Genomic DNA, 144,179 nt, shown 5'->3' with positions numbered 1-144,179 from the left:
AAAGAAAAAAACAAAAGAATTCTAAGTTTGAAATATTGGGATTGTTGGAGTACAACTAAGCTTATTATGACAGATACAAATATAATTTGATTTACATGTTTAAAAATTACCTAGGTTCAGTTAATTTGGTAGAGAGTTATCTTTCCACCCATCTTTCTAAATATCTCCCCAAACTCTTTCTAATGTGAGAACAAAGTTATAAAAGTAGACATGAAAGCAGAGACGATAGCAGATATAAATGACAAGGGATAAAAAAGAGTAAATGACAGAGTCACCCTATTTCAAATGAATAAAATAACCATGCTAAAGGGGGAAAATAATTCACTTAAGTAATGCAAGAACATAATAGTTAATCATGCATCATCATTCTTGCATATGGTGGAGTGGGTAGGGGAGATGCAAAACAAATTCTAAACTCTAATTAGTAGTTTTGTTTTTTGAAGAGGTATGGGCAAAGCACTTCTTGAAATATTTTAAAGGTATTAAAGGATCAAGCCTTGATTTTGGGGGAAACCAAGATTCTCACTGTGAATAAAGAGACATGGAAATATCAAATGAAGGAAGGCATGAAGGTCCTTTGAAGAAGGATTAGAATTAGAGGTTAATCAGTTTTGTCTTATGATTTCTAATTAACATATATATATATAATATTATACCTACACACAGTAGTGTACATATATATATAGTTAATGTATATGTACGTGTGGATGTATGTGCTCAGACATATGTGAAGATAAGGAAGGGCTCTTGCTTACAGTAGAATGCTAAGTGCCAAATAGCAGATGTGAGGAAGCGATGGACCTAAAAATTTATTATTTTATGAGATCACCAGAATAAAGACTGGTTCAGGCAAGAATCATTAATGGATGCTAAATCTAAGGGGACAAGGTGTTGAGCAGGATATTTTCATAATCTTAAAAGTGTGTCTCCACTGATTGCTTTTCACTTGCGAAGGAAAAAATAGCAATTCCACTGTAGAAGGCAGGCAACACCTGGGCCAGGCAATAAAACAATCATCTTCAATGAGGAACATTCTAGGCCTTCGATTTTAATACCCAGAAAATGATACAACATCACTGATGTAGTATTATGGTCTAGAACATATAAACTTAATTGACATTTGAGGAAATATCAGACACACTTGAAATGAGGAAGTTTTATTTAAAAAAAATGGAGGGGGTGGCTTTAGTATTGAAAATGTTAATGTTAAAAGAGAAAGAAAGGTTGGGGAAATATTCCAGTTTAAAGGAAACTAAACAGATGTCACATGAAAAACATAAAGGACATTGTGTGTGTGTGTGTGTGTGTGTGTGTGTTTCATGAAGCATTTGAGAGCAAAGGTGCTTGTGTTATAACCTTATGCAATTTTATTCCCATGTAGTTTAGAAAAATATCTTGCACATATATATATGTATATATACATATATCTATACAGATATTATATAGATAATATAGGATAGATACAGATATTATATATGTATGCATACTATCTAGTTAGATATATACACATATAAGGAGAGAGAAAGGGAGAAAGAGAGCACATTCAAATGATAAAACAAATGGCAAATTGGTTAAAGTAGTAATAAAGAGTGTATGTATGTTCTACATATTATTTTTACTTTTACAACTTTATTCTAAGTTGGAAATTATCTTCAAACAAAAGGTGAGAAGTAAAAGAAAAAGATCCCAAATTTCTGCAGAGCCATTTTGTGGGTCTGTGCTGGTGATGGTCATGAGAAAGTTAACATTGAATGGCCCATCTGAATTTGAAATTATTGTGTGCTCCTGAATGCTATAAACTCTGGCATGTTTTTTAAATCTGACTCTACACCTGAGCTTATGTGTATGAATATAGTATTTTAGAGAAAGCAGGGGACTGATTTTTGAATATTCAAGCATCTAGCTATGTTTTTGTCTTTGTATGCAAACTAATTTTAATAGATGAAGCAATTTGCAAGGAACAACAGGCATTTCCTCACATTGGTGTGATGCAGCGTTCAGGTTTTCTAAATGCTAATTAACTCCAACTCTAACTAGTTTACCTGCTGTTTCAAAGGCTGGCAGCTTACATTCATCCTCTGAATGACAGCTATTTCTAACCTCTTCTTCTTGGAAAAAAAAAAAAGTAAAAAATAATTCTAAAAGGCATGCAGCAGTTCAAAGCACACTGTGAACTGCCTAACTCTCCTGTAGTAAGAGGTGCAGTATGCATGCCTCCTCCCCCGGAATCTGGTAACTGTAGAACAAATAAAAAGCTGGTAAGTGAAGAAGCATTTGGTAACCTCTGAAGCTGGGTCATGAGAGGCCTGTAGCTTCTGTTTAGCTCTTAGAACACTGGTTATTTTAGCCTTAAGCCACCATGAAAGAGACCTTACCACCTTGGGCCACAGACAGTGACCCATGTGGAGAGAACACATGGAGAAGTCCTAAGACTCATGGAGAGGGATGCCTGGCTTTCCCATAATTCCTGGTCTAGCACTATTGGGCATAAGAGACCCAAACCTAGCGCCCCCTACTGGAGTGCTTCCAGAAATTTTGGCCCTTTGAAACCACGAGAGAAAAGAAAATGGTTGTTTTTTATTTTAAACTACCAGGTTTTGGAATGGTTTGTTCAACATGACAATAGATAACTGGTCCATGGAGGGAAAAACAAGAAAGGTATTAACAGAGGCTAGGGCTGAACACCAGCACCTGCAGAAAGGAAATGACAGCAAAAAGAAATTCAGTTCACACCACGGCACCTTGGAAAGAGGTAGACATTGAAGGACCGGGTGCCAAGGATAGTGTGGTAAGGCATGAAGCTATAAAGAATGTCCTATTCTTTCTACTTCTATGTGGCCGCACCTTTCCGTGTCCTTTGCCATCGGGTAGCTGCCCCTTCTTTACTCTGCCAAGAAGTAGCATGTGTGTTCTGTGGAGAAGCTGAGCCAGAAAGCCTCCAAAGGTGACACCACCAGGCAAAGTTGTCATGAGGGAGGGGAGCCACATCGAAATGAAGAGGGTTTAATCAAAGTCTGGAGTGACACCCCCAGTTCTCTTCATCTTCTCAGATCTTCTATCAGTTTTCAAATTCATCCTTCTTAATCACAATGAAAAGTCCCCATAAGAATGATTCCCTCTCTCTCTCTCTCTTTCTCTCTCTCTCTCTTTCTCTCTCTCTCTCTCTCTCTCTCTCTCTCACACACACACACACACACACACACACACACACATACTATAGGCTTATTGAGTACCCAGCACAAGGGTTGCATGGTGGCACATTGTTTTACAATTTCAGAACACCACGGTGAACAAATGACCCTAAAATACCCCATCAGTAATACTCAAAGAATCAGACAAAACAATGGCGTCAGTCTTCCGGAAGCAGGAAACCCACGGAGCAATGCCATGCACATGTCTTGGCACACTCCTCACAGTGATGAGAAGGAACACAGAGCTCTGGCTCCTGATGAGACAATAAGGTTCCCCACTCTGAATATTTCCGTCTTTACTACTAAGAGCTGCCAAATAAAACCTCTAAGATGGAGGATAAATTAGGACTGATCACTGGGTATCTCCTCACAGACCATGGCCACCACTTCCATCTGCCCTGCTACTCTGAATGCTGCCACCAGAGGTCAGTGTCTCAGGTTCATCCCAGGTTATCTGGACCTGTGTCTCCAGACCTTTTTGTGTATCCACTGATTTGACGAACCTTCCACCTGCGCTCGGTACCCCAGCCCTACTGTTCTGCCCTGTGGATTTCACCTTTTATCATCAACGAACCTCCCATGTCCTTACCTTTTTATCTGAATGATCCCTTTGCTTTCTTGCTCTACTTGAAACCAGCATCTCCCTGGGGACATAACTTTCCCCTCAGTCACTGGGCTGCAGTCCTGTTAGCTCTTTTATTCTCTCTCATGTCCTATGTAGCACTGGAACTGGAGGTGGCAGTTGTCCTGTGACTCCGTGTGGCCACTTGCTCTCTCTTTCCTACAACACCACAGTTCTTCTGAAGCACTAACTCACTGTCCCCCACAATGCTGCACAGATTCACTGTCCGGCTGGCGGACGGTCACTCTTGCTCATTAAAGAACTGTCATCTAGCTTACTCTCTTTCTTTTCACGTCTGCTCTTCCCATAGGTCTCGATGACTTTTACGTTACACAGATGATCCATTCTCCACCCATTCTGGAAAGTAATCTAGAAGTTCCTCTACATCTTAAATTTAGAGTCACTTTGTAACCAGCAACTCCACTGCTAGGTATATATCCACAAGAAATCAATCTGTATGTAGATATTCACAGAGACATTATTAGGGATAACAAAAGAGTGTAAACAACCCAAATGTTTAGCCAATAATGAATAATCAGAATATGTTGAAGCCATATAATAGAATGTTGTCAATAAAAGAAAATAAAATACTGATATATGCTGCAAAATATATTAACCTCAATGACCTCTCTGAAGGAAAGAAGACCATTTATTATAAGATTGCTTTCAGATGAAATTTCCAGAAAAACAAATTCATGGAGACTAAGGTAGGGTGGGATGGAAAATAAGGATTGATGCTGATGGATACAGGGCTTCTTTCTGGAGTGATAAGTTATCCTAAAAATAGATTTTGGTGATGGTTGCAAAACTTTGTAAATACTCTAAAAACATTTAATTGTATACTTTAAATGGGAAAATTTTATGGTGTGTGAATTATATCTCAATAAAGCTGCGTCATTAAAAAGAAATGAAGACAGAATGAGACTTTTCAGAGATGCACATTTCCAAATACTTACCTTGCAAAAATCACTGCCTGGGAAGGTATGGAAGGGTATGTTGCATTGAGTTATTGGAATAGACCTATGGGAGGCTGAGGCAGGACAATTGCAAGTTCAAAGTCAGTTTCAGCAATTTAGTGAGGCCCTGAGTAACTTGGTGAGACCCTGTCTCAAAAATTTTTAAAACAGACTGGGGATTTGACTCAGTGATTAAGCACCCCTGGGTTCAATCCCCAGTTCCAAAACCAAACAAAACAGAAGGCACAGACCTATAAATATATAAACCTATAATCTAGACGACTCATGACACTGGAACTCAAACCTTGAGAGCAACAAGGGAAAGACCAGGAGGGCAGCAGCTAAGCAGCAGGCTGAGAACATCCATTGGAAGAGGAACTGGAGAAGAGATCCAAAGGGGTGGCTCCAGAGCAAACACAGGATCGTAGGGTTTATGTGGCATTTGATCTTGTGAAAAATACTATTCAGAGTTGACTTATAGACAGTTAGTAAAGAATTAGAGTTGTCGATATTGGAAATGAAACAAACAAAAGAAGAGTCAATTATTAACCCAGGAAGGACAAAACCGTGGGAATATAATCAGAGCAAATCCCTAGGTTCTGTGGGGACTGATGTTTACATGGTCAAGATGCTATAACTGAACAGTGATACAAATGACAACAGACAGTGGAGTACACTAAATAAATGGCAGAGTTGGGATTGAAATTTGAATATCCCCAAGACCACTGAATTCCACAAGTTTAAAAGTGCAGGACATTTGGCTCCACTGTAGGACATTTAAACAAACCAACTATCCCATCAACCTAAGAACAGTCCATTCTAGCTCTTTGCAACCTTCCAGTGTTAATGGGTGAATTGTATCACTCAAAATGAGATTATTTCTAATTTTTCTCAATGAACTGACCAATGTCTCCAATAGGTGAGAACTGATGAGAACATATTTTTGTTTTGATAGTTCAGAAAATTGTTCTTTTTATCCAGAATACTTTGTTTTAAAATGGCTTTATTGAGATATAATTCACATACCTATATGTGTATAATCTCACAATTTAACCATTAAAAGTGTATACTTCAGTAGTTTTTGATATTATTCATTTTTACATTGCAGCAATATATATGTGTAATAAAATTTGACATTTTAACCATTTTTAAGTGTACAGTTCAGTGATATTTTGGCCCACTCACAAATTTGTATAACTCTTGACACTAATTCCAAAATATTTTTTACCACTCCGAACAGAAACTCTGTACCCTTGAAATGATAACTCCACCCATATCCCTTCTCCAACCCCTGATAACCTCTAATCTACTTTTTGTTTTGAAAATTTTGCCTATTTTAGATGCTTCGTCAACGAGGAATTACACATTTGCCATTTCGAATCTGGCTTATTTTGCTTAGTGTAGAGTTTTCAGGATTCGATGTTCTGGCATGTGTCAGAACCTCACTCCTTTTGTGCCTCAATAATAATCCATTTATGTATGTGCTACAGTTTATCCATTCATCTGCTGATTTGGGTTGCTTTCCCCCTTGACTCTTGTAAGTATCAGTTCTAGTCCTGTTTGCAATGGAGACACTACCTTGAAACACAGAATGTGTGCACTTGGGAGTGGAGACCTAGAGTTCAGCTCTTGTGATGCCAATGAATAGCTCTGTGGTCCTGGACAAGCAACCTTCTTGTCCTTCCCTCTGGGCAACTTTTCTCATGTGGACACAGATAGCTTTCACATTTTCATTGGAAAACTTTTACATATTAGGGTTTAATATAAAATCTCTCATGAAAAGCCAACTTATCTTTGCATTTTGTTAGTAAAATACCTTAGAAGTTTGAATTTATAATAAAAATAGAAATAGAAAACCAAGGAGTATAATTTATACTATTTGATACCTGAAATCACATGTTGTCTGATACCTAACTTGATAGATCAGATACTAATGATGACAGATTATGTCTATTTGGCCCATTAACGTATCTCTTTTTGAAAATATAGAAATCTCTCTCTCTCTTTCTCTTTTTGACATGCTGAGTAGTTTACTGTGTGATCAATCATGGTAAACAAAACTCATTTGAGTTGGTTTAAGCAAAATGTATGAAAAGATATTAGGTTGATCAAAGAATCTCCAAATTGAATAGAGAGTAGGGCCTGCAGGGCACAGGGCTGGAACAGCACCCAGTGCCTTGCTGTAGTCAGTCTCCTCCCACCCAAGCCCTGGCAGTGTGGGTGGGATATGGGTACCGATGTCCCTGGAAGCTCACTACTACCACTCTTTCTACCTTCCAGTTCTATGAATGAACTCAGTCAGTGCCTACTTCTGGACATTTTATGTTGTGAATGAAAATCTTGCAAAGCTGCAACTAATGAGCAGAGCCTAGGGCACATGGCTATATTGTAGTTGCAGGAAAAACTGGAAAAATGAGTCCCAGCTTCTACTTTGTGAAGATAGTTTACATCATATAGAAGTTTTCCAAATATAGAAAACTTATATTGGTTGGCTACCAACTGGACAAATGTCTCCTTAGATCCTGATTTTCTTCCTCTGAAAAATTAGAATGACTCTTCCATATTACACACTTGCTTAAGAAATGCTTACATGAATATGGCAAATTTGGGTGTTTTCATTCCAAATGCCATGGGAAATCAATGGAAGACTTTGAGCAGAGGAAAAACATGATCTGTCTTACATCTTTATAGACGAACTCTTCATGCTACGTGGGGAGATATTTTCTTATCACGACTGAACAATACTGACATGTGAGACTGCTTAAGAGTCTATTGTAATCATCTAGGTGACAGATGATGGAAGCCTAGGCCAGAGTGATATTTGGAAGATCACAAGAATTGTCAGGTAAAGGATGCATTTTGAGATGACAGAATGAGAGATGAGGATTTACTGATAGCACAAATATGGTATGTATGAAAAATAGAGGAATGAAGAGTGACTCTCACGTTTTGGATTAACCAAATTTTCTTCTAAAGGGTGGAGAAGATTTGGAGTGGTGATGGTGGTGGAGAGATAGGAGTTCATTTCTGAAACTGTGAAGTTTGAGACAGCTCTAAGGCATACAAATGAAGATGTCAAACAAGAAGTTGGCTATCTGCAGTCAGAGGAGAGGGTTAGGTTAGAAATATAAATTGGGAAACATTGGATGTAGGAGATCTAGAAAGCCATGGATAGATGAAATCAATTAGAGAATAAGTTCAGAAGACTGATTACACCAACCCCATGCCACCAACACGAGAAGAGATTTATTTTGTTTGTGAAAAAAGACACAGATAAAAGATATAATGAGTAGTCACTGTAATGTACAAAGCTGCTTCCCCGCCCATAACGTTGCATCACAACCTAGCTTGTTAGTCTGAAAGCTGCTCTCCCCGCCCTTTCTGTTGTAGCCATTTCCCCGCCTCCCAACTACTGTCAGTCTGTGAACATCCCAGCTAGCTATTGGTTCATCAGTCAGCTTGCAAGTGTCCTTCTCCATTATTGGTCCCCCGTAAGCCCTGCGGAATTCAACTGCTTCAGGGTAGCTACCCCACCATCTTTTCTCTTGCTTTTCTCTCCCCCTGACTCACTTTCTTTCTCCTCCTTGTTTTCCACTCTCTCTAGCGCACACCCTTTCTCTTTCCCTTTCTCTTCCTCTCATTTTCTCTCTTACCCTGCAGGAAGACACTCTGTTTGCTTAATAAACTCCCTTATGTGATTTCCTGTGCTGGCATGGTTTTTGTGGGATTCCTTACAGTCACCAACTGTCCAATTGACCCAGCTTCTGCCCAGCTTCTGCCTATATGACTTGTGCATCTCTAAATGGTCCTTCTCAATGCCCGCTGTGTGACTGTTCTAGGGTCTGTGGAATGGCAGGAGTCAGTTGTGGTGAACTTGATGTCATGATACAGGAACACCTGTGAATTCAGAGGCTCATGAGACATGATTTGGTGTTAGAAGGGTAAATTGTGAAATCATGTTTTAGTGTTAGCAGGGTTAATTTATTTTGGAAGAGTGGTAATGTTCAAGATTGGAACCTACTGTCTAATCATTACTTGGTCCAAGAGTGAGATGGTGGCACAGAGAAGTTATATTTATTAAACTTGATTCTCAGTCTGGTGGTAATGTAAGCTTAGCCCAGTCTTTTTATGATGTTGAATCGACCTTTCATTATAGCACTTCTCTCCATTCTCAATTTTCCCTCCTTCTGAAGGTCTCCCAGGGAACTCTTTTCATTTGTTCTGTACATAGAGATATTTATGAAAGGCTTGCTATGTTCTGGGTACCTTAAAAGTATTTAGTGTATCATTTCATTGAGTCAACACAGCAGCCCTGGGCTGTAGATATTTCTCATTCCTACCAGGCTCAGTTTATAGACCTGGAAACTAAGGAGCAGATCAATCATACAGCTGAACAAAATGGCAGAGCTAGGAACCAAAGACCGACCTACCTGACTCCAAAGGTGAAGTTTTTTCTGATTATTATACAGCTCTTGTCTAATGACGTATTTCATGTATTAAGTGCAAGGGTAAAAAAACTGCTCTGTGGTTGCTGGTAGGGACTAAGTAGGTTTTACTAGGAAAGATTCGGATGGGGCTGATTAAAAAACAAAGAGTGTCTGTATTTCTTTAGTAGAAACATCTTCCCAAAAGGGTGATTGCCGATGGAGGAAGATGAAGGCTCTTTGTGACTGTCTTCACACAACAACTTATTTGGCTGAATTCATATTGAAGGGGAAAAGGAAGCAACATAAACTTCCATCCATATCACCAAACACCTTTGATGGATTTTTGAACTTTGTGAGTGGTGGTTTATTCATCATATGGTCACAGCCTTCATGTCACAGATTGTGTTTGGGGTGGGTGGTTGAAAGCACAAGTTATTTAGATTAAGAAAATCTAAGCTCTTCAGGCTAAACTGCTCCCCACACCAGTCATTTTATTTTTACAATGTACATCCAAGCTTCCCTTTTTTCACTCCCCTTGAAATATGACCTTGGCCTCCATCTCTGAGCCAGTTAGCCTTTGAGCAGATGCAGTCTCTGGTTTAGGCTGAGAACTCCAGATACAAAAGCTTACACGAGTTTTAAGAATGAGCTGAGATAACCATGAAAGAAAGCTCTTGCTGGAGGATCCACAAAGCCAGGAACAAATCTCCAGGCCATGTAATCACAAGGGGTTTATGCAAACCTCTTAAAGGAGGTTTACACAAATATACATCCAATTTCCTCTTTGGAAAGGGCTGTTCCTTTCCAATGAGTCAGTGTTTAACAGAGCTTGGCAAAGCATGAGCTTGTCGGTTGGAAGAAGATGGGGTTTTAAAACTCGACCTATTCTTTAAAGAAGAAAATAACCCTTAAGCTGCATTAACATGGCCTCCCACAAGCAGCAGGGATGGGGATTCTGATATCAAGGCCTTGGAGGGGCTGGCGTCTCCTTCCCAGGCTGTGGCAGTCTCTGCTTGCCTGCACCTGCCTTGTTATCTGCCTCCTGCAGCTGATTCTGGCCTTTGTGTGTGCCGTCTCTGAGTGTGTATCTGTGTGCAAGGCTGGGCTTTCTGGGCTCTGATTTTGAATGAGATGGAAAACACACTCAGCAAAGCCTCTGCCTGCTGTGTCTAAAGCATGGGGCAAAGTTCATTTTGTGTTCCTATTGCTGGAGGAGAAATAGGCTGCCCTAGGTGTGGATGTGGAGGGATTATGCTCTTTTAAGTATTAAAATATTGGTCTTTTTAGTAAGACTGGAAAAACTAATTTATTAATATTCTTTATAAATAAGAAATATAATCACTCGTGGCCTGAGATCAAGATTGAAGATGAAACTTTTTCAATGCATGTAAAACGACAATCTACGCGACAATCTGCCAGCCTGGCCAGGTCTGTATGTTTCATGTCCCCGGGAAGCCCCCAGGTCATGGCGTCACACACTCCTAATGCAAGGATAATTCATCTCTGTTTTCCTGAACAAGTGGAATGTGCACAGGCAGCAGTGTGGGTCATTTTGCCCTGCAATCTCTATCTGCAGATATAACTTTAACACAACAAAGACAAATCTGATATAGCTTATTTGAAACTAATACCACAGCTCTCGATAAAAATGTTTGTGGTGACTCACCTTCTTTCCTTCTAAAAACACTTGTTTCAAAAGGATCTCCTGGGATTGGGGATGTAGCTCAGTGGTAGAGTGGTTGCCTAGCATGCTTGAGGCCCTGGGTTCCATCCCCATCACTGAAAAGAAAAACAAAAATTCCCCAAATATCAAACAAAGAAGGACTGGGAATATTTGCATGGTAACGGATGAAAATATCTGGAATAATTTTACAGTGGTCATTCCTATATCATTCCTTTTCTTCTGTCCCTTGTTACTCTCCTCCTCTGCATTTCTTGTCTTTTATTGGTCTAGTCACCCTTGCTTCACTGTTTCTCCTTCTGGGTCCTACTTCTCCCCTCCACACACACCAGTAAATGGATTCTCCTAGTACAGCCAGCTCTTGGGTGCTCAGAGAGCCTGGAGATCCAGGGAGGAGAGATGGGCAGGGGTAGGTAGTGCCCAGCCCCAAAGAGAAGTAAGTTGTGCAAGCTGGTGATCACTCCGGGGGATTTCTTCAAGCGGGGGAGAGTCTCAGTAGAGTCGTAGGCCTGCCCAGTTTCATTCATCATCATTGGTTCCATGGGCAGTGACAATATCAGTCAGAGGATGGACCAGTGGAAGTGGTAGACAGGTGTGAAGAGTCTAACCAAGGAGACTGGAGCACACAGATTACCAAGGCCCATCAACCTGGGCCATCATTGTGACGGCCATGTTCCTCTCCCAGCTACTGCAACCAAGGCTGTAACTCAGTGGCTCACGACATGTTGATAAGCTGAAGAGGTTAAATCAGGGAGAGCTGTCACTCTACAATCCTGTCTGAGAGCTGAGACGACTATAATTTTTGAGCCTGATTCCTACTCATAAGCACCCTTATCTGTAAGGATACTAAATGAAACTGCATTTTTAATTCATTCTTGACTCGTTGATGCCAATGAAGGAAGAAAGTCATGGTGTCAGCGCTGTCCGTTGAGCACTGCAGGGTACTTGATGCTAGTTCTTTTTCTATTTCTTAGCTCACTATAAAAGCATAGCAATCCTGTGTGGCCCAGCCCCTCAGGAGTCTGTTCCATGGCTGAAATCCATCTGGTGAAAATTTTATGTTAGATTAACTGAATATTAGAATGGAAGGGAGGGACCTCTGACACCTCCTTACCCAATACCCCAGTGAGCTTTGGTAGAGAAAGAACTGCTCTCAGATAGCATTTGCCTAAAGCAGGGGACTCGGACCAGTGGTGGGTTTTTCAGCAACCCTGGGCGCCAGCTTTTAGCTCTTGCCCACAACTGCCCCAGGTACCCTTCCTCGCTCTCATAATCCTCACTGCCCTCACTGATGGAGCAGGTGGGAGGGAGCCTGTCTTCAGAGACTTGGTCCCAGGTGTTACACACATTCCTTCTCTTTATGGCCTTAGCACAGCTGGAAGAAGGAAGGGTATGGAGAGGGTGCTGTTTTGATTTTACTGAAGGCAGGCCAGGGGGAAAGGACACACACACATTTGCCTCTTTTCAGGTTGACCTCAGAAATAGCAGTAGTCAGGGGAGCCAGGCTTTCCTACAGAGGCTGCGGGGTTATCGGCCATCTCGTGCCAACGTGGCGGCAAGAGACTGAAACAAACTGCCGCTGCCAGGGCATGTTGTTTGGTTTCGTTTTTTTTTTGTTTGTTTTTACAAAGACAATCAGTGGCTTTCTCCCATTCTTCCTGTTGCACCTGATCCTCATTTCCCGCATATTTCTATCCATGCCCACTAGAGGGCGCAGGAGCCCACGTTACCGCTCTTGGGCTTGGAGACAGAATCCGCTGAAACGCAGAGGGTTGATCAGACGCGGGTACGTTCGGGTTGGTGGCACCAGCCCTACCAGCTCCAGGTTTTGGTGCTCTGTGTGCCCCCCACCAGATGCAGTGACACGCAGGGCTGGAAAGTAAGACATAACTCCCACCCCTGCATCCCACAGCACGGGTTTCTGGGCCCACCTGTGAGACAGGTTCCAGCCAGGATGCAGGGTCCCCTGCAGAAGAGATTGGAAGAGAACCTGCCCAGGCGTCTATAATTAGTCCCCGGAAAGAAGACTGGGTGGTGGGCTCTAGCTCTGCCTTTCTGCAGGACTTTTGTTTGGAAGAGGAAATAGACTTTTTTTTTTCCTTCTGTTCTTCTTTTTGTGGCCCCAGCAGCAGAACTGGAACTTGTAAATAAAACCAACAGAGAGAGTCCTGCCCAACGTGGAAGCCTCTGCTGGCGTGGCAGGCAGCATGAGCTAGGCCTGCCACCACTACCTCCAGCACTCCGCCGATCCGCGGAACCTCTCCTAGCCTGAGTGCTTTTCTCTGTGAAATGGGGATAATGATGTCTGCCTTACTGTTGTGGAACTTCAGTAATTTGAATAAGGTGCTCAGCAGGGTGCCTAGTAATTTTCCTTGAGAGTTCAATTAAAAAGAAGACCATAGTAGCTAACCTTGACCACCTATTCTGTGAAAGGCATTGTGCTCTCTCATCCATTTTCACTCAGACCCCACCTCACTTTAGCCATACGCCTTCCTACCCATGCTTCAGCGCCAGGCAAGGGGACCTCAGAAAGCCTGAGAGGTTTGCCCACGGTCCCAAGGCTGTGACGATGCCACGCTGAAATCCTAAGCCAGGGCTGTCTTCAGAGCTGCACCCCTGCCAGGACACGGTGCTGCCTGTCTGAGTCAACGCGGGGTCTTCACCCAGAGGGCCCCTGGGTCTGGCGAGCGCTGGCGGGTTTATCTATCACACACAATGGCGCAGGGGCACATATGTTGTTCTGGCAAAGGCACGGCGCATTTTCCAATGTCGGTGGAGGCAGCGGATGAATAATACAGGGAGAGGGATCAACAGAAGGGGCAAGAGGAGGCCAGAGCTGCATCAATTCCCCTGCCCCCAACAGGGGCAGCAGAAGGTGCAGCTGGCGGGGCCCCAGAGCGGAGCTGCCAGCCCAATCATCTTGCCGCTGGATTTTGCACAGCTTTCCTTCTCCATTCTTTCTCGTTTTTGACACTTGTGATTATTACCAATCCTGGTGGCGCTGACGCACGGGAGTGCAATGGTTACCATGGCATGCTTAATAGCGAGAGCAGATGTTTGGCAGGCGAACTCCATGCATTCTAAATACACAAGGCGAAAGTCGGTGGAGGGCGTAATTGATTTGCTGACTGCAATGGGAAGCCAGCCCGTGCCCGTGCAGGGCCAGGGCACCTTACCACACACTCTTTTTAACACGGCACACAGTCTCATCAGGAGCTGACCCCGTGTAGACCCCCTGGCCTCCCATGCTAGTAATTCCCACCTGCTCTCTCCTCTTCTGCCGTACTTAACACCTGCAGCCTCCCAAACAAGCTATGTAAGGTCTCTCTCCCGTCTGGGTCTTGGCACAGCTGTCTTGCTATCCAGAACCCCATCCTTTGTCTTGCGGGCAACACACACTCCCAGTTCTTGGCTTGGGCATCACTGTCCACTATGCCTGTTATTTCCCAGTGGTCAGGACCACTTTGTACCTACCCTTTTCACAGAATTTACTGCTGAGCTGCAGTTGCTTGTTTAATTATCTTCCCAAGAGAAAGCCAGTTTCTTGAGTGTAGGAACCCATGTATTTATAAGAATAAGGCTGACTTTAATTTGTATGGAAAATTACATGAAATCAAACTTTCATTCTTCACCATCAGTATGGCATTTCTTGCAAAGCAGCTCTCACACCTGATCCTAACACCAAGCGGCCAAGTCCTCCCTCCCAACAGGACTGCAATTATCTGCATACAAAGGACCCTTTCCTGCCCCTGGCCTCCATCTAGAAACCTAGTTTCCGTCTCTCATTCATTTATACTTTTTCAAATCCTATTTGTCAATTGTCACTCAGTGCTGCACAGTTTTCTCTGATTTACCCTCCTGCAAGCCTATGTGCTCACATCTCCCTGACACCCTCGCTCCACCACACACGTAACAACGCGGTATGCCATTTACATTTCTTTCAGGACCCTTGACGTTCCAAAATGCAGCCAGGTGCAAAGGTTAGGAGTCCAGGTTTTGGGCCTCAGGCCTAAGTTCATGTCCTGAGTCTACTACTAACTGGTTGTGTGTCACTTTGGTCATGTTCAATGACCTCTTACAGCTTCATCTTTTAGTAAAATGGGGATAATCACACCTACTCCACCAAGTGACTGTGGATTAAATAAGATACTGAAGAGACATATGTAGCTCAGTGCACAGAACCCAGTAAGAACTCATTAAATAGTCATTATCATTAGGTCACTATTTACAGATTGCCTTTTGTCACCAGTGAGACTCTCTTTCTTGCATTTGGGTGCCATAATACTTCTGTACACCCTGCAGCATGGTCCAGATTCATGGCTTTGTCAGACAATTGGGAGAGCACCGGAAACTTACCTAACTCCTGAGCTCCACTTTCCTTGTCTGAAAATTAGGAATATGAGATAATTGGAAGCCTTAGATATTTGAGTACCTTTGAAACAATAAAGCTCAAAAACAAATTAAACCAACTTAAAAGGGAAATGCATGGAGAAAAGGCACATCCAAATTCTAATTCACTTTGAAGATGCTGAGGCTGAGACTAGTTTGTAGTTGATTATTGCTTCAGAGTAAATTTGTATACATCTGGCATGGGAATTCTGAACCCAGAAAAGGAAGAGATAGAAAAGAGATGTGATTTTATGTGTTTGGGGAAGGAAATGTGGATAGAGGGTGTTTCCCAAGGACAGAAGCACTGGAAACTTGCCTGGAGAAAAATATGGAACACTTATTTTCAGTATTATTTTCCAATAGTCACAAACTTGTGTTTCTCAAATTATGAAGTAGGTTTCTTATATCACATTGTCAATACTTGCAATTTGCATTGCTTGCTCCCTCAATGCTATGCTTTTTTTTTTTTTTTTTCTTTTTCTGTGAACTTCAGGAATTTTCTAGCTTGGTGTGGACTGAAATCATCTAGCTCCTCCTCACTCACATCACTTCCAGCCATATAAGAACTCTGAAGGAAGAATGTGTTATTTCCTTTCTATACTTTTGAACTTCTCTGGCTCCCTGCATGAAGGACAACTCAACACAGCTCTGTCATCTGGAGAGGTAGATTCTAGATCTAAAGTTGTCAGTAATTTGTGACCTTTGGGATGACTCATCCTAAGTCTTCTCATCCGGAGAATATCAGCGTTAGACTCCATCATTTCGTGTAACTGGGCAGGTGAACTTCAGCATACAGGGCTGTTGTGAGGATAAAATAAAATAATATAATACTTCGTTAAAATATCTGGCACAGAAGGTTATCTTTTCTTTTTAAAATATTTTAAATATTCTTTAGCTTATTGATAAAGTGAATCACTTGCATTAATTTTTGAATGTTGAACCAACCTTGCATTCCCAGGATAAATTTACTCTGTATTATACTTTTAATGTACTGTTGCACTTGATTTACTAGTATTTTGTTAAGAATTTTTGAGTGTATATTCATGGATATGTCAGTGTGTAGATTTCTTTGTAATGCCTTAATTTTGGTAACCAGGTAGAATTTGAGTTGTCTGCACCACTCTTTCCTTTTCTATTCTTGGAAGAGTTTATATAGAATTGAAATTATTGAAATTATTTCTTTTTCAAATACTTGGTAGAATTTTCCAGTAGACTCCATTACTGTGGAGATTTTTCATGTTCGAGGCAGCCCTAAATGACTCAGAGTTCCTTCTGGATGACCGAAGATATATCCTGGGAAGGATGAGAAGGGTTTCCCACCTTAGGCCCATGAGAAGCTCCCCATGAACAGGGAGGGAATAGAGGTACCCTTTTCTTGGGCACCTCTTCTCTAGTCACTTCTGTGTGATCTCCAATCTCAGACCACAGGGTCTCCAGCAAGAGTTTCTATCTCTGGGAGACAGTGTGGCCTAGGGGAGCCATGATCTTGGAACTTGTCTGGCGCTTTGAAATTCTGAGACCTTGGGCTTACATTCTCAATGCGCTCACAGCATCAGCTTCTGCATCTGTAACTGGGCTGGTGAACTTTAACTTACAGGGCTGTTATGAGGATAAAATGAAATAATATATTACTTTGTTAAAATATCTGGCATGGTAGGTTATCTTTTCTTTTAAAAATATTTAAAAATTTTTATCTGATATAATTTTACATATTTATGGGGAGCGGTGTAATATTTCCATCTATCTATATAATTGTGTAATGATTAGCTCAGGGAAACTGGTATATTCATCACCTTAAACATTAATCATTTCTCTGTGTTGGGAACATTCACACTCCTCTCTACTATCTACTTTGAAATATAGCAACTGTTTTCAACCGTAGTTGCCCTACTATGTGCAGTAGAAAATAAGAAGTTATTTCTCTTATTCAACTGTATCTCTGTACCCTGTAGATTTTCAACGGATGTTTATCTCCTTTCTGAGGAAATAGGGGCACATCACTTTACTCAGTCTGTGGGGCCCTATCTGTGTAAAAAGCCTGTTTGCTCCCTTCTGAATCTAAGAAGGAGTTTTTGAAGGGAGTCAGAAACACAGAGGAAAAGCTCAATTTTTTTTTTTTTTTTGCCATCTGTTCAACAAGACAAATGAGTTTACCTTGAAAACAGTCACGTTACAAAGTGATTGGTGGATGGGAGCAATTTGTCATAATGCTCCAATTCTGCTGCTTCTCAGAGATGGGGAAAATGCCCAGTGACTCCAGTGACTGGAGCTCCAGAGCATGGTTTCCTAATGGGAACTGGAGAACAGGCAGCTATTCCAATTCTAACTGGAGCCTAGAAGGATGGTTCCTTTTGATTGAAAAAAAAAAAGTCATGAGTCAGCTGCTTAGGAAAATGCCTCTCTGATGATATTAGTACACAGAAGCAATTTCATCAGTATAGGAAGCGCATTTTCAGAAGGCAAGATTGGCAGGACAGGAAGGACAGAATATTAATGAAGCCTTCAGAGGGGATGATGTTACTGTTTCAGTTCTGAGCAGCAGAGGGCGCTGTTGCCTCCTAATCCAAATAAATATTTGGCAGGAAGGTGACCATCACAGAATTTGGGAGATAAAAGTTGGTCTCTTTTTGGCTCTTGTAGAGTTCCACAATTTACTTAAGAAAAATGAATTTGGTTGTCTCTTTGATTTCATTAGGAAGAACCAGAAGGGCAAAGGATGGTTAACAAAAAGAGCTACTATTCTGCATAAAAATTGCAATGAGCCAGGCCCTGTTCTATCTGCACTTTATGTATACTAATATATTAAATTCTCCCAACAATAGTATGAAATAGGTATTGATGTTACTATGCCTGTTTTAGAGATGAGAAAACTGGCACAATGAAATTAGATGACTTCCCCAAGATCATACAGCTAGTAATTTGGCAGAACTAGGATTTGAACCCAAGCTGTTTGGTTTCAAAGTTTGTACTCTTAACCATGAATAACAGCTTGCTTTTGCAGTTTGGATCTCACTTATCTTAAAAGCTGTTCACTGAGGTAAGTACATTTTATTTCCCTTAATTTTTTTAGGGGAGAGAGAGAGAGAGAGAGAGAGAGAGAGAGAGAGAGAGAGAGAGACAGAGAGACAGAGAGAGAGAGAGAGAGAGAGGAGAGAATGAGAGGGGGTGTGCATATGCAAGTTTGAGATAGAGAATGAACTTGCTAACTTTGGACATAAAGTATTCTAAAGACATTTCAGGGCAGACATTTTAGGGACCTATGCTTCATAAGATTGACCAATAACAGAGAAGGAAGGGGAGAGCAGGACTGAGTTCCAAGTCTTTTGCCTCCAAGTCCAAGTTCAGACTGTTTGCTCTCATAATATTTCCTGCATGCCTCCTTGCTCTGTGCCAGACGCTGGGGATGGGTGGGCAGGACATGTGGAGTCTGGTTTCTGCACTGCAGATAACCTAGGATGCACTGACCTCTCCTCTTTTCAAACCTTGGCCATTGGACCCAGAAATATGGACTAGGGTTTCACCTCTCACCTGCTAGCCCAGTGACCTTGACCTTGGGTCTAATCAATCTGGGGAAGTATGCTTTCAGGAGACAAGATTGAAGGACAAAATAAAGAGAAAGGTAATTTTTTATCACCAAATAGAAGAGGGAGAAGCAAGTCTTTGTCCCTCTGAGGTTACTTTAAGTAAAAAAGACATTTGGACCATATGATCTCAAAGATGGTCTATGAAACCACAAGTTTTGGTAAGCCTAAAATCTTTTATTGAATCTTGATCTGACTCTAGTTAAAAGTTCTCAACTTCAGCATTAGTGGTGGAATAATTCCTTTTTCTGGGGAGTGAGCCTGTGCGCTGTGGGATAGTTAGAAGCATCTCTGGTCTGTACTCACTAGAAGTCAGTGACACTACCTCCCTGAGTCGTGGTAGTGGACGTCCCCTCTACTGGTTGAAATGTACACACAGTGGTAGACCAGAAGGCTAGATGCTTTGGGTGATGTGGGGAATAATCATAAATAGCATTCTTTCACTGCTTATTATGTCCTGAACCGTGTCCTAAGCATTCCCGTTTATTCTCATTTCACATTCACAATCAACCTATGAATTTGACATTGTTAACTCCAACCTGTGAATTTGAGATTGGGTAACTTGATCAAGGTCACACAAAGCTCACAAGCGGTGCTCTGGGACTGCACTCCCACGCATTCTGGCTTCAATGCTCACACCATCTACATTCTTCAATGTGTTATAGGTAGCAAGACTAGACTCGTGGGCCACAGCTGGCATGGGTTCATAGGCTGTTTGCTCCATCTGTGATAAAGTAAATCAATTGTTTCACTAAACACACCATTTAGTTTAGATAATATTTATTTTTGTAGTTAGACTTCCTCATGAAGGAAGAGTTACATAGACATATTCTGATGCAAGCTCCTTGTTGCGGGAAGGCATAGAAGATAAAATGTCATCTAATATTTGCACAGAACTCTATTACTGGCAAACTGTACGTTTCTCTATATTCTTCCGTGATCCCCACAGCTGTGCATTCCCAGACCTTGTGAAGTTTACAAAAGAGGAAACATAATATAAATCATCACCTTTCAGTTCAAAAAACCAAGTCTTTCACAGTTAAATAATTTGTCCTTGTCATTAATATAGTTATTTGGGGATCCAGAAGAACAGTCTAAGTTTCCCAATTCATAGTCCACCACTTTCCAAGATAGGACTTTGTACAGTGATCCTATCAATTGTGGTCCACTTCTTTCTAGCTCTGTGCCAGTGTAAGGGCTCATCCTTATTTCATGGGATAATCTTCCACTATGAGACATGGTTACTGAAAAAAATCACAACCCCTTTGCCAGTGTATGTCCCATTCAAAAAGCACAGTGCTCTTTTGAATCTCACGTTGTGGAAAGAGACTGGGTTTTGGAAGCAGTCCTAGCTTCCCTATTTATAAATTATGTGACCTTAGGCAAATTTTTCAGCCTGTGTGATTCTCAGTTCTCTCATCTGTCAGATGAACATAACCACATACACCTGTTAGGTTGTTGCATTATGAAATGATGCATGTATGGTATGGGTAGTTTCTAGAAGCCTGTCATGATGGGAGCTAAGTCCATGTGACTCTTCTCTCCTTTCTTCTGTCTAGTATGCACTTTTCAATCCACTTCCAGGTCTTTAAAACTGTCTCAAAACATAGTAACCGATAACAGTGGAAACCAATCTTTATCACTAATGCATAATCCATCTGGGAGAAAGCTATTCCTTCTTAAATCAGGACTAATCAACGAGGCCTCACGACCCAGCTCTGTCCTGCCATGAGCTTGTAGGAACAGATGGAAAATGGGCTGGGCAGATGGAAAAACTCCATTTTCCAACAGGAATTATTTATTTGTGAAGTTGGAACCACTTGGAATGAATATTTTGAATTAGGAGAATGAAATATTGTAAGATTCACAACAGTGCCATGAAATTAACTAATGTGCTGCAGCTACCAGCATCATTGTGAGACAGGGAGAAGGAATAATAATGGGGCTTTTTAAAGTGGTCCAAACACATAAATTATTCACTTGTGTGTGTCAGTGACTCCCTTGAAGCTGTTCTGTGGATGGCACGGTCCCTTCAAGCTCTTCCTAAAGAAGACCATTCACATTGCAAGTTCCCTTGCCTTTGTCATCAGGTTATTACAGAAGACAGGCATTATAAAATACATGGCTACACTAGAAGATGTACTTAGAGTTAGACTCTGTGAGGTGCTTTCTGTATCTTATAGCCCACCCCTACAAGAATCCTGCTTAGTATAAAGTCTGCTTTACAGATGAAAAAACAAATTCAATGACATGAACTGATTTCCCCAAGTCACACAAGTAGTACATCATAGGATATTCCCCCACCCTGTTCTGTTTCACCAAATGGTTCCTCAGAAATCAGTCGTTCATCTGGCCACCATCACCCTCCTTTTCCCTCTCTATGGCATCTTAAAAGGGAATTGAGGGGTCTTCAAGGTTTGCTCCTGCTGTCCCTGGCCCTGTGTCCTCCCCTTTCTCCTGGAACATCATGCATATATGTAACCATAGTTTACAGAGGGTCGATTGGTATTGTAGGAGTATTACTCATCTGACTTGTCCTATCTAGAAAAGTCATCCCCAATACCATATCCCACCCTCATTTTGGTCATTTGCTTTTCCTTTTTCAAGACTTGGCTCAGTCATCCTCTAGGAAGCCTTCTCTGACAATAGCCACGCTCCTGTCATGGAGCCAAGCTGTGTAGCCCTCTGTTGAGACGGAGCATTCTGGTTTTCCTCTCACATGGCACTAACACACTGTTGTACCAACAGCTTCAGTGTCTGCCTTCAGGAACACATTGTGAGCTCTGCTTTGCTCGTTGCTGTGGGTGGGTACCCAGCATAGCACCAAGCACAGTGCGGAATTCGTACTTGTTAAACTGATGACTGAATGAATGAACAGACAGATGGGTAAGGAAAAATAAAAGCCCCTTTTAAAGCATCTGTGGGGCTTGTTTGTGGTATTTATGAAGGCCTCACATCCACAATAACCATGCTATCTAGTTAGGAATAGGTTACTAAAGCTTTAGTGGGATTCTAGAAAGGGCTGAAGGACATAGTGGTGGCTGAGTGGTACTCTCAGAGTGAGGAAGACTGAGCCAGGAGAAGGTAAGTGGGACTACACACATATTTCCTAACCCCCTAAGTACCAGGGAGAGAAGTTACTAACAAATCAATTCCAGAAGAGGGTTAGCATTGGAAGGAAGCCCAAGTGAGGCAGTGGAGTTTGAGTAAGAACATTAGCAAGAAAGTGGGGGCATAGCTTTGGGAATCCATTCAAACAATTCACTGAAGTGTGGCACATAGTAGGTGCTCAGAAAATACTTAATGAATAAAAAAGAGAGAAATATACAGGCTGAGGTCTTCTTTTCCATCCTCTCATTCATGAGGCCCAGGTAGAAGCTTCAGAAGGAAGCTGTTTTCAGGTCATTGCAGCTTCCTTCAGGCCAAGGGTAGGGTCACCACAGGCCTTGGACTTGGGAAAATGTCTCTTTAAGTCGTGGCTATTCTACACTTTTGCTAAACCTCATCTCTTTCATAAAGCAGAACTAATTTCCATCTCCGTGGGTTGTCACAGGTGTTAGGTGAGATCACAGAACCTGCCTGCAACATGTGTGCACTACTTAGAGAGTTCCCTCCCCCTTCTCCTAGGTTCAGTGAACCATGTGATAGCAGGAAAAAAAATCTCCAAAGCTCTCTGCTATGTGGGACCAATGTTCCTCTTGCCTGCCTGTCTGGCCCTTGGAATGGGCACACCTGCTGCTGGAAGCTGAATAACAAGCCAGTAGACAGCAAGACTGCCATGTCTAGCAAGGAATGGTCACCAAGAACTTTGCAAAATGAAGGTGAGTTCTCGTCCGTCTCTCTTCTCTTGTACCTTTAGAAATTCACCCAACTTCTCTGATCTCAGCATCCTTATCTGCAAATGGTCATCATTCCTCTTACTTTCCACCCCTCTGCTGGCTGTTTTTGTGTACTATTCTGAGGACGGAGGGCACCCCTGGAAACATGCCCTAGATAATGCACAGGCCATTATAGTTGACCTGGCTAGAAGTCAGTCCCTCCAGGCGGCCTAGGGAATAATGAGTCTCTTTTTCTCTTTCCAAAGGCATAGGGTAGATTGGATCTCAGGCTTTGCAAGCTCCCACCAAGGACTGGACTTTATTCAGGGTTTGGTTGAGAAATGGCAGGACTCTGTCTACACAGGGCCTGCTGGGCCTCAAGTCAAGCTGTTAATGTGGTTATAAGTATTAGGATGGTACAAAGGAACAGAGAAAACAAATCCAGTCTAGGAGTAGTGGTATCTTCTCTCTTTCTGACATTGGGTTAAGGTTGTCAAAATATGGCGTCCTCTCAGAGATTCTTCCAAACCAAAATATTCCATCATCCATAATGTCTAACACCATTCTTTTTCACCAAGGACAGATTTTTGTCCATCTTGAGTGCTTGTAAGGATAGGAAATGTCCAATCTTATAGCACAGACAAGTAGTCATGTCCATTTGTTCTGATGGTTAGTATGCTTTTTTTGAAGTTGAGTCAAAAATTCATCATCTCTATAACTTCTGCTATTCCTTCCCCTAATCCCAGCTCCCCAGAGATACCTTTACTTCCTGCCACTGTGTTTCCTCACTCTCTTTCCCACATGCTGAACATAAGGGCAAGTGGCACCATTGCTGAGTAAGGAGTGTTAACCAAGTTCAGGCCTGACGGGAGTAGTTGCAACACTTAACTGGGATGGATTGTTTAATTTTCAGAGTTTCATAAATACAGGTGTAAACATAGAGGGTAGAGGTCAGGATATGGGTTTGGAAAGTTTTGTGTAGTAAGGTACAAGTGATTTACCAAAGTATATGTGATTTATATGTTGCAGAAAAACCAGGAATTCAACAGTTAAAAGTGAGAGAAAAAGATACTGCAAGAAGAGAATTGCATGTACAAAAGCAAAATCCCTCAGACTTGCATAATATCTTTAGGAAGCAAAGGCTTATCCACATGACTGAAATAAAAGTGAAGGAATGGTGGGTGGTATATGAGGCATGAGGGATGGGTGGTGGTGACAGAAAGGAGTGTATGGAGCTGTTTATTTCTGTTTAGATGTTAACTAAGCTGCAGTTGGTCTTATTGGATGGGTAAGAGCAACCATTTAGTTAATATGCAGTTTTCTGCCACTAGTTTTTATTTATTCATAATTATTTGATATCCTCTTAAGGACCCTGGAGTTTGGTGGCACATGATCTGGGACATACAGCCGGTGGTGTTTCCCAAGCCTACTAGAACTTGGAGCATCTGTCTAGAAGTATTACCTGGTCTTGTCATTCCAGGAAACACACTCTGAGAAACACCCATAGGTATCAGAAAATACATAAAGACTCCAATGGTTTTGGTCTTTAAGGACATGGTAGAAAGGCAAAGAGAACAGAGAAAAGCCAGCTACTGCTTAAAGTATATGGACCATATATTACTTCAATTCACATTCCACTGGTGAGATCTAGTGAAAAAGCCATGCTTAGATACAAGGAGAACTGGGAAATGTAGTCTTTCAGGACTGCTGCTTTCCACCTTCTTCTCCCCTTCAAGGAGGAGAAGGAATGAAATTTGGTAGGCAGCTAGCTATCTCTGCAGTTTTGAGGGAGAAATAAAGAGTCCATGAAGGAGCTGAAGAGAGAAAACCAGAAGAATATAGATGCAATTTCAATCTGCAGAATATAAAGGGCTCTTGCTGGGAATTATGCCCCCTTTTCTCTTGCTGGCCAGGGCGTGTATAAATTCATCTCAGTAAGTTTTGCAATAATAATAAATGATCTTGCATTCTAAGTGACTTATTTCATGTTCATGTTCCAAGACTTACTTTTGTTTATGTTCATGTTCACAGTGTTGACTTCTACTCTGAGTCCACAGTGTTGACTTCTACTCTGATCATGTCATTACTTTGGGTCCTCTTAGAGAGATGTTTGGCTTGTAGAAGAAGAAAAAGAGCAGAGAACTACTACGTGATGTTCTTTAAAGCTATTTTTGGGAGTTCTGTCTCACTTGTATCAAGATTTACTGATGACAGTATGTGACTTCAGTGGGATGGAGTTGACTTATCTCTGCCTGACAGAAGTCACAAATTACTGGCCACATCTGAAATCAATGGGTGTGAAAATATCCTCCAGGGAGAGGAAACAAGTGTTGAATAGGAGTCATTTTGGAGAATAATACAATGTTCTCACCTTTTGGGGATTGGACACTGGAAGGTTCTGTGGATGTGTTCTCCAGTTTCAGGCAAGGGTTACACCATCACTTGTTGAAAGTAACTCATCATGAAAAAGAGGATTTATATTTCCAGTCTTGTGAGTGCCTGAGGTCAAATCCTGCTCACCCAGGGATGCTCTCAGCCACCCGGGAGCCCTGTGTTCAGTACATTCTGGGAGACAGCACCATGATGGAGAAAGTGTCTCAAATCCTGGCTGATGGAGGGGATGGGAGAGTATGTCCACCGTAGGGAGTTTGTGTGTGCTACAGGGAGGGAAGAGCAAATCTTGAAAAGTTGTCACATAGATAAAAGACTTATGTGCTTGCATATGCTTTCTATTTCTTGGAAGATCATTTCTCTTCACTTACCTGGCACAAGGTAACTCAACATCTCAGCTGAGTACAGTGCTTCTGTCCCAGGAGAAGCCCACAGATCCACTCAGGTGGATACATTTAATTCTTCTATTGTGCACTCATTTTACCATGGAACATCTGCGACAGTGCTTATCACACCATACGATTATTTCTCTGTGCTGTCATAGGTTGGATTGTGTGCCAGCATGAAAGATCTGTAGAAGTCTGAATGCCTAGCACCACACAATGCAATCTTATCTGGAACTGGACTCTTCACAAAGGTGATCAATTAAAATGTGGTCCTTATGGAGGACTCAAATTCAATGATGGTGTCCTTAAACAAAAGGGAAAATTTGGATGTAGAAGTAGGCATGCATTCAAAAAGAACATCATGCAAAGATGAAGTCAGACACCAAGGTCATGCATCTATAAACCAATGAATAGCAAAGATTACAAAAAACCACACAAAGCCAGGACAAGGCACAGAATAGACTCCCTAGCAGCCATCAGGAGGAACCAAACCTGCCGACACCTTGATTTTGGAATTCTAGTTCCCCGACTGCGAGACAATAAATTTCTGTTGTTTAAATTACCCAGTTTATAGTACTTGGTTACAGTTTCCCTAGCAAACCTACATACTGGCTTGTACATTGGTTCTCCTGCATTTTCCTCTCCTTTTAACTCCCTCCCCACTTGATCCAGTTCTGTAGGTGAGAAACAAGACTTCCTCTCTTTGCTGTTCCTTCTCCTTCTCCTTTTCAAAATGTTTAACCCTGATGTCTACAAAGGCCAGGCACAGGGCTAGTACTGTCATTGGTTTTATAATCATTGATCAAACTTTACATTCTCTCTGACCACAGGGAGGACAGAGAAGGGGTTAAGAGAGAGATTGATTTTAGAAGAATAAATTGGAGCTGTCTGGAGAGGACAAGATGAAAAGTAGCAAGAGCCATATCACTAAAGGTATCCAAGCACAGCGAGGCTGAAGGGAACACTGCTTAGGGTTGGTTCTACCCTGAAAAATAGCTCTGCTGATTGTAATAGTCCAGGGACCAGCCCACTGATCAGTATTTTGGAATTCCAGTGAGCCAGAATCTGGGTCCATGTCTCCCTCCTCTAGGTGGGGAAGATTGTGTGGGAGAGGGGTTGGTGTGTTTTGTGCAAGAGCTTGGTACCTAGTGCCAATTGCACTTCACCAAATAAGCCTCGCTCGGCCTTTGTCAGTGCTCAGTCTGCTTGTGAATCTGTCTGGAATCCATTCCTCACAGTGCCATCTGTTCGTGATTGTCCTACCATCTGACCATTTACCCTTTGTTAACTCCCCTCCTCTGGGCACCCCCACTGCCAGTTGGAGTCCACCCATTGTCCAACATGGGAAAACTGAGTCTGAAGCGAGACAGGGCAGGAGAGGGGGGCAGGGAAACATTCCAGCTTGCTGGCATTTGAGACCCAGACACGTCTGGGAAGCCCCCATCGTGCCTTTGCACAGAACCTGGAGAGAGAGCATGCGGCCAAGCCAGAGCCATATTGTACCCACGCAGTCTGATGGCTCCACAAATAATATTGATGGCTTTTGTTTGGAAACTTTTGTAGAGGTTTCCCATTTCCCAACAAACCACGCTAAATGCTGGGCCTCCCCCAAGCCACTTGCCTTTTGCATGGTCCCGTGGCCAACTGTGCAGGCAGATGAGGCCCCTCAATGCTAATGAGGGGAATAGCTGGCATTCCGGAGGCACCCAGGCTCTGGGCACCCCGCCTTTGTTGCTAAGGAGCCTTGGAACTGTAGCTGAAAGGCTCTTACAAGAGGGGGAATGAGGAGAGAGAGGCAAGAAAGACATGCATTTGTTTTCAGAGCTTCACAGTTCTCAGGCCAGCTCCAAAGCTGTCCAATTTCTGATCCCAATTAGAATACCAACTCCCTGCCATTGTTTCTCTTAATGATCTTGGGAAATTCCTCTGAAGAGTCAGCAGTGAGCACTTAGCAAACGCTTTGGACAGTGCCACCTCTACCGATGTGCTTCTGGTTACGTGAATAGATCACCAAAGCATTCTGAAGGCATCTTTTATTCCAGCACCCAGTGGCACGAAGCTGGGAGAATTGGAAGAGGACAGAAAGCAGCAGGGTTTTCAAAATGTTCCTGCGGCAACTCCACACAACAGGCATTTGTTTACCAGGTGTACCATTGGTGGGGAATCTGGATTCCGTGCTTTAGACAATGAGGAAGATCTTGGCTCCCACTTGGATTTACTTCCAGATTTGTGGGAAAGACAGATCATACTAAAGAGAATTCTGTGGGCTCTTTGCTTTGACTGTGATCGGCCAGGCATTGTTACACATGGAGTCCTACACAGCTTGGTTTTAATCTTGGCTCAGTCACTCACTAGCCATTAAATCATGGGCAAGTACATCTATTTCTGTGAGTCTCAGTTTCTCATCTGTACAATGGGCATAGTAGCACCAACCTAGTTTGTTTACTATGAGAAGTAAGTGCAGGTGGGAAAATGAAGAACGGAAATGTGGGAAACTCTCTGATCTCTAGGACAATGAGCCATATGTGGGTTGGAAGGTGTCTGTACCTGGAAAAGGCACTTAATGATTTGACACATTGAATGAGGTAAAGTGAAACACCATGTAAGAATAAAATACACTAGATTCTCAATATGGAGCATGTCCTTGTGCCAGGTACAGTGCTAGGCAATTTGCATGCTTTTTCTCACTTGATATGAATGGTGTTCTTGGATAGTGAATTACTCAGGGTCACACAGCAGGGAAAGTCTGCCCACCAGTGAGATCCTTCCTCTGTTCTTCTATGCTCTTTCCATCTTTAAAGGCTGAGGCTCTTGGAGCATTAGTGCACACACAATTTATTCTGTGTCTTTCCAAGGCCTGCTGTAGGTTAGCCAGGTCACTGCATGCAGACCCCATTTGGAAAAGTTCTGCCAGAGAAGGCTGGTGAAGCCTGCAGACTCCAGACTTTCCTACCCAGCATTTATTAGAAGCTCACAATGACACAGCCACAGGGAGTATACAAAGTTCCACTTATGTGAGAAACAAAAGATATAATAATGGATTTTTTCATAAGCAAATCTGTGAAGTCCCAGCATAGAAGTCACAGTGATATTCTTAAGCAAAATGATTTCATAGCATGTTCCTTTTTGGGACAGTGGTGTGCTTCATTGCCAGGCCTCATGTAACCTCAGCTGTCACATTGTCCTGTTGATAGCTACACTCTTCTCTGTGACTTCAGTTAAATAATTTTGGTTCTTTTCATGCTTACTCAGAGGAAAAACCAATGAGTATGTACTTTAGCAACAGGTCGTTCTTGTAAATGCACACACACACACCACCTGCTGACAAAGATTCTCTTCTTGACCAAACTCTAATCACCTTACTACCCACCTGGTGGTGTCTGATCACCCTGGCCTGGCTTCAGCAGCTATCCTGTCAGGTATTCTAGTTGGAATCCCCTCTCACCTCTGATGCTTCGACTTAGCAATTTTCCATCCAGCAATCCTTGTGCCCCGCTGCTCATGTCTATAGATTTCCACTTTTCTTTGTTGTATTTGGAATTGAGCCCAGTATTTCTTCCCTACTATAAGACACTGTTGCAGTAGTCCCTATACCTATTGTGAATAAAAATTCTGAATAGAAGCTGCTTTACCATTCTCACAAGTGTCAGACTGTGTTTTGCTTAACACACACACACACACACACACACACACACATGCACACACAAATTGGAGTAAAGCAGTGGAGAATTCTAGACAAGAGATGATTCAAAAGCAACTGTTACTTGGAAATAGAAGGACAAGATATACCTCAAAATTTGCTTTTGCTATAGTAGTGGTCTGGCCTCTCTATGCTATTTTACACAGACAATTGTTCAAAACTTTTTGAACCTTCCTGAATGATCAGCCACTAAAAAAAGAAACATCCAGGGGCTGGGAGGATAGTTCAATGATAGAGTAACACACATGCACACACAAATGAAAAGAATGGTATGTCTATACTACAAGCAAGGAACTGTCCAAATGGCATTGCTTTCAGTGTTTATAAAGTTCCTGAGAATAGGTGTAACAACTCCCTTTATATAGATGAAGAAACTTAAGTTCAGGGAGACTGGCAACTTGCTGAGGCTTCTAGCTTCTAAGAGCAAGTGCAGGATATGGGCTGTTTTCAAGCCTATTCTTTTTCTGTTTGCTGTGGAAGTATGGCTGGGGTGGGTCACTGAGGATCACAATCTGGCTGTCCAGCTTTTAGAAATATTCATTCAGCCATCACTTTGAAAGTACAGGTCATCGAATGTAGGCACAAAGTTCTTGCTTCTTTCCATGTAAGTGGAATACCCTCCATTTGTGCAGCTCGGTGGTGCTGAGGTCAGGGAGCAGCAACTGTATTTATGTCGGACATAAAGAACGGGGCAGGGTAAAATCACTGCCTTTGAGGACCTTCTGACTTAGTCTAATAACTCTGATTTCATGTTTAGGGCATCCCTTTACTCCAGCTGCCTCTCCAGCCCACTTGCCTGCAGACATGAAGCTGGTACCAAGGCATGCTTAGGTCTCCCTCGACCAGTGCTCCCCAGGAAGCCCCTCTTCCTCTGCAAACTATTAACTGGCACAACTAAACAGCTTTCTTACCTTTCACTTCTCTGGGTCTCTGTCTCTTTATCAGTGAAATGAAGCTGTAAAATCTGTCTTATTGAGTTGTCAGAATTGGAGGAAGCAAAATACACCAAGTTCCTGGCACACAGTAGTTGCCCAATGTATATTAGATTGCTTGACCTAGTATTCTAATTTTTCTTACTTGGCATTTTGGTAGAATGAGAAAGTCACGTCTATTTACTTACTCCTCTAATCTAAAAGCAGTGAGCTGGTCCAAGGATTCTAGAAAGATAGGAAGGTGGTCAGTGCATCTCAAGAAGCATTTTTATGAACAATACAAGGATTAGAAAAACTGAAGCATTTATTTTAGTGAATTCAAATGACTTTTTGTTCTTGAAGTTTTGAAGATTTCACAAGACCCACTATTTAAAATGGATAAAGGGAGAGTCTCAAAGACCTTTCTATTTGATTTTCTCTTTGACTTAATTAGTCCTCCTCTCTCCCATTTTAATTTGAAGATCAGGATCCAGTTCCCACTGTGTTAGTGATGAGCTGGGGCAACTTGTTTTTGAAGTCCCAAACTGGTGTTCCTTCAACAACCCGTGGCTACCTGTCTGTTGCGTGGGTGGGGCAGAGTTCTGGGGCACATTCAGGATAGAACTATGGGAACTGGTGGAAAGTTTCACCTGGTTTTCCTGCCCTGAGAGAACAGAGGATGTTACCTATTCCCAGAATCCTTTGTCTCAGAGGTCCTTTCTCAATCCTTCTATATTTGACTCTTGGAAATATCCCTGGAGATAGCATTATATTATCTAGTTTTGCACTGTAGAAGATACTGCACGTGTTTAGAAAGACTTGCTTGGGATTATTCTTCTGCTTAGTATTAAGATAATGTTAATACTTTCATTTTTCATATAATATGGAAATCCTTCTTAGAATAGTGACTAGGGTATGGGCATATTTACCCATGCAAAAACAATGTACTTAGGTCTACTATGTACCAGGTGCTTTAGGGAATCAATTATATCTGGCATGTGTTTTTTCTTTTTTTCTTTTTTTCTAGGTGGAGCAGCGGGGTTTGCAAAAACAGTTTTGAATAGCAATGAAGAAAAAAATGTCATTTATATCATATTAATAAGTTTTATTATACAAGCATCTTAAATAATTGGGTTCTTGCCACAACAGAAGAGAAAACCTTGTTTTTCCTGGTCCCTCAGAACTGTGCGTGAGCAAGCATCAAAACCAGAATCTAAGACCTAGTCAAAAACATCTACCTTAGTTGCAACCACCTGACTCCCACAATGCCTCCACCACTGTGCTCAGGTTGGGGAGAAAGATGTGTCTGGGTAGGAAGGGAGATAAGAGAAACATCTGTTCGCACAATATGGGCTTGTTATCATAGCTCCTTTAAGTACCGCAGTGCTGGCTCCAAGAGCGTATTTTCTCCAGAACGGAATCTCCGCAAGGCCTGGTCGATTTTCCGAGGGCTCAGGGACAGGTTGTAAATGAGATTGTAGTTGTGAATGAGGCGTCTGGCTCGTTCCTTCTCCAGAACTCCTGTGATTGGATTGGATGGGTGGAGGATTTTAAAAGAGGAAGAGGAGAATGGAGAAAGATATATATTAGGTTGATTAACTTCTAGGTAGACACTAGAGGCTAATATTTTGAAACTATAAGCCCCTTAAAAATCAAGTGACACCTTAAAAACTATTTATATTCTGGATATGCATAGGTACTGTCCGTGGAAATAGAGAGGATTAGAAGTGATGTTACCTCTGGAAACTTCCTGATCTGGACGATGAGTTATGCAGACAGTAAACATCATGACTGATATTTATGCACAAAATTTACTGTGTCCTAAGCACTGTTCCAAGCATTTTTCCAATATTAACTCATTTAAAACTCACAACCACCCATTTCACAAAGGGAGAAACAGGCCTAGAGTGATCGAGCCACTTGCCTAAGGTGGCTCAAGATTAAATACTACACTATACTATGCAATGAGAGAGAAGAGATTGCTTCCTACATACAATCCTTGAACTGTGAAGATCTATGCCACAGGTGTCAATGAAGAACTTTTAAATATCTTTTCTAGGGATGAAAAATATATCCCGTGCATGTATCTCTTCTATTCCCTTTACCTATACAGACTGTTAAGAGCAATTGCAAAATTCTTCCTCAAAGAATCTGGAGTCTGTGGCTTGATCACTTTGTAGGAAGGCATTGTTAACCCAGTTGAGTTGGGAAGTCGTGATCCCGTCTAAACTACCAAGTACAGTTCATATTTTTACGTGCAAGGACTGCTGGGCCTAAAGTTCCCTCTGAATTTCTCGAACGGATATTCCTTTCTTTTGTTTGTAGTACTAGGGATTGAACCCAGGGCCTCTGACCTGCCAGGCAAGTGCTTAACACTGAGATGCATCCTCGGCCTTTTTTAATTTTTATTTTAAGACTGGGTCTGGTTGAGTCACCCTAGCTAAACTCAAAATTGTGATCCTCCTACCTCTCTCCCCCAAGTAGCTGGGATTACAGGCATATGCCCCAGGGTCCAGCTTCTAATGGGTATTCTTTAACAGTGGGCCACAGAGTGGTAATGTTTTAATGTCACCCATTCTGTTCTATTTCATTCATTCCAGTTTATTGTCTATTCAGTTTTGATTTGTTTGTTGTCTGTTTGGTCTGTTTGGCCTGTTTTCCAAATAAACCTTATTCTCTGTATAGGCCAAATGCTACGAAATGACCAAGGCACTGCCTTTGGACTCTTTGAGAAAGAATTTTGTAATTGCCGTTAACAATTGCACAGGCTAAGTGGGGTAGAAGAGCAACACTCAAAAGATGTATTTTTTATCCCTAGAAAAGATTTAAAAGTTTTTCATTGACACGTGTTGCATAGATCTTCACAATTCGGGGAACATATTTAGGAATCGTTATGAACCAAACTTTGAGTAATCTCTTCTCTCTTTGGAATTCTCTGGAATGGTTGGCTATTCCCAATTCTGCTTTGGTTTGCTCCTTCTAGACATTTTCCATACCTTTCCTCTGAAAATGAAAGGCTTTGGAGGAAATTTCTGACTGTATGACCTTGGGACAGTTACTTGAACTTTATGAGCCTCATTTTCCTCAACTTTAAAATAGGGGTAATTAAAATTCATGAAAACCAATAAAATAATAACTGCTTAGTATATGTCCATATTAGTAAGCACTCAATTATGTCAAATATTGTATAGGATAATTATAATAATGATGTCAACATTAGTTAAAGTACATAAGATGGATCTTGATATGAAACAATTACTAGACTATATAACATTTAGTTTATATTTTAATTAAAAAAAATGAAAAGCAATGAAAATGAAGAAGTTCATGTAGGAATCATGGTGGTATTTTTCTATCTTCTAAGCTTTGCCATTGGTAAAAGATTCCAAATGTCAAACAAAAGTCCACTCACAGAAATTTGTATCTCTCCATTCTGTCATTAGAGAATGGCCAGAACAGCTGCATAAAATGCCACCTACAATTCATCTCAGTGTCGGAAGGCTGTCCTTTCCCAGCCAGAAACAAAATGAAAGAGATAATAAGAAGAACCTCTTTAATATCCACTTTGTTTTAAAATTTATAAAGAACTTTGAAATCTTTCATCTCACTTGAGCCTTTCTCAAATCTGGGAGGTATGTTTTATTTTTTCAGTCTTAATTTATAGATGAGAAAATAGGTTCAGAGTCAGTTACTAGTTTTTAGGGCTCAACAATTGGTGGAGCCTGGACTTGAATCTAAATCTTCTGATGAAAGAAAAATAAGCAAAACCTCATGTTCTTTCCAGCATGTCATGAAAGCTGCCTGTAGCGGGAAGTCACATAGAACTGGGTTTGAATTATGGCTGGACTTCCTACTGGCTATGATTTTATCATGTTGAGCTTGAGTTCCTCCTCTGTAAATAAGGGTGCTAATCCCTTCAGCATGTGTTAGATGTGAGAATTTAGCCATGAAGTGTGTAGCGTGCAAGCCCATGCCGAGAATGTCCTTGAAGGCATTCTGCCTCCTTGAACTTTAAAATATTTTCTGTGTAGCCTTTGGTGCTCTGGGCAAATTCCAAGTGCACCATTTGCTCAGACATTTATCCCAACCACCCTTCTTTCTTTAGAAAAAAAAATGACCAGTTATTCCTAGTCATTCCTTATTCTTTCTCCTCAAGGCTATTTTCTTGACAAACCCCATTAGAGAATAAGCTTGGTAGGTTCCCAGAAACACTGATTTGATGATGGATGGTCTGTCTTCATGCTGGATGAAGAACACTCTGGCCTACATATTTCCTTGCACATAATAAAGAACAGTGATTCATCTGTGGGCAAAGTAGGTGTCATCTGCTCAACATCTAGAAGGGGCCCCGTGGTCTGCTAAACCCTGTGGCCAGTAAACCAGCAGAATGACCTCAGTTAATCCTCCTTCCTCATTAAAGACAGTTGTAGATGATCCCAGATCGGGCTGACACATTCCTTGGCCGTTGAGGAACTAATGAATTTCATAGAAACAGGGAAAACAGGCATAAATAGTGAAGAGGCCATGAGAAAGGCATTTCAAAGCTGTTGGAATCTGCCTCCAAAGTCAACAAAGCTTGGCTTTTCCTCAGAACTGTTCTGTTCCTAGAAGAAAGGTCCCAATCTCTGGGGAGTCTCTTAGCAGCTAAGTTTATGATTCATCATCCATCCTCCGGAGGCAGCATTTGTTTCTTTAGGAATGGTTTTTTCTATCTGCTTGGGGTTTTGTTTTTAGTTTTATTTGGTTTTTGTTTGTAACCCATAGCTACTCTCTCAGTCCTGGTATGAATACCTAGATTTGAGGTTCTGTCAATAAACTTTTAATCTTTTCTGAATAATCTTCCCTGAATAATCAATCCATCATGATGTCCTCTGGTTGAACCTTGGTGGATGCTGGCTGGAGGAGAGGGCCTCTTCCTGTCCTTGTGATTCAGAGTCGGGTCTCAGCTTTACTATGGATCCAACATTAACCTCCAGGCTTGTCTTGCTCAGGCCTTTCCCCACCACAGTCACTCTCAACTCCTAACTTTGGAGAAGATGGATCAAACTCAGAGTGGCCTGCTGGGGTCCCCAAAGTCCCCTTTGACTCATATCTCAGCTCCAGCTTTCTTCTCCAAGGAGCACTTTCTGATCTCCAAACTCACATTAGATGGTGGTTTTTCACTCTTTTCTATTTCCTTTAGAATCTTCATGTTTTAAATTGACACATAGAAACTGTCCATGTTTATGGGGTACCAGGTGACATTTTGATAAATGTATACACTGTATAATGTTCAAATCTACCGTGTACAATGTTCAAGTCAGGGTGAGCATATCCATGTCCTCAAACATATTCATTTTTTGTGGTAAAAAGATTCAGGATCCTTTATTTAGCTTTTTGAAACACACAGTACCTTATTGTTATCTCTAGTCATCCCATAGTGCAATAGAACACAGGAAACTGCTTTCTCCTCTCTAACTGTAACTTGGAACACGTCATCTTTCCTTTTGACTATTTAGCGCTCATTTGTGTCATCAATTGTAGCAATTTATGATATGCTATCCTTTTTTTTTTTTCCTTTCCTTTTCTTTTTCCTTTTCTCTCTTTTCTATTTTACCAGTGTTAAACTATTACTAGTCTCTGCGTCTTACCAAAAAGTAAGATCCTTGAGGTCAGAAATCCTGTCTCATCCTTTCCAGTTTTCCTCTGGGTCCATCCTCTACCACAGTGCTGGGCTCATGCACACTTTTTAATAAATACCTTTATACTCTAGCTAGATGAATCTTTCATTTAAAGTTTTCAGTTTAAAGTTTTCTTTTTCTTTGTTATAATTATTAAATATCTTTGAATATTATGAGGAAGTTATACTTCATAGGCTCTAGAATTAAATTGCTTTGGAAATTCAAAATAAAATAAAACCAAAAGAAATAGAACACAGGGCAGAAAACAAACGCACACAAAGAAAATGAGGTCATTGCTTTAGCTATGTGGTTACTTCTAGAGTACTAACGTGCATGTCAGCCCTTCACCAGGCATGCTCTGTGATTAAGAGGGTCGGTTTTGTCCATGTGCTTTAGGGTCTGCTCTCTCTTCTCTATTCTCGGATCTCTGGCCTAGTTCTTGATTTCATTCTCTCACACTGATCCACTGCACTGACTTCCTTTCTGCTTGACTGTATTTTCTCAATTCTGCACATAAGCATAGAAATCTTTTAATTGCAACTTCATCAAACCACTCCTCTGTTTAGAAATGCTCAGTCCTAATCACTATTTTTGAATTAAGTCATAGTTCCCTGGTCTGGCATTTAAAACCCTGAATGTGTGGCCCCAGTCTGTTTCTATTTTTAACACTCTGAATAGCTCCTACACTCTGTCCTAACCAAACCCCTTATGTCCAGCACATAGTGTTTTGCTGGGCCAACCTCCCACTTGTGCCATGAAATTTCACATTTCACCCCTTTAAATTGAAATTGCACTTTTTTCTTACTGAGCAATTTAACACAAACATAGCCTTGAAGGGATTCTCCTTTCTCTAATGTCTACGTAGCACATTATAATGGCATTTATCACCTTCCATCTTTGATTTCTTTATTTATACCTATGTATTCATTTATTGTTGACTCAAAAACAAAACATTGGAAAGAGTTGTGCAGGTGCTAGCGTCAAAAAAGAATAGATGTTAAATAACCCTGAGAGGATAGATGACCTAGCTGTCCAGAGACTCTCAGAAGAGTGTTTGAATTTCAATATAAAAATCTTTAGGCTTTTATTAGCCAGGTGGACAAGACTGTGTGTGTGTTGAAGGGGCGGGGGGGAAGAGGGTTGGTGGAGTAGAAGGAGATAGCTCAGATGGAAGGTTTAGGCCTAGAAGAGACACATACATGTGAGAAAGGAAGGCATGTTTGAGGAAAGGCAAGTTATTTATTTTGACTGGACAGGATATGCTGAGCAAGTAGCTGCAGGAGAAGAGACTGGTCAGGGGGTCAGGGATTAGATTTTGCCTTGTTTAGGAGTTTGGGGGTCATGCCGGTACCAGTAGGGGACACCTGAAGCCTTTTAATTAGGGAATTATAAGATTGTGGATTGAACTTGGCAGTAGAGTGAAGGAAGAACAGGGACTTGAAAATGCTGTAGGAAACCTTGTGGGGGATGGTTGTCAGATTCATCTTTCTATTTTCTGATGGTGCTTAGCAGAGTGCCAGGCACATGGTTTATACACAAATTAATATTTATTCAAGAAATGAGGTCTACATTTAGACTAGAGCACAGATAGAAAGGGAGGGCCCTTTACAGTTTATACTTCACCTGTATTACTCAGATCACACAGGTACAAGGCATTTTCCAGCTTCCTGAACCTGTCTATCCACGTCTCACATTCTTGAGACTGGTTCTTCATGGCCGTACTCATGAAGGGCTGGGAGACTGGCCGGATCTTCAAATAGCTTAGAGGATCTTTGGGAGTTGAAGTCTCAGCAGGAGGGTTTCCTGGACTCAGCTCCTCTTCTGGAGTTTTCTACCAAAATAATACAAGCATCTCACTGGTAGCACATTCGTCACCCAGAGCTTCTCCAGTTTCTTGTCCAAAGATGAGGCCACACAACTAGGAAGATTTACTGCAAGGTCTGGCTTTGGAAAGCAAGGGTGAGTTTCAAATCCTCACTACATAGGGTCATGTCTTCCAAGTTTTGCTGATTGCAAACATGGTTAAGTGTCTTTTATTTTTTTTAAAGAGAAAGTGACATCATCACTTTTATTCAGTTTTCGTTTTAGAATTACACAAAGCAAAGGACTGTGTAACTGGTTGAGACTTTTCCCTGAGATTCTACTCTAATTGTACTAGTGGGATGTACTGGGGATGGGTTTCTGGCAAAGTTTAACTTCTCAGTCAGAATACTTCTGGATCCTGAGTGTGACATTTTGGACAAAAAGTGATTGAAATAATAGTGATATTATCCTAGGTTCACCGACCCACTTGAAGGGATATTAAAACACCTCTAGTCTGCGGGTCCTGTTCATTTAACAAGGGAAGCTGAGGCCCAGAGAGTGCAAGTAACTTACTGAGATTGCCTAGATCTTAGGGTAAACCCAAGACTATAAATAGGCATTAAGGTGAGTTAACTTAGGTATCCTAATCCCATGTCCAGTTCAAAACAGGTGTTTTTAGAATGAAAGAGACAAATGGATCCGAATAGTGCCATTTAAGGTTTCCTAACACCACCTTGCATGTAGGGAGAGTTTGATATGACCAGCTCTTCTTTTCCTGGAAATGCCCCTCCTGCCAATCCAGATAGTTGTTGGAGAAAACCACCATGTTCCAGCTGCACAGTTCAGGACTGGGCGTCTGGTGCAAGATGGACAAATAGACCTATTGTCCAGGAGTTTTGGATCTGTTTGTGAGAGGGAAAGATAAAGGGAGAAGCACAGATCATTCTGTGTGAGATCTTGAAATGCTAGCTGATTTTTTCCCTGTGCATTGGAAATGAGAAAAAGTTGGTCAGTCAGGAAGAGAAAATAAAATTGACAGCAGAGAGAAAAGAAAAAAGAAAAGGTCCTGACTGTTGAAGACCTTGGTTTTCATTTATTGTTGTGCTGTTGTCCTTAGGTAAGATAATAAACTTCTCTAGCCTTCCAGTAAATTAAACTTGGGGAGTTGATTCTGTTGATTGCCATCCAAATAATCCTGATGTACCATAAAGATATACCTCTAACTTTTGTATACCATCTGTGCTCTCCTAATTTTCAAATGTCTGAATTTTTCCAATTTTGTAACTTTGTCTCAAACTTCTCACTTATAGGCTGCAAAAATTCCATACTCCTAAAGAATAGTAATTGCAATAGGAATGACCAAGCCCTGCATTAATTAATAAACACAGATTTGGCTGCTGTAGGGGCATGTAAAGAACCATGTCCTTTGAAATAAGAGAACACAATACAAAATCACATCCACATGGATGACAAGCAACTGATAAGCTTTAGGGATTAATATAAAGAACTCTATTAGGATGAAATCAATTTTAGGAAAAGCAGAAAATTTTCATATAGTTTAGTGGTGAGTCATGCATTTTTAGAGCTATGGACCACTTCAGAGATCTGAAGAAAGCTTTAGAAAATCTGCCCAAGTTAATGTACATTTGCTTACATTTTCATGGATGATTTTGGAGAGATCAAGGTGATCATGGATCTAAGAAACTGATGTTAAATAGTTTTCTATTTTTCTAGAGAGTTCAACTGTCTTTGACCACTAATACTAGGGGAAAGTGGAGATTTGTATGGATCTGAATTAGACTCAAGTAACTAACTAACTAACTAACTAACAAACCAACATGCCCTATAATTCTTGTCCCACTGGGTCAGGATTCCTTGTTTTGTCTCTCCACAATGCTGGCCCCTCCTCCACCAAGGTTGTGGGTACTGGGTGCGTGAGATCATTGCTGATGTATTCTCACGGTCCTGGTAGTGCCTGGGTCTGGGTAGGTTCTCAAGACATGTTTGATGACTGAATAAGTGAGTGAATGAATGAATGATTTTCTCTGGGAAAACAGAAAAGTTGCTTTACCAACTCTGTGCTTCAATTCTTCCTTTTAAAAAGTGGGACAATGAATGCTGCTTACACAAGGATGTGAGAAGAATCAATTATTGCAAAGATGCAATAAAATCCTCAGACAAGAGGCAAAATAAAAGAGCAAAATATATTTTTTACAACCTTATTCACAACAGACTTAACACTCAAGGAGAAAAGCATTTGCTGTTGTTTCCTGCATGGCAAGAGGCTTGCCAAAATGATACTGTTTTCTAAAATATTTCAACGTGTGAAGTGCAATGAAGAGGCCTCCCGTCATTTTAAGATGAATTATGTTCTAATCCGGGCATTTAAAAAACAACAACAATAGAAAAACTCAGGCTGTTTTTCAATTCTACAACGTCTCCTGGCTAAATGCTGGGAATATTAAAATGGATTTTAGCTGCTTGCCAGATTTTCTTTCTTTTTTTCTTGTTTTTTAATCAGAGAGCCTGTTACATTTTAAAATGGGATGATTAGGGAAAAGGTCACCATCAGTTTCTGGAAGCTGGACTTAAGATGTTAAAATAGGTCCCATAACTACTCTTCCTTTTGATGGCAGTTGGTGGACAGGCCACAAGCTTTGGACAAACACTTGCACCTAGGCAATGAGCACAATTTCTTGGTGTTGGTGGCAAGCTCTTTACCTACTGATAGCGAGAGGTTTCTGCACACCCAGCTGGAATGGAGTTGACCCACACTCTTGGGGTTCCTCTGCCTCCCTTCTATGCCTGAGGAGTCTTGGAGTACAACAGTCTGACATCAACAGTTGAGTGGAAATTAGAAACCCACAGGAGAGGCCCCCCCAACATCAGAAAAAGGAAGGCTGAGGATCCATGGGGACCTTCCCCATGCACGCTGTGTACCCAGGTGCATACCATATGTTCAGTTTTGCTTTGAGATATCTCAGAGACTTCAGGCTGCTCTGGAGTGGCAGAGACTTCCTTTTCATTCTTTCCTAAACAGAAAACAAAAACCGGAAGGGTTTGGTTTGGTCTTCATTTGACACACACACATATACACCAGGCAAAGACAATACTGAGGCTCTGCTGTGTGGCTGGCCCTGTGTTAGGTGATGGGGACACATTATGAATAAAAACCTGGTTCCCATCCTCATGTACCTCAGACCAGGAGGGAGATACCAAATAATTGCTTAAAATTATTATTTAACCTACAAGCTGCCATAAATACTACAAAAGAAAAATATGGGGACATAAGAAAGCATTTAAACTCATTTTGGAGCAATGGCAGGAGTGGTGGGGGTCAGGGATGGCTTCTTGGAGAGAGTGACATAAACCGACGACCTGAGGGATGAGTAGGGGTCATCTAGGCCAAGGTTGTGCTCCTGGTGCCTATGGAGCAGAGAGTTCCAGATCAGCTGAGGAGAACAGCTTGGAGAAAGGCCCTTCATCAGAAGGCTGGTCTTGCTTAGGGAGTGAGCAGGGGCCTCTTCCAGTGAGCCTGTCTCTTAAGAATCACGCACTTCCACCACTCTTTCTGTGCAGGTGTGCACCTGATGGGTCAGGCACGGCCTTCTCTGCTCCTTCAATGTCACAGGCCCTGTATAGGATGAGGTGTGAACAGCATCCCTCACACCACGCATTCTCCTGGGTACTCCTCACCGCAGGCTGCTCCTTCATGAGCAGGACAGACTTCCTTCAGATGCAGGAAAGACCTGCTGCTGTGATCCTCCAAGGCTTCCTGCAGACGCCGCGCATTCATCACTCAGCACCTTCCATCTGACTTGGTGACTTACTTATGTTCCGAATCCCTGTGGTGACCACTCAGCACAGATTTCTTGGAGCCTCAACTTCAATATTCAGTTCATAATTCAAATATGCCATTAAAAATATGTATTATTTCTGAATTGGATCTCATTATTTTCAATAAAAAATTATTCTATGAATAAATATTAAAGTAGAAGGAGGCACATAACACTGGTTGAAAGCATAGGCTCTGAAGTCAGATACCCTGGGTTTGAATTCTGGCCACTTTCTTTATTAGCTGCATGACCTGGGGTAAGCTACTTGTGCCTCAGTTTCTTATTCTATAAAATGGAGGTAATGATGCCTATAGGTTTTTGTCAGGATTACATGGACTACAAAGTGTAAAGTAAGAACCAGAGCATAGCAAGGAATTAATAAATGTTAAGTAATAGTGCTATCTAGGTAAGGATGTTTTCACAAATCAATACACAGATCAGATTTAAAACATGTTTGTTGGACTTTTAGCATTGTAACCCATGAATCATTATGAATCCTCTTCAATTTCTTGAGGGAAAAGACAATGTAATTTTCACATTTTTCTCTGTCCCCAGCATTAGAATAAGTAGAATAAATATTCAAAGTGTGCTTGTTGAATAAAGGAATGATCATGTATTCTTTACTTGAAATTTGGAAAAGAGTGTGTGTGTATGTAATATAATGTGTATATATATCTCTAATGTGTTTATATATACATTATATATGCATTATATAATGTATATATATCTAATGTGTGTGTGGTGTGTATATATATATATAAATGTATATGTATTTTTTATTTGTTTGTTTCTCCAATTTCTTTCCAATACTTGGAGAGGATGAGAATTTTCTCTGCATTTCTTTGCTCTCCCATACCTAACACAGAAGCCATATAGGGTAAGTAAGCCTTAACAGAAGCTCAGCAAGCATCATGAGGGCAGCCAGTGAAGGCACCATCTTGGAGGCAGATTTTATTTGATCTGTTGAAAGTTTAAGTTGTCATGGAAACCCATCATCTCTTAGTACACTGGCCCCAGATCATTTCACCCAGAATATGAAAGAAAAGCTTCCTGTTTATTGCAGGAGCAAAAGGGTTGAAATTAACTCGGAATCATGGTGTTAGATAGTTGAAGGAATTCTAGAAGCGGTATATAGCATTAGGGCAGGGATATGAATTCAGGGTCAGACACCTGAACATCAACCTTGAATTTTCCTTTACTAGCTCTAAGTTTTTGGATCAGTTCTTTCATTTGTGAAATTATAGTCATTGTGAGATAAAAATTATTTACATAAAATACTTAACCCTGGGAAGATGCTCAATACAGAATATTATTTGTTGTTGTGTATTATATGACCTTAAGCCAGAGAAGAGGATCTAATAGTGATTACAATATGCCAGAATGTTTTTCTGGGCATTAATAATTGAATTGTCTGGGAATAAGATCTAGAACCTAGACTGTGCCCCAGTATGGTTTCCTCTCTTCTGTCTTCACTTTTTAAAGTTCCATTAAGAGAAATACATGCTAGTCTACCTTGGTTTCTTTTAAGTGTCCACTTTTCCTCCTTATAGCTAATAGTATATAAAAAGGTAATGGTTTGCATATGTAAAACTTGTTTGAAAGGCCTGAGGCAGAGCTCTATTTTCTTCTTCTTCTTTTTTTTTTTTAACACAGCAGGAAGGATAAATAATAACCATCTGTCTAGTCTGCCAGTTTAAGATTTGTACTAGAGGAATAAGCCAAGCTGGCTTCTAGAGATTTCCAGGTGTGGGAAGGGCCAGGTTTTACAGGGCTTCCAGTGGATTCTGATGGTTACACAGCACAGCCCTCCTGTGTGCCCCCACTAATGACTTGAAATCAGTGGTCTTCAGCAACCGGTTGCATGTTAGAGCCACCTGGGGAGCTTTAAAACTTACTAGTGCTCAGGTGTCACACCAATTTAATTGTGAATTAAATCACAATCTCAATGGGGGAGGGGGAGAACCCACTTCAGCACTTTAAAAAAAAATCCCCTAGATGATTCTAAAGTAAAACCAGGATAGAGGACAACTGATTTAAACAAAGGTTATTGGTTCATTGGATTTACTGAATGAAGATTTTTGTGAGAAGGAAGCGAATATATGTCAAATATCTACAAATGACAGGCATTTCCCACATTATCTAAAGGATAACCTGTGAGGTAGAAATTATCCCCATTTGACAAATAAAGAGTAGATGAAAGTCAGTGTTTCCAACTCATTCATTCATTCATTCTGAGAATACTTGTTAAGTGCTTTCTAAATGCCAGGCATCGTCCTAGGCACTATGTCACAATAGTGACCAGGAGAGACTCTTCTCATAGCATGTGCATTTCTGTGGTGAGGGCAATCAAACAGACAGACACAGAAAACAATGCCAGGTCTGATATAAGTGCTGTAAACATGATGTCACTTATGGGGGCGGCCAATTATGACACTTACTAACTTCCATAGGGAATTCACCCAAGGCCTTTGAAGAGGTGAAAATTAAGTTGAACCCTGAGCAGAGGGGAGTCAAGGGAGCAAGTAAGGAAAATATCTGGGGAAAGATATTTGAGGGAAAAAATTACTGCAAAGGCCAAGGCCTCAAGGCAAGAGTGCTCTTAGTACATTCTGAGAGGTGAGTCTAGCTGAGGCAGAATGAGGAGAAGTGGGTTGTGTTCATGGCAACTTAAAGGCCTCGTGTGCCATGTCATGGACTGAAGTTGTTGTTTTTTAATTCCCAGAATTCATTCTTCTCTGGTGATTCTCCCTTTAACCATCTCCTTCTGGCAATAGCAACTGTATTTCGCTTTGGAGGGTCACTCCACCCTCTTTCCAGTGCACTGTGGGTTTGGTAGGGTTGATCTCCAGTTCCACCTCCAAGCTGGGTCTCTGATTACTTAAGCTGTCATTGTATCCTCATCTCAATCTTGGTTGGACATAAAAACTCAACAGAGCTTCTGGATGAGAGACGATAATGCTGCTTGGATAGTAAAGTTTTCCTCCATCTTGGCATCGGCAGCACCTGCCAAATAGTTCTGTAAGAACTATGGTCATCACTACTTTAGCTTTTTACTATTGTGAAAGGAGTGCTTGGAGTAGTCAGGAGAGTGTCACATAAGCCCCGAAATGATGCCAACACAGATAAAGCAGAACAGAGAGCCATAAAGAAGGAAAGCAGATTTTGACATTTGAATGGCTAGATCAAAGACCTTGTGCTAGTAGACATTTCAGTCAAATAATCCAAAATATCTTTATTGTCTAAACCAATCGAGTTGGCTTTTATGTCCATTAATATAAATAGTGTAACTAGTAGTTAGTATGGATTTTATTCCTTAATGAAAGAGAGGCCAACTTGTCTTTCTGTTTTGTATCTACAGTGGTAGGTTTTTATGAAATGATTGAGGGAGCTCGATGAACCTTTGTGACTACTTTTCATTCCCTCCAGGTTTTCTGCAGCTCTGACCCTTGCTTACTGATTCTCCTTCTTCCTCTTCCTTACTCAGTCTCTGAAATGAGGAGATTCAAATTGGGAGCGGTACGTAATTTTGTGAAATACCTTAGACCTTAGACCATACCCATGTTTGGTGGATCCTAAGCTTTTTTAATTTGTCTTACTGGGAGTTCATAGCATTCTTGGATCTGTGGCTTGAGGTCCTCCATCACTTTTGGAAACTTCTCCAAATTTCCTCAAATACTGTTTAGTTCTATTCTCTTCCTCTTGTACTTCTATGATTTCAGTTACATATATGTTGAATGGTGTCACCATTTCCTAGATAGCTCTTTCATCGTGTTTTTTTTTCATATATTCATCTTTATTTTTCATTGATGCTTCAATATGGTATTTCTGCTGAACTATATTTCAGTTCACTAACCTCTCTTCTGTTCTGTTCACTATTCTCTTAATCTTATTTTTAAGTTTTTACAAGTATAATTTTAAATGTTTTCAGTCTAGATATTCCATTCAATTCCTTTTTTAGGTTCAAATTCTTTTTTCATTTTTTTTTATTTTTACATACTGCATATTGATTCATTGTACACAAATGGGGTACACCTTTTTGTTTCTATGGCTGTGCATGATGTAGATTCATACCCATTCGTGTAATCATATATGTACATAGGGTAATGATGTCTGTCTTATTCCACCATTTTTCATACCCCCTCCCTCTCATTTCCCTCTACATAATCTGAAGTTCCTCCATTTTTCTCTCACTCCCACCCCCATATATATCATCATCCACTTATCAGGGAAACATTCAGCCTTTGGACCTTTTGGGATTGGCTTATTTCACTTAGCATGATATTCTCCAATTCCATCCATTTATCTGTAAATGCCATAATATTATTCTTCCTTATGGCTGAATAATATCCCATTGTGTATATATACCACAGTTTCTTTATCCATTCATCTGTTGAAAGGCATCTAGATTGGTTCCACAATCTAGTTGTTGTGAATTGAGCTGCTATAATTAGCATACTGTAGTATGCTAATTTTAAGTCCTTTGGGTATAAATCGAGGAGTGGGATAACTGGATCAAAAGGTGGGTCCATTCCAAGTTTTCTGAGGACTCTCCACACTGCTTTCCAGAGTGGCTGTACCAATTTGCAACTCTACCAGCAATGTAAAAGTGTACCTTATACCACATCCCTGAGAAAGCATTGAAGAATACAGCACTCTTTCATGCTTAAAACACTAGAAAAAATAGGGATAGTAGGAACATACCTCAAATTCTTTTTTAAAAATTCTCCATTTTTTATTCATTTTCTTTAACATAATTAATTACAGTTATTTCAAAATCTATTTCCTGCTTGCATTGTTACTGATAATTTTTAACAGAAGTTGAAAACTTATATGAGACACACAGAGCTTTTGTGTGATGTTACTTTCTTTCACAGATAACTTTTCATCTTCTGTTTGGTAGTTTAATTTAAATCCCAAATAAAAGTCTTCAAACAAATATTGTTATATATTTTATTTTATCTGCTAGTTGTTCTTGCGAAGAGCTTTGATCAGCTGCAAATAAGTTCAATCTTGTCATTAGTGCAAATCACAGATATGAATAGTTATGTGAAAACCATATTAAACATTAAAGAATAAGTTCACAGGATTTTTATGATTACAAAGGAGATAAAAGTTATTAAAAAGGGAGCATATATAAAATGAGTCATTTAAATCAGTTATTGTAGCATTTTTGAGTCAAAAGGGATACTTAAAATGAAAAAAATGTACGATTCTACATACACATGAGTAAGTTTCTTTTTTTGTGTGTGCATCCTCTTCCCTTTTATAACACTTGATTGTGGGCAAGAGAACAGACAAATAAATGACTCACTCAGTACTAAGAACAATTAACCATCATAGTTCTAGTGTAAAGAAATGGGAAAGAGACTGAGATAAAAGTCAGTAAGCAGTAAACTATCACACAAAAGCAACAACAGCAACATCACCTCAACAACCCTTATTTCTGAGGAGTCTTTACATTGACTAAGAAGATTAGCAAAACCAGGAACAGTGGTGGATGCCTGTAATCCCAGTGGCTCAGGAGGCCAAAGCCAAACTCAACAACTTAGCAAGGCCCTAAGCAACTCAGTGAGACCTTGTCTCCAAATAAAAATATAAAGAAGGACTGGGGATATGGCTCAGTGGTTAAGTGCTCCTGGGTTCAATTTCCAGTACCCCCCAAAAAAGAGAAAGAAAGAAAGAAAGAAAGAAAGAAAGAAAGGATATATTGCTTATTATGTTTATCAGACTCACAGTCACCCTATGAGATCAACAGAACAGATTTTCCTCCTTCTCTGCCATTTCCTTCCTTCCTTTTTCCCCCTCTCTCCTTCTCTCCCTTCCTTCTTCCTTAATTTCTTTCTCTCTCAATTTTAGAGATGAGAAAAAATAATAATTTGGAGTTAAGTAAAATAAATGATTCATACAAGGTGGTTTAGTTACAAAAGTAAGACTTCAACCTATATTTTACATTTTTTTAGCTATGTTATGTGCTATAAGCTAGAATGTGTTACCCAATATTTATATGTTGAAGTTCTAATGCTCAATACTTTGGAATGTGACTGTGTTTGGAGACAGCATCTTTAAAGAGTTGAATAAGTTAAAATGAGAATGTTAAGGTGAATCCCAATCCAATCTGACTGGATATTCTTATAAGAAGAGGCAATCTGGACACTGAGCGACAACGGGGAAACACACACACAGAGGAAAGGCCATGTGAGGATACAGCAAGCATCTGTCCAGAACTGTGGCATGGTTTTCAACATTCTGAGCACTAGCTATGTGTGAAAGCTCAAAGGTTAGGTGTAGAGCCACAAGGCATCCCTTCAGTGGCCTCAGCATTGACTACATGGTGTTTTTTAAGAGATCCAAGCACAGCTACCTTCTTCCAGGTTTGAATTTCAAATGAAGTGACACTTTCCGAACCAACTGTGTATCACCTTCTGAAATCTTTTTTCTATGTACCTGGCATTTTCTTAGATCCTAGAACCAACTGCATAGTGGCACTAGCTCCTAGATTTTGACATAGTACTAATTTCTCCATGTTCCTTCAGCTTGCAGGTTGAAGCTGCTTCCTACAGCTACTAAGGTCTGGATTACCTCATTGTAGTGGGTTGAATTGGGTCCCTCAAAGATATGTTTATGTCCTTTCCACTGGTATCTGCGAATCTGCCTTTAGTTGGAAACAGTCTTTGCAGATGTAATCAAGTTAAGGTGAGATCATTCTAACTTAGTGTGGGCCTTAAATTCAATGACTGGTGTCTTTATAGGAGAAAGAAGAGGGATAGTTGGATACAGAGACATAGAGGTGACATGAAAAAAGCTACATAAAAACACAGCCCAAGATTGGAGTTATACAGTAACAAGCCAAGAGAGGCCTGGGACTACAGAAATTCAAAGAGGCAAGAAAAGACTCTTTCCTAGAGTCTTCAGAGGGAACATGGGTCTAATAACACCTTAATTGCATACTCCAGTCTCCAGAACTGTGTGAGAAGACATACCTGCTTTTTCTGTAATTTGTTACAGCAGCTTGGTAAAACAAATAATTCACTATCCCCTTTTTAATTATTTCAGTCTCCTGATACTTACATAACCAATCCCCTATAATGAATTCCCTCTGTTTGAAATACCTAGTAAGTTTTCTGTTTTTCTTGAATGCAGACTGATATATCTATCCCCCAAAACACACACACACACACACACACACACACACACACACACAAATGCACACAATTTGCACTTTGTATTTTGATTAAAATGGTAGTCTGTGTTTGATGGATGTCATAAATAGAGAAACTAGAAAAGTGGATTAATATTAATGCATATTTTTTCACCTGTCATATTTAAAACTTCTAAATTGTTAAATATTTTGCCCAATTCATCTTTATAAATTCTCTTAATAATATGTCTTGGTAATCTTCCTGTAGCAGTTTGGTCATGTTATTTTACAAGCACATAATTTTACCAATTAGTTGTGTTGTAATTTAACTAAATGGTCCCTAAATGATCATTTCATTTTTTCCATTTAAAAAATCACCAAAAAATGCTGCACTAAATATACACACGCCACATACATACATAGCTATATGTGTGTGTGCATACACACATACAAACATACGTCTTGAAAATTTTTGTTGAGACCCGTAGAGTAAATACCTGGTAGCAGAATTCTAGATCAAAGGTACTATGCCACTGAAATTTTAATAATACCAACTTATTCAGTAAGTGTGCTGCATTTATCTTAAAGGACTACCTCTAGAGTATGCCTTATGATAAAACTTGGAGAATTATGCTTTTATAACCCAGCTGGCCTAGAAGAATATGCATTAAGGCAATTCCCACTCCTATTTTTTCTTCACTGGTAAACCATCTACATTTCTGGGAGGAATGAAATGAAGTCCAACAAGAAAACCACTCATGCTAAGCAGTACTATTAACAGTAGCACTGGGAAATGGGAGGTCTCTCAGAAGCAACAAAATTATGGAACTCACCTGGAGGCAAATCAGACAACAAATCAGAAGAAGCTCTGCTCAGCAACTCAACAAAATTCTGCCATCTGTGTAAGAAAAGGAAACATAATATTGCTGATCAGTATCATTGCCCTGGAAGGATATGCAGTGAAACTCTGAGGTTATACTGGTTGGTAGAGTGATGGTGAAAGAATTTTTTGATACCTGCATCACTCCCGGTTCAACATAGTAAATAAACTGATTTATTTCTATTAGAACTGGAACAGTATAGGGAATTGAGTCCCCCCTCCCAATTATTGCAGGGCTAGGAGACTATAGATTAGGGTTCACTGCTAAGAATAGGGTCAGGACAGCAGATGTGGTCCAAAGATTAAGGAACTACAGGAGAATCTGGCTGAGATCTCAGTTGCCCCTATTCATGAAGCTGGTGACTGCAGTCCCAGGTGCAATCTGGCCACTGGGAAAACTAATTTAAGCCAGTTTCTGGAGTAGCTACTATTGTAAGAAACTAAGTAACTAAACTGGCTCTACACTATTATCCCTCCACCCACTCTTCTGACTCTCAAATCCTGTCTAATTGTATTTCACTAATATAAATCAAATCAATTTTGAAAACTTTGTGTCAAGGGGATTTCAGAAATGTTCCTTTTGGTCTTCAGGAATATGGAAAAATTGAAACACAGGGGATAGATAACAGTGTTAGGGGAGAGATAAAGGGGATAGATAAATATTATTTAGTAGGTAATATGTAGAGAGTTGCCCAAGAAGAAATTGCATTGAGCAATATGTCTGCAAGCGCCAATCAAGTAGTTATTTAAAGCTTAAAAAGTACTCCAGCAAAAGGAAAAGTATGGATCCAGGCAGTCAGATCAATGGCAGTCAGAGGATGGGAGGGAGAAAGGGCTGAACAGGCAGAGCACAGAGGATTTTTAGGGTAATGAAACTATTTAACATATACTCCAATCATGAATACATGCAGTTCTATACTTGTCAAAACTCACCGAATGTGCTATAGCAAGAGTGAACCCTGATGTAAATGATGGACTTTGTACGATAAGAATGTATCAATATACATCCATTTTTCTTAATGGATGTACCATTCTGATGGGGGATGACAACAGGGAAGGCCATGCATGGGCTGAACAGGGGATATACCGGAAAGTTCTGTACCTTCCACTCAATTTTGCTTTGAACCTAAAACAACTCTAAAAAAATAAAGTCTATTATTTAAAATAAAAAAAAAAAAGTACTCCAGCAAAACTTTGGCAGTACAGATTACTAATATTTGTTTGCTGTTCTGGTTTAGATATGAGGTGTCCCCCAAAAACTCATGTGTGAGATAATGCAAGAAGGTTTAGAGGTGAAATGTTTGGGTTACGAAATCCTTCAACCTATTAGTGAATTAATTCTCCGATAGGAATTAACTTAGCGGTAACTATAGGCAGGAAGGGTGTGACTGGAAGAGGTGGGTCCCTGGGGGCGTACGCCTTTAGGGTATATATTTTGTCTTTGTTAAGTGGAATTTGCGCTCTGTTTTCTGGCACCGTGTCCCCAGCTGTTTTTCTCTGCCATGCATTTATGCCATGATATTCTGCCTCCTTTCAGATCCTGAGTAATGAAGTTAACAATAATGGACTGAGACCTCTGAAATCATCAGCCCCAAAAACTTTTTCATCCTCGTTTTTTTGGGCCTTTTGGTCATAATAGCGAAAAAGCTAACTGAAACACTTGCCTAATATCCACCCTCTATTTAAATATAAATTTTTTTTTCTCTGTAGTAGTAAGTACTCACTTTCCTTTATACATATTTTGGTTAGGACTATATTTAAAATCTCATATCCTGCTTGGGCCAGTGTCCAGACCCATCTTATCTAATTAATCTCAATCTATCATTTACTTTATCCCTCCCCTTTCCCTCCTCTTTTCTGTTTCTTCTGTTTTGTTTTGTTTTTCTCTGTCTCAATCTCTGTCATTAATTTTTGGTCCTGGTCCTTCTTTTTTTTTCTTAGGGTGTGTACTGGGAATTGAACCTGGGGCACTCGACCACTGAGCCAACTCCCCAGTCCTTTTTTATATTTTATTTAGAGACAGGGTCTCACTGAATTGCTTAACGCCTTGATTTTGCTGAGGCTGGCTTTGAACTGGAGATCCTCCTGCCTCAGCCTCCCTAGCCACTGGGATTACAGGCGTGTGCCACCACATCTGACTGGTTCTGGTCCTTCTTGAAGGTTTATTTTTTTCCTCAATTTTCTGAATTACTTAATATTCTTTAAAAATAGTCCTTTTTTCCCCCACTAGTGTTAGCAAAAGACAGGCTTTTTTTTTTTTTTTGATTAGGAACCAAACTGCAAATAATACAAATTTTTATCTTTGTTTTGCCTATCATAGCAAGTTCAGTAAAAATAAAGAGGGAGTTTTGAAATACTTGTCCTGGGTTTTCTCAAAAAGTTCTAATGTCTTGTGATTTTATTCTCCTTATATAAAAATGATTTCTTAAATATGTGCCTAATCATTTTGCTTTCCATCATGAAACTTTTTCTATACACGCTATCAAGAGTCAGAAACATTTTTTGGTCAATATATGTATTCTGATACTGAGTTTTGGAAATGTGACCTTCAGAGTCACTTTCCGCATATGAATAGACAAAGTGTGGCATGCAGTATGACAAGTCAGATAAGCTGGCGACTTTATCAGCTGCTGCAGATGTAGGAAGGTAAGAGAAAACTGGAGAAGAAGTAGCACTTTTCAGAAATTCTGATAATCATACAAAGATATGACATTAGCACAGTTCTGAAAATAAACTTCAAAGAAGTATTTCCTGTCGTCTGCACTTTCTACAATGGCTTTCTAGACCCTCTTAGGAAGACTAGGCTTATGCCTAGACTACCTTCCCACCCTTTGATAAGAAAATTCAACAACCCAAACCTAGATCAATTAATGTTCACACACTGCCTATTATTTTCAGGATTGTCAGGAGTTATCAGGTAGTGATCTTCTAGATGTCATATGTGAGCTAAGGTCCTTGGATAAAATGGTGCCACGAACTCTCCTGCTTTCTTGATCATATGCTGAGAGTGGGGTAAGAAGATTGTGGGAAATTTTCCAAGTATTGAATTTGAGCATTGTCTGATTTAAATGATTATAAGACTTAGGTGACTAATAACATTCTGAAGATTCTTCTAGTAAAATATTTCCTTTCTCTCCATTTCTTTACATTACTCCAAGATCTTCAAAGAGACACTCATGATTTAAATGTGGGAATGTGTTCCACCGTCAGGAGTGACAGTGTCAAGGCAGAGAGGTCAGGACTAGAGGATAAGACCTGTGAGCCTAGTTCTAGATTCAGGTCAACCTGAGTTCAAACTCTAACTTCAAGAGTTTGTCAAGTTAACAGCATTTAGTGAGTGTTCTGAGTACTTTCTGATCATTATTTCATTCAATGGAGATAACCATCCTATGAGATAAATAAATGACTTGACCAAGGACACATGGGTCACAGGGACAGCCAGGACTACACCCTGACTGTCTCATTCCAAATCCATATGGATTTATGCAATTTGGCTTCAGTTACATATTTTTCCTCTTTGAAATTCCATGGACATGGCTTTAGTGTCTTCTAACATTATCATTGCAGAGACTATCTGAGGACAGTTGGGTTTTTGTTCATTGATAATTATATTTTTCCTATTATTTGCTTTAGTTTAGTTTTATTTTGTTTTGGGCCAAGATTTTTGACTTATTTTCTTTGTCTTAATATTACAAAAGTTTAATAGGGATAGACATGGGTACATTTTTTAAAATATGTAATTTAGCTGAGATCATCGTGAGACCTTTCACCCTGTACACTTTCTTTGTCAGCAGGTGGACAAAATTGTTTCAGTTGTGGACATTGTTTGAGTGGGTCCCCCAAGAATTCATCTGCTGGAAGCTGGGTCCTCAGTGTGGAGGTGATGAAGCAGTAGAACTCTGAGAGGTGAAGTCATCTAGTGGAAAGGGATTGGGTAACTGAAAGCATCTCCTTAGGAAGGGATTAGTGTAGTTCTGGGAATCTGGCTAATTCCCATGAGAGTGAGTTGTTCTAAGACAGTCCTCCTCACTCCCTGGCCTGTGGTCTCACCATGTGATCTCTTGCTCTCACGGATACTACCATGATGATGCCATCTGCTATAGTACAGTACAGCCAAGAGGACCCCACCAGAGGCCCAACAGATGGGGTTGTTCGATCTTGAACTTTCAGGCTCTAATACCGTCAGCTCAATAAGCCACTTTTCTTTATCAAGTACCCAAATACAGATATTTTGTTATAGCAACAGAAAATGAACTAATATAGTTGGGACTTTCATTTTTATTTTTACTCCAAATTTTTCTAATTTCCTGTCCCATAATACCAAGTCCTCTTAGATTGGATCTCTATTATTATTATTTTATATCTACTATTCTCTCTCATTGCCTTCTCTGTTCTTTTACTTTTTCCTACATTTTGCAGAAGTCCCTTAAGTTTGACATTACACATTTTCCTCTAGTGTTAATCTCACTTTTTATTGATTCCTGGTTACCTTTTAATTTGCCTAGTGAAGTTTTAGCTTCCTTGATACCATCCGTATTTCCCCAAATTCTTTCTAATTTCTTGTGCTTTTTAAATTTGATTTTTATAGATTTTTAAAATCTCATTACACTTATTACTTTCTAATTCAATTCAATAGAGGACATGACTTCTTATATACTACATAGAATCACTGTGTTTTCCTAAATTATTTTTCTAATTTCTAGAGTAGATCATTTCCTAAGCTTTGTTGAGATTTGAAGCCTACAGGTTGATGATTCCCTTTCATGTTCTGCAGTATTTTCTTAAATGTTGGTGCTTTCTCCTTACTGGGCTTCAAATGAGGGTCTCCCCACAATCAGTATGACCCACAGCTGAGCTGTCTTGCTTTCCTGTGGCTGTATTCCCTGCTCACTTGAACCTTCAGTCAAACACAGGTGGCAACCCCATCCCTTATTGGTTTCTTGTAGACATTCTCATGCACCTTAGTAGAATGGAGGTGGGATCTTCTCACCACGTTCGTTGGGTACCAGACACTTCAGATAGATGTAGTATATCCTACTTTATATTTCCTAGTCTAGAGTAAACAACTACCAGGAGTCTCCCTTTCTCCTAACCCACATGACTTAATTTTCAGGAATTAAACTTCCCCATGTGCAAACACCGTACATAAACTGGGTTTCCCTTTCCCCCTTGCTCATCCCAACTTTTTACTCTATCATTTTGGCAAGTTGTACAGAATATATCTGTATCTCTGAATAGGTACAGGAAGTGATGTGTAGGTAAATACATAGATGTGTCTCCTTGGGCAGGGAAGGGAGGGGAGAGAGAAGCAGGGAACAGTAGAACTTAGACCACTACCATAAATGGCATATTTGCAATTTTCTAGTTGGTTCAGAGTGTGGTCTCCACACCAAGGGAAGGCTGTGGTGAAGGGAAGAAATATCTTCTGCCTTCCACACTTCTTACAGGAAGTCAGGGTGAAGTGTAGGGTAGGCAACTTATTGATTTTCCTGAATTACATTACATAGAGGAGATTCCTGCTAGATTCTGACACTATAGTTCCTGTTAGTGAGTTTTGCTGCTTGTGAGTTTCAGGCCTTTTTCTTTGTTGCTGCTTTTTAAAAAAAAATTTCTATTTTTACAGACTGCATTTTGATTCATTGTACACAAATGGGGTACATCTTTTCATTCGATGGTTGTTCACAGTGTAGATTCATACCATTGGTGTAATCATACATGTACATAGGGTAATGATGTCTGTCTCATTCCACCATTTTTCATACCCCCCCCTCATTTCCTTCTATTTAAGCTAAAGTTCCTCCATTCTCATCTCACCCCACCCCCTTACCCCCATTATATACCATTATCCACTTATCAGGGAAAACATTTGGCCTTTGGTTTTGGGGGTTAGGAATTTTAGTCAGTGCTGTTAGGCAGATGCCTTTTGATACAAAAATCCTTGAATGTAAAAACAAAACAAACCTAAATATAATAAGCACACAAGACATGGTTGTTTTATTGAAACACCCTTGTAATCTTGATGAAGCTAGTTTCAGGTGGTGTGTTCTTTTAGAAACATCATAAAAGCTATGTCAAAAGGTATGCCAGAAATCACCTCCCAAGTCCATTACCTTTCTTCACCTCCTGAAATGTATGCTACAGTCATGAGGAACATTTTGTGGTAATCCAAACTTGCCAAGATTGGCTTGCCTTTCTGTCTTGGCACATCCTGTTCCTTCTCTCTGAACTACTTCTTCCATCTCTCACCCTGTTAGCTCCTATGAATCCCATCTCAGTTGAGACATAGCATAGAATAGTGCTGAGAAGTCAACTCTGTCCAGACTGCCAGAATCAGAAATTAAGTCCTATGATTTAAAGAATTCAGCCATTGTAACCATGTCTTTCAGAATCCTGAAATTCCTGACTCTAGTGGAAGGGTCACAGAATATGCCAGATGGAGAAGGCAGGTAGGAAGAAGGTTGCTTAGGAGTGAACTGGCCTAGGACCTTGTTAGTTTGCAAGGACTATGGTATGGTCTGAGTATATGGAAATCTTTACCCCACAGGTATCAGGAGGTTGGGAGTCTTTGAAAAGTGATTAGGTTATGGGGTAGAACCCTCTTGAATGGGATTAGTGTCCATATAAAAGAAACCCAAGAGAGACCCCCTCGTCCTCCCTGCCATGTAAGGTCACAGTGAGAAGAAAGCCATCTAGGAGGAAGCAGAACTTCCCCAGACACTGAATCTGCCCACATCCTGGACTTCCCATCTCCAGAACTGTGGAATAAAAGACTTTTTTTTTTTTTTTCAATGAACCACCCAGTCTATGGTGTTTTGTTATGGAAGCCCAAACAGACTAAGACAGGCTGCCATGAGACACCACAGACCATGTGGCTTCAACAGAATTTTCTCACAGTTTTGGAGCACAAAAGTCCACAACTGAGGTATGGGCAGAGGACAAGAGATACCCAATTCCTCAGACCCAAAACTGTGTTCAGCACCAAACCTAAGTGTGAAGCCAGCTCTGGGACTCCCAGTTTTCCCCCAAACCCTGTGCCTGGCCACATGTAAGTTTCTGAATATTGTAGGGCAAGTAGGAACGTTGCTATAGTGTAGTGATTAAACCCCAAGACTCTAAAACTGGAGGGCCTGCATTTGGCTTAGCCTTATTGATGAATTCAGGTATTGATTACATATAAGTTTTAATCTCTCTGTGTTTTCTCATTTGAAAAATAACAGTGCTCACCTCATGGGGCAGGTGCAAGGATTAAAAGAATTAATATTTATAAGGCACTTAAAACATTTCTTGAAATACTTTTAGCACTAGGTAAGTGTTGGCTATAACTAATAATAATAATAATATTATTATTATTATTATTATTATTACAATGTGGACTAGAAAAGCCAGGTCTGATTTCTATAGCACAGCCAATAGGCAGACCATACCACATCCCTAATAGCTCTTTGCTAACCCTTTCCTATTCCCTTTACAAAGTAATTGCTGAATCAGACACCTCATGTTTCCTTTATCTCCTAAAATCCTCTGGTAGTTCCTGGGATTAGCAAAACGGGTCCTTTTCAACCTAATTGCACTCTCAATAATGGGCCAGATGTGTCTGATAAGTCCTACTTGTGGCTGTGTCAATTGCTCCATCTATTCACGTTGCTTCCATAGCAGCTTCATTATTTCCCCCTCACCCCCAAAACAATTTGGCTCACGTGCACGTGTTTTAAACTGGTTTGAAGCATTTAATTTTGCCAATACAATTTTAGAGTATTAGTTTGCCTCCTGTTCTCTCTCTGCTCTTCTTAATTACCACTTATTACAAAGTCACACAGAAACATTAAATGCAAAATCTGACTTACACATTCCTGGCCAAGAACAGGGATAATAATTTCTACCAACACAACCTGAACTCATTTTACATAAGGGTGATTCAGAGTCGAGATTTGAAATCATAATCAAGTCTTTCTCAAAATCGCCTTACCCTGGCAGTCATTCACTAATGTCACTGCTAATTGGTAGGCAAATGGCAAAAAACAAAATCTCAATGTTAAAAACAACAACAACAACTTTGTTACAGGGCTCACAAAATTGCTCTCCTTGTCAGCTCTTGCAACATGACAGTTTAAGAAGGGAATGCAGCTCATTTTATTTGGTTAGATGGGGCTAATCCCACATCACCATAATCCCTCCTGATGTTTTATTGATTCTAAAGGACATTTAATCAGGAAGCAGCTCAGCACTAGAATCCTGCTAATTAGCAAGCAGCCACATTCCAAATGGGTTCCCAATTGAACAGCAGATTAATGGACAATATGTACTAAAATAATGATTCGTGCATTCAGCTCCTAAAATGTGTGTCTAAATTGCATCTTTAATCTCTTAAGGATATAGATTTGCATACAAAGCCCTTAACGAAATGGATTTAATTCAACGGAAGAAGCTTTAGCCAATGACTGTTTAAGGATGAAACAGGTTTATCTCATATAAATGCAATTCTTCTTTGTTTCTCATGGTTTTGATGTCCTTGAATATTCAAAGGTCAAAGACAGGTAAATAAAAAATTAACATGCTTCTCCGATTTTTCACAAAAGCAGTGGAAATTGAGAATATTGATAGAATAATAAGCAGCCTCCCCTCACTTGCCCCTTAGTCTCTCTTGATCTCATATTCTGAATTCCTGGAATATTGATTTGGATCCCAACTTTTAATCAAACTAATGTCTATTGAGTCTCCACTACATACCAAGGACAATGTGAGCTTTGAAACATGCTCTTTCTCCCTTTAGTTTGGAGCCTCTGGGGACTCTCAATTTCAACTTCCTGGTTTTCTATTTAGCTCTGAGCTCACTTTTCTGCACTTCCAGTTTAACTACTTCTCCTACCTTCACTCAAACACCACCCCCTAGGTTTTAGAGTAGGGACATTCTCATGTCCAAAGCTGTTCCACTGGAAATTCATTGACTCCATTCAAACTCTTGGCCTCATTATTCATTTAATCACTGACTGATACTCCCTGCTATGGTTTGGATATTAGGTGTCCCCCAAAAGTTCATATGTCAGACAATGCAAGAATGTTCAGAGGTGAAATGATTAGACTGCAAGAGCTATAACTTCATCAGTGGTTTAATCAACTTGAATGGATTAATAGAGCGGCTACTGTGGGCAGGTATGGTGTGACGGCAGGAAGTAGGCCACTGGTGAGTGGAGCTCTTTCTGCTTCTTGGCTGTCATGAACTGAGCAGGTTTCCTCCACTGTGCCCATCTACCATGATGTTCTGCCTCATCTTGGACCCAGAACAATGGAGTTGTCTGACCATGGACTGAACCTTTGACACCATGAACCAACATAAACTTTTCCTCCAAGTTGTTCTTGTCAGGTGTTTTGGTTAAAGTGACACAAAGTTGACCCAAACACTCCCCATAGCCTTTACTCCACTTTATTTTTCTGCTTTACTCTTGTCACCAGGTGATATGCCATATATTCTAACTCACTTATCATTTCCCTTCCCCACCCCAACAGAATATAAGCTTCATGAGGGAAGGGCTTTGTTTTAGATATATCTGTATTCCCAGTGTCTAGAGTAGTGGTTGGTATATAGTAGGCAATCAATAAATGTTAAAATAATGAATAAGCAACTCATCTAATTCTTACTTATAACTACCAGGTGTCAGTTCTGGGCTATATGCTGGGAATATATTGTGAGCAAAGCAGTCATGTTGCTGATCATTAGGGAGGTCACTGTATATATTAAACTAACATCAAACAAATAAACACATAATTACAAGTAGTAGTGTTAGGAAATATAATGACTGGGTTCATTGAGAGTATTCAGCAGAAGGAGCCTGACATTGATGAGATGGTTAGGGAAGGTGTCCTTCAATTTTGATTGTGGACTAGGGACTGGGAAAAATTCACATATTGGAATCCATGAGAATATTTCTGTTTTAGTCAGCTTTTTCACTGCTGTGACTAAAGGACCTGACCAACACAATCATAGAGTAGGTACCGTTTATTTGAGCGTTTACAGTTTCGAAGATCTTAGTCCGTAGAAAGCTGACTCCATTCCTCAGGACTTGAGGTGAGTCTGAACATCATGGTGGGAGAGGGTGGCAGAGGGAAGCCCCTCACACCAAGGTGATCAGGAAGCAGAGAGAGACTCCACTTGTCAGATACAAAAATATACCCAAAGTCATGCTCCAATTCCCACCTCCTCCAGCCACACTCTACCACTTCAGTTACCACTTAGTAAATCCTGATCAGGGGATTAAACCACTGATTGGGTTAAGACTCTTACAACCCAATCATTTCTCCTCTGAATCTTCTTGCATTGTCTCACACATGAGCTTTTGGGGGACACCTCACATCTAAACTCTAAACATTTCAATATACTATGCTTCCCCTAATTCAGTTCAAGCACATAAATATTTATTATAATAATATTTATTATGGCAGGCACTGCTGTAGACAGTGCCTGCATGAATGAATAAAATAAAGATCTTGGCTATTCTGGCATTATATATTCTGCTGTTGGGGGAGACATATGACAATAACTAAAATAGATCAGCAAAAGGGGAAGAAAACAAAAGGAGAGCAGGTTAAAAGGAGAAAGAAGTGGGGGAGGTGATAAATAGAAATAGGGTAGTTAGTGGTAGCCTTGTTTCATTGACAAGGAGACATCTGAGCAAAAACTTGAAGAAAGGGAAGAGGCTGGCGGGAGGATGGCTGGGTCTTAAATAGCATTCCAGGTAGAGAAAACATCTAAAGGATAGGTGACAAGGTGGATGTTTGCCTGGTCCACCTGAGGAAGACACGAATTACAGTGTAACTGGAACAGAACAGGCAAAGTAGCTTTTAGATGGAGCCAAAGAAATGATGGGGAAGTAGGTCATGTAGAACTCTTTTTAAGAACCTTTTCCCCACTGAACAAGTAAGGTGCTTTTGCAGTCTTTGGAGGAATGATGTGTACCACTTAAGGTTTTTTTTTCTTTTTAATTGGTTCCTTTAGTTATAAATGATAGTAGAATCCATTTTGATATAATTATGCAAACATGGAATATATCTTATTCTAATTAGAACCCCTAATGTACCCCTGTACATCTTGTGGATGTGCAGGATGGTGGAATTCACTATGATGTATACATATATATACATAGGAAAATTATGTCAGATTTATTCCACTGTCTTTCCTTTTTGTATCCCCATTCCCTTCCCTTCATTCCCCTTTGTCTCATCTATGGAACTTCTATTCTGCTCTCACCACTTATTGTGGGGTACCTTCTATGTATAATTTGACCTTTGGTTTGGGGGGATTGGCTAATTTCACTTAGCATAATACACTCCATATCTATCCATTTACTGGCAAATGTCATAAAGTAATTCTTAATGATTAAGTACTATTCCATTGTGTATATATGCTACATTTTCTTTATCCAGTCATCTCTTGAAGACCACCTAGGTTGGCTCCCTAGCTTAGCTCTTGCTATAAACGTTGATGTGACTTCATCACTGTAGTATGCTGATTTTAAATTTTTTGGATATATACCAAAGAATGGGATAACTCTGTCAAATGCTTGTTCTATTCCTAGTTTTTTGAGTAATCTAATTGCTTTCCAGAGTGGTTGCACCAACTTGCAGTCTCACCAATGTATGAGTGTACCCTTTTCCCCACATCCTTACCGACATTTACTGTTACTTGTATTCTTAATAATTGCCATTCTGACTGGGGTGAGATGAAATTTCAGTGTAGTTTTAATTTGCATTTCTCTAATTGCTAGAGATGTTGAACATGTTTTCATATATTTGTTGACCATTCATATTTCTTCTATTGAGAAGTGTCTGTTCAGTTCCTTTACCCATTTACTGATTGGGCTATTATTATTATTATTTATTATTATTGTTATTGTTATTATTATTTTGGTGTTAAGTTTCTTGAGTTCTTTGTATATCCTGGAAATTAATGCCCTATCTGAGATGAAAGTGGCAAAGATTTTCTCCCATTCTGTAGACTGTCTTTTCATGCTCTTGATTATTTACTTTGTTGTAAAGAAGCTTTTTAGTTTGATGCCATCCCTTTATTGATTTTTTCTTTTATTTCTTGCACTTTAGGACTCTAGTTAAGGAAGCCAGTTTCTCAACTTACATGTTGGAGTGTTGGGCTTACATTTTCTTCTTGTATGTGCAGGATTTCTGCTCTAGTTCCTAGGACTTTGATCCATGTTGAGTTGAGTTATTTGCAAGGTAAGAGATAAGGGTTAAATTTCATTCTACTAACTATGGATTTCCAGCTTCCCCAGGCCATTTGTTGAAGAGGCTACCTTTTCTCCAATATGTTTTTGGCACCTTTGTCTAGTATGTGGTATTTATTTATTGTGGATTTGTGTCTGTGTCTTCTATCCTCTTCCATTGATCTTCTTGCCTGTCTTGGTGCTAAATACCATGCTGTTTTTGTTACTATAGGTTTGTACTATAATTTAGGGTCTGGTAATGTGATGCTGCCTGCTTCACTTTTTTCATTAAGGATTGCTTTGGCTATTCTGGGTCTTTTGTTTTTCCAAATGAATTTTTTTATTACTGCTTTTTTATTTCTATAAAGAACATCATTGGAATTTTAATGGAAATTGTATTGAATCTGTATAGCACTTTTGGTGTATGGCCATTTTGACAATATTAATTCTGCATATCCAATAACATGGGAAGTCTTTTTGGCTTCTGAGGTCTTCCTCAATTTCTTTCTTTAGTATTCTGTAGTTTTATTGTAGTTTCCTCACCTTTTTTGTTAGGTTGTTTTCCAAGTTTTGTGTTTTTTTTTTTTTTTTTTAAGCTATTGTGAATGGGATGATTTTCCTAATTTCTTTTTCATCTGATTCATCATTGGAGTATAGGAATGCAATTGATTTCTTGGAATCTACCTTGCCTGATATGAATATAACTGCTCCAGGTTTCTTTAGAGTTGGTATGCTATATCTTTTTCTATCCTTTTACTTTTATCTTGTCTATATGTTTATACCTAAAAAGGGTTATTGTAGAAAGCATTTAATTGGTTCTTCCTTTATAAATAAAATCTGAAAATCTGTGCTTTTTAATTAGTGCATTTGGATCATTTATACTAAATTTAATTATTATTATTATTATTTTGGGGGGGTACTGCAGATTAAACTTAGGGGCACTCCACCACTGAGCCACATCCCCAGCCCTACTTTGTATTTTGTTTAGAGATAGGGTCTCATTGAGTTGCTTAATGCCTGCCTTTTGCTGAGGCTGGGTTTGAACTCCTGGATCAACCTCCTGAACTGCTGGAATTACAGGTATGCACCACTGGGCCTGGCTAAATGTAATTATTGATGTGGTTAGGTTTAAATCCTATCTTATTGATATTTATTTTATATTTGTCACATCTGTAATTTTTGTTACCTTTTCCCCTGTGTATGTTATGTTTTCATTTTAAAGGTTCCTTTAGCCTCTTTAATTAATTTATTCCTTCTTCAAAGAAAATTATATGACTGCACTTTTAGTACAAAACCATCATCACAGTATTTTTTATTTTTTAGTTCCCTCTCCTGGTCTTATATGCTATCATCAAGTATTACACTTTTATTTATGTTATAAACTTCATACAGCATTGTTCTTATTTTTGCTTTAAACATCTAATTCTGTTTTAAATAGTTTTTTAAAATTAAACAATATATGTGCTTTTTATTCATCCACATATTTACTATTTCCATTCTCCTCATTCCTTCATATAGATATAGAAAAATTATTTTTCTTCCATCCGAAGGACTTATTAAAATATTTCTTGTGTTGATCTATAGGTTATTAATTTTCTCCTCTTTTATATGTGTGATAAAGTCTTTATGTCAATTTGCTTTGTGAAAGGTTAGTTTCTGAAAAGAAAATTTTAGCTGTTAGCTTTCTTTCAGTAATGTGTAGGTTTCATTCCATTGTCTTATTTCTTACATTGATTCTAGTGGGAAGTCTGTTGTAGTTCTTATCTTTGTCATTTGGTGTTACTCGTTTTGGTCTCTGTGTGCTTTTTGGATTTTGTCTTTATATTACTTTATGTAATTTGTTTAGAATAATCCCTTGGATGGTTTATTTCAAGATTTCTTTCTTTTTTCCAGGTTCATTGAGCTTCTTGTCTTTATAGTTTTCTCCAAATTTAGAAAAATTGCAGCTATTCATTGTTCAACATTCTTTTCTATTCTCCTCTCTTTCCCTTTCTGACATTTGAATATCTATACATTAAAACAGTTGATGATGTCACAAAGCTGCAATAATCCTTTGTTAATTTTTCCTTAATTGTTCTTCACACTGAATTTTATTATGAATAGTGTTTATTTCTGTGTCTTCAAGTTATTTTTATTCCCTGTCTAATTTGCTGTTATTTGTATCAAGAATACTTTAAGCATTATAATTTTTAGATAATCTATTTTTTAATAGTTTTAGATATACTAAAAAAATTTAAAAATAGAACAGAGAATTCTCAGTCACCTTTCACCCAGTTTCCATTTTCATCAGCATCTTACATTAGTATGGTACAATCAAGAGCCAATACGATTACATTTCAATTAAATAAAATTCATAATTTATATCCATATACTTAGATTTTGCCTGCTTTTCCTTTTCTTCTCTAGTTTCCATCCTAGTTACTGTATTAGATTAAATCTTCTGGTTTCACTATGTTCTTCTTGATAGTGACAATTTCTCAGATTTTTCACATTTTTAATGGCCTTCACAATTTTGAGAAGCACTGGTCAGCTATCCCTGTATAGTGATTAATTTAATGTTTTTCTTCTTATTATTCTGTGCTATTTGTTTTGAGGAAGAAGGTATGTGTTTAGTCCTACCTAGAAGTTTCATTTATGTATTTTTTATTTCATTCCATATTTCTCATTATGTTCATGCTGGGAAGATATTTCTTATATATATAAAGTATATGGGGATTTGAGGGTAGGAAGGATAGTAGAATGTACCCTATGAACATATATGATTACATAAATGGTGCAATTCTACAACATATACAACCAGAAGAACGAGAAGTTATACTCCATTTATGTATGATGTGTCAAAATGCCTTCATATATAACTAATTTAAACAACAAAAGTCCTTGTCCACTAATTATATTATCTGTTATTTATGTATATGTTTCTATTGATTGGTTTTTCTCTTAATATTAGGTCATATGTTTCTTCCTTCTTTTCATGTTTGATAATTTTTGTATGTCTGTTAGAAATTGTGAAGTTTACATAATTGATAGAGATTATTTTATTCCTTTAGAAATTTGAGAGCTTTTTTTCTGGATATAGTTAAGCAGTTTGAAAATAGTTTGACCATTTTTTAAACTTTTAATATATGTGGAGTTTATGTAGGTTAATTTGGCCTCTTTTCAATACAATCAATACCCTTATAAGGACCCTACTCAATGCTACATGTGTTAAGAGGTTTTCTTCATTGATTGTTGGAAAAAATGAACTATTCCCAACACTATGAGAGATCTAATAATTTTTCTACATCTTTATTTTAGTGTTTCTGTTCTTGGCTTGGGTAGTTTCTTCAAATATATACATTACTCAATACTCACATGAAGTACCAAGGGCAATTCTTGGAAATTTCCAGAGAAATATCTCTGAGGATTTATTTCCTCCTCTCTTCTTCTCTGTAGTGTGCATTCTATCCTCAGTCTTTCTGACCTCCAAACTCCATTCCATCAGTTCAAGGAAACTTTTGGGCTCTGTTTGGATTCCCCTCTCCTGTTCAATAAGTTTGGTTTTCCTTCTCTCAGGAATCACTATTCTATAATGCTTGATGTCTAAAACATTTATTCATATATTTTGTCCTTTTTCTTAATTCTTAGTAGAATGGTAAATCTAATTCTTGATGATTCATAATGTTCAGTAGGAGAAATTTCCTGCTTTGATTTTCTATGACCAAGAAAGCCCTTTGATCTTAATAAAAGTAAACATTCTTTAACTTGGTTGTCAAGTGACTGACATTGATTTGTTCACACATCATAATAGAAGAATGAAGGGATAAAAAGTTGTCTTAGCTTCACAAAATACCACAGGCTGGGTGTCAATAGTTTTTAAAAACATGAATTTGTCTTTCACAATTTGGGACTGGAAAATGCAAGACCAAAATGCAAGCAGATTTAGTCCTTGGTGAGGAACCTCTTCTTGATTTATACATGGCCTTGGCCTTCTTGCTGTATATAAACTCATATGACAAAAGAGGAAGTGCCTCCTCTTCTTGAAAAGACACCAATTCTACCTTAATGACGTCACCTAAATTCTATTACCTTTCAGAGGCCTCAGTCCCCAGTACCAACCCAGTGGGAGTTAGGAATTTAGGAGTGGGTGTACAAATGTTTACTCTATAACAAAAATCAACTTACTTTATTTCATCTTGGTAACCCAAATTTTGGTGGTTTAGCAATGTTTCCAGCAGGCTCAAGGTCAGGTATAATCCATGCTTCCCACAAATAGCCCTGACCTAGAAATAAGAAAAGATTTATTAAAGTTTCACTAGCATAAAACTAATAATTGAATTTCCTTTCTATAATCAGAGCCTACATGCTTTTGATGGCCAATTAATACCCAGGAGTGCATTTTACTGAATATCCTTTAGGATAAGAATATCTAGTTGATTGCTTATAATCAATAAATTTTTATTTAACTGACACAGTTTTAAGTTAGAAGTCACTGGGCTTTCAAATGCTGCTCTTGTACTTTTATCAGTCATGAGATGGGTGATCAAGGCCAAGGAATTACCTATACATTATACAGGTACATTGTTAAATATTTTTATATCATCTACTTAGATTTACAAAACAAGCATGTTGTACTAACAGGGTCAATGTTACTATCTGTATTTTATATATGAGGAAGCCATTAAGAAAGAAATTATTTCTTGATGTCACATAGCTAATAAATATTTAGAACTTTGTACACACACCAGATGCTCAATAAATATTTGTTGATTGAATAGAGTGTCACAGTGGTTCCCGTGTATGTAATATGTTCTAGATCCAGCTAAAAAACCATTTCAGTTTTCAGGTTGGTGGGTGGATGATGCTTAAAATATGCCATATTTTCAGGCATGTGATAGCATATGCTGTGCGTTTATAATAATGGTTCAAAAATAGACTTTGGAATCCAACAAATCTTATTTTGAACACCAGATCTGCTGCCTGTGTCCAATTACTTCATCTACTAAATAGGATACTTTCGACTTCCATGAATTCTGTGAAGGTTACATGAGAAAGTGAATACTTAGAATGGCACTTCGTTCTTAGCAAGCATTTGAATAGTTTTTGAAATGAAGAAAAGAAGGAAGGAAGTGAAAGGAGAGGGAAAGAAGTGAGTGAGAAGGGGAGAAGAGAAATACAGAGATGGGAAAGGAGTGAGACATGGAGAGAAGGGAGAAAGAAAGAGAAAGAGAGGAACAGAGAGAGAGAGGGAAAGAGAGAGAGGAAGGAAAGTATTAAAGAAAAAATTACCTAATTCAATGTTTGGACTAATTAGTGGCTACTAAATAGTTCAAAGTAAATTATTGGTAGCTCCTGCTATTATTTTGAAAGGAAGTTCAGTACACTGAGTATAGTAAGTTTAGCTTTTAATTTTTATGCTTTGAAACCCTGAGCCCTTGTTGACCCTAGAAAGCTTGTCATTCTTTAGGTTAGCCAATTTCTTTTCTCTTTCTTTGAGGGTATTAGGGATGCTCAACCACTGAACCACATCCCCAGCCCTATTTTGTATTTTATTTAGAGTCAGGGTCTCACTGAGTTGCTAGGCACCTTGCCATTGCTGAGGCTGGCTTTGAATTCAAGATCCTCCTGCCTCAGTCTCTCTAGATGCTGGGATTATGGGCAAGGTGCAAGGTTAGCCAGTTTCTAAAGAGAGAAAGGAACTCATAAGACTTTCAGATGCAAATTTTCCAAAGCCTAGACACCATTCTTTGTTGGGGCTCTCACAGGGCCACTATTTCTCCCTCCTAATCACCTGAGGTCTAGGTGCCAGGGAAGTAGGGACTAATGTCCCAGAGTCACCTGAAGTTCTCCAAAATAGCCAATCCTAAACCTGCTTGCCCTGTTTTGCTCATTCCTTCTTGAGAAAAACACAACAAACTCTCATCCACATTTCCTCTCACTCCTTCTGCCTGCTGACTGTCCTGTGTGGTCCTGTGTGGTGTGGCATGCTCCCTCCTTATAGAAATATCACGGAAAAAAATTTTTTTTTTAGTGACAGTTGTCTCCTGATCTGCTGGTCTCACCACATCGGATAATAATAAAACCTACATTTTAAAACAGTGGCAAAGATAGGGGATAGCTCAGTGGTAGAACATTTGCTAGCATGTGGGAGGCCCTGGGTCCGATCCCCAACACTAGAAAACAAATAAAATGAAGGAACCACCAGTAACCAAAAGTCCATCTTCACTTGTTGCTGTAAAAGGAAAGACACCAAATTTGGATTTGAAGTTTGCGTGTATTACTTTTTAGGCATAGAGGAATAAAATCAGGGAAATTGAAAAGAGAAAAATAGAAGATTGCTTGAAACATGAAAAAGTGGACAGAGTTAACCTGAAGAATAAGGAGATGGGGAGAATTCCAGGGAGAGGAAAATCAAGTGTAAATAAGAACCTGGTGCTATTGAGGAAGGCATGAGTTTTGGTGTTATCCAGTCTAGTATGGTTCTGTATCCTTTTCCTGTGTGGGCAGTAATTTTCTGTTACTTGCTGTGCTTTCTGACAAGACAGTGACTTAATCATTGCTGAACCTGTGTTTCATTCATTTTCATATCACCAGTGCTTAGCAAAGCCTTTAAAAATAAAGGATCTCCCATCCAAGTACTAACCAGACCTGACCCTGCTTAGTTTCCAAATCAGAAGAGAACAATAGAGCGAAACAGACATTATTATCTCATGTACATATATGACTGCAAGAGTGATGTGATCCTACAATATGTACAATCAGAAAAATGAGAAATTATACTCCATTTACATATGATTTATCAAAATGCATAAATGCATTCTACTGTCATGTATAAATAATTAGAACAAATAAAAAAACAAAAATAAAGGATCAACCATTGAATACATGGATGAATGAGTGGGTTAATGAATGAGCTGAAGTCACTGGAGAGTGGAGTATATGTGGGTGGAGGTTGGCATAAAACAAAGAGAGGTAGAAATTGGATGCATTATACCATTTTACTCCACAAATAAAAATTTAATTATCCACATGATCAGCACATATTGATATATTTTTAAATATGGACATTAAGAGGTTATTCTAAAAACAGATCATTCACTTCTGGTAATACTTAGTTTTGCTCTAGGCTAAAAGGAACAGCAGACTAGAAATGGTACATCAATATTTCTAGAAGTAGATTGATTGACAACTTCTAAGAACTGACTGCTGACAGTTGAAGAGGAGCAACAGAAACATCTACCAGAAAAGCCTTGTAATTTAGTATGATTCAGGACGATTATTAAAATATTTCAAAGCATGAATATTCATAATGATGACATGACCCTTAGGAAGTCTTCTGTTTAATAGGAAATGTTTCAGTCAAAAGTAAATAAAATAGTATGCTGATTTTAAGTCCTTTGGGTATAAACCAAGGAGTGGGATAACTAGTCAAAAGGTGGGTCCATTCCAAGTTTTCTGAGGATTCTCCACATTGCTTTCCAGAGTGGCTGCACCAATTTGCAACTCCACCAGCAATGTAAAAGTGTGCCTTTTTCCCCACATCCACGCCAACATCTATTATTGTTTGTGTTTTCGATAATAGCCATTCTAATTGGAGTAAGATGAAATCTTAGAGTTATTTTAATTTGCATTTCTCTAATTACTAGAGATGTTGAACACTTTTTCATATATTTATTAATTGCCTGTATGTCTTCTGTAAAGTGTCTGGTTCCTTGGCCCATTTATTGATTGGGTTCTTTGTATTTTTGGTGTAAAGTTTTGTAAGTTCTTTATGAATTTTGGAGATAAGTGCTCTTTCTGAAGTGCATGTGGAAAAGATTTTCTCCCACTCTGTAGGCTTTCTCTTCATGTTCTTGATTGTATCCTTTGCTGAGAAAAAGCTTTTCACTTTGAGTCCATCCCATTTATTGATTCTTGCTTTGATTTCTTGTGCTATGGGAGTCTTGTTGAGGAAGTCTGATCCTAAACCAACATGATGAAGATTTGGACCTACTTTGTCTTCTATTAGGTTCATAAAGAATAATAATATTATGGCATTTGCAAATAAATGGATGGAATTGGAGAATATCATGCTAAGTGAAATAAGCCAATCCCAAAAAACCAAAGGCCAAATGTTTTCCCTGATAAGTAAAGAATGATATATAATGAGGGTGGGAGTGTGGGGAGTGAGAGAAGAATGGAGGAACTTTAGATTATGTAGAAGGAAATGAGAGGGAGGGGGTATGAAAAATGATGGAATGAGACAGGTGTCATTATCCTATGTACATGTATGATTACACAAATGGCATGAATCTACATCGTGTACAACCATAGAAACAAAAATATGAACCCCATTTGTGTACAATGAATCAAAATGCAGTCTGTAAAAACTTAAAAAAATAATAAATAATTTTTAAAAAGAAGTAAATAAAATAGCTCTTACTTTAAAAAGGACATACAAGATGACTATACATTTCCTCAAAATATTGCTTGAAAGAGGGTACAAAATTATGTCTCTCTCTTTTCCCCATGACTAGAACCATTTCCATTTTACCTTACTGCTTTACTTAATTATGTTTATCAAGTTACTAGAAACTTCAATGAGTGTACACTTTACAATTTTTTTTTTTTGGTTCTGGGGATTGAACCCAGAGGTGCTTTACCCCTGAGCTACATCTGCAGTCCTCTTTTAATCTTAAGACAGAGTCTCACTGAGTTTCTGTGACTGGCATTGAACTTGCTGTCCAGGATCCTGCCTCAGCCTCCTCAGTAGCTGGGATTGCAGGCATGTGCTACTGTGTCTGGCTACAAATTCTTTACAGTACTAGTTATCGAGGATTTCTTTGCAGTGTGGGTCTGGGATGACCATGCCTTGCTCCTCCAAACTCTCTTCCCTTTTTTTCTTTATTGCTCACTCGTCTGTCTCCTTTTATTATTTTCAGTCTCTCTATTTGACTTCTCTTTGGCTACCTACTCTTTAACAATGCATGTCTTCTTCAACCCCTTTCCTTCTTCCTACATTCCATTATGTCCTTGAGTAATCTTAACTATGCCATGACTTCCACTCCTTATGGAAGAGTCTTAAAACATTATTCAGTTTTCATCTCTACTGATCTACATGGTCAAGGCTGAACTCATCAACTCATCCTGTACCCTTCCAGATTATTCCTTTCCTGTTTCCTCTCTCAGAGAATGGCACCACCATTCAATCAGCCGCCAAGCCAATGACTTAGGAGTCATTCTTGATTCCTTCTCATTAAGAGCCCTCATTCAATTAAACCCAAGACCTGCTTCTCTACCTCCTATTGTCTCCACCACGCCTGTTAGTGCCTTAGTTTCAACCCTCAGAATCTCTTGCTGGATCATTGGAGCAGCTTTCCAAAAGGATCTCTCTGCCTCTGATTTTGCCTGTGCCTCTAACTAAGTCTTCAAATAATATCAGGATGCTCTTTTTTCAATTTCAAATTCAATCATATCATGCACTAATTCAATATCCTTCCCTGATTACTTTGGACCTTCAGGATAAAATTTGCACTCACCAGAAAGACCCTCCTCACACCAGCTTCTATTTTCCCTTCTAACAGCAATTTGAGCAGGGATTTAGAGCAGTCCCTGAATTGCCCATTCTCTCCCTGTGCCAGTGCTATTTCCATGGCTTCTTTTTCCTAGAATATGTTTCCAGTCTCTTCTCCTGACCCTATCATCCTTACTGGCAATCTGCCAAATTTGTCAGTCCTCTAGGTTTTGGTATTTGCACGATTTCCTTTGGGGCCTTTCAGGCTAGGGTACTTTGGTGCACTTTCTCTGTCTTCAGAGTCTGTGCTACCAGAATTGTGATGACGTGTTCACTTTTCCCTGAGCTCCTGGAGAAAGAAGGAACTGAAATAATAGAACCTGTCATCCTCAGTGCCTATCACTTGAGGGAGTAGTATGTCAAATGCAAGAACAGAGATTAAATATACCTATTGATTGAAAAGATGCCTATTGCATTGGAGGAGGGAAGTGATTCAAAATTAATAGGAATCCCCTCTTTGGCTGTTTTAGGGGAGATGTACAGATATTGAAACAACTAGATAAGGAAAAAAGAGGCCTGACAAAATGTAGAAGGTCTGATGGTCCTGGTTCACTAGGTAAACTAGTTCCAGCTGGAGTCCTGCCGTGAGAATGAACTTCACTTCAACAAACCTTTGTTAGCTCAGTAGCAGATCCCCTCCTGAGGGTGGTGAAGAAGCCACATGAACTTGAATCAAAGAGTACTAAGAGGCAGAGCAGCCTGTGTTCCAGCAAGCTCTGCCTGAGAGAAAGGTCTGGCAGGAGTCTGGGAGGGGCTCCTGATGTGAAGCAGAATGAGGACACGTTCAAGAGGTGAAGGATGTGGATTATGTATAAAGGGTTAAATGGAGTCTGCACACTTAGGAATGTCTTAGGTTCTACGACCCTATTGAATCTACTCTTGATTTGGGTAATGATAAGTGGTTGGTAAATAAATGTATGTGGATCTACCTTGCCTTAGCAGTCCCACAAGAAGTTATCACTATATCCAAAAAGTACAAGAGGCATAGGATCAGTGGATCCAGAGAATGAAGATGATAGACACTTGATCAGTTTCCATTCTGGTCCTTGTGAATGGTTAAAATTCCATGAATTTGATGACAAGACCTATGGATTATCCTTGAAGTCAAAGTTTACTTATCTTGGAAGCTACAAATGGTCTGTCAACCCTTGAAAATGGTAGTTGTTGGGATATGATTATTTGGATATGATTATTTCCTGAATAGAAAGTGCAAAGCTTTCGTGAGATAGTCAAGAAAGTTCACAATTCTCTCTTCTGTACTCTAAGGTGGTTCAGAACTACTAGTCAAAAAGAAAAAGCTTCCTAATTCGGATGTGACCTTTCTCATTCTCCTCTGAAGTCCTGCATCCAGGAGTAAGGAAGTGTCGTGTGGCTGCTGCTGCTTCCTATATGCAGTGTCCCTTGGGCCTCAATTTGCCTCACATTCTGAGGAAACAAAATTCTATTTTCCATGCCTCCCAGAACTGTAATAGACTTCGAGTGAGTTCCAGATGTCTTAAGAGATGCCAGATGGCTAACGAAAGGCAGACCAGCTTCAAGGAAAGTGTGGCCCTTTTCCTTGGATCTGAACTCCAAGGATGAGCTTTTGGGGAACAAGAACTCTCAAGCACTTCCATGATAGCCAGTGCTCAATGTGGCCATCACTTGACCATGGGAGGATCCTCTTCCTTTAGACTGTTTTGAAGTGAGATTTTCACCAAACAGATTTATTTTTAATATAAGAAGGAAAGGAAACTAACATTTAGAGCCTGGTATGTCAGGTACTATACTAAGTACTTTCACATATTTACTTTATTTAATCCTCACAAAAGACACAGGAAGTAACTATTTGGAACCCAGTGTTTCCAGATGAAAATATGAGACTCAAGGAGATTAAGTAAATGCATTTCAATTTTCAAGTTGTTTATGTTCTGTTCTGTGAATATCATTTGAGGGCCTTCAGGTTTCATCAATGGTATTATGTGCTTTTGAATCTAATGAGTTTCTGATTCTTAGTCTGTTTATATAGACCTTCTCGTGAACACAGTAAAAGTTACTTATGATGTGCCAACTCTCATTGTCCTGCACTATTCCCTCTCTTTCTAATGAAATGTGTTGCACATGTAATACCCATGCGCGCATGCGCACGCGCACACACACACACACACACACACACAGACAGTAACATGTTTTGCTTTGCACAGTGGACTGTATACCTGAAGGCTCTGAGGAAGTTGCTTTTGTTCTAGGATAAGAACCCCCTTCAGCGCCTTGTATCCTTGCTTCCTGAGTAAACACCATTTTAAAAAAATTCTCTGACTCCCTCATTTCTAACTTCAGTATACCTAGATGAAAGGTATATGCTGGTCTTTCCCCCCTGTCATTTCAAATCTTTTCCAATCCTATAGAATTCAAAATCTTGTCTGCTGGACTCAGTGGGCACTTTCAGACACCTTCTACCTAATGGAGTTCCGGTTTTGGCTCTCCAGTCCATTTCCAGAACTCTTATACTTTAAATCCTAGCTCTGCCTCTTGTTACCTGGCCCTTGATTGGAGTTGATTAGAGTTGAGCTCTTCAAGACTCATTTGCTAAATGGGATAATAATGTCTACCTAGCTTTTGTGGTATTTTATAAGGAATAAACTTTTTCAGTGTTAAGTGAGATCATGTAAGTAAAACATTTTACATAGTACTTGGTTCTAGTAAGAATTCAATAGTGTGGTGTTGATGAGGTGTTTTTAAAATAGTGGCAATGATTATTTTACCTGTATTCAAGGTAGTCTTGTTATTGGGGTTTGTTTGGCTACCAAATATCCATGAATTAATATGGTTCTGGATCTTCTTCCATGGAACACATTTGCACTGTTAATTAATGCTCCAAAGCAGCATGCTAACCTCTATCAGCAATAAATTACATCAGTCCCTAAAATATGGTGTTCCTAAGAATGAGACACCACATGCTGATTTTACTGGAGGCTGGGAGAAGATGTGAGAAATGAATTCAGCCTTGAAAAAAATTGTTTTCCACTGTGAAATATTATTTGGATATTGTCATATTTTCTATTATTAACATAAAACAGTCCAATGTAAGTAATTCCTGGACCAGTTCTGCACATTTCATAATTCCTTTTGTATTTTGTTTTTCTCCTCACAAGCACACACAAAAAAACAATTATGTAATGTCATTCACAGGCAGAATACAGATCATAAGTATTCCTTATTGTCAGAGACTCAATATTGTCAGAGACTCAGTTGCCTTTAGCTGAAGAAATCTGAAATGTGATTTTGGTTACCTTGGCTGGGGGCAGACAGCCAGAGAATGAGCGATCTTCTTTTCGAAAACTCAGGCTGAGGTTTTCTATGTTGAGTTTGCCATTGGTTGTCCTTAGTATCATCCTTAAAATCTCCAACAGGCTGTTGTTCCCTTCTGACTGCCAGCTAGAGTCTTGAGGTGGGGTTCTTATTGGAGGGGCAGAGGAAAGACTATGAAAAGATGATGCATTTGAAGTAGCTGCGTGTTTTCACACTATGTCTTTCAACTGGGCTACCCACAGTGGACCCCAAGAACCCACTGGCTACAACCTAAATATTTGATGACCTGGTCATGGGATTGCAAGTGAAAGCTTTACAAATTAACTCAAACCTACCCCATTAGACTGAGCTCTAGAGTCTCTTCCCAGGAGGCACCAACCAATCTGTCTACAATAGAGACTGAAATTCTCAAATCAACTTCCTCTTTTTTTCCCAAATAGAGAGAAAAAAAAGTGATTGTAGTATTTTGCCTAAGTAATCTTACATATATTAAACACAGATAATTATTGATGGCAAATCAAATTTCCACACTCTTTGTTACTACAAGCACAGCACAGCAAAGCAAAGCAAAGCAGATCCTGCCAGATCCCTATAAGTAAGGAACCTACGCAGGAGGAAATCCTGAATCAGGTGAAAGTCTGCATTGTCTTTGACTCTGTTCTTTATATCTGGGAAACCCAGAAATATTTTGGGAGTAATTATTTACTTATAGTCTGGCATGCAAATGTAGGTAATTATTTAGATGGTTTATTTGACTATTATTACTTTTAATAATAGGTGAAAAGTAATAAAGATAAAACGTTATAGTCATTTATATTGTAAACTAATTGGAGATGTTCACTCAGGGAGTTCCTAAGCTCCTGAGACAGTCTGCCTCCCTCTCATTCTAGCAAGAGAATGCTGGTATTTGCATTACTAGCCACTCTCTACTACTAGGGAACGTGACCCAGACTCTGCCAATAGGTATCTCTCTTCCAGATTTGAATCAGAAGTTTTCCTTCTTCTTTGCTGGCAACACCACCAGTTCCTGGGAGTAAGCGTTCATGAGGCTTTAGCCCTGGCTCAGTACATTGAGTACCTAGTGAGAAGGTGTTGTGTGGAACCAATTTACTGCAGCTCATAGGGTTTCTTGGAAAGTGTGTGCTGGAGTGTATTTCCTTTGATCCACTTTAGGCATTAAGGGCTATTGCTGCCCCATCACAGAGCCACCCCATTAGAGGCTCAGTCTGACAATCCATGAAGGGGGCTTTTCCTGCACAGCATGTTCATTATTAAAGGGCCAGGCTTCATCATGGCCTATCAGTCCTGCATTTCTATAAACGTGCTGTCTGGTCCATATAAAGCAGTGCCTTCTCTGATGGGCTCAAAATGATTTCTGTGCATCTTTTTTTAAATACAGAGGATATACACATCTCCCTGCAAGCCCAGAAATGTAAATTCTTTAGATAATTGGCGATGTCAATTGCATTCAACAAATGTTTATTGAGCATCTTGTATATGCCAGGAACTATGTTAGGACTAAGATATTCACAAGGACTGACACCATTCCTAACCTTAAATGTCAAATGAATATTTATAAATGCAATGATGTTATGAAGGGGAAGCCTATGGGATAATAAAATAAAGAGACAGAACCTAGTTGAGGAGTCAGAAAAGGCTTCCTATCTAGAACTAAAAGAATTCATTTCTACAAATGAATGGCTGTATATTCTTCTACGTAGTTGATCACCTTTCGTGACCATAATTTTACAATCTGTGTTACATGAAGGGTGGATGCTTATTTTTAAAAATTTCTAGGGCTTTTAGCTCCCAGTAGGTCAGTTGCTCCCAGAACTATTCTTGACTGCAGTACCCACAGAGCAGTACCCATTTTCTTTGGACTATGAACTTACTAGCTTTGAAATTTACTGTGCCAGGAAAATGAACCTGACAATCAGCTGTTATCCTATGAATCTTTGTTAAATGAAGAATCATAGTCAAAAGTGGCAACCTGTGGAGAGGAATCAAGTCTAATGCTTGGCCCAGGGACTTTTTTTCCAAAGAATTCTTTTTGTCCTAGAGTGAAGCAATAAACTCCATGGCCATGGCTTTTAACTGTGATATCACATTGTTTGTAACTGAAAGGTTTTCCAGAGGGAAGTTTAAGAGTAATAAAAACACCTATATGGCACTGACTGTGTACTAGGTACTTTTTAAAAGAACAAAGTCTATTCTTATCCTCATATTACAGATGGACAACGGAAGCACAAAGAGGTTAAGTGAATGCCTAGGCCAAACAGTTACTCAGTGACAGAGACAGAAGTCTAACTCAGTTTTCCAGCAGCAGAGCCTATGCTACTAACCACTGCACTTTATCCCTTTTCTTTGAATGTGGAGAATATCATACTTTGCTGTGCTTCCTTTCTAATGATATTTCTCACACCTTTTAAAAATTTTCAGTCACTTCTTTTCCTAGAGATTATGTGAAAGTATTACTGATTTCTATATCTCAAACCATTAACTAGTGCCTATGACCCAGAGGTTCACTGACTTAACCTATTTCTGGAATCATATGTTATAGATGAGCTCTGCACCCATACACAATCATTTCTTATTTCATAATGAGGTTTTTCATTTTCACACAACAACCTCATAAAAAGACACATGCTTGGTGTTAAGAAACATATGCAATTGCTACAAATAACTTTCTATGCTGGCCTGCATACAAGAGAGGGAGAAAAAAAATTATATGCATAAGCCAAGTGTTGGTGAAGAGCAAAGTGATTCTGCATTGGGAATATTTTAGAGTGAATGCCTCCAAGATCCCTGCCAGCTCTAGAAGTCTAGTGCAATGGACTGAATGTTCGTGTCCTCCCAACAAAGTTCAAATGTTGAAACTCTCATCCCAGTGTCATGGTACCAGGAAGTGGGGCCTTTGAGAGGTGGTCTGGTCATCAGAGTTGAGCTCTCAGGATTGAGACTGATGCCCTTTTAAGAAGGGACCAGAGAGCCCTTACACTCTTCCTGCCAGTAAGGATACAGAAAAGAGTTGACTGTCTGCAACATGGAAGAAGGGTTCTCACCAGAACTGGACCACTAATAGTAGGTTGGCACACTAGTCTTAAATGTCTAGCCTCCAGAACTATGAGAACTAAATATCAGCACTTTATAAGCCAGCCAGCCTACTAAGACATGCAGCCTGAACTGACTAAGACATGCTAGAAAAATGGGCCCATGAAAAGGGAAAAAATACCTTTGCTTAGGATCACTGTGCCTCTGAGTTTTCTTCAGGTTGCTGTCCACAACTGTTCTGCTTTGCTGTAAATCATCTGAGGCTGCACTTTTTAAAAACCAGAGTAGCTTTCCATAGTTTACCTGAAAATTAAGTATAAGAGCATCCTCATTTACTTTACATGAAGGGAAAATAAACTGCTGAGATAAAATGTACTTGGAAACTTTTTACTATTGAAAGTTTTAAAAAACTATTTAAAAATAGAAACGTAATTATAAGTGTTTTCAATCAAATATTATTTTTATTATTCCTCTGGACATAATGTAAAATGGTACTTCCTGGTTGTCTTGGTTTGAGTAGGGCCATGTGACCAGTTCTGGCTAATGTCTTAAGAGCTGAGGTGACAAGTGCCACTTTGGGTGGAGGATTAAACTGTTGCCATGAGACCCATCGGAGCTCTCTTTTTCAATCCCCTCTTCCATCATGTTCAAAAATATTCTAGAGTGTCTGTTCCATCAGCCTGGGTCCTGTAGCTAAGATAATAAGTGAGGAGAAAGGCCTGTGGCTGACTCGTTATGGAAATGTAATGTAAATTTAAAAATAAACATTTATTATTTTAAGCCACTGAGAATTTGGTGTTGTTTGTTATTACAGTACAACTTACCCTCTAGCCTCTCTCTGTCTTCCTCTCACATCTCTAACACATTTATTATATATAATATATGCTTATGTTTAGATGAATTCAGATTTTGTAGGGGTAAGAATTAACTAGCCTAGGTGAAAAATCTCAAGATTACTTTTCTACATAGGAAAGAACTGAAGGAATGCCATTAATGTCTACCACTGGTCTGGATGGGATCCTAGGAGCTCTGGTCTATAGACAATTCCAGGGAAGTTGAGGGTAAGAGTGAAGGAAGGAAGCTAGATAAAAACTAGTTGTCTGCTAGAAAGATTCATATACTTTGTATAATAATTTGACATTGTATTGCTAAATATTTCTCATAATATTCAGAGATTCCATTAGGGCAAGTTAGAGGAGAGAGAACTAACATTTGAGTACCCACTACATGCTGAACATGGGACCAGTAATTTGCATTTATCATGCCACCCAATCCTGAGTTGAAATCTATGAAGTTGGTTTTGACCTGGTTTTCTAGATGAGATCACTGAGGCATCAGGGATATTAAGTACAGTAAACCCCACATGAAGAGCCAAAGATGGAACTAGAATTAAAGTCCAGGTTTCTGAGGTTTGTTCTGCCTATAGGCTTGCTATTCATACACACACTTGGTTATACTTTTACCACACTATATTCAGCTACAAGTGTGAATTCAGGCTCAGCGTCCAGAGATGTGCAGTAACCAAAGACTTCTGACCTTGTTGGAGAGCTTGTGTCTCAGCTCCAGGACTGCCATTAATTCTTGGGTGTCATGAGACAGTTCCTTGGTAACTTCTGGGCATCGGTTTTCTAATATGTAAAATAATGTTTGTGGAGAGCAGTGACTTGGATCATGGTCTCTGACTGCCTTGTGACTGCATTTGCACTGGGAACTTCCTGTGTAAAGGTGCAGATCAAGATTGCCCATTTGCTAGGATGATGCCCTCCCTATCTTAGGAGTTTCTGTGAAAAGGCATGGAGCTATATTAGTCTGTACCTTGAGCTCAGGTACCAGCTGCCAGGGATAGAGAATTCTGGGCATAAGATAACCACAGTGTCTCCCAAGTGACCACGACCTTCAAGACTATCTACTTTTCAGAAACTCCCACAAATAACCTTTGATGATAAGACCTTTGTAATAAACATGCTGTACAAGCTCTGGGTCATTGTTCCTCCATCAGAGGACACTGTCCCACCTGGTACCAGGTTTCTCTCTGTAAGTTTTGTTTTTCTTAATCCCCCATTGCTCCTCACTGGTTTCTAATTAATGGTCATGCAGGTCACAGCTAGTGGTGGTAAATTATATTTCAAAGACATTCCCTACCTCTCTCAGTCTAAGGACTTGTCCCAACAAATAAGAAATCTCTCTTCTGACTGAGTTACCTCATTACTGGTCTTAAGAGGGACTATCATAATGAATCTGTAACCACCTTGACAGTGTTAAAAGCAGACAATAAGAGTTAGGACAGGACACCAATTTTAAGAGAAATTAAACAGAGGTAAGATCCCTAGGTCTACTTTCTATTAATGTCTGTTCTAACTAGAAATTTCCACATGAATATAAGTAAGTGTAGGCATATGTTATGATGTGGCAATGAGGAGTAACCCCAAGGCTCCTATGTTAATGCAGAAATATTCAGAGGTGAAATGATTTGATTATAAGAGCTGTAACCTAATCAGTCCACCCTAGTTTGAATAGAGTAACCAGGTGGTAACTGTAGGCAGATAGGGCATGGCTGGAGGAGGTGGGTCACTGGGGGCTTGCCATGAGAAGGATTATCTTTCCTGCACCACCTTCCTGTTTCTCTCTCTGCTTCCTGGGTGCTGGAATGGAGTAGCTCTCCATCTCCATGCTCTTTCACCACAACAAGTTGCCTCACTTCCGGCTCAGAGCAATGGAGTCGGCCAACCATGGACTATACCTCTGAATTCATGAGCCCAAAATAAACTTTTCCTCCTCTAAGTTGTTCTTCTCAGATCTTTTGATCACAGGGACGAAAACCTAACTAACACAGCATCCATAGTTAAGGTTATTTTCAAGGAAAAAAAAAAAAAACTAACCTCTTAATTCTATAAGCTTGTGGGTACAAATAAGAGACATAAAAGACATCCACACTTAAAAGTGTAGCCATACCATTTCAGGAGAGCCCTTCCTAGAAAATCTCTGACAAAGGAGCTTGACTGTTGGCAATGGCAGAGGGACTCCATGCCTCAGGAAGAGGAGGCTCAACTGAGACTGGAGGAGAAACCCTGAAGAGACTGGGTCCAGGTTTGTCAGCTCTTTCTGAATTTTGTCTAACAAGCTGGAGCTCAGAGGATGTGACTTGAGTTCCCTTCTGACCAGGGCAAGAAGAAAAGAATCTTCTCTTGTCATTCCACTTGGCCTCTGGTTGATATCCTGACACAAAATGAGAAAAGAAATGGACAGGCTTCAATACAAGGTGATAAAAGACTCAGGCAAAGGTGCAGAAGTGCATGGGGGCTGGTATCAGAGGCTCTACCCGCAGGCCTGACCTAGAACAGGACAAGCCGGTTGTTCCTAAGGGACAATGCAATGCTTCAGATCTATTCCTTCAGGAGAAGAAAGGAAGAAAATCTTCTTGAGTACACACATGGTTCTTTAACATCCACCATCTGTCTTTTACAAAATAACTTCTTAAATTATATAAGAATTTAGATAACATATCTTACAGACTTATTGGATGGGAGAGTTTAAGGCCAGGGGTTCAGACAAAGGATGAAACCCAGATACTGACAGGGCTAATTGGGAGCACAGTGGCCCCTTTGATCTTGGGAATCTCTGGAAGGAAGGTAGGTCAGGGATAGGGAGATAATGATTTCAGTTACATCTGTAGTGTTTGCCTGTAAAGTCATCAAAAGTTTCAAGAAACTTGTATGGATATACAGAGTTTAGTGTCCATCAGTTCCTCCTCAGACTGTCTTATCACCTGCTCCACATTAAGATGTACAGTCAACAAATAATATCTGTTCATTCACAAGAGGAAACAACTTGACAACTCTCAGTACACACCTCAGGCTGGGCAGGGCCACCCCTCACCATCTGCTCCAAGGACCGGTCTCTAAGATTTCTCCGGGGGAGGCCATGCATGTAGGATAGGGACTGGTCTCCAGATGGTACAGAGCTGCAATGGGACTGACTGGGAACCTTAAAGAAGTAAAGACAAATGAAAGCAAGGAGAAGACAGGTGGGAGAGAAAGGAAAGAAGGGAGAATGTTAGACAAATAGCTCCTTTAAACACAATCCCAATTCTAAATGAATTAAATCCCCAATTCAGAAAGCTTGCAATTACACAAATTTCAGCATTATGCAATTAACACGTTTGACAAATATGTTAACAATTAGATACTGTCTCATTTGTACAAGAAATGTGTCTGTGACAGACCAAAAAAAAAAAAAATGTAAAACATAAAGTGTTTATAGGCAAATGTGAGGTTCTTATTGATAAGAGTATCCTTAGGCTGTTTAAATTAGCAGGATCAGAAAGAACTGCAAAGGAAATTGTGAACTTTGTCAAAAATGGAAGAGATTAAAGAGCCTAGAATATTATAGCTCATGAGTAATGTTATTAAATGTTACCATAGAATAATAATCAAATTAAGGTCAAGAATAAAGTCCCATTCACCATTTTTAAAAAAACTGTCTGCATTTTATGATGGTTTGACAATTTAGGATGAAGGACTCTGACCTCTAGGGAAAACTGCTCCTCCCAGCACTAGGTAATTCCTACAGACAGTATAAAACTTACTTGCACACACATCTTTCATTCACATTAACCAACTAATTCTGAGTTCAAATCCCCAACTGCTCCCTTTATGTAACTTTCATACAACAAGCCATTATTTGTCTTGTCCTAAATCAACCCAGCACCAGGTTCTAAACAAGTGGAAACGACTTCTGTGTGCCAAAGCCTGAGGGAATTATTCTGACTGGTCATTATTCTGACTGTACCCCTGCTCTGCCTTGCTTTTTCTATAGAAATCTCACCAAAATCTGTGACTTTCCCTATATTGTCCTTTCACCACCCCATTAAACTTGGTGCTTCCCCACGTGATCCTCATGGGGAGGTATGATCCCTTCTCTTGGGAAATGTAAGTGATTAACTTTTCTTTTAAAGTCAGTTGTCCTCACATCTGTCAGTTTATCAGATCTGATTAAAACAAAATCCTGGGTAAAAATTGAGGCACATGGTTATTTTTAGTATCAGGCAATTGAAAGGTAACAAGATGGAAGGACTGAAAACAATGATCTGTACACAATTGATAGTCATGTTGAACAACCTATCGAGATGAATAGCAACCAACAGGTGCCTAGTAGTCATGAAGTATTTTAAAGAAAAATCATGAGGCTTTCAGAGCAGTCTGGAACGACAGAGAATTCTAGAGGATACATAAAAATAGCCAGCTATTTATTTGACTATACTCTGTACAAAGCACCACGTAGGAGTTTCAATAATGCCTTTTAATTTAATTTTTATAACTCTGTGAGGTCGGTATTTTAGCTCCTCTTTACATTTGGAAAGTTGAGATTTGCAGAAGCTAATAACTTTATTCCTTCATTTAAGAAATGTCTATGGCTTGCTTATTCTGGTCAAGGCACTGTGGTAGGCCTGAGAGAACAAAACAGACTTACTCCTGCCCTCAGAGCTTGAGAGACTGGAGGGCACAGCAAGCACATGGGGTGGGCGGCCACTATGGCAATGGTCCAAATGCCCACCTAACCTTCTAGAGGAACTGACACCTAAGTCCAGGCTTGAAAGGTAAGTTACATCTAGATAAGTTAACAATTAGAGAGAGAGAAGGAGAAGAGAGAAGGTGGCAGGAAAAGGGAACTGGATGTAGACAACTCCAAAGGTGTACTCATGCTTGTTAGAGAGAGATGGATGCTTTCAGAGCACAAACTTTTAGGAAAGGCAAAAGATAAGACTGGAGAGGAAGGAAAGAAAGAGGCAGCGAATTAGCCTCTATGCTTTATTCTGAGGGCAACAGGGAACCATGGAAATGACTTTAGTAGAGAAATGACTAGGTCAGTGTGTCCAAAACTTCCTCCCCAGTAAATTTTGCAGATAAGATCTGAATCCTGTTTTTTACTACTACCCTGGAATAAAAGAAATTTAATATTTAGTCCACAGAGCCATTTCACTCTGTTAAAAGATTTACTAAGGTCTTTCAGGCATATTGTTGAAAGCACAGTATGTTTCTTTGCAAATTATTTGCAACATAAAATGTTTCCATTTTTGGATTTATATACCTACAGTAAACACTTCTACTAGTTCCACATTCTCAGATTCAACAAATGTAGAGGGAAAATATTTGCATCTGTACTTAATATGTACAGACTTTTTCTTGTCATTTTCTAAAAAATATAACAACCATTTACATATTGACCTTGTGTTAGGTATTTCAAATAATCCAGAGAGGATTTAAAGTATACCAGAGGGTATAAGGATGTATCATGCAATTTTATATGAAAGACTTGAGCATCCTTGGATTTTCGTATCCTTGGGAGTCCTGGAATCAATACTTGGCAGTTACAGAGAGACGTCTCTACTTCATCATTCCAACAGAGTCAAGGTGCTTGTTAGCCTTCTTTGCCTTCATTTAAATACCAAAATTGATTGTGTACTTTATCCTCAGCATTCTAGAAACAGGTGAACAAAGCAGGCAAGGTTCCTGTCCTCACAGGTCTTCTGGCCTAGATATCACAGACTGAATGTTATGTTCTCACCGACAGAAAAGGGAACATGCCTTGTACTCTCATGAGTACTGTGAAGAATGGGTGTTGTGGACTTTAAATATTTTTTAAATTCTGAAATTATATTTGACATTATTTTTATGTGTGTGTCTCTTCAGTAATATAATTCCCATGTGGGCCAGCACCCTGCCTTGTATCCTGCTGAGTCCCAATATCAAAACCAGGGCTGAGTCTGTTGAATGAGTAGAGAAACAGTGTCATGAAACAATGGTGAGCCATTGGCGCCATGAGTTCCTGGTTTGCACCAATTGGGCCAGGCTTCAGATATCTCTCTTTACTAATACAAATCACCCTGGACTGCACTGTTGTTTTTTAAAAACAAGAGTGTCCCCAAAGCGTCGAAGAAAATTAAATGGGAAATTCTGATCAAGGTTCATCAAGTTTCTGACCTTGGGAGCTGACAGAGCACCTACAAATTTCTGATATACAGGCTTCTCTCATTTGGTTTACTTGAATCACAAAATACTGCTTGGGGTTGTTGACAAAATAGCCTGAAGTGACTTTGATCAACAATAGTTTTGTGATGCTTGCTTAAAATAATTGGTACAAACAAAACAAAAATTAACACACATTTACTAACTCTCCTTGGGGGTGTTGAAACTTGCAAGTGTTAGAAGTGTAAACAAATCTTCTAAATATTGCTCATAATATAACAATTTTAAGTGGTTACATTGTGGAAGTCATGAATACTGGTCCTCTAAGACAAGTGAGCACAACTATTAATTGTCTTAATATTGTGCCATGTATAGCTCTGGCTGGGGAGGAAATTCCAGAAAGATCGTCAAATGCAGATTTGAAGTTTTGTTTCTTAAACCACTTAGACCAAGTCTCTGATGTGTTCTAGAAAGCTGTCAAATGACTCAAAAAAGGGCATTGTTAATAAGGAAGGCAACTACGAGAAAGAAGCACATGAAAGTTGATACTCTTTTTAAGAAATGTAAAATTTTTAAAAATTTCCAAATGATATTACATACAATGCATAATTTAAATATATGCTTTAAACAGATTAATGTACTGAATATTAATGTTTATCATTTTAATATCTTATGAAAATTTATATTTTATTTACCTTTTAACTTTTTGAATGAGGAACTTTCAAACACACATAGAGAGAATAACGAAACTTCATAAAGTCACCACCATGCTTTAATTATCATTTGACAACATTGTTTTATTTGCACCCACGTTACCCTCTGTCAGCCAGGAATGAAGTGAGCCCAGTCAGTTGGTTTATCCACACCATTTCAGCATGTTATCTATAAAACTGTGATTCTCAAAATGTGACCCTTGGTCCAGAAGCCTCAATCTCATTTGGGAACTTGTGAGACATAAGAACCACCCAGACCCATTGAATAAAATTTCTCAGGGTGAGGCCCCAAAATATGTTTTAATAAGTCTCCATTAATTCTGATGCATTAAAGGTAGGACTTCTTTTAAAATGCAACCATAGTAACATTATCACACTTAAAAAATCATTATTAATAGTAATTCCTCATATCATCAAATATATAGTGTCCAAATCCCAATTATCTGGTAAATCTTATTTTTATAGTCTGTTTATTCAAAACAAGAACAAAATAAGATCAGTATATTGTAATTGGTTGATAGCTCTGACATCTTTTAAAATTTCTATTTTTTCTCATCCCCTTTTTCCTTTTGCAACCTTTCTTCTCGCAATTTATTTGCTGAAGAAGCTGTATTTTTTGCCGTATTTGGTTTTACACAGTCTGTATTTCATTGTTTGCATCCCTAGGCAGTTTACCAAAATTTATCACATATACCATAAATGGTAGTTAGATCTAGAGTCTTGATCTTGATCATACTCAAATTCAATTTGTTCAGTAAGAATTTTTTTTTCATAAATGGCGTATTTCCCTATAGAAGCAACAGGTGTCTGATTATCTTTTTTGTCACATTCACAGGTACTGACACTCATTGCTGAAGTTCTTTTTCTTGGGAGGAATGAAATTCTTATGTTATCATTTCTTCATATATTAATAGGAATGCTTCTCTAAACAGAAACTTCCCCTCTCCTTCTATCAAGACACAGTTTACACAGGAAAATGTAGACTGAGTAAACACTTGTTTCTCTTATTTGTCAGTTTTAAAAAGAGTTTGTTCCCTAGCATTCTTCAGAGATAATTAATGAGGGTTTGTCTGTTTGTTTTTAAAGGTTCACTAGGAAAGTATAGATTGCTGTTAAGTTTTTCATCAATTACATTGTTCCACTTCTGACTGCTGGGGGCATCTTTAAGTTAGATTCTGAGGGTTTTTTGATAAGTCTTGAAAGCTCTTTGGTATCATCACTGCTTCTAACTAGATGCTCCAGGCACAAAGCTGGAATCAGTTTCAGAATTTCACTGAACAGAATGCACATCTAGGGTTCTCATTGACATGTGACAGATCCTACCACATGAGTAGAGAGTGATAGGAAATACATGCTTTTACAGAATTTGTACTGATATTTACAATTTAAATGTAGGATATAGGAATTTTATATAATCTCATCAATACTATATCTATATTTTATTTCTTCTATACTAAAAACCCCAACTTCAAAAAATTCCAAGATAATGACTCACTTTCTCCCATAATGCATATATAGAGCAATGATAATAACATAGTAGTTCTGAAAACATTTAAAGATTTAAAAAAAAAATATATTTATCTCAAATATATAATGCTTCTAGGGACATACAGTGAAGTCATGTTTCAAAGTCATTTACAGTAATTCCATTCTGTTTGGTTTTACTGCCAATTAACTGGGTTCATGCAGTGGCCACTTTTCAAGGTAGCCCGAGTAGAACAGCCTCCTGGTTTCATGTCCTCATGTAGTCTCCCCTGACCCCCACCATTCAATTAGGATTAGCCTATGTTACCAGCAGAATAGAGAGGGAGTGAGTCAGGTTACTTCTGATATCAGGTCATAAATGATGTGGCTTCTAATATGATTGTGTACACTTTCTCTTCCTCTTCTTTATTGGACAATTTACAATCAGGGGAGCCACCTGATGTCTTTGAGAGAGGACCAAATAGAGAAAAAGTGAAATCTCTGGCCAAAGTTGCCAAGTGCCTAAAACCTCTGTCAACAGCCATGAGCAAGCTTGAAGTAGATCCTCAGCCCTGGTGGAACCTTCAGAAGACTACCTTCCTAGGGGACATTGGGAATAAAATCTCATGAGATTTTGAGCCAAAATCACTCATCTAAGCTGTATCTGAATTCTTATCCTGCAAAAACAGGTGAGAATTAATACATTTTATTGATTTAAATGATATCTTTTGAGGCAATTTGTTATGCAGCAGCAATAGACAACTAAACCAGATTGATTTATTTTATTTATTTTTAGGAATTGATTTTGTTAACATTAAATTTTGTTTTATAAATATGCAAAATATTTATGTTCCAATACACTGAACACAAGATTTATTCAGAGAAGTGCTTTCTATTTTTGACCCCTCAATTATGTTCCATCTATTCCTAAGAATAGATAACTACTTTTTACAAAAATCTCTTGGGGATGTGATTCAGTAGTAGAGCACCTTGCCTAGCATGCTTGAGGGTCTGGGTTTATTTCCTAGCACTGCAAAAATCAATCAATCAAACAAACAAAACAAAACAAAAAATCCTCCATATCCAAAAAACCAAACCAAACAAAAAATCAAAGATTTTAATTCCTTCATTAAAAAAAATAAGGAATAAATAGATAGATATTAGGTATAGATAGATTCTTGGTAGTGAAATCTATACATTTTTGTCTGTTTTTATTCAAATAATGATAAATGTTGTTATTTTATACAGTGATTTATGGCACTATTCATATATATGTATCTATTCATAATTTCTTTTTATAGTTTCATAGTACTCCATATATGGATGTATCTTTGTTTATTCAGCTATTCCTTGTTGATGAGCATTTAAATAGTTTATTTTTTGGTACAACAAGTAATGTTGCAATGAACACCTTCTGAATGGAACCTCTAATAATTTTCCATTGTTTCTTTATGATAGATTTCTGAAAGGGCAATTTTCATGCCAAATACTAAATGCATTGTCATGTTTTCTTCCAAAGTGGTTGTTCCATCTAAATTTCCCTTATTATTGCAGCAGAGTGTCTCTTTGCCCACAGCTTTTAAACAAGGCCTGCTATCTTCTTCTGGATTTTTCCAGTAAGAAAATTATATTTTAGGTTTGAATTAATTTATGTTCCTTTTATTAAGAGCAAAGCTATAGTTTTTGGTAAGTTGAAGAAACATTTACACTTATTTTTCTGTAACCTGTTCATTTTGCCTATTTTTCTAATAGGTTAATCTCCTTTTCCACATAGAAGATTCTATGTGTTAGGTATATATTTTATCATGATATCAATGACAAATTTCTCCACAGTTTTTCAGGTGTTGACACTTTGCTTACAGTGGTTTTGTCCATAAGTAAATGGTGAAAAATTTCAGTCTTTTTCTGAGGATATGTGCATTATGAGTCTTAGTTAAGAAAATTCTCCTTCAGCCCAGGACTTAGAGGAAATAGCCAGTTTACTATTTATGCTATTTGTAGTTTTACTTTTTTACACCTAAATCTCAGATCCATTTGGAGTATATTGTAGTACACATTCCATATATGTATGACATATGACATATGAGGAATAGACCCAATTCAAATTTTCTATGTGACTTTCCAATAATCTCAGTATCACTGATTAAAAAGTCTCCTTTCCCTATTTGTTTGTGGTATAAACATTACCATATGCAAAATTACAATATGTAGATTTTTCTTTGGAATTCTATATGTCTTCGATTTATATGCCATATATATACCAACTGCTGACCCATTGGTGTTGTGCTTGGCCACGTGATAGATTGATGGCTTTAACCAACAATATGTTAGTGGGTATGACATAAGCAAAGACTTTAAATGTACTTGAGTAGTTGAATTTGTTATCTTGGAAATGTTTCTGTCACCATGAGACAAATGTGCTTTGAGGGACCCACTGGATTCAGAATAATAAAAACAATAAACTTGAACCGATTGAACTGTTATAGCCAAGCTTAGAGAAACCCAATTTGAGATCAGTAAAAAAACCTAGACAAACCCAATTGAGGTCAGTAAAAGCTGCCTTGGCTCATGTCTTTGAATATGAGCATACACTATTATTGTTATAAACCACTGAGTACTGGGTAATTTGTTACAGAGCAGTATTGATTATAATAGCTAGCCAATACAGATAAGGAGGTTTAGAGAAAAGAAAACAGTTTAAAGATCATTGAAGTCACCGGTGTGATAGATTGGTGGTTTAACTAGGGTGATGATAGAAGAAACAAATGAAAGAAGACATTCTGAGAGACATGAAGGTGGAATAATTGAAGACTCAGTGATTGGTTAGACATCAGAATGAGGGGGAGAGAGAAGGAATGTATGCCCAGGTTTCTTACTGGTGCCAATGGAAGAATGGTGAGATGTTTCCATGAGACACGAACTACAAAAGGAAGAACAGGATCGCAGGTTCTGCTTGGCACGTGAATACACAGCCAGGCAGGAGGGTCCTTGACCTCTGCCTGTTTATCTGTTCCATGTGCTTCTTCCGACCTCATGGGAGCATAATGAGGAAAATACATGCCGAAGGGTTTTGAAAAGCATGCCCAAAAACTGAACTATGAACTATTAAAATTAAAGCACACTTTTATGTTCATACTGACAGATGCAAAAATCATGATCAAGTTTTATTTTTGAAACTTACTGAGTTTGTTGCTAGTCACACTTTCTTTTTTATATTTCTGAGAGAAGGCAGAGCTAATGATTCCGACAAACAATATTACAATATATACATCTTCAAAGACTTACCCTTAAGGAGCAGAATCTGGAGGAGAACATCCTAGGGATGATGGGAAGAGAAAATAAGCTCTCTTCTCCTGAACCTTAGACAAATCACTGAAGCCCTCTGAGACTCTTGTTTTTTATTTGTGAAATCAAGCTTTGTACTTGTTGATCTATAAAATACCTTATCGTTCTCATATACATTAAATGGTTTTTTGTGTCTTTTCAACTTTATTTACCTCCTACCAATGATAGTCATTGAACTTAATCTTTTATTTCACACTTGCTCATTCTCTCTCATGTTAGCTCAGTCTTTATCAGCAACTTCACTTTTGGAGCAAATTCAGCCAGTCCAGATTGTCTGTTATGTCCCAGGCAGGAAACTTATTTTCATCTATGTGTGAGTGATAAGGATCTAGAAGGAGTTCTGATTGGTTTGCTTCTGTAACTGCAGCAGGATTCCATTTACCACTTAGTCAAGGTGGTAATGAGGGTCTCTGTAGCCTGCGACTGTGGCAGCCATCTGGCAGGCCAGCATTACAGGCCCTGGCAGACAGAACCAATTAGTCAGTCCCCATGCTTCCCATGAGGCCTTCCTGAATTCAGTGGTTAGGTGTTAGCCCTGCTTAGCCTCCCACAAAACCCTGATGAGTTCTGAGAGGGGAGAGGTTAAATCACCTCTCTCTATTACCATAGAGCCAGCAAAGATTCCAGATCATGGAGGTCCAAGAACTGCTCACCCAATGAACATTCTGCCCATTGCAATGGTGGATGCAGAATCCATGGCAGGAATGGCAGGTGAATATATTAGGAGTGTCAAGAAACGAATTTCCATTTGTAAGAGGAAAATTAGAATTGACTTAAATAGCCTTAAGGGACATATTAAATCAACCACATTATATCCATATAGAGGAACAGATGCAATTTAGTGATTCAGGACCTACTACCTGGGCTTGAATTGCGGCTTTGTCACTAGTTAGCCTTATGACTTTAGGAAGCCACTTGACCTTTTGTTATTCAGTTTCCTTATCCATGAACTAAAGATAATAAGCATTCCTATCTCACCGGGTGCTTGGAAATAGTAAATTAGTTAATATATGTAAAGAGCTTAGAATAGTGCCTGGCACGTAGTAAATGCTATCTAAGTGTTAGTTCTGAATATGACTCTCACAGAGTCATTAAAGATGATACGTAGGATGAATTTTCTTTTTTCATTCTGAGGACAGAATTCTTTACATGAAGTGAATTGAGCAGGATAACAAAGAAAATACACATGATGATGATTCTCATTCTTTATCTATGCAGGGAGGAAAGAAGAGAAATCAAGGGCAATTAAACCACTAGTTTTCTTTGATTGACTTTTATTTCCTTCTGTCTTCCAGAATTCCTGCATGATTGCGTAATATTTTATAATTAGGAAGAGCGATTCAAAATTCAAGTAAAGAAGAAGAAAAAAAGAAGACGACCTGGGAAAACACCTTATCTGCACCTGAGTCACTTTAATTTTTTGAATCTCGGTTTTATCATCCACATCACAACAATGAAAATAATAGTGCCACCTATCTCATAGGGTTGATTCCAAAGAACAAATGTAAAATTTATGTGCAAGGAATCAGTCAATAATAAGTGCTTTATGACTGTAATCTTATTGGTTATCTTTGGAAGTAACAGAAACAACAAGAAATATATCAATGTCAGAGTAAAATTTGGGGGTACAACACAGAAGTCTTTAGAAGTTCACACTGGATTATTTCACCTTTCCAGATTCATTATTTCCTGCTCTAAGAAGGTACTAACTTCAAGGATTCATCCTGGGAAAGCCAAAAACAAAAAAAACATAACTCATTAAATGGAGACTAGGAGGCCTGGGTTCCAGCCTAGGCTATGCCACTAACATTTTGGGCAAGTCACTTTTATAAATGGACTTCAGTGGGAACTAGACCTTGTGAATATCATCTGAAGTCCATTAGTGGGCTGTACACTACTCCAGTATGCAATCCTTTGCATGGTTCTTATGACAAAAAGATCACAAATTCCCAGGTATTCCTTTTCTGATATGACTAAAGACTAGATAGTATCTCAGTGATTTTAAAAGGGCTATTAAAATTTTAAACTAAAAATAGTTATGTTAGAGTTTGCTGCAGACTCTAATCAGTATTCTACTAAAATATCTGGCTGTCACTTAGTGCTTGGCAGCATTGCAAAACTCCTACTCTATGTATCTGTTTAATTGCAATTTCAGCAATTTTTGGAAATGGTACTTTGTTATCAATGAATCATTAGTTTTGTCTTGACTTAGATCCAGTTTTCAATTGCTGCTCTACTTGCTTTTTAATTACAAATTACTAATCATTTAGATTCATCATTATCAAGTCAGTTTGTTATGGATTGTTTGGTTGATTGTTAACAGCACGCAGCGATACATATTTCTATCAAGATAGTTTTGGCCTATAATTTTTTGATATTTAGACATGGTTGCATTGGATTTTGAAAATAAATTATCTGTTCCTGTAATGTGAAAGCAGACAGACCCTGCTCCTTCAGTAGGCCAGAACTTTGCACAGATAGTGACATTTAATCACTGTAGTTATTACTGAATATCACTGATTTAGCTACAGGCCAAGTAGGTTGACCAACTCAACTGGTGGTTAACAAAGATGCAATATACAGATGATCTTGAAATTCATTTCAGATGGAAAAAGTAAAGATTCTAATTTCCATTTATATAAAACATATTAATTTTTATTTGTACAAGTGTGTGTTTGTATGCTTTCATCTCTCTTTTCCTAGTAAATTATAAAGAAAAGCTTGGGAATTTCTCGTTACTCACTTTGCCATCCAGGAATTTGCCACAGTATGTTCCTGTTAGGAGATCCTGGTGGTTCTCTGGTTTCTGACTGTTTGCTGGGTGCTTGCCCTCTTCCACATCATCTGGGTTATCCTTGGTTTGTTGATCAGAGGGGTCAGAGGGAGCTGGTGCATCCCTACTCATCTGCCTTGCATTACCAGACCTGGGGTTCTGGAGTGCTGTTTCAGTTTCCAGAGTCTCATCCTGCTTGCTGTGAAGAAACAGTTTTGCACTTGGTTACTCAGGGGACAGGTTCCTCAAACATTAGGGTGGCATGAGAAACAGAAGGTGTTAGTCCAGTGGCCTGAGCATCCTTAAGAGGGCAGAGTGGAATGCAGATGTAAATGCTAGTTATTTGTCTATGGATCATTTCCCATAGAGACTGTCCTATTGTCTTTCCAGATTTCATGTTTTCCCTCCCCACTTTCTCATAAAGATCATTCATCCATCTTCTTCCGGCCCTTACAGGAAGCCGTAAACAGTGTGAAAAATGGCCCTGAAGGTTATTAAGTTTCTCAATTACAAATCTAACAGGTATTTTCAGCCTTTGCAACTAGAAAAGGAAGAAAGTCAGCACAATTTGCCAGGCCCAGCTCTACAGTCTCTCCTCAGATGCCTGACATGGAGATTTCTTTTTCTTTCAGTACTCTTCCATCTGAATTTAATATGTAGCAGAAAAGAAAAAGAAAAAAAAAATTGAAGGAATGTTTTTAAAAAGTATGTAAATAACAGACAAAATTAACAAAGAGCCAACCTCGTTTAATAACTAAAGACTTATGAATCAAAACAATAACACCATTTTAAATATAGAAAATGTCTCAGAAAATAAGAAACTTAAGTGCTAATGTCACATAAATAGACGTAATTCTTGAAGTGGGTGACTTTACAAGATTCCTTAAGAGTCAGATAGCTGAACTTTTTTGATAAAGTAGATCAATTTTTGTGAATGTGTACTAAGAAAAAAATGCAGAAGAAGAAATTCAAAAACTTGAAATACTTAGTAATGCTTGGATGAAATGCTTAGTAATGCATAGTCTATTCTGTGATTAAAATACTTATGAATAATTTTAGTGACACGAATAAATGCCCAGGTATAAAATAAGTGAACAATATGATTATTTCAACCAAATAAAATGTATGTAAGCAAGGTATGGATTATTAGTCTAGAAAAATGTGTGCCAGAAATTAAGAGTAAGTATCTCTGAGTGGTAAAACTTGGGGTATTACATTGCACTTTAACAACATTAGATCATATTATATCTTATAATATTATTATTATAAATTTCTACATGAGAAAATGTCATTTTACAACCATTAAAAATAAATTCAAGATAGCTATACCTTCCAACAGAAGGCTAAGTTCTAGAAGTTCTTACTGATATGGTGGAAAGGATCCATTTTAAAGCACAATATGTTATCTGAGCATAAAACTTTTGCTGTAGTATCTGCTAATTTGAATAAGGTCAAACTAGAGGATTTGAACATATACGTGTACGTGTGTGTGTGTGTACACACACACATATATATATATATATATATTTTTTTTTTTTTATGTTCATCCTGTTATAGTAGTGGTAGCATAGAAGAAATGCTGGGACTGGGGTTGTAGCTCAGTGGTACAGCACTTGCCTGGCATGTGTGAGGCCCTGGGTTCAATCCTCAGCACCACATATAAATAAGTTAATTAAATAAAGATCCATTGACAACTAAAAAAAAATGAAATGCTGGCTTAAGAAAAAACTCTGATGGAAAGCATGTTTATGGAGGGAAGAGGGCTCCCTAAAGGGAGATTAAATGAAATTTCCAGTAAGGTAGGAGGGAAATCGAGTGAGTCAGGGATTAGCAGCCAAGTAAAGTGTATGTTTCCAGGGAGAGGGAATAGACAAAAGTTTCCAACACTGCGGAGAAAGGTAAGTTCTAAAAAGGATCTATTTGGTTTAGCTGCAAGGATGTTATTGGGGTTGGGAAGATCCAATGAGATAATGGAGGTGGATGCTAGACTGAAGTGGCGGGAGAAAGGGGGAAATAAATTATAGTCAGGAGGTATAAAGACCTTGGTGAAGTTTCTGACTGTAAGAGGGTTTGAGATATTGTGGGAGTAGTTGTGGAATGTGGTTTTCAGATGGGGCTTTGTTACTGTCATATTTAAAGATGGCAGGGCACACTGAAATGTCAATTGTGAAGAGCCAGTGGACCTGGAGAAAGAAGAGGATGTCATTGATGATGTGCAATGAGCCCTGAGGAAGGGAGATGGGATGTCTCAGGAAGGGAACCTCAGGGAAAGGTGTTAGTGAAATGGGTGTTTCTAGGCAAATGTTTGTATTTGGTAAAAAGAGGTTGGTGAGTTTGCTGACATCTTGAGTTTTTTCTCTGATAACAAGGGACAGTAACCTATTAGGTCTCATGGAGAAAGTAGTGAGATAGGAAGTCAGAATTAAAGACAAGATGGCTTGAAAAGTGGAAGACAGAGCTGGTCAGGAAAAATAAGACAGGGGCCAGTTAGTTGGAGACTACAGATTTGTAGCATCGGTTTGGATGGCTGGATACTCTCCTCCAGATTGACCACTAGTCTTCATGGAGATGCAAAGAAGGCAGGCAGTGGAACTCACCTACGACTGGGGCTTTCCCAGGCAAGTTCAGAGGAAGGGCAATAGTGCAAGATGGGCATGTTACGAGAAGTGTATACATTTGACATACAGTTCTTGAGATGTGAAAAGAGGTATTAGTTCCCTGACATCAACAAACTTACATTTCATTTAGCTGCACAAAAATAGCACAATTAAGTCAACGATTGATAAAAATGATTCTAGAAGCATAATGGTGGTTATTTTTGTAAAGCAAAGAGTACAGAAGAGAGTATGGGGTCTTCTGGGATATTGGTCTATTCTTTCCTCATCTGGGTGTTTGTTGCATGGGTATATAATATTTGTAAAAATTCAGTGTGTGGTAGGCTTTGACATGTGTACTTTTATGTAAACATATTTCTCTAAAGTTGTTAAAGGAAGTTGGTATGAAATTTACATAAATAATATGAAACATACTTAGCATAAAGATAAATACCAAGTGAATATTGTAAAGAATCAGTACTATTTGAAGATCATAACAAAGATAAATAACTATGGTCTGCAGTGATTACGAAAATATATTAGCTATTGAGCATTTAACTATAGATAGTCACATTCTGGCCATTTATATACATTAGTTTATTTATCAACTCCATAGTCATGTGTTCATATTATTCTTATTTTAAGATGAAGAAATGAAGGCTCAGAAAGTTATGTAACTTGTCCAATTCTACATAGTTTTTCAGTAGTGGGCCCAGGATTTAAAACCAAGTCTACTTGGTTGCCTGTACACTTATTGCTAATGGAGTACAGAGAAAGTCCATGGAAGTTTGGGATTATGTGAGGAACAAAAAGCAGAGGAGAAGGCAACCAAAGCAGGAAGTGCAAGTTTTGAAGGCAAAAGTAGTTGTGGAGCACAGAAAGTCTCTGCTGGATGGAAGGAAGGGCTATATGTTATGTTTGCTTTAATTACCCTCAAAACCCTTTTCTGGGCAGTCTCAGGACAGAATGGCCTGAGAAATTTTGAAATGTATCTGGCTCTCTTTTAAAACAGTCACAGTAGATGTAAAACCAAAAATAACCTGTAAAATCTGTTTCAAGTAAAAGCTGTTGAAAAAAAAATACATAGCACTTTAAAAATTAACATGAAAATGACTGTCGCTGAGAAACAGCCTGTGCCTGTGGTTAGCACAAACAATCCCACAGCACACATTTGTTGTTATGTTGTTCACGAACTCACAGTTCTTTCCTCCAGGCTTGTGTGCTAGCTACCTACATGACTGAAAATAGAAATTTGCCATTTCAAAAGAAAGGGAAAGAATGCCATGGATGGTTCTTGGAAGCATGACCACAGTTATCTTCCGCCTGCCTACTTCCGACCTCCCCGGCTGGGCCTGCTCTGTGCCATGAAGAGCTTAGTGTCATCCAGGAACTGGGGCAATTAGGGAGGCTTGCTGTGCTGTTGCTGAATGATAAATAAACGAGGAGAAAACAGTTCCGTGGCTCTGTCTCTCACACTGGGCTAGCTGCAAACCAGCCCTTTAGTGCTACCCTCTATCAGACGGAGCTCAGAGTTTCAGGGTTGGAAGGAAGACTGTAAGGGCCTGTAATAGCCTCCTCTGCCCAAGGCAGTGTAGGGATCCCCTTTGGCCCTACCGCCTGTGTAACTCCACCTCACCAGATCTCACATTTGATTTGGATTATACCCCTGCAGGGAACATAAAATCACAAATAAAGGACCCAGGGGGCTCCGCAAAAGGTCACCAGATGCCATCTTAAAGGTCTGCCAGGCTTGGCAGCCACTCAATACCCCCAGTTTCCAACTGTTCGACAACTAACAGGCCCTAAACCCTCTGGAGTAGACAGACTAGAGAGTGCCCAGTGCAGGGAATGGCGATCTAATTTCAGTAAATGAATGGCATGCTCTTATTTGGAATCAGAAGTGATCATCAACACAAGACTTCCCTCCCTTCCTCCCTTCCTTCCTCCCTTCCTTCCTTCCTTCCTTCCTTCCTTCCTTCCTTCCTTTGTTAAAGATAGTAAAAAATAAAATAGTAAAGGGGAGAACAGCTGAAAAATCTCACCAAACTCCACAGGGGAGTTGAAACTTGAAGCCTGTGTTAATGCATGTAGCAAAAGAGGAAGGACAAGGGGTTTTCTCTTTCCTTTTTTTTTTTTCTTTTTTTTTTAATGCCATGGAGCTATATAATGCATTATTATTGTAGAAATTTTGTCTTCAGAAAGATCTCTGTGAAAAATAGAAAGTCTAGTTGTTCATTTTGAAATACAGCATTTAACTTTAAATGTAAATGACTTGAGATGTAAGAAAGACTGACTGATGGAGGGGAGAACAGAATGAAAAGTTTACAAGCAGTTGATACTGGAGTGTAAAAATTCAGTCTCTTGATAAAAAGGGGGTGAGAAGAAGGGTCCTGACCTGACCAACAGAGATAAACTGCACTGATTCCAAGGGGTCTTTCCGCCACAAGAGAACAAAGGAAGGTGGGGACAACTACAGGTATATTTCTTTAAATAACCAGATGAGAGACAGTAAAACCCAGGCAATGATAGGGAAGACTGTCCACCCCAGAGTACTCAGACAGTGTGGAATGGGGCTGAACCTTGCACTCTAGGGGATAAAATGCTGGTTGTACCAATCTGGGTGTGCAGGCTCCCCCCAGGCACAAGATTTTGCAAGACATGGATCTTGTAAGATTGTCAATAAAGGAAATTCTTGCTCTTTGCTATACCTGTGTCTCTTAGTTCCTTCTTTGGTTTTGGACAGATGAGCATGCTTCTCACTTCTTAAAATACATTAATTCATCTTCCAAAACTCTGTCCCAAGTCATTTCTTCATCACTGTGATCTTACTAGCTAACATGTGCTAAATGCATGTGTCAGCCATCACAGGTAAATTCATATCCATCCTTTCATTTTAACCTCATAATCTACAAAGTAGGTATTATCACCATTGTACAGGTGAGAGAATTGAAGGACCAAAGAGATGAAGTAAACTGTTCATCTGAGGTCTCCTGGCTGGGCAGCAGACCTAATCCTCAGTTTCATATTCATAATTCACAAACTATCTAGCATGAAACAATAGGCTTTTTTGAATTATCTTTTTAAAAATTATCTTTTTCTTTTAAAAATTTAATGAATTTAATGAAAATGTCATAGTCAACTAATCCATCTTCTTATTCTCCCTGCAGAACTCTAAGGGACCAGTTAGTCTCAGTTTGTACCTTTTCCGAGAAAGGGAATTTATTACATTCCCAAAATGATTCCCAGGGTAGCTCATTTTTTTTTTCTTCATAACAGTGAGACAAATTCTCACTGTACTGAAAATCATTGAAGTTCATTTTTCATGGCATTTGCAGCTCAGTATTTCACAGAATGAAAGTGAAGTCTCAAATTAAAGTGATAGCTACAAAATTGATAACCAAGTCAAACAGCAATTGTTATTTTATATGATCCACTTTTAACTAACAAAAATTCTATCTCAACATATCTACTTTCCCACAGCCTATTCTCTCTCATATACAAAATTGCAGTGGTAGCTACATTTGGACCGCAGATGTTTTCTTACATCCATCTTTTACCTATGGGTGCTGCCCTTCTTAGTTGAGGTTGGGTGGGCATCCAGTCTACCCATCATATTTAGAATGCATTGACTTCCAAGTTAAATGGAGAAGCAGACATTTTAACAGAAATGTATAATATAATGTGACAATAGAAAAAAATAGAAGTTATATAAAAGGAGACCTGGACCCATAGGGAAGGTTCAAACTGAATTTGCTTTAGGAAAATGGAAATAACTCCATAAAAGAAATGACATGTGAAATAGCCTCTAAAAGACCCTAAGAGATAGAGAACTATTTCAGGTAGGAGGATGGGCTTCTTCTTAGAGAAAAAGGCAATGATTCCTGACCTTCAAGTGCCCCAGACTGCCTGTCTATAATTGTGCAGGAGACTGGATGATAAAAGAGTGAATCTGTTAAATCTGTTAATCACTGTGAATCTGTTAAAGTGGAGTTTCTGAAACAGGAAAAGAAAATTTACATTTTTAGAAAACATCTTGGATGATTCCTATGTACACCAAAGTTTGAAAAACAATAGGTTAGAGAACAAAATGAAGGCCTTTTCAAAAATGTTGCTAAATTTACTCATAGTGTCAGGCAGTATAGTGTGACTAGTGTAGGTAAGGCCATGGAATTTATGTCCCAAAGACCTGAGTTTGAATCTCAGCCCCAAACATAATTAAATTGTGCAACTTTTGGTAAGTTATTTCACATTTCTGAATTTTAGGTTCTCATCTTTGAAATGAGAAAAATAATTCTTATCAAGATAAGATGGATAAAATATTGAGCACCCAGCCTGGTGCTCAGAGAACCCATGACAAATGGCAGTTCTGTGTTAGCCGCAAGATAAAGCACTTTATAAACACCTCTGTCATCATCTAAGTACAGAGAGCTGCTTTTGTCCCTGGACTTGTAAAACTTTCTTTACTCACAGGCAATTCTAAAGTTCAAAAGAACAAGGTGTCATAGTACACAGGAACTGGGGAAAGTCTATTTAAATAGATAAAAATGGAGTTAATGAAATCTATGTGGCAATTTTGTTACATCTCATCACAGGAAATACAAATTCTAGAAATGCTCCACTTCAAAAAAACAAGGATGATCAATTAGCACTAAAATCACCTCTTATAAATCAGGATTCCTTACTTTTACAGGGAACATGCCCCCCCTCCCCCAAACATTGTTGTATCATGATGTACCCAGGTGAATTATTCCCAGGAGCTTCTAAATCTTTGACCACACAGCTTCTAAATCTTTGAACCAATCACTACCAGCTTGAAATTCAATGTCCTTTGCGCATACATTCTCTTCTGTTTGACTTTAGCAAGAGTAAACAAAATAATCGTGCCACTGCATGGCCTCTCTCTCCATATTTTAGGGCACAGTTTCTGAATCAGATCTTCTAACCAACTCAAGATACAGCATAAAAGTTCTGTCCCTGTACTGGCACCTGAATGTATCCACATGGTCTTTGGGAATGGGAACAGTATTTACAACTATGTTATTCTGTCTAACTTGGTTGAACTAAGTCAGGGATGTATCAAGAAATCATGGATTTTAAAGTATACATACAAATATAAACCTGTGTTATCTCCAAAGTTGAGCCAGCTAACCTAAATGTGGCAAAGTTTTCATATACAGGCACAGAAACTTATTTTGTTTTGCCTATAAACCAAAGGAAAACTATAAAGCTTTGTAATTTTAAAAAGAAAAAAATAAAACCCAGTTGGAAATATGATGGGGATACCATTTACATTGATGCTTATGTCACTGTAACATTTTAAATGTCTAAATAGCATTTCTTTGTATCCTATGTGTTGAAGATTAACTTTGTTGCCAAATTTTCATTCATTTAAACATTGCTGCTCTGCAAAATTTGTTCATTGGCTCTAAGATCCTTGACATTCTCTCCATCTCAGAGATTGGTATGGATTCTCTCAACAGCTGCGTGTCCTCAGATTCTGACTGATTTTGGCCAATGGATAGCCCTGGTAGGAGATGGTTCCCTCCCTGCAGGACTGACTCAGGCTACCCATGTCTCGTGACCAAAGGCCGTGACTTTCCTCAAAGCGGCCTGGGTTAGAGAATGCTTTCTCCATTTAGTGTCACTAACATTCTCCTCCAGTTACCTTTTCAGACCTAGTGCTGAGCCAATCTTGCAGATGTTAGACCATAATTCATTTTTAAAAAAAATTGATTCTTTTTAGATAAACATGACAGTAGAGTGTATATTATACATTCATGGAGTATTACTTATTCTAACAAGGATCCCTTTATTTTGGTTGTACATGATGTGCAGTTTCACTGGTCTTGTACACATATATGAACATAGGAAAGCTATACCCAATTCATTTTACTGTCTTTCCTATTCGCATTCCCCCCTCTTCCTTTCATTCCCCTTGTCTAATCCATCCCTTATTATGTGTTAGCATCCGCATATCAGAAGCAACATTTGACCTTTGGTTTCTGGGGGATTGGCTTATTTCACTTAGCCTGAGTCTTCAGATCCATCAATTTATCTGCAAAAGTGATAATTCTTTTTCATGGTTGATTGCTATTCCATTGTGTATATATACTGCATTTTCTTTATCCATTAATTTGTTGAAGAGCACCTAGATTGGTTCCATAGCTTAGCTATTATGAGTGGAGCTGCTATAAATATTGATGTGGTTGCATCCCTGTCGTATGCTGATATTAAATCCTTTGAGTATATACTAAGGAGTGGGATAACTGGGTCAAATGGTGGAATCTCCATACTGCTTTCTAGTAGACCATAATTCATGCATTTTGCCTTATGGTCCCTTAATCTCAGTCTATATCTTTATAATTAGTTCTTTCCTAACCAAGCCCTCCTTGGATCACCCTAATTTGGATTTCTGATTATACATCCTAATTTACACATTCTTATACAAATCTCTGAAATTAAACCATTACATCTATCCACAATTATTTCTACAGAATTGAATATATATACATATATATATTTATTCATACCAAAGTACATATACTTTTAAGGCTTTTGATAAATATACTTGAAAAGATCCAGTAGCACGTATTTTTTTCTCTAAACCCTTGTTGACCCTGAGTTGACATCTTGTTTATTATCATGTGGTATGAATATCCCTATGTATCTCTTATTTGTTTTATTTATTCTTTTGTGAATTGTTGTCTAATTTTAGTGCCAATTTTTTCAATTTGATTGTTCATCTTTTCCCTGTTGATTTGTGGGAGCTCTTTGTACATGGAGGTTTAATTTTTCATCATATATATTGTAAATAGTGTTTTGTCTTTGACTTTGGTTTTTTTAATTCTATTTTTTACAATATAGAATTTCAAATGATAAAATAACAACTTTTATTTCATAGTCTCAGATTGGGGATCAGTAGGCACCTATTTTGTAAAGTGTTCATTTGGCATTCACTCACATAATGCCACGAACTCTTAAGGACTTAAGTGTAGGCTGTCGTGCAAAACAACAATATCTTTACCACAATAGAACCCTAAATGGTCTCTTCTTTGTACTTTTCACAGTACCTAGAATAAACACAAAAACAAACAAAAATAAAAACAAAAAAGTCACTGTAGACACATAAGGAAGAAACTGTTTAATGCAGTAGAAGGTTTGAAGAGAAACGTGATTTTAGTATATTATTTCATCATTTGCACTCATGAAAATGGAGATAAGTGTCTGATGTTGTTGTTCAGTTTTAAGGAGAGACTGAATTCATGGATATTAAGGTATTATGTAGTGAGAAAAGCAATGAACAAAGATACAATATTCTGACTAATTGTTTCTTTTAAATAAATAAGTAGGGTGCTTGAATTTTTATTTATTATTTTTTGAATTAATTTTTTTATTAACATGTAACAGTTGTACCTCTTCATGGGGTGTAGTGTGACATTTCAACACATGCATACAGGATGCACTGCTCTTGAATTTTTAAATCACAAAGTTTATTCAGAGTTTATTTAGGGATTATAATTAGCCACTGCTGCCATCTCTTGCCTTGATTATCATAACAGACCCTAGAAGGTCTCTCTTTTCACTCCCTGCTTATCTACCACTGGGCAGATAGAGACATTCTTTAGAAAGTAGAACTATGATTTGTTCTCCCCTGCTCTCAATTTTCCAGTGGTATCCCATCATAGGTAGAATGAAACCCATAGTTCCGACTGGGACACACAGCCCAGAAGCCTAACCCTACTGGCCTCTCAGACTGACTTCGTACTTTTTATAAGGAAAACATAAGGTGATCTTGGATTAAAAACAAAACAAAACAACAACAACAAAAACAAAAAAAAAATAGTGCTTGGGCTCTATGCAGTCAACTTAGGTGCTATTTTAGCAGTTACTGGAAAAACCACATGCCTAGTATCTGAGAATTTGTGGCCTATCGAAAGTTGCAGCCTCTTCTTCTGAAACAGGAGATAAGAAACTACTAGTTTTAGGGAACACTGGAATCAAGTAGAGCCCTGCTCACTGGGATGCAGGCTGAGCCAGTCTTAGCCAGCTCACTGTTTACTAACCTGAGACGGTCCTCTTGGATAATTCTGGCTTCCTATCTCCACAGTTTCAATTCAAATGCCACCTGCTCAGAGAGGCCTTCCAGAAATATTCTCTGTGACCAATATCTCCCTTTCTCTTTTTTCTTGTTGCACTATCCACATTTGAATGATCACTGTTTACGTGTCTGTTTTGTGTCTCCAAGCATCAGAACTTTAGGTATACTGCTGTGCCCTCAAGGTTTGGAACTCAGTAGGTGCTCATTCATATTTGTGGAAAGAATTTCGTACATGCATTTATGTCTAAAACTATTAACAGTAACAATTAGAAATGTTTCAATTAGAAATGTTTCAATTAGAAGTGTTTAAGAAGAGAGACAAAGAATTTATTATTATAAATGACTTCGGGGGATTAAAAAATGATAGAATATGGGCTCCAGGAAAGTCGCAGAGGAAAATATTGGAAGTTTTTATTTCTTGGCTATAAATATTAATGCATTACTATCCTTTCCCCATAAAAGTTTGCAGCAAGCTTCCCCTGTGCTTAATATTGCTATATCACAGCAATGTGTCTGTGAAATAAGAAAGTGCGTTAGTCACTTACTCTTGGATGGAACTACAGAGATCAACTTTATTTGGTGGATGCTTCTCACAGGGGTTTCCTGAAATGAACCTGTGCTTCTTCTCTTCAACAACTCCATCCTGAGATTCTCTATATGTTCCCCTGGGACACATTTCACATCCTGGGTCTACCACAATGGATCTTTCCTCATGCCCTTGGCTATCCCCACATTTAATGTGCCAGGGTCCCTCTTACAATATCCAGAATGAAGAACAGAACTGCAGAGTATATAGTACAGTGGGCCTCACATCTCTCTGGCTGGATATACCCAGTGCATGCCAAGTTCAAACACAGACAAAACAGACGTTTACACCACATAATCATGAACATTTTACTTATCTAAAGACAGACTTTGCGTATATTTCTGTCGATTTGGTCTTGTTAGTTTTAGCCTATTTTCCTGCCAAGACTTCCTGGCATTTACAATCATTTGTCTGTCTTTTGATTGTGAATTCAAAAGTTGTTGAATAAGAACATGGTCACAAACAAATCCTTCCCACCTCCAGCTGGTTGTGTTTATAACAATTGTTTTAATCACCACCACATTGGTATATCCTCTGGCTTTAATATGGTTGGCTCCCTCCAAAACTCATGGGAGAGTCTAAATCCCCATTGTGAGGTATTAAGAGGATAGAAGCTTAATCTGACTATGGTGCTTGGAGGGGGACCTTTGGGAGGTGATTAGGATTAGAGAATGTCATCAGGTGCAGTCCCATCATTGCATACTGGTGAATTTATAAGAAGAGGGACACACACACACACACACAGACACACACACTCACTCACATACTTCTTGTCTCTGCCATGAGAAGTTTTCCACCATCTCCAGGCTCTGCCAGCAAGAAGGCTGTCAGCAGATATGTCTCCTCAAACTTGGACCTCCAGTACTATGGGCCAAAATAAATGTCTTTTATTTATAACTTATCTGGTCTGTGGAATTGTATTAAGTACAAACAGAAAACAGACCATTACAGAATGTCACCTACCTCAATAGTGTCCAATGCACAATTCTCTGTCTTGTCTTAGGACTTTATGAGAAAGATGTGCTTAATGACTTGTTGAAATGGACAAATACTCTTCTTTATCATTCCCTTCATTTGGGCCTCAGTGATCTCATCAGTTAAGGGAATGGGATGAGTGTGGTTCATACTGTTTTCTGTTAACATATACCCTCTTGCAGACCATCACTTTCATGTTTTGTTTTCATAATCAATGATTTATTTAATTCTTTGGTTTATAATTTTCCAGAGATGGTCCACAAGTCTCTGGCTCTGTGGTTTTTATTTCCCACTATTTTTTCCTTTTTGGGAAGGAAAAAAAAAATGTGTCTGTTGTCACCTGGCATATCTTCCTTTGGATGCTCTATCAAAGTTCACTCATCAGGGTTCCACAGGAACATCTGCATGCTTATTTTAACAGCATGGGTTTTTAGACTTGGATTTATTTAAAGCAACCAAGTATTGTCTTTCTAGATCATTACTTTTTTTGCAAGCATGTTCCTCTAATGCATTCTATGGGCTTTCAACACATGCAAGACTTTGTCCTTTGTACCGAGGATATAGTTGTGCATACGGAATTTACAGTTAAAGGAGAATGAAAGACATGCATGGGAAGTCACCAATAAGTATATGATCTGCGGGGGTGTTATGGGAGCCACAGATGCAGTGGGCAAATCTAGGGCTGCTGATGGTGCCATATGATTAGATTTGTATTTTAGAAATATCATTCTGGCCATACTTGAAACTGGGATTCACATAGGAGTCACTTGGGTGTCTGACTAAAAGGCAAATTCTGACCCAATGCATCTGGAGAGGAGATCAAGATTCTATTTGTAACAAGGTTCCTGGTGAGGATGGTGTTGGTGGTCCATGAACTGCACATTGAACAATAAGGCTTCAGACAGCAGAATTGTGAACAAGAGAATCAGAGGCAAGGAACTCCTTTGGAATTGATCTAAAAGACAAATGTTGGTGGCACAACATAAGAGATACTTGATGTACTCTTTGAAGTCTGTAGGTTGCTTTTCTTGTGAAAAAATACATATACTGTTAGGTGTTGGGTATTACTTTCTGTCAACAATTGTGCAAGCTAAACCTAGAAAAGAGGGAGGAAGGAGTGTTCCATTCTAATATTATTTCTTAGTAACTGGTCTGCAACTTCAGCAGCTTGTTTTAAGCTCACTGATCTCTGCTTGTCTTATCCCATCCATGAAATAGGAGGTTGGTTTTAAAAGTTGAATTGTCCCCATCAAGACCCCTATGTTTAAATCCTAATCCCCATAGCTCAAGTAATGACCTTGTTTGGAAATAAGGTAATTGCAGATGTAATGAACTAAGATGAGGTCCTACTGGAGTAGGGTGGTCCCCTAATCCAATTGATGGGTATTCTCATAAAGTGGGAAAATTTGAACATGGGGGAGACACAGAGCAAAAAACCCTAAAGCTTAGAGTTATAATGCTACAAGCCAGAGAAGTACCAGAAGCAAGGACAGAGGCCTGAGACAGAGAGATTCCTTCCTGGCACCTTTAGAGGGAAAGCAGATCTACAGACACCTTAGCTTTGGACCTCAAACCTCCAAAACTGTAAGATAATAACTGCTGTTGTCTTAAGACAAAGCCACCCAGTTTGTAGTAGCTTGTTACAGCAACCCCAGAAAGCTCATATGCTGCCCTATATCTTCAGGTCTGACATATCATTCCATCTTCAATACACATCCTACAGGAAATCTTAGTCACATGTGGTAACAGTGAAAGATTTATTTTCTATCCATTACTAATTTGTGATTTTTAAAAAATTCAGATTATCCTTTTGGAGACTTTTCCCTCCCTTTGTTGGTTACTTGTGCCTCTCATATACTAATGGGTTCAATTATTTCAACCCAAAGACCCTCTTTAGGCTCTGGTTTAAGAGTGTAGACACTTTGGAGGAGACAAACTCTAGGACATGCATGACATTTTAGAGGTAGATTTCTCCTTACCTCAGCAACAACAAAACTTTGACAGTGGTTTATTTTTGAACCATACACACTTTAGCAAAGCACGTTCATAGTTCAATGTCAATCCCAGCAATGATAGTATGGAGTTCATAGAAAGCAGAAAGCACCTATCTACATAAAAACAATGCTATAATTTAGAGTTCATAGAAGAGATGAATCTTTTATTTTACAATGTATCCATTTCCTGGTTCCTGAAGTTTAAAAATAAAGGGGAGGTACCTTCTTATAATACCCAGGGAATTTCTCCCAGTTATAAAAAGACAAGGGTTCCTCCTCCCTTTTCTTTTAGAAACATATTACACTTGATGTACCTGGAAAAGCAGGGTGTTTTGAATAGAATGAGGCTAAAACAAACAACCTTAAGAAGCAAAGAAATTAGGAGAGTGGTAATGTATTCTTTCAGGTGAGAGATCTGAGGGGTCTAATTCTCCTTACTCAGTGATAGGGAATTAACAGGAAATCTTGAAATGATCACTTACCTCATCCTAATGTCTTAGCTTCCTCATCTACAAAACAGATAACCCGCCTGCTATGCATAAAATATAAAAGCAATGGCAAGCATTTCATAGAAAAGGGTTTGATTTTTCATTAATCATTTAAATATCCTTAGAACATACTTCAGTAATATTAGTAGAACCATTTACTAAGCACACGAGCGATCATACACACTGGAAAGGTGTTTTGCATACTTTTTTCTCATTTAACTCTCACAACCACCCTGCTAAATAAGTGCTGTTTAATCTCTATAGATGTAGAATCAGAGATCAGGGATGTTAACCACTTTCCCAACATCAAAAGGCCAGGAAGAAACAAAAACTTGGATTTATTCATTTATTCATTTATTTATTTTGGTTTGGGGATTGAATTCAAGGGTGCTTAACCACTGAGCCACATCACCAGCCCTTTTTTATATTTTATTTAAAGGCAAAATCTTACTAAATTGCTGATGGACTCAATAATTTGCTGAGTCTGACTTGGAACTCGCAATTCTCTTGCCTCACATTCCCAAGATGCTGGGATTATAGGCATGCACCACCACACCGGGCCAGAACTAGGATTTAAACTCACACCAGTTCTGCAGGGATCTCCACTGCCTCAATCATGTGCCACCAAGCACATTTCCTGGGTTGACAGACACTGATGACAGCCCTCACTTTGGGAATCTCTCTGGGCTGACAATACTGATGGTGCAGAAGCAAAACAAAATGGAGTTCCAAAAACCTTTCTGAAGCCTGTCCTTTGTAACAGTTCTCCTGGTGACCTGCATTCAGAGGGTCTGATATGTTGATCTTGACTTGGACCCTGAATGTGTATTTTTAAGGACTCTCTGGATAATTTTGAGGATAGTCAGGTTTGATAACCATTGCTCCCTGCTCCTCTGTTCAGTGATGTTGTATCTTTTTTTGATTATTTATTCAGTCTGTGGGTTTCTGGAGTTGCTAAAGAAACAATCCCAGGAGGAACAGAGAACTTGCTGACTAGCTGCTATTTATGGAGTATCTTCTATAAGAAAGGCAGGTTGGGTACTTGCTTTTCTTCTGTGAACCATCAAACCTCTGCAAGGAAGAGCCAGTGATACCCTTCTGTGCCAAATATCTAGTGAATTTTGAGACATATGAGTGTGCTTACTTGAATGTGACTTGATGAGAAGGGAAGAAAGACATGTCGCCTGTGCTCTAAGAAGTGCTGCTGAGAATATCAGATGCGAAGAAGAGTAAGTGAAAACCTTACAACATGTGATTCATTATTAATCCCACTCCTCTAATTCACAACAAATTGACTAACAGCCCTCTTTTCCCTCCCCATCCCCAAATTACTACATGTGGTAGATTACAAACCTGATGAGAAGAAGCAGCAATACTCCATTAATATTTATAAATTTCATAATGCTCATATTTCCCATCTATTTCAAAAACCAACCCAAGTAATTAAGGAGCATGGGGAATTGTAAAGATGAAAAATACTGGGAAAGCAGTGCACACAGAAGTTATCAACACTGTTTTACCTCCACGTCTTAATGACTTCATTTTCCATGGATGGTATTTTTAAAATGTAAATTTCTGGGTTGGAAAAATTTCATTGTCATCCAAGAAATAAAGATATTTTTAAAACAGGAAACTTACATCTTTGGCTTCTCCGCAAGGTATCGAAAGTGTTTGCTCCCAATGATTTTCACAATGATATCAGGCATTGCATCTGACCCAGGGGGACTCTTGCAAACTGAAGACATGGTGTTTCCCCAAATGCCTTCAAATCCTTAGAGGTGGAAAAAATAAATACATCATTCCTTTTGATTTTTCGACTGAACAACTGCAGAATCCTTTTCAATAACAAAAGCAACAACAGCAACAATATTGACCCACTGCTTTAATTATGAAAGAGTTAAAACATTCTGGCATATTGACTCAGTCAGAGGCACTTGAAAAACAAGAGTAGAAATAAGAAAGAAAGAAAGAAAAAAAAAAGTCACTCTGACCTGCCCAGTGCTTCTTAAAAGCAGAAGATGAAATTCCCACGTGAGAGTTGCAACATCCTTAGCTTCAAAGACAAGAAGGTTGAGACTGAAAGAATTCTATACAGACCTTGTTAAAATAAGTCTTATCTTTTAAGCCTCACCACATAATTTGGTTGCTTTATCACAATATTTTATTCTTTGTCAAATTCTTAACATACTACCTGACTCTAACTGCTTTGTGTCTTCATTTTTTTTAAATGAGGGCTTCTATACTACATAAAACGTGCATTAAATAAATTTATATGCTTTTTGTCTTTTAATAGATTTAATTCTTGGGCACAGACATGAACCTAAGAGAGTGGAGGTGGAATTTTGCCACTCCACACCTATATTATCTCACTTAGCACTCCTAATACAGGTATCAGATCCTCTTTATTACTATTGAAAGTCTTTCTTTACACTTGAGGGAACAGGTTGCTGTGTGACTTACTGAGCATTACATGTGCAGTAATTAGCAGAGTTGGAAATCCCAATCAAGAAGTCCCGTTAAGCAGACCTACTGAGTCATTAGGTGACTGTCTTCCTGCAGTATAAGCCATCAGATGAGAGTCTTGTGCGGTCAGAGAAGGAACCGGGGTTTTATTCCCACATAGAAAGCATCCTTATTTGACTCTGATGCTATTTCCCCATTTGTGAAATCGGGATAATTCTACTTTTGCTCTCACAACTTAGGGTGAATGCAATGAGACCCAGTACCTGAAGGACCACTGTGTACAGGAAAGAGGAATTTGTGGTCGCTATCCGTTTCCACAACAATTCAATGAACTTGACGTTGAGAGATTTTTGGAGATAAGCATTGGGTGTTTAAACAGGTGCGACACCAAGGGAAATGGTAGAAATTCTGTAAACTTAACCTCCGGCTGACCATTCTCTTATGGAGCCTCTCAGAATCCGAGAGGCCTGTAGAAATCATTGTACTCCAAATGTTTGCTTTAAGGATTGGGCAGCAAGCCCAGAGAGAGTTTGCGACCTTACTCAGGTCACACAGAGTAGGGACAAAGGTCTTTCCCAAACTCCGGTCTGAAAGCCAGACCAGGGTTCTTCCCAAGACCCCAGTTCCACGTAGAGCGTGGAAAATCCTCAAATCTGTGAACCCGCCCCATCCAGTCGACCTGCGACCTCTCTGCAGCTGTCTAGGAAATTCAAGGCCCAAAGTTTGTGAATGTCAAGTCTCCTCCGCACCCAGCAGTGGAAAGTCAGCCCTGAGACCTTTTCCCGGAGAGAACCAAAGGGCAGCCTCACCCAAAGTGGTGTTTCCCACCCAGGTAGCTCACAGGTGCGCGGTCTGTCTTCTCCTGAGGAAGCCACCGGCGGCGACCCCTGGGGACCAGGACCCGGTTGGGGTTGGAGCCCCGGGGATCCCGCCAATCACAGCTCCGGGTTCGCCGCGGAGGCTGTTCCCGCCCAGGTCGTCAAGGACGCAGAAAGCTGTCGCCGGGCGGGGACCCGGTTTCCCAGCAGTGTAGAAGGCGGCGACCCGCCTCTGAGAAGGTGCTCAGGGGCGTGGCGCTGGCGGTGAAGAGCCCGGGTCCACCAAAGCAGCATTTGCGTTTCTTCAAAGGTCTGTGAGCTTTTCTAGAAGACCGTCTAGTTCACCTGTGGGTCACTCTTTTCAGCCCTTTTTCTTAAGACTTCATTGTCTGTTGTGAAATTTGCATAGTTGGAATTCTTAAACTTTCGGTTCTTCTAATCCATGCTTCTCTACTAAATGGTTTTAGGTAAATCTCTTCTTTTCCCTGACCTTAAGTGTCCTCATCAGTAAAGCGAGACAAACTAATAACATGAACCTAAATGTGAATTGGCGACAACAATAAAGACGAATATAATGATAATTATAACATTGAGTACCATTCATACACTAGATCCCTTATTTGAGCTGTATAACTATTATCTTATAAGTTAACAGTTATCAATAAATTAAATTTATTCCTATTTAAAAGAGCAAGGAAATGAAACTTGGGTGTTGAGAAATTACCCCAAGACACCAAAAAGGCAAGTGACAAAGCCAAGAATTCAATGTAGATCTGCATATCACAATTTTCTGCACTTTTTCTTAGGTTAAAAGACTAAAGCAAATGTGGATAAAGGTTGTTTAAACTGATTCCAAAATGGTATTATTATTTACTTCAACTCCATCATCCATATCCCCTGCCTCTGCCCTTTGTGCTATATTTTGTTGTTTATTTTATCTTATTTTATCTATTGGCACATGCAGTTGGAGATGGATGATACACTCAGCTCCCCTCCAGGGACTCAGTCTCTAGAAGGTGAGAGGCACAGGCACATTCTGTGATATACAAAGTTCAATGGTAGCATAGAGCGGGCAACTCCCTCTCACTCCTCCAGCCCAGCTTTCACACTGCTGCCAGATCAGTCTTCTCAAGGCCCAGCTCTGACTGGGACCTTCCTCTTCTCAGAAGTTTCCTGAGTCCAGGATGATGTCCATGGTTTCAATGTCTTCCACACTGACTCAAGCAAGATCTCTTGCTTGATCTCCCACGATTTCTCCTAGGCTTGCTATGCGCCACTCCACCTGGTCTACTCACTGACCTGAATCTATCTTTCACTTCTCTGCCTGCATGCTTTTGTTCATTCTGTTCCCTCTGTCCTCACTGCCCTTCCATTTCCTCATCATTTCAGCCTGTTTCAACATTCCTTAAATTCCATTTCAAATGATCAAGCGTATGAACTTGGGAATCAAATACCTTGAGTTCAAATCCTAGCTCTGCTGGTTCAGTGTGAGTTTGGGGAAGTCACTTAACATCTTTATGCCTTAGTTTCCTCTTCTATACAATCAGGATGATTTATTGTGGAGATTGAGTTACATAAGCAAGACACTTAGAATAATGCCTGACTCAGAATGAGGAATATCAGTGTTTGCTTTTATCCCTATCTATCAAAAAGCAAATGGAATTCTAGAAACTGAAAGTGGTTTCTTTATTCTGTATATAATCTGTGGTTTCTCTCTTAGGAACTATGTCTTGTTTTGCCTGCGAGTGTGGCTATTTGTTTGATTTGACTGTTGTACCTTCCTGGATTATGCTTATGGAAAGCTGAATAATGATCCCCCAAGATGTCTGTCTTCTAACCTCCAGGACCTGTGAATATTGCCTTCTGTGGCAAGAGGAAATTTGCAAATGTGCTTAAGATAAGAATTTTGAGATGAGGAGATTATCCTGGATTATTTAATTGGGCTTTATGGGGGAGTCAGAGGAAGACTAGATTATAGAAGAGGCATAGGAGATGGGCTGATGGAAGTAAGAGGTCACAGTGATGTGAGGAAGGGTCCCTGATTGTGGTATGCACGTGGTCTCCAGAAGCTAGAAAATGCAAGGGTACTGACTCTTCTCGAGTCTCCAGGAGGAACCAGCCTGCTGACCTCTCCATTGTAGCCCAGTGAGATTGTTTTGCACATCTGGCTTCTAAAACTGTATGAGTTTGGTCATAAACCACCATGTGTTATTTATTATAATAGTCATAGGAAAAATTGATACAATGCTATTCTCATGCTATTCAATAACTCTTTTTCTTTCCTCTTCTGTATTTTTAACTAACTGGAACAGTTGTTTGGATCATAGTAGTCAGGGCTCTGCAAAAATATTTTTTTACTGAAGGAGAATAGAATAAAAATTAAACTTTAATATTTCTTTCTACAAAAGACCATAATGAACATAGTTCTCACAGTACCAAGTTCTCACAGTACCAAATACTTAGTACGCTTACTTGGTCTGCCTTTCTGTGATTAGAACCTTTTCTTTGGGAACCTCTTTTCTTGATCCAAGGAATCTTAGTGGGGACTGTCAATCAAAGTGTCACTTTCATCCTACTTCTTCATTTAACTTATAACATTCTATGGGTTAAGTAGGTCAAGCAGTGTTCTTACCCATGACCAACATGCAGACAGGTCTTTGACCTGTTTGGGTTACCAGACTCTGAGGATAGGTATTGAGGGTGTTGGCAAATATCTGTGTCAACACATTCTGCCTTTTTTTTTTTTTTTTTTCTCAGAGAAGAGGAGGAAACCAATCAACAGGAAAACAGAACTGCAAATGGAACCAACGGGATGATGGAAAGGAAAGCAAAAAGCCTGGATCCTATAATTCTCAGACACAAGAGCAACAAGTTTCCCTTTTGCAAAAGTTATTTTGAGATATTCTGTATCCATCTTTCCCTAAAGAGTTCTGAATATACTCTTAAACTTCAGGTTGTTAAAGGCCACATATGGGGTACAGTTAGTTGACGGGATGAGAGTTTGAATTTCACTTTAAACTCGTATGATGAAGAATGAAGGAGTAGTGAATTGATTTTGATTAAATGAATTATTTTAGTGAAAACTGTTCTTTGACATTATCTTGACTTTATAGGTTTTACAGATGCCAACTTGAGACAATGGAGGGATCTATCAGGCAATTGTTTTATCAGTTGACAATATTTAGATCAAATTTGATTTATTTTTTCCATCCTAGGGAACCTCTGTTTTGCCACTTCCTAAACAATTGGCCTTGAATATATAATTGAGTTCTTTTAACTATAAGCTGAAAACTAACAATAATCACCCTGTAAGATTATTAGGATTAGAGATCATGTTCTTGGAGGCCTTTGACAAATAAAAGGTTTATAATAAACCATGTGCTTATTTATGACAATAACTAACATTTAGTGAATACTTATCATGCTCCAGATAATGTGCTAAGAGTTTTTCATTCAACATCTCATTTAATCTTCATAATGATTTTATGAAACAAGAATTATTAATATCCCCATTGTAGAGATGAGGAACCTGGGGCTAAGAGAAGATAACTTGCTCAAGGGAATGTAGATAGGAAGAGTCTGACTGTAATAAAAATCTAGGTATGTCTGACTGTAGAAGTAGTTCCTATTGCTCCTTTCCATTATTGCTCTGTGAATGTTGATTAGTCATTGTTATTGTAATTATTATTAATGCTAGTGTTTTTACTGGTGTTGTTTCAAGGCTTGAGGTCTCCCACAAAATGTAGAGACTGTGACAGAATTCTTAAGGAGGAGTGGCCTTTTCTTATCTGGGATCTTCATTTCACACTGTGCTTTATGAAATGACATAACCAAGAAACATCTCTCCGGTGGTTTATATTAAACAAGGCAAAACAAAAAGCTACGCAATAAATGTCTCCATAAGATTAAATACCGTGGTTAAAACTGCCTTCCTTGGATTCAACAGCTTTAGATTACGAGTCACCAGAGAAAGATTCCACAGAAACATCTCCATCCAATAGAGTCAGCGTTCTCTTTCCCCCCAAAGAAAGATGAATAGCTGTAATAAGGGAACCAAAGAATGCCCCCTCCTAAAACTTCATGGCTTTACATTTACCATCAAACAGAGTAAGGGAGAGAGAAAAAATGGTCTCCAATGCTTTGGTTTTGCCCATATAAGTCAAAGTAGAATGAGTTTATAAACAGGAAGCAATAAAGAACTGCTCTTTTGAACAGTTTAATCATAGATCTATAAAAATGAGGCATTTTGCCGTGAAGTCCCTGTCCAAATAGAGAAGAGACCTGTACTGATGTTAAACTGAGCTATATTGTAAAGAACGTGGGGGTAGTACAGTGTTTTTGTGGTTGCCATTTTGCTTTGTTTTTTTTTTTCCTCCAAGGGACATACAGGACCCATTTATGACTAAATGGGGAGCTTCAGGTAAAAGGACAAGCAAGGGCAGGCTAGCCGTAGTATAGCATGCAAATATGGTCAAGTTTCTGTCCTCCTTAAAATGCTTTCAAGGCTCTTCAGAAACAAGACTGTGTAGCATACTGATGAGATGGACTGACTTCGGACTCTGCAGTAGACTTTGCTAGGTCTGCCAAAATGGATAGAGTAAATAACAGAATTTTATGGTTTTATAGTTCTAGAGGCTAAAAGTCTGAGATTGAAGTGTCGGCAAGGTTGGTTGCTTCAGCGGATGATGAGGGAGACTCTGTTCTGAGCCTCTCCCCTTACTTCTGATGGTTTTCTGGCAATCTCTGTCATGATTTGTCTTACAGATCTGTCTTCATGTTCCCATGATGTTCCTCCTCTATGCTTGTCTGCACCCAAATTTCCTCTCTTTATATAAGTGATATTATATTAGGTCCAATAGGACCTTACTTTAACCAATGAACTCTTCAAACTTTTCTAAACATTTTATATTATTTTTCCATTTTCTAGGAGCTTATCATTTTATTAATTTCTTCTTCTATTTCATTGGTGCATTAATAGTCTGATGTAGTAATGGAATTTGAACATGATTCTTAGGGCACAGTGAGTTATTGAGGATACATTGATGAATTCTGATTCATTAACAGTTTAGGGGTCCCTTTCAAGATAATCAGCAGAAAAGGTTAACATGTTCACAGATAAAAATTAGACTATGGTGTAAGAAGGGGTTACAAGAAATAAATGTGAAAATTTGAAGGCTGGAGAAATTTTCAACTTCAGAATAGTGAGATTAGGGAAGATTTTATTAAAGAGTTAGCGTATGAGTTGGGTTTTTAAAAGGTAATACTGGACACCAGAAAAGGGAAGAGACAATATCCTAAGCCTAAGGAATGGCATAAATAGAGACAAGAAAAGTAAGAAATTGTGGCATATGGTCAAGGAATAGTTTCTATTTTCATTTAGAAAAAGATGAAAGACAAAATTAGGAAAGAAAGTTTGGGCCAGAGTGTAGATTACCTTGAGCATCAGAGTAAAACACATATATTATTATTGATTAGGACAGAGAGTGGTGCATTTTCTTTTACAGCATGAATGAAATTACCTCACTCATCGTGAGATAAATATCACCTAAATATCAATGGCCTAAGGAAAAAAAAAAGTTGAGTTTCATTCACACAATATTTTCCTGTGCATTTGTGCAATTCTCCGGGACAATTATGCTCCATGTGTTGGCTCAACAATCTGGTCTCTGTGGACCCTACAGCACCTCCCTCTCAAAACATGCTTCCGTGATGACTGTGGTAAGAGAAGAAAGTTCTGGAAGGTTATCCAAGTGCTGTGTCCTAGAAGCAACACATGTATTGTTTCTTCCCATTGCCCCTTGTTCAGAGTGAGTAACTCAGCCCTCCCCAACAAAAATGGGGTTGGGAGGTACGGTCCAAGTTCTCCATGTGGCTGCAGAGGATAGTGCATGACGATGACCCTTGTGATGTACCCCAAGCACACTTGCAGAAAATCCACTATGGTTCCAGACAGGTTTTATTTACTAGAGATATGTAAAATTTCTAATACACTATTAACAGGAATTTCCCCATCTGATGCATTTACCATTTTCAAATGAAGGAAGTGTTGTTTATGGTTTATCCACTCATGGCACATAATGAAAGAAAGATACCTACTTATTTCTATAATCTGCCTGCTATTGTCTCTAGAGTAGCATAAACTGATGTGCACTGTGAGTGATGCCCACATACTGCTGATTTCTCATTTGGCTTCACTTGCAAGCTGCAGCAAAGCCGTGATTGTCAGAATGCGAGGAGAGAGAAACGCATGCTTGAGTAATGAAGTACACGTAGGTGGTGTGCACAGTGTCCTATGAATGTTGTTATATGACCTCAAAGTATTTTACTTTTCCAAGTAAAATAATGGTGGAATGCATAAGCAATATGTTCAATTGAAAGTACTTGAGCTCTAGAGCCAGGAAAACTTAAGTTAGAATCCTAACTCTGTGAACTTATTGTCCTGTGACGTTGAACCTCAGTTTTCTCATTTTAAAAATGACGTAGAGGGAAATGAGATGGGAGAGGGGGCAGGGATATGAAAGATGGTGAAATGAGACAGACCTCATTACCCATGCACATGTATGATTACACGGAAGGTATGAATCTGCATCATGCACAACCATAGAAATGAAAAATTGTATGCCATTTGTGTAAAATGAATCAAAACGGAGTCTGTAAAAATAAAAAAAATGAAAAAATTAAAATGACATAAATAACAACAGTTGCTGCAAAAATGCATTAATAGTGCTATATTAAATTAATTGAGAGCCTGGTGTATGTCAAACTTCCTCTCTTCCTCCCTCCCTTTCTTCCTTCATCACTCCATCTATGCATGTATGTATGTATGTATCTAATCCATGTCGATGGTTAACATGTATAAGAAAGTAATGTTAATTCAATTCATATGTAATGGGAGGGGCAGTTCCAGTTGGAATCTGAACTGGGATTTAGACCCATATGATGAACGGACCTGGTGGTAAGGGAGTGCATTAGTACAAAGGTTTTTTCCAAGAGTGGAGGAGGGTTGTTGAAGAGGAAAGTCTTTTTCTCTGTGGGTATCTACGATTGAACCTTAAACAGAATGAAATTTTTGGTGTTTATCTAGAATCTAGGTATCCTGCTCATATACATTACACAGCTAGAACAAGAGGATGTGAGAGACTCTGAGATCATGAACACATGCAGTACTTTTTTGGTGAAAGTGTTTCTGTGAGAGTCATAAGGAATCCTGATCTGCTGTAGTCTCTTGAGGGTTTGAGGTTTTGAGTACTGTGGACCACAGCATCGTTGGCAGGTAATCAACATTCTCCTGGAGAACACCTTCATCTGAGATTATGACAAGACAGTGCTATCCTCAAGTGACTTCCTTGGTATCCTCAGGGAGGAAAGGAAAATCCACAAGAGACTAGCACTGATATATTGTGAGAATGCATGAAATAAATACCCATTGGGATGTTTTGAAATTTATGAGAGGAAATATTTTTACTATCAGACCCATCAATTCTAAATCAGGGCCTGTTTTGAAGGAGCTCAGAAAATACCTGATTAAGGAATAAGAGAAAGGTGAATAATTGCCTTAATTATCAAGTCAAATCTGTGAATTTCAGTGGAGGCAGCACTCACATTCTGGGTGGAACATTCCTCATTGAGCTGGATGGTCCAGAACATTGTAGGACATTTAGCAACACCAGTCCTTGGGAACTAGATGCCAGGAATGTACACCATTCATTATGTTAATACAGACACAACCTCCATGTCAAATGTTCATTGTGGGGATGAGGCTAGGTCATTGACCCAGTGGGACTCAACATCACTGTCCTGTCTCAGAGCCAGTGCTAAGGGACCCATAGATCTTTCCAGAATGAGACTTTCCTCCTCTTTGTTTTCTCAGCACATCATGACTGGGGTTCTCTCTTGTTTCCTTTGCTTAGTGCTCTTGGAGTTTCCAAGAGAGGACCTCCACTCACAACCCCTTTGTTCTTGTCCAGGGCAATGAGTCCTGCCCAGGTCCATCAGTCTTCTCCTGAGACTGATTCTTGCACTTCAGTATAAACATTTTGGTCCCTGCTATCAGTAGCCTGGAAGCTTCAACAGGTAGAGATTTAAGAACAAGTAGTCAAATTGGAAGTCCAAATGTTATCTTTATTTATAGCCAGTACATATTAAAGATTGGAACTCTGACAAAAATAGATTTGAAATCTTTCCTGCTACCTTCAAACTGAGATTTGGTCTTTCCTGTGGGGATAGTTGAGTCTGCAGAGCAGACGCTGAGATGTATATTCTGTCAGGGACTTGTTGGATCACAGACTGAAGCATCAGAAAAACAGTGTGGAAAGAGAGGGTGTTTCCTTTAATGTTGCACCATTCTGCCCCTGATAAAAACATGGCCCCATGTGGTCAGCTTTCAGGATCAGCATTAACTGTACCTCCCCTTGGCATGTGGGGCTACATACATAAAGGGTAGAAAAGGATGGAAATTCTTTCCTTCTGGCCTGAGGAATAAATACAGGTTAAAGAAAAAAGAATTACCCCCTTTAATACCTTAAATATTACTTTGTTGTCTCATTACAGTTTGCTTTTTCCCTATTTTATCATTATAAAAGAGTCTTTGGGAAGTAAGTGTCCTGCCTAGGCCACTCAGCTAATAATTGGTAGAGCTTGGATTTGAATCTAAATTTTCCTCACTCTCAAATCTATGTGTGTGTGTATTTACATATGCACATGTAAATATGAATATATTGTACATATTATATGCAAATATAAATATGTCTGTCTATGCATGCATATGGACAGTTACACAGATGAAGATTTTAGTTGTCAATCAACTTCAGCTGAGGACTTTTAGGATGGGTTTTCAGGCAGTTTCATGCCATAGACCTTTCAGTAAGACACCAGTTGCTTGCTTCAAAGTACATACTTTATGTATTATTTGACCTTTTTGTTTCACAAATGTGGTATTAGTTTCCTAGGGCTGCCTTAATAAAGTAGCATAGACCATGTGGCTTAAACCACAGAAATTTGTTTCCTCACAGTTCTGAAGGTTGGAAGTCTGGTATCAAAGTGTTGGCAGGTTTGCTTCCTTCTGAGTCCTCTCTCCTTATCCTGCAGGTGTCCACCTTCTCGCTGTGTACTTATGTGATCTTTGCTTAGTGTACTCACATCCCTGATGTCTCTTTGTGTTCAAATTTCCTCTTCTTTAAAGGATACTGGTCATATTAGATCAGGGTCTACCCTAATGGCATCGTGTTAATTTAATCACACCTCTTAAGGCCCTGTCTCTAGATAAAGTCACATTTTGAGGTACCAGAGGTGAGAACTTCAGCACATAAATTTTTGGAGGACAAATTGGCCTCTAATAAGTATGATGATTTTGAAACATCAGAAGTACCACCTAGGAAGTGGATGGGCAAGATCATCAGAGCAAAAAGGAATCTTACAGTGTATCACCAAATCTCCTTTATGGAGAATAAAACTGAAGTTCAGAGAAGCAGACTGAATCATTCAAGGACTCACAGGTTGACATTACAGGCCATAATCTGCATGAAGGGCGTATAGATTCTGGAGGGAATATTTTGTGTCTGTGTTTGTGAGTGGTGGAGAGGTATTTGGATGGGAAAGGGAGGATGAATCAGAAAAAAAAAAAAAAGAAGAAGATGTCTTTCAGGATCATTTATTTGCATTTTACACTTAAAATGAAAACACTTTTTCTTAAAACTCCAGCAGCAAAACCACCACCGATTCTAATCTGAACCACGCGGTGGCAGTAAAACAAATGTCTGCAAAGAAAGCAGAAATCCCTTCAGAATTATAATAAGTTTTATAGACCAAGACAACTGCAGTTGTAAAACATTATGGTGTATCAATTGGCATATTTGCTGATCAAATCTTTATAAGGTTCGAATAGGCTCATAAATACTGGGCTCTGTAGTCTGGCCTATTCATGCTTCTGTTTAAGATATTTTGGAGGGAAGGAAATTCAGCAAATGGTTGAAATATCAAAGCAATATGCCACTGCCAATTTGTTTTCCTGTGATTGAGGGAAAATATATATTTCTCGATTAGAAACACTAACCAAACAAGCAGAATCTGCTGCATTCGAGTCTGAGCTCATTTCCCATGCAAAGCACAACCCAGGCTGGTGTTAACCAACAGCTAAATTGTTTTGCTGCTTGATTTTTACAAGTTTATGAGTTTCACTTCCCTTTCTATTTCACAAGGGTCTAGTTATGCAGGGATTTTTCTCATTTTCTTCCTAAGTGGTTATTGGCTGTTGATAAAATCAGGCTTTATGATAAACATGTGAAATCATAGGGCAGGAAGTGACACCAAAACATGCCTGTCATGCAAATACTGGTCTCATGCAACTGGTTGAAAAGAAGACTGAGCTGATTTATAACTGTTGTCTTTTGACACTGGGGAAACTGAGGCCTAGGTATGAGGTGACTTACCCAAAGACACATGACTAGTGAGTGTCCTGGGCAGATAGTAAAACCAGATTTCCCATAAGGCATGGGATGGACTATAGAATTTGGTACTTGTAGATATTAATTCATACATATTTGGCATCCAAAGAATGTGGAGCAGCTAAGCCTCTCTCTCTCTTGTGTTTTTGCAGATGTTCATACTGATCATTTTAGAAAAAGTATGAAACTCCATGCAAAGATCATCCTTCAGCATGTGGGGCCTGCATAACTCTTACCTCTTGCCAATCAGACCCACAGATTCTACCTTAGGAAACATTTTTCACCCACTGCAAAACTGGGCAGAGCTGGTACACCGAAGCCCTTTACTCTGCTTAGAACCCTCTGCCTTCTGCTTTCACCTGGCTAAATTCTCTTGAGTCTGCGTTGGGTGAACCTTTTATGTATCTCTCATTTTCTCAGGTACATCCTGAGAAATTAAAAATAGCTATTTTTTTTGCTATAATTGACTGAACTTCTATTATATTTGAGGTGAAGACCAACTCTTTTGTTAGTAGTTGTATGACTGTGTCTGGTGCATAAGAGTCTCTTAATTATTGGGTAAATAATTATTGTGTAAATAATATTATTATTAATTAATAATAAATAAATTATTGTGTAAATAAAATAATATGACCCCTTGCTTTTACACAATGGTATTCTTTTTAAAGAGGGAATATTTATTTAAGGACCCCAAATAGTAAATAATGTAAAATGTTTTGTAATATTGTATATCATATATCACATATATTTATGATCATTTAAAATGAGTGAAAGCTTTATTAGGAAGTATCCTAATTATATATATATATAAAACATATATATATAGTTATGTACAATAATCATCTATGTATCTCTATCATCTGTGTATCTTATCTATGTATACAAATCAATTGCTTGTTATGCACTACTACTAATCATTGATCCCTTGCCATCTGCTAGTTCTTCCTACACACCGATTTTTTAAAATCTTCAAATATAAGCAGTTTAAATGATGTAATTAGAACCCTGATAATCAAATAACCAGCTATGCAGTAAAAATGTAGAGAAAGTGGATTTACACACAGACCTTCTCTAAAAGTTCACCATATTTCCACTTTTCAGAGTGAATGGGGTTCAGAGAGTGAACATGACTTCCTAAAGCAAGACAGTGATCAAGTCAAGTAGTAGAATCTGAGACTTCTGACCTTTACCGAGATGAGAATTCTCCTTCCTGTATCATATGTTCTACATGATATAGTGAGAAAAAAGGTAAGAACTCATTTTCATGAAACTGGAGGAATGCAGCATATTTCAAGAGACCCAGTGTTTTCATTGATTCTGTTTACACTGAGAAATTCATTCATTTGGCAATTGCCTGGGATCCGTATGAACAGGTGTTAACTTGTGGTGTTAGCTAGTTCACAGATCCGTTGGTCCTGATTTGAGCTGCTTCAAAAGTTCAGGATTAGGAAATGAGGATTCTGTGATCCATTTGTTTATATGTAAAATGTGTTTTCCAGCTCTCCTACTCCTAAGTGATTCTTTGCCTAAGCCATCTTGCTGTGCATTTGTCAAGGAAATTTGCCATTTTCAATTTGGAGACAACAACTCAAGTCAGAGAAAGCTAAGCACCAGAATTCATTGGAAAAAAAAAAACAACATATTAGAAACAGTTTAAAAATGGGAATGACTGTATTTGCTCTATAACAGGCAGAACATTTTTAAAAAATCAATAATAAGAACAAAAACTAATGGCGATAATGTCTTCCCTGACTCATAGGGAAGAGTATTCAAGAGTAAAATGATGTAATTGATGGGAAACAGTTTGAAAAATAAAAGCACCATGCAGCTCAAAATATTATGGTTATTATACATTTGTCCTTAAGCACAACTAAAAGTGAGTCTCTATCTCCCTCAGGAATAGATGTCATTATTGATAAATCATATATGTAATTCCCAGAGTGTACAGGATGTCCGTAGGGCTCCAGGCCCTGGTACTTGTTACAATCTTTCCACTGGGGAGCTCATGGATGAAGTCAAGGGCAGGTCCTAACCTCTCTGGGCTTTCGTCCTTGCTTCTTTGAGATGTGGATAAATATAATTAATAATGACCACCATCTACAAGGTGATTCTAAGTCCAATTATTAAGCACCTTGGCTTATTATTTCATTCAGGTTTACAACAACCTTATGAAGTATCTGATTTTATAGATGAGAAAAATGGAGCTAGAATTTAGTGAGAAATCTATAAAAATCCACACATTTTAGCTTATGTAGACAAAGTATAGTGCACTGTATTTAGTCACAGATTTGACTCTCCAGAATGCTTTTCTCTTGTCCTCTTTGGAGAATTGTCTGTCCCCAGAAATATCTGTCCCAGTGTTTTGATGGGGCTTCTAAACCTATGTATCCTTCATGTGACCACAAATGAAGTAAAATGAGAGTAGCCAGACTTAGACTTATTCACCATTTACAGTAATATTCTCACTTTACTCCCTTTAGTTGACTGCAGGATGAAAGTGGGATCAATCAGAATCCATGGAATTTATATATAAAAATGGACAATATAAAGTGTTCCTTTTTCTCGATGTCTTCTCCAGTGCTTATTATTGTTTGTATTCTTGATGACTGCCATTCTGACAGTTTTTATCTGCATTTCCCTAATTGCTAACGATGTTGAACATTTTTTTCATATATTGTTTGGCCATTTGTATTTCTTTTTTTGAGAAGTGTCTGATTAATTTATTTGCCCATTTACTATTTGAACTATTAATTTTTTGGTGTAAAGGTTTTTGAGTTATTATTCTAGATATTAATCCTTTGTCAGAAGAGTAGCTTACCAAGATTTTTCTCTCATTCTGTAGATTCTGTCTTCACCTTCTGAATTGTTTCCTTAGCTGTGCAGAACCTTTTTTATTTTTTTAAATTTTTTTGTTTGTTCTAATAAGTTGCACATGACAGTAAAATGCATTTATACATTTTGATAGATGGTATATAAATGGAGTATAATTTCTCATTTTTCTTTAGGATCACATCAGTCATGCAGTCATATATGTACATGAGGTAATTATGAAACTTTAATTCGATGCTGTACCATTTATTAACTCTTGGTATTATTTCCTGAGCTCTAGGGGTCCTATTAAAAAAGTTGTTGCCTGTACCTATATGCTAGAGTGTTGACCCTCATTTTTCTTTATGAATTGCTGTGTCTGTTCTAATTCCTAGGTCTTTGATCCATTTTGAGTTGATTTTTGGGCAGGTTGAGAGAGTAGGTTCAAGTTTCATTGTTCTACATATGGATAACAAGTTTTCTTAGCACTTTTTTTTGTTTAAAAGGCTGTCTTTTCTCCAGTGTATATTTTTGGCACCTTTGTCAAAAATCAGATGACTGTAGATAAATGGATTTGTCTCTGTGTCTTCTGTTCTATACTGTTGGTCAATGTGTATGTTTTTATGCCAGTACCAAGCAGTTTTGTTGCTATAGCTCTATAGTATTTGAAGTTAGGTATTGTGATGCCTCTTGCATTGCTTTTTTGGCTTAGAATTATTTTGGCTATTCTGGGTCTTTTATTCTTCAAAATGAATTTTAGTACCTTTTATCTTAGTTTTGTGAAGAATGTCATTGGTATTTTAATGGGGATTGCATTGAATCTATATATTGCTTTTGGTAGTATGAACATTTTAACAATATTAATTCTGCCATGAACATGGAAAATCAGGATGGAGAGTTCTTAAAAGACTAGGAATGGAACAATCATATGACCCAGCTATACCACTCCTCAGTATTTATCCTAAATAATTAGTTATCATCCTACAGTGATACATGCATACCCATGTCTACAGCAGCACAATTCACAACAGCTAAACTATGAACTCAGCGTAGGTATCCATCAGTGGATGAATGGAAAAAGAAAATGTAGCATATATACACAATAGAGTTTTCTTCAGTCATAAAAACAGTGAAATTATGTTATTTGCAGGAAGATGAAGGAAACTTGAAACCCTTATGTTAAGTGAAATAAGCCTAACTCAGAAGGACAAAAGTTGTGTGTTTTCTCTCATATGTGGAAGCTAGAGAGAAAAAAGAAAAAGAAAATTGTGGGGAGGTGAATCTTATGAAAATTGAAGGGAGATCAGTACAATAAAGGAAAGGGGACCAGGAAGAGGTAGGAGGGGAGTGAAAAGGGAAATACTGGGAATTGATATTGGCCAAATTATATTATTTTATTGTGTGCCTGTATGACTATGCAGCAATCAATCCCATCACTATGTACAACTACAATGTAGGAATAAAAATTTTGGAAGAAAAATTAAAAAACAAAACAAAACAAAAAATGGTCAGACTTGCTTTGTCCTGAAGGGCTGCTAGGCAGAATGGGGTAAGCCTTTAGAAGACTGCTTTCAGTAGAAAGCATGAAGTCAACAAAGCACCAAAGGCAAGAGATGGAGACATTCAGAATGCATCTGTTAGGCCTCAGCAACTCAAAAGGCTGGAACCACTTCACTCTTCTCAGTGATCGATGTCAGTAAATACCATTTAAAAAAAATGAATTTGAGTTAGAATTTTGTCACTCACAACAGAAACAGTTTCTGAATAAGATAATGTATAGCAAGGTATGTTTCTATATGCTATCCCAAGTTTCCAAAACAATCTAGGACTCAGTAGTCTTGTGATTAGATCTTTTTAATAGAAATAAAGAACTAGAAAATTAGTGACACATTTGACCTTCACACTTATTGTTTGTGACTCCAAAGACCTTGTTGTATACAAAATACCTGTAAGATACAGAAGATGGAATCAGACCTAAAAGTTCATCATAGTGAACTTGGGTTTTACTGTTAAAAAAAAAAAAAAAAGGTAGATAATCAATTATATTGGGAAATTCTCTTATTTTTTCTGCATCATTCAAAGACAGTGTTTTTGCCAAACATTTTTCTAGTTATTAAGGCACATACATATAAGAGGTCCAAGCATATTTTGTTATTACATTCATTGAAGTCTAAAATGTATTTTGGGCCAGTCACATGCCTGTAAAACCAGCTACTGAGGAAACTGAGGGAGAAAGATCATGAGTTTGAGAGATCAGCCTGGGTGACAAGGTGAGATTCCATATAAAAAAATACTAATAACAATATTATACATACATACACACACACACACACACACATATTTTATATTTTTATGTCTGCTTGACAAGAGAACTCTAATCATTGTATTTTCTCCTTGATGACCTGGGATATAATCTCCTCTGTTATAACAGATAACTCACTGTTTTGCTAACTTGTTTATCTTTCCAATTAGATTGTAAAGTCCATGAGATTATATGGCACCCAGTCAGCAATAATGATAATAATAATAATTGCATATGACTTCCTAGTTCTTAACCTAGTATCTGGCATGTAACAGATGTTAACAAAAGGCCTGATTGATAAATACAAGAATAAGTGGACTTGAATGACAGTAAATTACACCTAATGAATTAGAATGCAATTCGATTAATAATGTTTAGAGTCTACTGAAGTATGAAAGATTTTCTTCTCTTTTTCTCCTTTTTCATTTACATTATTACTTTTCCAATGTATTTTTATTGGTGCATTATAATTCTACATAGTATTGTAGTTCTTTATGTCATATTCATAGTGACATGTAATGTAGTCAATCTCATTCCCCATTGCCTTCCCTTGGCTCTTCCTTTAGCCTCAATAATTAACGAATGGTAGGAATCTATATTGTGCACAACCATAGAAACAAAAAGATGTATCCCATCTGTGTACAATGAATCAAAATGCAGTCTATAAAAATGTTTAAAAATTTTTCAAAAAGTGCTAAACTTGCTGAGTTCATTCAGCATTTTAGAGTTTCTCACTCTCTTCCCATTTTTCCTGAATCAAGGTATTTATACCAGCTGACAGCTATGGGCCTGATTTAGGCAGTGTACACAGAGTATGAGAAGTATAAGTCTTTAGTATCTGATAGAAACTAACTCTGCCCTATAGTAACTAGGACCTTAAAGACATACCTGAACATATCTTAACATCACTCTTCCTCTGCAAAATGGGAATTAATAAATTACCTCATAAATGTGTGATGAGGATTAAAATTAAGACTGTAAAATCGCCCAGTGGATGAACAACAATCACATTTTTAATAAGAATTTTCAGAAGAGTAAGAAACTGAATACAAAGAGTTAAAAAGAGATAAGTGAACACTTGAATGTTGCTTCTTCAATGGAGGAAGTGCTGGGGATGAAGATGTCACATGGGAAGGTTTTGTGTGCTGTGTGAATACTATGGATGTCAGATCAGCCTGAGGTCAATGCCAGGTTGAGAAGAGGCGGCTTTTCTGAGCAACGGAAGGGAACACCACTTGCATGGAGAGCAAAGGATGATTTTTCTTTAGTGAGTAGCTCTCAGCACACTTGTAAATGTGATTTTAGAGTCCACTGTCTACACCTGCAAGTGTGAGCCCTGAGGACACTCCCAGTGTCCAAGATCTAGCAAATCAAGTTGTCACTCTGTCTTCGTGCTTTGTTTTTACCTTTCCTGCATGATCTTCACTATTCATCAAAAGGAAAAGAAAATAAATACTAGGAAGAGTATGAGAAGTATAAGAGTCTTTGGTCTTGTTGTTTACTTAGCCTTTCAAAGTACTTATCTAAATAGAGAACTATAAGCTCTTGTGTAAGCACTAGAAGGTGCCAGTTAAGAATAGTGACTGGAAGTCATAGAGACATTATTCAAATCCTTGCTTCAGGCTGTACTGGTGTGATTTTGCACAAAGTTATCTAGCCTTACTAGGCCTCCTTATCACCTATATAATGAGCGCAGAAATACCTTCCCGGCAGAATAGAAGAAAAACTCAGAGCCTGCTACCTGGAGTCATTGTATTGCAGTGGTTGTATATTTTTGTGCAAGTACAGGTTATGTGAGTGAATGAGAGAGCTAGCAGGGCAACATCCCTGCAGTGTTTGCTTGCTCTTCTCTCCTTTCCTTTCTACCTTTCAGTCCACCATGGATGCTTCTATCTGTCCTTATGAAACATATTCTAAACATCTTCCATGTTCCCACAGTTGAACAATTCAAACTTTATGCAAAGTTCTTTCATGTGCATTCATTTCACCTATAAATTTTCATTCTGCAAAGTACATTAATATACATTCTCTTTTGTCTTATTTCAATACAAAATGTACAAATCATAAGTGGACTTTGACTTTTTATGGAGTACATGCGCCTATGTAACTAACACCAACATAAAGAAAACAGCACATTTCCTGTGTTTGTCTAGCACCACCTCCAATGCATAGGTCAGTGTTGTTTGAGTTCCAACTGCTTGGATTGGTTTTGCCTGTTTTGAACTTTATTTTAATGGAGTCATATATTATATACTCTTTCACATTTGGTTTACTTCACTCCATTATACTTGCGAGATTCATCCATGTTGTTTCATGTAGCAATAGTTTATTCTTTATCGTTGTTGTCTGATATCTTTTTTATCCATTCTACTCTAAAGGGCATTTTGTTTCCAATTAGGGGACACTATGAATTCTTGTGTTTGTCTTTTAATACAAAGATAAAACAGAATCACTTTTCTATTGGCTAAATACCTAAGCACTAAATTTCTGGGTCATGGAATAAATGCATCTTTACCTTCAATATTGACCAAGGATTGCCCAGAGTAGTTCAAATAATTTATTCTCTCACCATCAGAGAATGAGAATTTGGGCAGTTCTATATTTCACCAACAATTGGTGGTCAGAGTTTTTATTATTTATACCCATTCTGTTGTAGTGGTGGTGCTTTTGTTATTTTAATTTGCATTTATTTCCCTAATGCCTACTAGAATTGAGTATCATTTCATATGCCTATTGGACACTTGCATATCTTCTTTTGTGAAATGCCTATTCACTTTCTCTGCCTTCTTCTTGATTTGAAGGCTTATTTTTTTTACAAAAAAAAAAAAATCTGGATGTGGATTCTTTGCTGCATATATGTATGGCAAATATATTCTCCAAATTATTGTTAGATTTACCACTCTAAATACTATCTTGTGGCATATAAGTGTTATTAATTTTGATATAATCTAATTTATAATTTTTGATATTAATTTTAGATCCTGTTTAATGAATCTTTGTTGCTTACCCTAAGATCATAAAAATATTTCTCTTTTTTTAATTCTTCAGTGTTCTACATTTTTGCATTTGTGCAAATTTGCCCATGTGCAATTGTGCAATAATTGTGATCTTTATTTCACTGAGAATTAGTTTTTGTTACTTGTTGTTAGGAACTGCTTATTTCTGGAATAAACTGTACTTGACCTTGGTGTATTAGCATTTTTACTTGATGCTGTTTGGTCTCAGCAATATTTTATTCATGTTTTTTTACATGTTTGAGAGAGATTACTCTGTTACTGTCCTCTTTTGTAATATTCTTCCTAGGTTACTGTATCAAGATTATTCTGGCTTCATAAAATTAGCTTTTCTTTCTATTTCTGGAAAATTTTGTGGAAGATGGATGATATTTCCCCCTTAAATACATGGAGAATTAACCACTGAAGCTGTGTGATGGTGGAGATGTTATTTGCAGAATATTTCGTAATAGAGATTTAGCACTTTTAAATAGGTACAGAATCATTTAGATTTTCTGACTTATTCTTCTGACAATTTGAACAAGTATTTTTTTTTCCAAAAAATTCAGCAGTTTTATTAGTTTTATTTAATTTTTAAAAGTTATTGACATAAGGTTATTCAGAATATTCTCATTATTTCTCTTTCAAAAATGTCTTAGGATATCTTTTCAGATGCTCATTTTAATACCCAGTTATTCTTTCTGCTTCTTTACCCTCAATCAATCTTGCTACATGTTTATTCATTTCATTGTCTAATAATCACATTTGCTTTGATTATTTTTGTATTGTATTTTTCATTTCATTTTCTGCTCTTTTTTTCTCCTTCCTACCATTCTTTAATTACTTAGAACATTGATTCTCAGCCTTTAAGCATTTCTTTTCTAATGTGTGCATTTAAAGCATCACACTTTCCTCTAAGTTTACTTGGGCAGCTGCCTAAAGTTATGTTTTTATTATACTTCAGTACAAAATATTTTTATATTTCCATTTTGATTTATTCTTCAACTCAAGAGCTATTTAGAAATATTTTACATAATCTCCAATTTTAGGGATTCCTATATTTAGACTTGTTATTGATTTCTAGTCATAAATGACTGGCTGTCAGAGGGGATATTCTGTGACATCAATAATTTGTTAGTTGTTGAGACTGGTTTTATGGTCTGGCATATAGCCAGTTCTGATAAATGTTCTATGTACCCTTGCAAGGAATGTATGTTTTCACTTGTAGTACTTTACATTTATCAATTAGTTCCAGTGTGGAATTTGTGTTTTTCAAATCCTCTTTTCTTACTGATGTTTTGTCTGGAAATAAATCAGCTATTAAGAGAAGCATGTCACTATTTCCAACTGACTGTAGATTTATTTCTCATTTTACCTGTATTTCCTATGTTGTAAAGCTGTGTGTAGATCCAGCTTGATCTGATTACAGCTGTCTTGACTATAACTGCATCTTGCATTTTGAACCTTGACATTCATTCCAAACCCTGTAGGATAAACAAAGTCATTAAAATAACATATGGGCTCATATCATGTCCCTCTTAACTGAGGTTTGATATGTCAAGTTTTGGAGAAGGCCCTGGTACGTCCCAGTTAGCCATGACTCACCTTTGTCTAGTAAGTTCATAAATCCCTTCATTCCTCCTGGGGGATAGGATCCTCCTGTCTTGCTGCCACCACCCAAGACATATCCCTGTCTGTTAAGTCCTCCATATTTTCATGTTAATATCCTGAATTTGTTCTCTTTCTTTTGTCTCTTGATATCTTCCACTTCTGGAGACCAGATTTTGGACAATGGATCTCATCAATATAATGCAAGTGAGTTTATATTGATCAATACATGCAAGATGTTTCTTTTAGCCTATGAAGTGCTCTTTTTTATTTATATGAATGTGTCTTGCCTTGAAGCCTACATGGTTTCATATTAGCAACATTAGTGGGTTTTTTAACATTAATGTTTGCACAGTATTTGACTTTTGGTTCTGGCAGAAGCTACTCAGCACTCTTCCAGGACATATCAAAGCATCCTATGGAGTCCCTCTGAAGTCACTCTACTTTCTGCCTGACAGCTTAATTTCAATTGATTTATGGAGCAAGCAGGAAGTGTAGGGAGTTAGTAGTCCTCCAGGTGTGGCCTTCCACCACCAAGACCCACAAGTTTAGGAATAAAAGCCTCAGTTTTCTCACGCCTCAGTGGAGATAACTACAATATCTATTTTATATCACATCTCAGCAGTCCAACTTAGAATTGACCCAGGCATTAAACTGATCATCAGTGCCTCCTGTATGCCTTCTTTTCCCTGCCTTATTTTATTCCAAAAGACCATGGTATCTACTGCACTCAGGATCTTGTGTCAGGGTCTGTTTCTCTGAAAATCCAACTTAAGAAGTTATCATTTAACTTACAGTCTATGTCTTTATATTTAAGGAGCATGTCTCAAAAGAAGCACATTGTTGTGTTTTGTTTTACCTATTTTTTGTTTTAGTTGAAATATTTAGTCCATTTATACCTGATGTATTTACTAGTAATTTGTGCATCCCATTTTCTCTACCATGTTTATCACTTAATTGCTTAACCTTAATTAATAATTGGTTATATTTTTAAATTTTTTGTTATACCTTTACCGGGCTTTACAGAAATTATATCAAAAATACTTGATTAATTATAGTCCAGTATAATTTAGATCTTTTACCTCTTTCTAGATGTTGCTAGCATCTAGATCACTTATATCCCATTGCTCTTCTTTTGATGTTCTGTTATTTATTTCAAACAATATTATACATATATATTTAGATTTCATAAGACATTATTATTATTGTTTTTATAAACAATTTTCATTTAGGTTTATCTACTTATGTACCTTTTCTATTGTCCCTAATTTTTTCTTACATTTTAATTTCATCATCTGGGCTGATTTTCCTCCTGCCTGAGAAGCTATCTTTAATATTTCTCTTAGTGTGATTCTGTGGACAACAAATTTTCTAAGGGTTTTTTGTTTGCTTTGTGGAAATATTTTATGTGTTCTTTTTATTTTGTTTGATTTCATGTCTCTTTACTTTTACTTACATTATGTGAGTAATGTTGAGGAATAATTCATATACTTTCAGAAGCGCAAACCTTGTGTTCACCTGATAAAATTATACATGTGTACCCTCCAGGTAAGGGTTTTGAATGTGTGCACCATGCCAGAAGCTCCTCCCTCCAAATGATGCTTTTCTCCCAGAAGTGGCCACCGTTCTGTGTTTTCTCACCACAACTCAGGTTTGTCCTACCTTGAGCTTCACATAAACAGAGACTTACAATATGTACTTTTGTTTCTGGCTTCTTTAAACTCAATCTTACTTGTGTGGTGCTCATCCACAGTGTATGAGCAGTCATAGTTTATTCTTTAATTGACATCATATGAATGTATCATAATTTATTTGTCCATTTTATTATTTTTAAAATTTTTCTATTATTTTATTTTATTTTTATTTTTACAGACTGCATTTTGATTCAATGTACACAAATGAGGTACATCATTTTTTTTCTATGGTTGTGCATGATGTAATTCATACCATTCATGTAATCATACATGTACATAGGGTAATGATGTCTGTCTCATTCCACCATTTTTCATACCCCACCTTTCTCTCATTTCCCTCTACTTAATCTAAAGTTCCTCCATTCTTCTCTTACCCCCCCAACCATGGTGAAGTTGCAAATTGGTGTAGCCACTCTGGAAAGCAGTGTGGAAAATCCTCAGAAAACATCGATGTTTATAGCAGCTCAGTTCACAATAGCTAGATTGTGGAACCAACGTAGATGTAGATGCCCTTCAACAGATGAATGGATAAAGAAACCGTCCATTTTATTATTGATAGACACAGGTTGCTTTTCAATATTGGCAATTAAAAATGAAGCTGTGATGAGCATTCTTGTATGAGCATTTTGATAGGCTCTAAGTAAGTTCTGTTTTAACTTTTCATCAAACATGTTTTTGCCTCTGACTGCTTTTAAAATTGTTTCGTTTTTGGATTTCAGTATTTTATTTTGATTTGCCTAGCTGTGATTTTCTGTGTGCATCCTCCTTTAATTGGTGGCTTGATACCTTTTGTTAATTTTTGACAATTTTCAGTTGTTAACCTTCAGATATTGCTTTTGACCCTTTCTCTCTTCTCACTTTGTCATTCCCATTATATATATATATATATATATATATTATAATATATGTTATAGGTGTATATTATATTATAATATATATTATATATATGTGTATATAATATAAAATGATTTACATATAATTTATATATTACATATTACTTTAATCTTATAAATTTGAATATATAGTCTTACATGTTCCCTAAAAGCTCAATTGTTGAATGCTTTCTCTCCAACTGATATTGCTATTAAGAGTATTAAGAAGTGTTGGAAACTCAAGGACATAGGGCATAGTTGGAGGAATTAGATCATCAGGGATGTAGACTTCAAGGGTAAATCTTGTTTCCACCCTTGTTCCCCCATTTCTTAGCTCTCTTTGCTTTCTGGCTGCCATGAGGTGAGCAGCCTTCCTCCACCATGCTCTTCTGTCATGCTATTTCTGCCTCTTCACAGGCTTAAAAATAGAATGAAAGCTCTGAAACCATGAGCCCAAATAAACCTTTCCTTCTTTAAGTTGTTTTTCTCAGGTAGTTGGTCAGAGCAATGCAAAGCTGAAATAACACAAAGATTCATACACACACACACACACACACACACACACACACAGAAATAGACCTTTAAATTATCTCTCCTATTTCTCTTATATGGTCTAAAAATTTCATCCTTGTGGTTTTACTTTGTTTACTTCAAATATTTTCCATTGACCTAATTCCTGGTCCTCTCTTAGTTCATATTAAATTTCCAATTTGGTTTGCTACATATCTTTATTGTACAATTTTAATGTGATTTTTATAGATTCCTATTCTGATTGGGATCTCTATATTATTATCTATTTATGTAAAGCATAGCAACAACAGTAGTTAAAAAGTTCATATTTGATGTCTCCAAACCTGGATCATCTCCAGTTCTTTTTCTATTATCTTTTCCCCCTCTGAGTTTTGATATCTCTGGTTTGTTTACTTGTTTGCCAGATATTGTGTATGAAAGTTTAGGGAATCTCTAAGTGCTATCGTTTTCTTACAGAGTAAGTTCATCATATTCTCAAAAAGATAAATGAGGAACAGAAATATTTATTACAGTTTAGGACTGAGATTATTTAAAACTGGGTTGCAACTTTGGCATAGTTCCAGTTGACCTTGGTTTATCTTACATATAGAATATAGCACTCCAGGAGCATTATTTATTTGATTCTTATATCTGATAAGATTCCTTAACTAATATAAGTAAATAAAAAGCAATAGCTTAAACACAATGATTCCATCCTCACAGATAGTTTCTTTTTTTTTTTTTTAAATATTTTTTAGTTGTTTATTGACCTTTATTTTTATTTATTTATATGTGGTGCTGAGTATCAAACCCAGCGCCTCACACACTAGGCAAGTGCTCTACCACTGAGTCACAACCCCAGACCCTTGAGTGTTTCTTTGATTAATCCATAGAAGCATCCTGTCCTCCACTCATTGATCTGGTTTGATTTCTCTGAGATTCTCTTGGCTTTGTTCTTATGATCCGTATTCAGCTGCTGCAGCTCCAGGTATCACGTAACAGATGCTATCCAAAAGCAAGAAAGTAAAGTTTGCCTTTATTGGTGCCCCATAAAAGAATGAAGAATTCATTTTTCTAGATTTCTCCTTCTCCCAAATGTTCCTTTATCCATGCCTTAACTAGATTCTGTCAGGGAAAATGAAATGACCTTGTTCAGCTTAACCTGGTTCAGATTATCCATTTAAGATTGAAAGGGATTTTTTTTCCCCCCTGAACACACAACTAGGGCAAGAATGAACATCTAAGCAAAATTGGGGCTTGATTAGCAAATAAGGAGGGAATAATAGGTGTCTATCACTTAAGGAGATAGATATCTGCCACAAACAGTAAATCTATGAGAGACATCTATCTAGTTCAAATTATGAGCATTCTGTGGTTCAGAGTTTAAATGCCTAGCACATCAAGTATATAATGCAGAGTCTCTATTCAAGCAAATCTCTCCTGATTGCAAATGATGGGCTCTTTCTTATGTCCTACAGAGTTCTGGCTGGGATGTAATTTCCTCTGTCAACCCTTCTTTAGGACCATTCTTACATGATACTAACACATATATACTGAAAACTGAGGTAAGACAGCATAATTTTTTCCTGTCTTTCCAGACTTTAACAGAAGCATCACAAATGGTCAGTCAGGGCAAGGGATGCTGTGCAGAGACTGTTAATCACTTACAGATATAGAGTTACCTAAAGTTTTAGTTCATATATCTATGTGATTGTTCCTCCATAAGTAATGGACACAAACCACTGAGGACCTACACATAATAACGTGTTGCTATGCAAGCTGAAAACACAAGGGACCAATTATATTTTTCACTTCCATTAGCAAATATGATTTGTGTCCACTCCCCACTACCATTCATAATTTTGAATTTCACTCTACTTAAAATGTTCCCCCTCAGCTCCAGTTGAATGGTTTTCACAAGAATTTGTCTCTTTGAGAAGTACCCATAAGTGATGGATAACTGCCTTGACAGCGATTGCTAAGTTGGGAGCACATTAGCCATTTCCATCTCTCTCCTGCAGAGTGGAGGTGGGGAGCCCCGCAGTACTAAGAGGCAGGAATGGATGGGTCCATGACAAAGCAGCTGGAACCACCACAATTGCAGCCCTTGAGAGCAGCTCCTGCCACAGGGTCAAGGGAGCAGCATTTTATGTTCCTTTGTAGAATAAACTGAATATTTTCATAAGAAACAAATCTTCCATCTATGATCTTGTTCCCATTAGTAGGTCAAGGCAAGAGCACGCTAGAGAGGCTTAATTTACTTAGAAGACATTCAGTATAAATACTGTATTCCCTTGTGCGATGTTCTCGTTCTGTTAGCCTTCTACGTGCAAACAAAGATGACTTACACAAAGTTTCGATATGCCCGAAGACCATTCTTCTTACAACACGGCGTTCCTTCTAGGCTGGGTGTCAAGAAGATCCAGAAAGTCTACATCAACACAGCATTATTTTCACTCTACTAACCTACTATACAATCTGTAATTGCTAACCCCACAAGTCTGAAAGTTTACCTTAACATTTGTAGGAAGCAGATGGTTTCCATACACTGCCAACCTGTTGTTACCAAAGCGTTTTCTAAGAATTGTTTTCCAACTATAGTTACTAGCATAATTAACCTTTCTGTGGATTGAATAAACAAGAAAATGGTCACCAGTCTGCAGGAAAGCCAAACACACTGTTTAGAGCAAGTTCCAAGACAAATCAGACCACACACACTGTGTTGAATGATCCACTTTGGGTATGTTTTCCAGTGGACACAATTTCATGTCTTCCCCTGTTTCTTACTGCACCCTCTTTCTAGTTGCATGTTGCTGTTTACTTACTTCTATCCACAACCATCCTGAAATATCTTTTCTGAACAGAGCAGTAACCAGGCAAGAAGTTTCTAGGCTGTTGAAGAGGATGACCTCATTTGAGGCCTTAGGACTGCTCCTCTCCAGTTGTTTGCTTTCCCACAGGTTTTAGCTAGCCTTTTTTGGGTTCCTACAGATTTTCTCCTGCCCACCATCTTCCTGATCTTTTGCCTAGTCTCTTTGCCTTGATTTCTGACTTAGTGTTTTGCTGATTTCTTTCTCTCTTTCCCTCTCTGGTGTATGTTCCATTGTTACTACTTTCTTTCTTTTTTAAGAATCTTTTTTATTTTGAAACAATTATAGGTTCACAGAAAGTCTCTCTCTCTCTCTCTCTCTCTCTCTCTCTCTCACACACACACACACACACATACACACACACACACACACATACACACACACACACACACATACACACACACACACACACACACACACACAGAGCAAGGAAGACCAGTACTGTGTTAACCATTCCTGTTTCTCGTTTTCTACAATGGTAATATAAGTATACTACAACATCCAAACCAAGAAATAGATAGTGGGATAATCTGCAGAGCTAATTCAGGTTGTATCAACTTTACCACACCCACTTGTTGTGTGTATGTGTGTCCTCCTGAGTTTAAAAGCTGAGCAATCTCATTCAGTCTTCTTGGTTTCATCCTGTTTGACTTCTGAATGACTCACAATCACATTCAACATATTCGTTTAGGATGCACCTATCCAGATAAGGTTATTGAAAAAGCCCATAGTTTGTGACAATCTTTAAGCCATTATTCATAGGAGACACAAGACTGCCACTGAAAAGGGAAGGAGGAACAGGTAAACTCTTTATCCAATGCTAGTATAAGGGTTTTAATTAATCACATGACTTAGTCATATGCTCCTATAGACCATGGTCTTTTCAGAATGTGGTATCCCACCGAATGGCCTTCTTATATCTGCAGTAATGAAGGATTTATTGACAGGACTCAATCCAAACTTTACAACTTCCAACCACATTATAACATTAAAGTAACCTGAATGAAGGTTTGACGGAAAGTCAGCCGACAGATTTTGCTGGACAATATATCAGTGTTGGGAAAAGAAACCAAGTCAGTCTATAGGAATGAGTATAGAGAACATTGGGCAGAAAGCTTTTAACCAATTGGATGATTGAAGGTCCAGAGACCATTTTGTTTTATTGATTTTCAGTGAATTTCTTTAGTGCACTTTTGCTGTGATTGGTGTCTGTAAACGGCAACAAGGTTATATGTTCAGGTCTTTCCTTCACTTCTTCCTCCTCTGGTGGCAGCTGCATGGCTGTTCTTTTGCCTGAGTTACTTCCTCAACCCCACCTCCTAGTCTTCTTTTATTCCTTCTGGCTTCAGCTTACACATTGTCTCCTCAGCCTTGCCTGAACCTTCAAACCAGTTAAGGTTTCTCTGTAAATGACTGTGTGGTTCCATATTCATCACAGGGCCATTCAGAATGAGTTGTATCTTCATCCTACATTCAGATACAAAAAGAAACATAGCTATTACATTTTCAGTAGTGGATGTGATTCTTCTAAGACATGGTGACCCTGCAGACTAAGCAGGAAAACTCCATTTGAACCTGGTTAATTGTAGTACATCCATTGCTATCAATGGAGACTTATGCATTACAAGCCACTCCTGGTTCCTAGGTTCAGTGGTTTCAAATGCCTCCTCCACACCACACTCATGTTGGTTTCCAGGTGGTTGGGAAACAGGTTAGAGTGACTGTAACTTTGAAGTGAAGGAATTTGCCTTTGGCTGCTGGCTAGCTGGTCTCTGCATGCTGTATAGCACATGTTGTATGCTCTGAAGTATGCTGTACAAATAAATTGGTTTCTAGCTTTTTGTTTTTTTCCAGAATAAAATAGTGGTTATGAGCATTTGCTTTGGAGTCAGATTGGTTTTAATTCCAGTCTCTATTCTGTCCCTTATTAATATCATTCTTAGACCAGACACTTCACTACCCTCAGTTTCAGTTTTTGTATCTTTATAAGGGAATATTGATAGCTATCACTGGCTTTGCCAAACTCATAATTAGTCCCCTTTTCTGTGTTTCTTTTTAGCTTCTTCTAGTTGTTAGGTTACTTTTTTATGGGAAGTTACATCATTGCATTCCCTGGATTCATATGCCTAATCTCTAATCTCTTCTCCCACCAAAAATTAGGAGTCCTTGGTTCTGTGTTCTTAGGGTCCTTCTAAAAGGTCTGTGAAGATTGGGAAAAAGACTTCAGCATTCTCTCAGAAGCAGCACGTTGCAAAGAAATGTGTACAAATCTGAAATCAACAATCTCTTATGTGCAGATTTCATGGGGTACATCTCAATCCAGGCAACTTCTAATCAGACCAGCATATTACCACAGTCTAGAAAGGAAATGAATTAGAAGGCAGTGGAAGTGGAAGAGTTTTCTATTTTTGCTTCCAAATCAAATTAACTTTTCCAGCTCAGGAGAAGGATACTCCCTTGATCTATTCAATATATAGCTTCTTATGTGTATTCCAAAAATAGCAGATTCCAGATGTTTCAGATTTGCTGCTTATGGTATGGTTATTTGATACCTTTCTCTAAGGTGTTCAGCATTTTCCCTAGAGGTTGATAGTTAGTTTCATTCATTTTGAAAATTGTTTGGAAAAAAAATAACAGTCAGACTCCATCTTCCTATCTGACTTGCCCAAGGGATCTGCAACTTCTCTAATTCCTGTGGTTACAGGAGAAGAGACCTAGATATGAGGTCAGGGTTGTGCAACTTGTTCTTACAGAGGACAGCTTTTTTCCAAGGATATGTTGTCGAGGGTGTTGGCCTCTTCTGTGTATTTTCTCAGAGCCCGGGAAAGAGGGGTTTCTGTTGGGATCTCTATGCAGTGACACTCCTGCTACAGGAATCTGAGGTTGGTCTCAAACAGTGTGTGCTGTGTCATAAAGTGTTAACTATAAAAAGTCCTTTGTTCATGACAGCAAGTGCTGTGGTTTGAGTTTGGTTTTAAACTCAAAGGGTTCATATGTTGGAAATTTGGTCCCCAGTGTGGAGGTGGTAGAAACTATATAAGAGGTGAGGCCTAGTGAGAGGTCCTTAGGGCAGTGAAGGTGTGTCCTTAAAAGAGTTGAAAGTCTTTCTCATGGAACCCTCTCTTAGTCCATGAGAGAGGACTGTTGTAATAGCCTGAGTCTGGCCCCAACCAGCCCCCTGACTTTCTTCCTCTGGCATGTGCTCCTGCTATGCCTTTGCTAAGGCCTGTGCCGTGCTTTTTAAACTTTCGGTCTCCAAAACTGTGAACAAAATAACCCTCTATTCTTTATAATTTGGTTTACCTTAGGTATTTCATTATAGCAACAAAAGCTAACTAATTCAGCTTTCAATGCAACTATAGTATTTGATTTTCCCATTTGAAATGCTATTCACCACAATCAAATCCACATACAACTTGGTTAATGCTTACCCATCTCAAGACCTGCTTTTGTTTTTTTTTTTCTTCTCTGAAAAGCCTTGCCTGAAGTATATAAGAAAAATTAGTCACTCTACCTGCATGTGCTATTTTAGTAGCTCTGACTTTAATTGTAGGATGACCATATAGCATTTATTTATTATTCTTCCATTCTAGACTGTGAGCTCTTTCTAGGTAACAGCCATGCCTAATTCTTCTATGCTAGTCACTGACTGATCTGGAGCTGATGTAGAGACATACTTGATAAGTAGTTGAATAATTATTTGCAAGACTTTTCAGAAAAAAAATAAAAGTAGAAAAGACTTAGTGATTCAGAAGAAAAGGGAAGTTAATTTATTGAATTCCTAATGTCATTCAATATAGAATAATTAATTTGTTCCTCATGGCACCTTTAGAAAAAAATATCATCTTCACTTTACAGAGCAGGAACTGAAGTTTGGAAGTGTAATAGATGTATTTAAATTATACAAACAAGAACTGATGATTTCAGAAATTAATCTTAAATCTGTGTGCTTCTAAACTCTCTGTATTCTTACTTTACTTTCCTGCTTCTTAAAAAGATTAGATCCCACAGTTGTTTATGCTCCCAGTGATCACAATTTCTGAAAGTCTGATTTGCTTTGTTCTCTTGTCAGAAGGGACTGTTCCACTGCTCCTGAAATACACTGGGTCTACTTCCAACATAAAGAATGATCTGAAAACATAGAGCACAAGAACCAGATTATACTTTGCTTTCCAGCAGGTGAAAGGACTATGCTTAAATGGTATATGTTCTTAAATTTTATCCAATTTGTGCTGGATATAAAGTAAGTCACACATACTGTAATCTGTTGAGTTTTGATATAGTTATATACCTAAGAAAAAAACATTATAATCAAGTATAATGAAATAACTGTCACTCCCAAATGTTTTCTTGTGTCCTTGTCTAGGACCTCCAGCAGAGAGTGGAGTAAAAGTGGTGAGAAGGGATCCCTCACTTGTTCCTCACCTTAGGGGAAAGCCTTCCACCTTTTACTATTCCGTATGGTCCCAGCTTAGCCTTTTTGCAGATGCCTTTGGTTTGAAGATATTCCCTTTTATGCCTAGTTCAATTTTTTAAAAATTTCAGATAGATCACTTTTTGAAATTGTTGAAATGATGATCTAATTTTTCCTATGAATTAATACGGTGAAAATCTCTCAGGATATTTTCTATCTTTTAGATTCTGTGATTGTAGGTTATTTAAATCTTTAAACCTGTCTTAGCAAAAGGCTATAGTAGCATTGTCTTTGACACTTAAATTCGAAGGCTAATAACTAAAGATGCTATAAATTTATGGTATCTTAGTGCAGCAAATCTGTAATTCTGAGATATCTAATCAAAGTTCTATTATGATGCAAACAAATTATGTGTCCTTTAATGTTTATTTGTTTTAGATAAGATTTTTTTCCCAGTTGTATAGAATTTAGTGGGTTTTTGGAGGATCCATTCAACCACACTTGAAATGAAGGAAACAGTTTCATCTCTCTCCCCCTCCCCAAATCCCTTTATTTTCTCTCTTTTTTGGGTCAGCTTGTTTCTTTTCCTCTCTCTGGCAGCCATTGATTTGTCTTCATCCCTATGACAAAAACAAAACTTTAATTTACTTTCAAAAGTTTTGTCTTTTTCTGAATATTTTATCTATGGATTCACGCAGCATGCAGTCTTTTGAGATTAGCTTCTTCTACCTAGTAAAATGCATTTGTGATTTGTTGATGTTATATCTTGTATGAATGACTTGAGAGTGTATTTTCCCATCAATTGCCTGAAAGGAAAAGAAAATAAACTGTTGGAAATGTGGTATACTTATCAAAAGAAAATGGGCCAAGATACATAATGGTGATGTGGGAGAAGCTTCTTATTTACTTTGCTGTAGTGCTGAAGTCATATTTTTCATCCACATGTGAAAAACAAAAACAGACAAACTGTGCACTCTTTGATCCATAGGTAAAGATATCCTTCAATCACTCAAGCAGGAGTGACCTGAACTGGGTCCATGTCCATGCTGTTATTTCTATCTATATTCTATTGTCACTTTCTATTTTGTAGGCATAGTAGTAATTCATTAACTTCTTGTTCCATGAATTATGGTTGTGTAGAATAGTGTTGCTGTATGTGCAGCCTATATCATAAGGAGAATGGTATAGTTAAACAGAGATGGGGTAGGAGGAGTCAGATGTAATGAATAAATTTCCACTTTTCTCTGTATTTTCAGCGCAGGCCTCCACAGGTCAGATACTCTGATGGAACAGGCACATAGGAAAAGAGCAGCGTGGGACCCAGAAGAAAAGAAGGTTTAGACAATGACAGGAAAGGAGTAGCTATAACCCACTCACTTACTTAGATAACTTTCTCTCTAGGTTTCCACTAATTCTTTGGGAAAAGAGTGAAAAGGACATAAATATCAGGTATTCATTGTATAAAATGTGCAGTTGAATAAGTTGAATATACATTTTTCTTTATTATGCATTTCTCAAACTGTATATTGTTAGTTCATTATGTAGGTTCACCTCTCAACTTGTCTTGGTAAGGTCCTGAATTAAAAAAAAACGAGTAAGCAAACAAACTCCCTAGATGTTGTTGAAGACTGGTGGGGGCATCTCAGCATCTCAGGAGGAGCCCTTTACCATCACAGAACAAGTCAGTCCTAATTGGTAGCTAGGAAGCCTTCAGGGTAGTTAGTGTGTGGGGAGCGGTGAGTTCAGGGGTGGAGTTGGGAGATTGACAGTTACACTATGAAGGGCATTTTGGAGTCAAGTCCCCTCCCCTCAGACAGCAGGGAGCAAATTGCTAGGCAAAAGAAGCCCAAACTTACAACAAAAGCTGTCAGGCACTCATTCACAGCAAATGTCAGACTCCAGACACCAACTGCTAAAGTGTTAGGAAACGCTGATTAGGGATTACTGAAGCTGCCTATGAACTTTATATTACCATTATTTAAGAAAGTCAGAAGTGAGCTGATTTTAATTCCACCAACATTTTATGTTTTTATTATAGATTTCAAATCTGTGAAATCAGCATTTATGAAATTTAGATGAGAGATGCATTTATAATGAATGCATCATGAAAGAAGGAATCATGTATTAATGAATATAAGCATCAACTTTAGATAGTGTACTGTACTAATTTTGGAATTGATTGGCATGATGTACATGAAAATCATACCTGCAAACTGAGTGAGTTCTACAGGGGTAGAATTTTATTCTGTTTTCTTAATTGGTATATACCAAGCCTCTAGAACACTTTGGTGCACAAAACAAAGTCTCAATAAATACTGGTTGAATTGAAGTAGACCAGAGCATAAACTAACACTGAATCCGCAAACAAGAGAGCTTATATAATGATTATTGGTTGGCAAGAAATTTGGCTTTGAACTTCCTAGAAGCAAGTTCTAAAGTGAAAATGAAATCACACTTGCTTAAATAGCTTATATTGTCAAAAAGGAGAAAGGATACCATTCATTAGGGGAAATTAAGCTTTGGCCCACACTAAAGAAATTCCTAGTGTGGAAATTTATAAGAAGCAATACAGTAGTAAGTTTTTAGGTTTTTTTTTTTTAAATACTATTCATCAGTGAAAATAAAGAGCATAATGCTAAACTTCAGCATATCAAAGATAATCATGGAATGACTTTGGATAATTCCTTCTATTTTAAGATAGAAAGAAGTGGGAGTTGGCAGCAGGAAGCAGTACATATAATTCTACAGGTAGGCAATGTCCTACTGTGGTTGAAAAATATTTGACTTCTCAAATGTAGAAATTATTTTCCATTTTGCTTTTTGACCATTGCCTTAATCATTTAATCATTCAGAATCATTTATTAATCACTTTGGTTGCTGTGATGGATGAATGCCAGGTGGTCCTGTTCTAAGGCAGCTCTAAATCTGACGAAGGGG

At 38.4% G+C, this 144,179-nt stretch overlaps 1 protein-coding gene across 5 annotated transcripts; it reads right to left on the bottom strand.

The window, feature by feature from the left end:
• Positions 1-31,132: 31,132 nt before the first annotated feature.
• Positions 31,133-110,900, bottom strand: C1H1orf87 (chromosome 1 C1orf87 homolog). Of its 5 annotated transcripts, none has more exons than XM_047566299.1 (12): positions 110,721-110,900; positions 109,087-109,219; positions 92,684-92,912; positions 81,303-81,437; positions 80,406-80,669; positions 77,635-77,756; positions 74,384-74,573; positions 65,744-65,841; positions 49,324-49,388; positions 40,469-40,548; positions 37,337-37,544; positions 31,133-31,574 (listed from the first exon to the last, which is right to left on the bottom strand). In XM_047566299.1, the coding sequence occupies exons 2-12, from the start codon at positions 109,191-109,193 to the stop codon at positions 31,414-31,416; spliced, it is 1,659 nt and encodes a 552-aa protein (XP_047422255.1). In that variant the 5' UTR covers positions 109,194-109,219; positions 110,721-110,900; the 3' UTR covers positions 31,133-31,413. The 5 variants fall into 5 exon arrangements, with proteins under 5 accessions (XP_047422255.1, XP_047422240.1, XP_047422248.1 ...); XM_047566284.1 differs by lacking the exon at positions 110,721-110,900 and adding an exon at positions 109,909-110,013; XM_047566292.1 differs by lacking the exon at positions 110,721-110,900 and adding an exon at positions 109,909-110,009 and having other exon boundaries at positions 74,384-74,549.
• Positions 110,901-144,179: the final 33,279 nt, after the last annotated feature.

Source organism: Sciurus carolinensis, chromosome 1 (assembly GCF_902686445.1).
Source record: "Sciurus carolinensis chromosome 1, mSciCar1.2, whole genome shotgun sequence".
Taxonomy (NCBI): Eukaryota; Metazoa; Chordata; class Mammalia; order Rodentia; family Sciuridae; genus Sciurus; species Sciurus carolinensis.
This window is presented reverse-complemented; position numbering and strand designations above follow the sequence as displayed.

What these genes read in the sequence shown, in the direction of transcription:
- C1H1orf87 (XM_047566284.1), bottom strand. An exon ending in AAAGCAAAACTGAACATATG is followed by an intron (nt 37,545 to 40,468) that starts GTATGCACCTGG and finishes TTATTTTGGTAG; the next exon opens with AAAACTCCAGAAGAGGAGCT. An exon ending in GTGTGATCTGAGTAATACAG is followed by an intron (nt 31,575 to 37,336) that starts GTGAAGTATAAA and finishes ATCCAATCACAG; the next exon opens with GAGTTCTGGAGAAGGAACGA.